Below are 112,886 nucleotides of genomic sequence, written 5' to 3'. Positions count from 1 at the left end.
ATCGTTTTCCCAAGAGACTCGTAATACTAGAGAATTGTGCGATTAACAACTCATATAGACTCAAGAACATAACATCAATTTACAGAACAAGTGCAGAAACATAAATTCATACATAATTACAAGGTTGAACTTTGGTATTGAAGACACTTGGAAATGGAAAAGACTAGAAATGATATGAAATGACATTGTTAAGGCTAGTTTTCACCAATGCACTCTTGTGTATGACCAATTTCGTCTCCTCTCTATCAATTTACTAAAGTCAATCCACTAAAACACTCTAGCCCTAATTCCTTAGGTGAAAGAGCCTAGGTTTTCCTTATCAAACCCCAATTCCTTGGCAATCTAACAAGCAAAACCCGCATTAAAGAGCTGGGATCTAAGACAACATGTGAATCATCTTCCATTCCTAGAATCAATGACCCACAAGGACTCCTATTTCAGTTCCGGGTTTCATCTTACGTTCCCATAATCCATAAAACCCCAAAATCAAGTCATGAACGTTCCCATTACATGCAAGCTTTAAGATTGGAAACAAGAATACTAGCAATTGATAGAAAAGGCATATATAAATTCAAATCATTCAACAATTACACAAGAATTCAAAGGCTACAACTAATCCCAACAAGATGGGTTTGGTTCTCCATTTCCATGGAGAACCCTAAAGCTTACAAACATGGAAGATGGAAGAAGAAGGAGACCCAAAGGAAGAGGAGGAGATGTTCCCACAAGCTCCTCACGCCCTCCATGAGCTCCAGTCGTGAAATCGCACCTCCAAAGAACCAAAGACCCAAACCCCTTCGCGTTTCTGGGTTAAATAAGCTGGATCTGACACATCAGCAAAAGTCGCGCCCGGCGCCCTCTCAGTCGCGCCCGGGCGCGAGACTCTCGGAAAAAGTCGCGCCCGGCTCCCTCTCTGTCGCGCCCGGGCGCGAGCTTCTCGCAAAAAGTCGCGCCCGGCGCCCCTTTGTCACGCCCGGGCGCGACCAGCACGCAAAACTGGCACCTGGTCACTTTTCTGTGCAGCTTGCGCCCGGCGCCCCTCAGCAGGGGGGCTGGGCGCAACTCGGTCAGTCTGGTGCAAAGGCCTCTGGTGCAGCTCGCGCTGGGCGCCCCTCAGTCAGGGGGGCCCGAGCCTGACTTTTCAGCACTGCATCATTTTCACTTTTTCTGCAGATCTGCTTGCTTCTAGTGGTTGGTTCAGCCTTAGACATTGTTGGAGAGTCTTCCAAGCTCATTTTTAGCTACAAAATAAGGGATTATTGATGAAAGTACATCAAAGTAGCCAAAAACATAATTATTAAGAAAACAAGACAAAACAAGAGGATTAAGCAAGTTATAAGTTAGAAAGGAGTTGATTTTGCTATTAAAATGATGCTTAAAATATGGTAAAATTTAGCATTATCAGTATCCGATTTTAAAAGTGTATGGATTGCGTCTGTAAAAATTGTATAAAAAGTCCTTTAAGGAGTTAATTTAGCGATTATGTGGCTATACTTTTTTTTTTCTCTCTTTTCTATTCCTCTCAAGATTAATTAAAAGTGTGACTGAAAGTGAATAGACATTATGTCTTTGTGGTGTACTATTTTGCAAAGTGAATAGACATATTATTTTTCTCAACATTAAGTGAATAGACATTTTACTGCAATATAATAATAATAATAATAGTAATATAATAATAATAATAATAGTAATATAATAATAATATTATTAATAATAAGAATAATAATATAATAATTATTATTATAATTTTTATTATATTTAATTTAATAATATAAATTATATTTTAATTTTAATTAAATTTATTTTACAGTACTAATAATATAATACCTACATTTAGTTTGTATAAAAATTATTAAAATATCAAACTTTTTTATTCATAAATAATAAATACTTCAAATATTAATTATTTATTATTTTTAAAGAAATTAAAGTGGAATGCAACACCATATAAATGTGTTTAGTATGAAAACTTGAAAATGATTCATGTAACATCCCAAAAATACAGCAATAAATTATATATTAGAATAATCACATTAATAATAATCCAGAATCAGTCTTACACTAGAGTCGAGCGTACGCTCATGGCCGAACGGCCTTACAAAAAGGATTACAAATTTAAGCCGTACAAGACAAGTAAACCTGACCGAACGGTTTACAAAAGAAAAAATACTGAACGGTAATTCTTAACGAAAGGGAAGGTGATCTAACGACCACCTCATTAACTAGACAAAGGACCGAACGTTCTACTGTTCTATCTTTGCTTCAACTTCTTCCAATTTTTCTTCTTCCAGCGCCTCTTCCAGTAGTTTGCCTCCTTCTGCTCACATCCACACGGATGATCATTGCAATGACAAGGACGAATGTACAAAACCAGACACGACAGGAAACGCAGGGTAAGCTTATGTAATTTAATTCATGTATAAACATACATTTCAAATAATCCAACACCGAATAAATTTCAACGTACGTATCACACAAAGTCTATCACTAGACTGACTGTCCGGACTGTATGAAATCTGCGTAGCTACAGGCGTTCGTGCACCCGGGTGATGTAGTAATTGGAATACTCTCATCAGCTGCCACCCGAGGTTAGTCCTATTCATCCAAAGTACCCCTAAGGACGGAACCTCCTGCCGTTTCCACACATGACCTACCCTCCTCTACGTGAGGACGAGTACCCACGAAACATCAGGATGAACTGCCAGCATTAGCTTCCCACAATCATACTTTACCAATTCCAACATTCATCCATGAGTCGTTCCTCCCTGGAACGCTCGTTCAACTTCACATCATTTCATTCATATCACATTCTCTTCTTATTTCATTCATAATCATTCTCAATTCTATCTTTCATTATCACTTTTCTCAAATTCATCTTTATTGCCAATAAGTTAAATTTCATCTTTGTTCAAAGGTTTATAAAGACACCAAATACCGAACGTTCTATCCTCACTCAGAACGAGGACGAACACTTGGAACGAGACAAAGAGATCTCCAGTTCTAGAATAGAATAAGATCGACAGGGTTACTATCGGATTACGAAAGAAATCGAGGTCGACTGCATATCGCAAGAATGATTAGAACGGACGTTATTTACAAAGTGGGTCAATTAGAGGAACTGACCCTTGAGAGTTCTAACCGAACGCTAAAAGGACCTTGCCGAGTGTTACGACTCTAGGCCGAAACCAATCGATACAGACACTTTATGACATTCCAATAATAATACTTAGAAGCATTCACATGAAGAAACCGAAAGTTTATGAATGTTTAGCTTATTTGAATTTACATCAAGAAATCTGAATGCTAGTCAATGACCGAGCACGGTCGAGAAGAAAATTCCATTAAGTTAGGCGAACACTATTTTTTTTCATCAAAAGAGATTATACAAGAAATGAGTACGAGCGCTTGGTGTAAGACAGAGCACTACTCAGTACGAGCGCTTGGTATAAGACCGAGCACTACTCAGTACGAATGCTTGGTATAAGACCGAGCACTACTCAGTACAAGCGCTAGGTGTAAGACTGAGCACTTATAAACTTATAATAACAGGCTTGATAAATAAAATAATATACTACCGAAGTAGTGTTTACGAACGACGAAAATATACCATTACATATATATAAAGATTGAGTTTATCAAAGGATACTCAGATACAACTGTGCTTGGCCGAACGCTCAAGCATAGTATTATCACACGAGGACGTTCGTCCTCAACTAGGATTCTCTCCAAATGAAAGAATCCTGTTTCTTCTAGGTTCACCAGGAAAACCGAACGGTCAATGACCGTTCAGTAACGAACGTACACTTTTATATGAGAAATTTCATACCAGACTCATTTATTTTCAAACTCATTTCTTAACATATATTTTCATAACTTTATACATTTATATCAAAATCAACTTTCATACTTCATACAATCCATATCATATAAGTTTCATATAATTCATACATTATAACATAACTCAGCCATATTTCATTTCCACTCATTAAATAGACGAACGTTCATTCAATCCAATCATATCAACCATCATGCATCAAAATTAATCAGTCAAATAACGAACGTTCATACAATACAACAACATACAAATTAAATTAAATAAGCTTCCCTTACCTCAGAGCGTGAACGTACGTCCCTCAGACTGGAACTCAGTTCGTTGAACTACGATCCTTTCTACTCTCAACGCTCAACGACTCTTCGATCCAAAGTAAAACAACAGACCAAACTCGTTCAGAATGAAACTAAGGGCTCATGCAACCAAAACTTGGTTTGCATGTGTTACAAGAACGAACGGTTAAGACAAGAAAATTTACCCGTTCAGAATTTGAAACCAATCGGATCAAATCAAAGCTTGGGACGCCGGAAGTGATCCTACGGTGCCGGAATAGTGATCAGAGGAGAGAAAGTGAGTGTTTTCTCATGATGAAGAATGATGTAGAGAGAAGGAGGAGAGAATGGGATTCTTCAGAAATCTGCAAAGAGGGTGCATGCAGAGAATGGGGGTAGATTTTCTGAAAATCCAAGTTTTGCTTCATACGTCAGAACGAACGTCCCTACTTCAGTCGACACCTATTTTCCACTAACTGATTTTCGGATCCTCTTCGCTTGACACTTGGCGTCCGTCATCTGAGTGTCGAGCCTCCCTCTTGACACGTGAATTCCACTAAACGATACGTGCGTGGATTTTACTACAACAATAATTCTCGTAACAACAAGGATTGAGAACACGTGTGGACACGTGGTCCAATAAAATTTTGTGGCCATAAAAATTGAGTTTGGTTATGAAAAAGAAAAAGAGATGTCGTCCAATTATGAAAATTATTAATATAAGAGAAAAACCTAAGCACATAAGGGACTCGATTTTTACAATTTTAAATTGTAATTTATGCATTTTTAAAATTAGATATTAAACTAAAAAAAGTCACTTAACATGTAAACCAAATAAGTAATTAAGTGTGACAAATATAAAGTAAAGATCTCACATAAAATAAAAATTAAGTCATAATTTATAATATAAGTAAGAATAACTTTTATCTTAAAAATTATTCCAGAAATCTTTTATTTATATTTAGTATTATCGTACCTAAAGTACTAGCACGTGAGTATCTTAAAAAATCACCATAATATGATTTTTTTTTACACTTTTTTAAAAATTATACCCACCTTTATGCATTCATATATTTAGTTGTTCTTAATTGGGGGAGAAAATGTTACTACTAGGGGATAAAAGTCTTGCCATTAGTTAGTGGACCACCGAAACATAACCCATAAGGCTATGTTCAAGGTAAACAAGTAAACAAATGATTGAATAAATATATTTTTTTGAGAAATATTTATACAATATTAATTGACATATACTTTATATATAAAAAATATTTAGAGTTATGATCAAAACTTGTAATTTATGAACTTACTTTTTCAAACAAAATTACTAAAGATCGGAACTAAGTAATTAATCCCTGAATTTTATGACGTTTTCAAGAGTAATTTATCCCTAAATTAAAATATAGATTCCCACAATTAGCTCTTATGGTTTAAAATCATGAAAAATATTATCATTTTAAAAAATGTTAGAACTCATAAAAACATTCGATAATCAATAACTTAATTTATTTTATTTAGAATTTTCTTAAAATGTCTATATGGTCAAACAATATCTAACTAATTAAAAATATAGATTCCCACAATTAGCTGTTATGGTTTAAAATCATGAAAAATATTATCATTTTAAAAAATGTTAGAACTCATTAAAAACATTCGATAATCAATAACTTAATTTATTTTATTTAGAATTTTCTTAAAATGTCTATATGGTCAAACAATATCTAACTAATTTAAATACTTTTAATTTATTTTATTTAGAATTTTCTTAAAATGTCTATATGGTCAAACAATATCTAACTAATTAAAATATAGATTCCCACAATTAGCTCTTTTGGTTTAAAATCATGAAAAATAATATCATTTTAAAAAATGTTAGAACTCATTAAAAACATTCGATAATCAATAACTTAATTTATTTTATTTAGAATTTTCTTAAAATGTCTATATGGTCAAACAATATCTAACTAATTTAAATACTTAATGTCTAAATAGTTTTGGTTTCATGGATCGGTTCTTGTGGCTTGCGATTCAGGTTATAGGTTAAATTTCTAAAATAATGAGCGAAATTAAAATAGGTTTTTCTTAGCTTTAGTATATTTTGTATTGTTTTACATTTTTAGTCATTTTATACTTGTTTTACCTCTAATCTTTTTGTTTATAAGTGTTAAATAAAATAATAGAAAATAATTATAGTGAAGGAAAACAATCTTAAGAAAACATGTTTAGAGACAAAAAAAAATATCAATTGTGATTCTTTTTAATTTATACTTGAGATGTTGATCCGTACATCTAATATAAGAACAACTTAAATAAAATATTATTGCTATTTTAAAATAGATTATACATGTTTTTAATTTCTTTTTTCATTAAAAATTATTATTAATTTATTTTATTTTTTTTAATTAATTATTTTAATCAAATTTTGTTAAATTTGATTGAGGTTTCAAACATATTTTTTAACTAATATGAAAGAAAAAAAATATCGTGTAAAAAATTTAAAAACGTATTAAACGTTAGATAAATTTAATTAAAATAATTAAATTTACACATTTCTAAACTTAAAAAACTAAATTAGATTAAAATTTAAAAAAAAAACTTCGTTCCAATTTTTATTGAAAATTAATAAACTAAAAAAAATTTATAGCTTTAAAATATAAGTTAGACTCCACCATTAAATGTTTTTAATTCAGCACTAGGCATCCATTTCGAAGATCCGTGGTCCTGCCAACATTAAAAAGAAAATTGAGAAGCATAATTACCCTTTCATTATATGTGGAAAAGCTTCATTGTATTTTCAATGAAAATAAATTATTTTGAGCCAGACTCAATTAATTAAGTTTAATATGTATGTGTCCTTCTACGCAGGGAATCCAATTTCAACTCTCGTGTCATAATATTCTGGATTAAGAAAATTAAAGATGTTTATGTTATTAGTATTATTATTAACTTTCTAATAATAATAATTAAAATAAAAATAATATATAATTTTTCTAATAACTAGTTTTAAAATGATAAAATATTTACTATTAATTAATTAAAATTATAAAATAAATATTAATGGTTCAGAAAAACTAATTTTTGTTTTGTACATAGTATATATGTTTCATAATTTTACATGCTCCCTAATTCATGGGTACTCTCTTCTATCAAGAAATAATATTAGTAACGGTTTATGCAGAGTTGATTGAGTATTCCTAACTCCCAAACTAACCAATAAAAATATATGAATGTCTAAATAAATAATGAATTCCTCGAAATTTGACATAATAAATATAAGAAATGACAGAAAAAATGAAATGTATTTTTTTATAATAATTGTATTATCACAAAAAAAAAAACTCAACTATTTGATTGAGGGTAGAACAGTTTTTGTTTTAATTTTTTTAATATAAAATTGAAATAAATTATAATTTAAAAAAGATCTCAACGAATACTAGAATCATTTATTAAAAATTATTATTTCATTGAAAAATACTTTACCATTATATTAAAAAAATTGGGTATGTCAATTTGTTGAATCCGGATAATTACTTTACTTTGTCCTCGGACGAATCAGGATAAAATCAAGTTCAAGTTTAGGATGAGTTTAAAATTTTAATGCATATCTTTATTAAATTGAATTTGTATAAATTCAGGAAAACTTCTACACCATTTTTTACAATTTTAATATACATATACACAAGTTAAATAATTTATATATTAATTTACAATGCATAAAAATAGTTTAAAAAGTAAAAGTGAATCATGTTCAACTAACTTAATTAAACTCCAGCGTCATATATTAAAATACATTATTGTGAGATTATATGAGATTACTTCTTTTTAAAGAATCATATTACAGGTCAAGAATATTAGAAAATTTTACTCTATTACAAATGTCTATTTTGGTGAATTGTCTCAACTTTTTTTTTAAATTATATTACTTGATCGTCAATGAAATTAAATTTGGAAAAATATTATATTATATATATATATATATATTCTCTACATTATCACATAAAAAATTAGGTGATATCGATGCATTAATTAAAGGAGTTTAACAATACATATCAAACGACTCTTTCCATACGTATTAGAAAAATATAGCAAAATAAATTACATGAGACTCTCTATACAATAATTAGATGAGTATAACTAAAAATACTAGACAACTCATTTTATAAATTGATTAAATAAGTATAAAAAATATTAGAAAAGTATGTGATGTTACATTGATTAGATGAGCAAAACAAAAAACATTAGACATGTTTTTCAATATTGATTAAAGGAGTCGCAATACATATTAGACTATTATTAAACAACCTGTAACAATATACATTTTGATTAGTCTTTTTACACACAAACAAAATGAGTTTATTAATGCATATTAGACAAGCTTATTCATTCACATGAATTTTGCAATACGCATTAGACGAGTCTGTTCATAAATTGATTAGATGTGTATGACAAAAAAACATTATACACACATTAAACGACTTTTTTTATATACTAATTGGATGAGTATAATAAAAAATATTAGATGAGTCATTCCATACATTAATTTAATGAAATTAATAATACACATTAGATGAGTATGTCTATACATTGATCAGATGAGTACGTAACACATATAGACGAGTTTGCTTATAATATAACAATATACGGTTTTTTTAGAGCTGTAAAAACGAGTAACTCGACTCGACCCGGCCCAACCCACCACAGGTTGGTCACTTAGTGAGTCAACCCAATTCGGCTCACTTATTAACGGGTTAAAAAATTCAAACACGGTCCAACCCATTACGGGTTGGTAAGTTAAACGGGTTGACTTACTGGCTCACTTAATTATAAGTTTTTATTTAATAAAAAAATTATAATCTTTTTTAATTCAAATATAAATAAATTTCACTCTAAAATGATGTTAAACTATAAAGACAATTCAAAACATAAAAATATATCGTATAATTTAAGCGTAATTCAGAAACAAACACAAAAGGCAAACAAATAAATTTTTAAATTGATAATTTTTGTATCTCTTGTCCATTTATAATATTAGAGTTTTGAATAGATAAATTTATAATTTTTTTCTCTTTTGAAACATTTTTTTATCTCCATCTACAATATAATAAAAAAATGTTAACTAATAATATTAAAACACAAAATAATAAATAATTAAATTAAATTAGGTGGGTTGGTGAGCTAACTCGGCTTACCACGGTTTCAACACGGATGAGCCGATTCTAAGTGAGTCGGATTAAAAACTAACCCGCACAAAAAAAATTACATTTTTTTCAAACCCAACTCGACTTAAGCTCGTGATGGGCTGGGTTGGATCGCGAGTTACAACTCATTTTGACAACACTAATTTTTTTATACACATTTTAGATGAATCTAACAATAGAGATTATACGTTTATCACCATTTTATGATTAGACGAGTGTTGCAATATGCATTACGCAAATTTGTCCATATATTAATTAAACGAGTTTAACCATATACATTAGACGAATGTGTCCATATATTGATTAAACGAATATAACAAAACATATTAAATGAGTTTATCAATACATTGATTAAACTAATTTAAAAATACACCTCTATACATTGATTTATATTTGAAATGACTCAACTCCACATATTTTTGCTATCTTTTATACTTTTAGAGTGTGTATTATATTTTTACATACGTTTTATATTTTATATTGATACAAAATCTATTCTTTATATATAAATACATTAACTTTTTGAACCTGTAAATTATTTTTATTTTTAAAGTTGATTATATTCTAAATTTAATTATAAACTTAAAGTTATTTATTATATTTTTTCTCAACCTCTAAATCTCTTTTAATAACACAAAAACAAACATCAATCCGTAAACACGAGTTTAAAACTACTTTTGTTATTAAAAGCGGCACGGATAAAATGCAAATTTTTTATAAATCTAAATATTTTTTATTATTTTATTGGATTTTTGTTAGAAATATATATATATATAAAAGATAAAAAATTATATTTTTTGTTTTATAATAATTTTTTTACATACGCTTATTTAAACTGGATGATTATTTATTTATTTTTTTCATCCTAAAAAATATAAAATTTCTATTTAATATACAGTGATATTACTATCATAGTAAAACAACAATGATTCTTATTAACCACAATAACTGTGATATTGTTTGATTTTAATAAAAAAAAATTCCATATTTTTTTAATTTGTGAAAATAATAAACTAGATAATGAAACAAGATAACTTTCATATTATTCACTTAATAAAAAAATTAAATAAAAAAAAACTCAAAACTTGCGTCTTAATGAATGATATGATTGTTATAAATAGGTGGTCGAAAAGGCATGATTCCATGGTAAAAGAAAGTGTGAGGAAATAAGTTAATAAGGGATTTGAAAAAAGTAGAGTGAGAATGGGAAAGAGAGAGTTTGCATTAATGGTGATGTTTGCTGGAATATTAGTGCTAGGGAACCTCCAAGAGGCTTCGGCACAATGTGGAGGTAACTTCAGTGCTGTTTTCGCTCAATGTGAGCAGTTCTACAGAGAGAATGGCCCAACGGAGCCATCTCTAGAGTGCTGCCAGGAACTGAAAAGACAGAATATAGATCTGCAATGCGCCTGCGATTACATTGCTTCTAGGCCTCCTGGCATTGGCCCTAGGAATGGAATCGACCTCAACCGAACTGTCTCTGTCTCCAGAGCTTGTGGAATTCAAATTCCTCCTGGACTGCGCTGTGGAGGTAATATAAATCTCATCAGTTTTAGGGTTTTTAAATTAGATTTAAAATTCATTTTCCCTTAATTACTAACTAATTTATGTAATTTATGTGATTTTCAGATTTCATCATTCCTCCTAATCCTGCACCTTATCCTGCTCCTCCTCCCGAGGAGGGAAGTTGAAGTCACCACTGAAGACTATTAATATAAACTAAATAAGTCAGCCAAACATGGCCTGCAGTCGATGCGTCAATATGCATGCGACCTCTCGTGCAATGCATATCTTCACTTTTCTTTTCCATGGTTTATAATTACGAAGTTGTAGACACTGAGATCAATGTCAATTGAGACTGTGTCAATCTATATATTATAAATATATATATATTCTCTTAATAATTTTCCTAATCTTCAGAAATTATTTAACGATGACTAATAACCTTCAAATTTTGTTTGGAAAGTAGAAACATAATAATTTAACATCGTTTTACTTAATAATTCGGACAGGTACTTGGAGAATGTTAATTTTAGGAGGTTATGATGTTAACCTAATGAAATATTTGTTCTAAAACACTCTTCTTGTTATATGACTCGATCCGTGAAACTCGAAATAAATATTTAAAGTAAGTAAAAATATAAAATTATGTATTATTTTTTTCAGCTTTGATCTTATGATCTAAATATATACACAACAGAAAATCAATATATATATATATATATATATATATATATATATATATATATATATATATATATATATATATATATATATATATATATATATATATATATATATATATATATATATATATATATATATATATATATATATAACATGGTTAATGTACTAGATGGACCGGATGATCATAATAACATGGGGTGGTTAATCTAGCTGGACGACCATAGAAATATTTTCGTTCTGATCGGACGATCAAGCTCGAACGACCGTGAAATTTTTGTAGTTATTTATGCAAAGATTAAAGTAAACTGCGATTAAAGTCATTCGACCGAAGTTGGGTCATGATTAACATCTCATTGATCACATACCTATGACGAAAACTATAAATACAGTTGAAAGGAAGAGGTATGTAGTTTGCATTTATTGTGTATTTATTACTATTATATTAAATTGTCGAACCGTTCACCTATTGACTTTGGCATCGGAAAACCTTTAACAGTGACTTTGACATCGGAGAACCTTTAACAGGTACACTTCCGAATGAAAGAAGGGAACAAGAGAGCGAAACCAAACCGTGAAAGATAACAAATTGTAAAGATATTTGGTGACTCGACCTTGTAAATTTTAACCGTGAAACAGTTAACAAAAATGTAAATTTTAAAATATTAAGTTTAAACTTAAAAACTCATTTTTTATAAATATGATCTTTTTTATCAGTAAAAACAAATATATTAAATAAGAGACAACTGAAATGTCCCAACCCATACACACAAAGTAATATAAAATAAATAAAAAATAAAAGACAGTAATATAACTCATCCTCTCTGTATCTACAAAAATTCATTGTGAGATTGGACAACAACCCCGTTTAAAACTGAAATTTACATTCTACTTCATATTTTATAATAATTAATCTCAAAAACATCTCTTCAAAAAATCATCCTGGATAAGTGCATTCGAATAAAGCATAGTCTCAATTTCTTTTCATAGTAGACTTTGTGATCTTTGGTAGAACATCCAAAAATCCTACCATAGTGAAAAAACACCTTCAAGAATCTCACGACAAAAAAGTTGCAACAATAAAACGCATAATCACACCTATTATTGATACACACTGATTATGTTAATGTACCAAAAAGAGTAAAAGAAGTTTTAAATATTACGTTTAGAGTTGCATTGATGTTAGACATGTATGAAAAATATGTTTTTGGGTACTTATTCGTGATTTAGACTCATGTTTTAATTTGTATAAAAAAAATATTCCTGAAAATCTATTTTTGCATTTCTAAAAATGATATTATTTCTTTGATTCCGAATACTTCAAATTGTTGTCACCCATATACATCTCCAAACAATATTGCATCTTTTACTCAACTTAGATGTTCGAATTGAAAAAAAAAAATCTTAACATAATTATGATATACTTATTAGAGTCCTGACCAATCGCTCATTTTTATAAATGTAGTAAGATAATATATTTTTATTTTCTATAAATAAGTAAGAAATTTTTTCTTTCTCATATAGATTTTATATAATAGCTTTACATAACATCATATAATTTTATCACACATGTATACATGTTGTCAAGTTATCGTGATATTTCATTCTCAATTTAGTGGTAGAAATCTTCATCAGTTTTCATTAGTTCAAATTTTTGTCCATATGACTTATATTGGTAGAACTTAAAACTTAATAAAATATACTAACTTCACATCATACATTATTAATTTTATTGATTTAGTAGTACATTTTTTATTATACAACGTATCTCTTGGCTTAATAATATTAATCTAGTCATTAATAACTATCACAAAAGTATAAATACAAGTAGTCTTTAATTTTTAAGAGAATATCTCAAAAGGTTTCACATTTCTTCTATGACTATTTCTCAATTCTCATTAATTAATGTGAAACAAACTTATTTTTTATTAAAGAGGTAGGATTTCTATTATATATTTTTTTATCTTTTCCTTAAAGAGAACTATATTCTTCTATTCACAAGATGAAAAAAAAAACAAACTCTTCTTCCATAAAGAAAATATGTTTCTTTATAAAGTGACACTATTTTTTCATGAAAAAAAAATGTAACTCTTCCTAACAATTTTTTTATCTTTCATAAAAAGCGTTAATTCACGAAGAAATTTAACACACTTATTCTAAGTCCTGACATACTTTTTCTGCTCAACTCAAAGTTAATGTTGCTGACAATTTTTGGTGTTTCAAAAGTAATCATCCTACTATAACATGAATTATAAACAATAAGAATATACTAAATTACTATAAAATAATTTTGATTTACCTATACATTTTATTGATGAATCTTAAATTTTTTATTTATCAATGAAAATATGTTAGTAATGGATTCACTAGTGAAAAACGTTTAATATAATGAAGTTTGTGACATTGATACAGTAATAGAAGAAGTGATGATAGTATCGTAATTAAGTGTAACATTATAACAACAGTTGATTGTGGTAGCAAAATTGGAAAATTGATAATAAAAACTCATTCAACCATACGAAAGTTTTTAAATTTAATTAAAGTATATTCTTAATAAAAATTAAAATCCTTTAAACTTAGGTGACCAACATATGTTTAGATTAAAACATCTCGATAGTTAGCTATGATATAAAAGTTCTTACTTTTTACGTAATTCAGAGATAGAAGACTTAAATGAAAGATAACACAAAACAATAATCAAAAGAATAAAAATATTATTTTAATCTAACCTCATGACTCATAATGAAATTATGGTAGAAACAATCCTAGAAGTTTAACCCTCAATTGATGGGATGAAATACATGATGAATAAAAGTGAAAATAAGAAAAGTGTGGAAAAAAGATGAGAGATGTGGTGGATGATAGCTGCACCAAAACCAGAGTTTCTAATGTCTTTCTTCTGTTTTTTCTTGATCTCATTATATAAAATTTGATCTGCCTTTTCTGAAATATAATTTTTGATAAGGTAATATCGCTTAAATAATTACCATATTTGATTAGTTTTTAAAAATATTGGAAAGATATTCTTGATTGACATATTTAGATATAATTAAATTAATTATTTTTTAAAATATCTAATAAATTATTAACAACATATTTTTTTTCAAAAATTCAATTCAGCTCTTCTTATTCTGTCCAAAATGACAAAGAGAAACCCAAGAGATATAAATATTTTGACTTTAGTCCCTTTTATGTTTGACCCAACGAGACACTATCTAATGAGAGACTTCCACATGGTAGTTCCCTCTTTCTCCCAAAATTAGGATTTCTGAGCTTGCAAATTAGTGCTGGTGGAGATAACTCGCAATTGTGGAAGACGGAACCTCGTTTTCACAATTTAGGTGATGCGATGCAGCTCATGGTGAGGCTGTGAACAAACATGGCAGCGTGATTTTAGGTTTTTTACAGGTGTTGATTCGTGATTTGTGGTTGATCTGTTTGTAAATGCTGGTGATTTAAGGCTTTGCGTTTTGGTTTAATGATGGAATGAAGATGGCGCTGTCATAGATTCTGATGACTTACTGCGTGGTTGACGGAAATTAGTGGAGGCTTGCGGTGATTGACAGAGGCGAGAGGTGGTGGCTGGAAGTGTGAAGAAGATGGAGATCTGATGAAGGTGGTGCGGTGACTGGCAGCATGCAGGAGGCCATGTGGTGGTTGCCTTGGATTTCTGTGTTTAGATGGGAGGTATGTGGTTGGAAAAATTTTTGAAGTTAAGATTGCCACATGAATTTAGTTAAGTTGATTTTAAGAGGTAGGACGAATAAAGAGATGTATAAAAGTTAATTTTGTGGCCCATTGCTGAAAAAGGAAGTGCATAAGTAAAAGATTTTAACCTAAATTTTTTCCTAAATTTGTTGATTTTAACCTTTTAAGCTTGAAATGATTTATTTTCACATTTTCAATGAATCAAAATTTCACTTCAGCTGCATAACAAAAATTAGATTATCTAAAAATAATTTATGCAATTAAAAATAACTTTTTAAAAAATTTTAATTTACAAACTCAATAATTTCAATTATCACAAATCCTATATAAATTAATATTTTATGCATAAATATTGAATAAAAAATTTTAAATTAAAACTTAAACAAGAACATACATGCACTCATCACTTAGGACAAAACATTACACTCTTACATATCAATATCATTTATGTTCTCTTGCAATTGCAATTTTACTTAGTTCATTTTTCGATATTCTTTTTCTTCATCTATTTATTTGTTATAAATATTTATATAATATATAATAATGTAATTGAAATTTAAATAGGCAAAAACATTATAGAAATTCAACTTGGGAAGGACATTATTAAACTAGTTAAACATACGCCAACCTTTACCAAGAAAATGTCACAAAAAATTAAGATGTCATGTCACTGTATATGGAAGCTTCATCAAAGTAATTTTCTCGGTAAAGATAAACTACTGCCGTGTACTGTAGGACTCTAAATTCAAATGCCGATATACTAATTAAAATTGAGTTTTCTATGTATAAATGGCCACTTAATATACACAAAGGTCATGGCAATTTAATTACAAATTATTAAATGAGTTATTTAAAAATATATTAATGATAATTTTTTATTAATTGATACTGTACAAAAATCACATTATGATACATATAAAAAGAATCCATATATGGTTAATATAATTTTTCATTACATATTATACTTTATGAAAAAGAACTTTAATATGAGTCTCAAATATTTTCCTCAAAATATAAGTAATAATATTATGTACGTGAAACAAAATTTAGTTGAATTCAAATTTATATTGATCACCCATTGTAAATCACCTATCTTATAGTTTTACTTAAAAAATATCATATATCACTTTTAATTAAATAAATATAAATAATATATTCTTTAGCCCTTTTAGGGTTAGGTAGAATACAGATAGTTTTATTATTCAACTCACACAAAAATTTCACTTATTTATTGTTTAGAAATTATTCTTAAGTATTTTAAAATATACGAATATTTATAATCTTTTAAAATAAAATCACAATATATATATATATATATATATATTATAATATAAATTAAATTAAATATACAATAAATTTTAATTAAATTTAATATAATAAATATAAATAATTTTAATTTTAATCAAATTTATTTAATAAAATATAAATTGAATTTTAATTTTAATTTTTCTAAATAATAAATATTCATGAGTATAAATAATATTATAAAAGATATTAAAATATTTCACTACCTACAAATAATAAATACAAATAATAAATATTTGTGAATATCAACCCATCTAATATAAATTTTATTAATACATAACATATTTTTATCATCTTACTTTCTCTCCCCTCTATGATTTCCTTAATTGAAGATATTCACGAAGTGGTAATTTCAAAGTCGGTTAAATATAGTAACTTTACATTAAATGTTGGACTAATTTTTCTACTAAAGTACAACCATAATGATATATTTCAAATCTATATATAGTTTAATCTCTATTTAAAATAGATACTTAAAATGAATTTTTATTTCTTAAAAATAGTGCATGTGACATCCCAAAAATATAGTCATAACTTATAAATTCAGAAAGTCATATTTAATAATAATTCAGTACAGTTTTTCACTAAAAACAAAAGCCAAGCCGTACACCTTACAACACGAATCACAATCTGAAGTCGAACGCACAAATAAAAACTTGACCGAACGGTTTACAGAAAACATTTACCGAACGGTCCAAAATCAACTTAAGCGAAAACAAAGGATGGTCGGACGACCACTCAATTCAACAATCACATTACTGGCCGAGCGGTCTCACTGTTCGGTCTTCACTTCAACATTAATCAGGTTCTCTTCATTCAGCATTTCTTCCAAACGCTCGTCTCCCTCTGCTCACATCCACACGGATGATCATCGCAATGACAAGACGGACGTACAAGGACAATTGACAACACAAGGAAAACGAAAGGGTAAGCTTATATAATTTAACTCATGCATCAACATAGAATTTCAAGTAAACAATTCATCATACATGCATATTTCAACATACACATTCATTACATAACAACCCACTTAAACGTACTCACTAAATAAAACTCAACACGACTGACTGTCCGGACTGTATGAAATCTGCATAGTTACAGGCGTTCGCGCACCCGGGTGGTGTGGTAACTGGCATCCTCATCAGCTGCCACCCGAGGTTAGTACGTCCTGTCCAAAGTACCTCTAAGGACGACGACCTCCTGCCGTTCCCACACATGACGTGCGCCCTCTACTTGAGGACAAGCACTCACGGAACATCAGGATCGAACAGCCAGCATTAACTTCCCACAGTCATACTTTACAAATCTCAATAATCAAATTCTGAGTCGTTCCTCCTTGGAACGCTCACTTAATCATCCATACTTTTATTTCATCTCATATATAGTTCATCATTCACTTTTGATCATATATTCACAATTCACTAGTCATCATTCCATAATCATTTTCATCATTCATAAGGAAGCCATTAAAAAGGAACGTTCTTTCAAAAGTCACAATATTTCCATTCATCTAATGCAATCTTCATCATTTAATATTTGTCATTTTACTATTCATCATTTACTGTTCATCATGAACTATTCATCATTTAAATACCGAACGTTCCATCACAAGGGGAACGAGGACGAACGCTATCCGCGAGGCCAAAAGAACGCTCGTCGGATCAAAGAACGAACGCCAAAAGTGAGACCGAAAGACGCTCGTTCGAATCGAAGAACGAACGGTTTAAGTTCAGAAAAAATGCAAGTCAGGTACTGTTCACTGGACGAACGCTGTCAGCGAGACCAAAACAACGCTCGTTCGTATTAAAGTACGAACGGCAGAGAAACAGTTATGTTCAGAGAACGAGCGCTCAAAATAATACCGAGCACTATTAGGACGAACACTCATTTAAAACCGAGCACTATTAGGACGAACGCTCATTTAAAACCGAGCACTATTAGGACGAACGTTCAGCTCAAAACCGAGCACTATTAGGACGAACGCTCAGTTCAAAACCGAGCACTATTAGGACGAACGCTCAGCTCAAAACCGAGCACTATTAGGATGAACGCTCATTTCAAACCGAGCACCATCAGGACGAACGCTCAGTGTGAGACCGAGCACCAATTAGAGCGAGCGCTCAATCTGAGACCGAACGCCAATTTTGACGAACGTTCGGTACGAGACCGAACTCCAATTTGAACGAACGTTCGGTATGAGACCGAACTCCAATTTGAACAAACGCTCATATTCAACCCGAGCACACGAAAGGACGAACGCTCAATCTGAAAACGAGCACCAGGACGAACGCTCAGTGTGAAACCGAACGCTAGTAGACTTTAGACACGAGGACGCTCGTCCTCAACAAGGGATCGATCCAAATGAACGATCCCACTTCTGTTATTTTCACCAAAAAAACCGAACGGTCCGAGACCGTTCAGCAATGAACGTACGTAATTACAGGGGAGTGTTTTATTATTTCATTCCATATACATTCCAGTTCAAAATCTCATTGAAATCACATACTTTCATTCTTTCATATCAACCCAAAATCTCAGATTTCATATATTCTATTCCACCCAACATCTCATGCATCACATGTAACATAGTCATATATCATTTTCATTCCATAAAAACGAACGTTCACATAACCCAATCATAACAACTTCATACAGTCAAAATAACGAACGTTTACAAATAACATACATCAAAAACAGTTAAATTAAGTAAGCTTCCCTTACCTGGAAAATGGCGAACGTTCACAGACGTACACAAACGCTCTCTACTCAAATCCTTATCACCAACGTTCGTTAATCCACTATTTATGAACGAACGCTCAGAAACCCACCTATATTAGGTCATATACTGTTAGGACGAACGTTCAGAATATTTAAGAACGAACGCTCAACATGTAACTTAAGGACGAACGCTCGACAACACTGTTTGGACGAGCGCTCGTTACTAAGACGAACGAACGTTCAGAAACGAACGCTCGACAGAGAAAAAGAGACGAGCGCTCAAAACAACGTGGACGAAAGTTCAATTTGTCAAGTTTTGGACGAACGTCCAATTTGAAACCAAATTGGACGAACGCGATTCTGCAGATTTTGCAGAATCACTGATTTTCCAGAAAACCAGAAAACCTCCATTTTTAACTCTAAAGCTTTTAGATTTCTACAAAAACAGTAAGGTTAACTAATCAAAACAAAAATCTAGCACCCCTTACCTCTTGAAGACTTCCTTTGTGAATTCTTGAATCAATCTCAGCACTGTGTTCCTCCTCTGCCGTTTCAACCCCCTTTGCCACAGTGTCCAGCTCTCCTCCCTTCTTCTTCTTTCCTCCTTCTTTCCAGCACCTCTTCACTCTTTACGTGAGCTAGCCATGAGTTGTTTGCTAGACGTGAATATCTTCTTTACTGGACGCAACAACCTACTGAACTAAGCTTGCTGGATGGAAGTTGTGCTACTGCCCACCCTTGATTCCATTAAGCTTTGTCCCTTAGCACTGTCTTTACTCAATTCTCCATATCTTTGTGCTCCTCGGCGTGACAAAGGCAGAGACCCATCCATTTGTGTTTGGTTTCTTCATTGGCAAAGCACTTTCTCATTTCCAGGAACACTTCCTCACATCCAAACTCTCGTTCTTCCTTCATCCATCCAGCCAGTCGTGAGTTTCATTTCTTCACCGTGCACCTTCTCTTATCTTCTCTGGAATCAACGTGAACGTGGTGGCTGCATGCTGGGCGATGCCGGATTGATGGTGTTGATGGACGAGAGGTCGTGACTGACTGCAACTCCTGCCGCTACTGCACCGTGTTGGATGGTTCAAGGCTTCTCTGCTGGTTGCGTGAAAGTGGTTGTTGGATGATGAAGATGGTGGCTGCTGGGCGTTTCTTCTCCTCAAGGGTAACGTGCGTATTCTTCCTTCCAGTCAGTAACTGCAGCACCGTGAACTTCTACTGCTGTGGGTGTGGCTGCTGGCTCCTGGATGTTGGACGTTGTGTGGAGGCCATGGTTGTGACGCCTCCCAGCTGGACCGTGGGCATCTGCTGGTTCTGCTAGCCAAAGAGAAGAAACATTGAAGTGTTGGATGAAAGGAATGAGTTGTTCCCAAGGAGCTATCCTTTACGTGTTGCTTTTTCATGTGTGCAGCTCTCCAATTTAATTGTTCACCCGTGAAGATAATAGTAAAATATAATGTTGGCATGTGAACTATAATAATGTTCACGGGTGTAGAATATTACTATGCTCTCACATGAACGTGAGCTCTGTGTGTGGCATGTTGCTCCCCTGAAATGAAAAAGGGTGGGTGACCACCGTGTCCCCACTACTCTTAAAATCATGGTCCTTACAGTGCACCTATAAGAACATTTTTTTTACTTCTAAATATCATATACCTATAAATCTCCAAATAAAGTTTTGACTTGAATAAAAATAAGTATACAAATAATAAATGTAAATATGTATTTTTTACATCGAATACAATAATATTCAATATAAAAATCACTCTTCATAAAACATAACGTGCATATGACAACATAATAAAAATAAATATGGAAAACATTTTATTTCAGTATACAATAATTTTATATTTATTAATTTGTTCTTTATAATAGAAAGTATTTTAATATTTTTTATAGAACACAACTTGTAAGCGGTTCTTTTATTGGTCAAAAACACTGTTAGTTCAACTATTTCACTAAAATAAAATTGTGTATTATCAAAGACATAATTTCTTGATAATTTAAAATTATTGATAACTAAAAATTTGTTGGTAAAATTGTGAATAAATTTTAGGTTAAATATGTTTTTAGTCCTTAAATTATTAAGCGAATTTCTTTTTAGTCCCTCTTTCAAAGTAAGATATACTTTGATCATTCTTCTTATAGAAACTATAATTTTTGGTCCTTCAAAATTAACGGCGTAAAAAATTCGCTAAGGTGGATAATGGTGGTATCACGTCATTTTCTTTTTTTCTGATAAGAATTAACTTTTCCCAGCTTTTTTTCCCTTCCTCTCCCTCAATCTTCTCCTTAAAATCCTTCTCCACATTCTTCAACCTTTTCACGTTCACCACCGGCCCTGCCTCAAGCACCGCCTTCCTCCATACCATCCCGAAAGTCCCTTTTCCCAAAACCTCCACCGAAGCCCCGAGCAAATCCTCCAAATCAAACGTCCTAGTCGTCGCCCCTACCTCAACCCATTCAGTTCACAGGCCAATACCCCACCTTTATGAGCTTCCAGACATTCAATGAAGCTCTTCAGAATTCTTTTCGCGTACACCCCATCAAAAGAGGATTACTTTTGCTCTTCCTCGTCACCACCTCCACGATTATGCGGCAATTCTCATCCAGTCGAGAACCGATCTTCTGAACTGGTTCGAGGTTGCAGAGGAAAACCGGAGGGGTCAACCGTGAGAAGATTCTCGAAGGTGGAAGTGCTTGAAGAAGTGCGAGCTTGATGTCGTAGCTTCTGAAACCAGTTTCGCCGAAGATGCAACTCACGATAGGATCGTCGAGAATAGACAGAATGAAGTGTTTGAGTTTGACTTTCAGCAACGACATCTGATGTTGTTGCTGCTGCATCATCTGCATAAGGTGAAAGCTATGTGAGTCCCCTCTTAATTGTGTTTAAGTTTAAGAAAAAGTTTATTTATTGTGGAACATCATAATCACAACAACTAATGTTTCAAAAGGGTTGATTATGATGTCATTGGCTTATGAGTAAATTTGATTTAAGAGGTGGCTACATGAACCCCAAAAAATGGCCTTTTGGCTACAATAAACTAAAAATGTGTAAAAAAATAACAGTTTGCTTTTGCTTTTGCAAATGATATAATTGAAGTTGAATCTAGCCAAATCCATCTAATTAGGGCATCAAAGTAGGCAATTTAATTAATATGAAAGGTAACTTCAACATAGATAGAAAAGGGCAAGAAGGGTTTTCTTCATGTTCTGTAAATGGAAGAAAAAACTGGTTTAATAAAGCACGCAAGTAACCAACATCTTGCCATTAGGAAAAAATTAAATAAAAAATTAAACTTGAAATTCAGAGAAATAAATGAATGATTGCGTATTAATTTAAACAAATCAGCAAGATCCATGATCAAGAACATACCCAGGGCTTGAAGGGTAAACCCATGAGGATGCTGAAGTTGCAGATCAAAGAGGTAGGGACAACAACAAACAGAGAAGAATTAGAAGAATGGAAATTTTATGAAGAAAGTTCAAACAGAGATCAATGATTCGTTAAGAATCAATAACCGCACCATTAACTTTCTCTCTTGTTCTCTTTCTCTAGTGACCTCTTCTCCATTCTCTCCTTGTGGAGGGTTCTTCGTGATGGCGTGGAGGAAGGCGGTGCTTGAGGTAGGGCCAGTGATGGTGGTGAAAAGGTTGAAGAATGTGACGATTTTTGAGAAAGAGTTTAAGGAGAAGATTGAGGAAGAGGGAGGGAAAGGATTGGAAAAAAGCTGGGAAAAGTTGATTCGTGTCAGAAAAAAGAAAATACGTGGTATCACTGTTAGCCACCTTAGGGGATTTTTAATGCCGTTGGTTTTGGAGGACAAAAAATTATAGTTTCTTTAAGGAAAAGGATCAAAGTGTACCTTACTTTGAAAGAAAGACTAAAAACAAATTCGCTTGATAGTTTAAAGACTAAAAACATATTTAACCCTAAATTTTATTAAGAATAGCAAATTCCTTCCACAATTATTGACAATCACAAATTTTTTCAGTAAATATGTGTTAAATGGATGTCAATAAAAATTTAGTTGAGTATTTTATTTTTCCTTTTTTCTTTCCTCCTTTTTTAACGCGTTTGTGATGTCTCTATCCTCCCTTCATTACCATGTCAACCAATGTCATTCAATTTTTTTTCTTTCTTTCTTTTCCTCTTCCACCTCTCTTATAACTTCGTATCACTGTTATCCCTCCGTCGTCGTATCTCCACATCACCATTACTCCTTCACGTTGTCATCGAGCGATCACTCCACTCTTGTACCTCTATTGCCACCATCGACTTCGATCTCCTCTTCTCTTTTTCTTCTTCTTATTTTCACTCATATTTTTTTAATATATAAAAAATCACATTGTTCTTGGCACAAAGTTCATCATTCTATTTATCAACAAATTTACCATAAAAAATATGTAAAAAATCAGAATTATAAGTTATTGGCCGATTTTATCAACAATTTTTTTCAATTACCAACAAAAACATTTTTAATAATTTAAATTATAAAATTCATTATTAATTTTGAGTTTATCTGAAAATTTATTTTCGTCGATAAAAATCCATCTATGAAATTCTTTATAATATCTATTTAAGTGAGAGAGAAAAAATATTCCTTTCAAAAATTATAATAAATTATATCTTTAGTCATATAATCCACCTTGTTTTAACGTCATCAATTATCTTTCAAGAATAATTTCCTCTAAAAAGGATTATCTTCATCTAATTAACTAAAATTTCAAATGAAAGGTTACGTGTATGAAATTCTTCAAATTTGATTTGAAATCAGATATATTTTTATTATAATTTATGAAATGCTATTATCACATGCCAAAAAGTCAAATTAAAATAATATTTAAGATCTTTTAATAAGTTAGTTTGATCTTTTTAATGTGCAATAGAAAATCATGGTAAAATTGTTTTTCTTTTCCATGAATTTGGTATAGTTGATCACAAAACCTTTCCTTTCTTTCTTCCTATATCTGCAAATCAATAAAATCAATAAATACAAAAACATCCACACCATTATAAAGTCAAATATGTACAACAATACACTTACATCCTAAACAACATCTTCGTCACCAAGTTAACATATATGCTAGCATCCTAGTTTTAACCAAACGCTTATATCTACCAGTTCTCTTTATTCATTGAAGAACCGTAAACTGAATCGTACTACTTGAGCCAACCCTTGATAGAAAGTCAAATTCTGAATTAATCACATTTTAATAAGCATATGGAAAACAATGACAAGTGGTTTAATTTGATTGTTTAAAAAAATGGCATAAAGCCTTGTGTTTGTGGTATAAATATGTGATATGAAATCCTCCATTCCATCAACGGTGATGATGGTATCTTGGAAGATGGAAAAGAGAGTGTTTGCAGATGCAAGAATGATGTTGATGATGTGTGGGATTGGGGTGATGGTGATGGCGATGGGGAAGTTGCCATTGATTTCAGCACAATGGGAATGTGGTAATGTGTGGGGAGTTTATATGCAATGTGATCGATACGTCCGACGGGAAGGGCCAACGGTTCAACCGTCTCCCGGATGCTGCAATGCACTGGAAAGCTCTAATGTCACCTGTCTCTGCCCATATTTTGCACAACATGAGGATACCTACAGCATCGACAAAGTCATCTATGTCCTCAATTACTGTGGAACGCCACTTGCTTCTGGAACCAAGTGTGGAAGTAAGTTCTTATTATTATTTTGCTTTTTATGTATTTTTTAAATAAAATAAAATCACTTAAGACATTATAATAAACTTTAACATCTTAACCAGCTAACATATTTTAAAATTCAATCATTATTTATCATCACATAATATATATATATATATATATATATATATATATATATATATATATATATATATATATATATATATATATATATATATATATATATATATATATATATGTTAATGTGTTAGCTTAAAATTTTCTCCATACAAATTTATATTTTTATTAAAATAATATGATTTAAAAAAAATAAAATGGAAATATATTTGGAAGAAGCCAAAAGAAGATTAATGATTATTTTGGAGTTCAGATATTATTAGTTATTGTTAAATATTGGATAAGTATGTACTTTATTGCATAATAAAATTGCTTTAATTTAATGAAAGATAAAATAGTTTTATTGCAAGATGATATCACAAACAATTTTAAAAAATGCTGTATTTTCTTTTCTTCTATAAAATGTTAGGATATGAAAAATAAAACGTAACAAAATATTTAATATATAAAAAAGAAAATAATGCATGAATTAAAATAAAGTGTAACAAAAAAAATATATGTTATTAATTTACTTTTCGTGTAAATTTTTCTACGTGACATCTTTATTAAGATTTTTTATGTAAGTTTTACTTCAATATAATAATCTTATAATACTTAAATTTTAATAACTTTTACATTTAGTTAATAATTTTTACTTTTATAATTCAAACTCTTATATATAAGACTATATCAACATATTTGAATATGTCATAAAATTCACTCATAATTTAATAGATATTTATTTACACTTCAACTTCTTAAAACTTAAAAATTAAATTATTTATTTTATTTTAGTATTATTATGTACATGTTGTTCCTTCATATATTTTTAAGATAAAGTATTTGGTATTGAGATGACTAATACTATCAAACTGTGTTTTTCAGATTACACTGCTCCGTAGCTCCTCCTCGTCAGAGGGAGACACATGCATACATATATCTAAATAAATCAGCCAAACGTGGCCTTGCATGCATTGTCATGTTTTACTTATTATTGTTATTATTATAATATAAGATATCCAGTTCCAGTTCAATGTTAATTGATACAACGGGAACATGGTTTTTCTTTAGTAATGTCATTATCATTAAGTGGGAACGACTGCATCAATATAATATTTCTATTTATAATGTGAATGTCTGAAGGAAATAAATAGTGTGAGACTATCAATTAGACTATATATTTTGAATATTTTTCTTTTCATTGCGTCTTTTCCTTATAATTCATCCAATATTCTAATAAAATATTATAAAAGAATGAGTAAATTTAACATTAATTAGAACATTTTCATTTGACACTATTTTTATTTTGTTTTGTTTCATTATTTAACAAAGTTCGTCCACATAGAATATCACCAATTATGACAACATATAAATCCATATAGAAAGTTATGTTTCAACTTAAACAAAATTATATTATCTTAATCAAAATTTAAAATCAAAAGATGTAAGTTTTTAATTAACTTGGTGACATTTTAATCACTTTTATGAATCTGGGTAATCAGGGTATATTTAAAAGTTTTATGAAAATAAATCAATTTTTTTATATATAGCTTTATCACGAAAAATTGTCACTCGTCACTATCAATTATTTTTTGACTTTAACTAGTTTTAAACTGATGTTTATGCGCCGTTGGTATTTATTTATATGTTTATTAAAAAATTTAGAAGTTAAGAAAAGAAATAATGAATATTTTTTAGTTTATAATTAAATTTTGAATATAATTAATCTGAAAATTGATTTATAGATTTAGAAAGTTAATATGTTTGTAAAAATATAAATAATAGACTTTCTAAAAAATATAGAATAGACTCTCTTAAATATAAAAGGATTTGTAAAAATAAGTAAAACAAACTCTCTAAAAATACAAATTATGAAGGGATTGGTCTAAGAATGTATGTTAAATTTGTCTGATCAATGCATTAACAATCTCGATTAATATGTGGTGTTAGACTCGTCTAATCATTATATAAACATACTTGTCTAATGTGTATTGTTAGACTTGTTTAATTCGTATATGAACAAATTTGTCTTATGTATATTAAAAATTTGGTCTAATCAAATAAATGATAGAGTCATCTAATGTATATTAATAGGCTCATCTAATATATATGTATGAACAAACATTTCTAATTAATATTGTTAAACTTAGTGTATGAACATACTCGTCTAAGTGAGTTGCGATCAGTATACAGACATGCTTGTCTAATGTGTATTTTTAGACTCATAATTAATGTACCTAATGACCTGTCTAATAGTTTTTACTATCCTCATCTAATTAGTATATGAAGATACTCATCTAATGTGTATTCCTAAACTCGTATAGTATTTTTTTGCTATACTCATATAATCCGTGTATGAAGAAACTCGTCTAATGTGTATTGCAAAATTTATCTAATCAGTTAACAAACAAACTTGTTTAATGTGTATTAATAGACTTTTTTAATTTATATGTGGAATAACTTATCTAATGTATAATTTTAGTATCGTCTAATCAATTTATGAATAACTTTCAAATATGTCTTTCTAGACCCATCTAATCAATACATCAATAGACTCTTCTAATATTTTTTGTTTAGTCATTTAATAAATGTATTCATAAACTTATGTAATATTTTTTGTTATACTCGTCTAATCAACGTATGAAATGACTTGTTTAATATTTGTTGTTATATTCGTCTAATTTATATTGTTAGACTTGTATAATTTGTTTGATATATTTATCTAATCAGTGTATGGAAAGACTAATTTGATGTGTATTACTTGACTCGTCTACTCAATACATTGATAGACTATTCTAATATATATTGTTAAACCAATCTATTTAGTATATAGACACACTTATATAATATATGTTGTTAAACTCGTTTAACTAGTGTGTATTCAATCTCTTGTAATATATATTACAATTACCTAAATAATCTAATAATATTTTACACTTACACAGGAGTTTTTTTCCTAAACAGCCAGAAATAATTTTAAAAAGAAATTATATTTATAATTTAACTGCAATTCTAAAAAACCCGCAATCAAAAGGTTTTCGAAACTTCAAAAAAATAAACTTATGATAAAATCTATTATTTTTGTAGTGTACTTGTAACATAACAATAATGTTAAACATAATAAAATTCACTAAGTTAATTTAATTTGAATTTTTTTGTAATGGTTATAAATGATGCATATTTACTATTATTCTTAAGTAAAATAATATTTTGTGAATTAACTTAATGAATATCATTATAATTTTCATTTAAAAATAAAAATCCACTATTATTACGTTTTCATATATTATATCACATACTTCCAATTTTGTCAAAGATATATATAATCAATGTGATTTATTATTTACCATCCTTTAGAGATAAAGAATAAATAATATATTAGTCGAATTGCTATATTATTTACTTTTTTTTAATTTTTCAGAAACGTCTTAATTACTTTGATATGGGTGAATCACCTTCTTTTAACAAAAAGCTATATAAAATGTAATGCCTAAACTTAAGTTTCAAATGTTATGTAATAACTTATAAAATGTAAACATCAACCAAATGCCCTTTGTACACATTAACTAAATATACATAAAGAGTTTCAGTTGTAGAAAAAGTGTTCATAATTGTTCATTTTTATCATCAGTAATGAAATTTAGTATATAAGACAGGTTTATTTGAAATTATAGTAAATAAATTTAACAGAATATATACTATGTATTTTAAAATTATATTTAAATATTGACAGAAAATGCATATAACCATAAATTTCCAATTTATCTAAACTTGGTATGGATAATAATTGAATTAATATCAAAATTCAATTATTCTTAATATCTCACTTTATACACACAACCACATATTATTAATATAATCACGTATTACAATTTTTTATCCTTTATTTACATTTTTTTGTAAATCTAATCCTTTCTTTAGATATTTTTTGAAAAAAAAAATGCATTTGTTAAACTCATAACTAATTATAGAACTTATTTGTCTAACTTTTTACATTTCTTACTTCAACTGTTCCTTTGTTTAAACAAAACTTAGCAACTTTTTGTAGTTGATGTTATTAATTATCGGATCAGAATTAAAGTTTAGTTTTAATAATATATAATATATGTAAATCTTAATTTTTTTATAGTTAATAACCTCTCATCTTTCATTTCTTTCTATCATTTTTATTTTCAGAATTCTCAAATGGAAAAGAAATAAATGCTATCAAATAGCTTATATGCTGGTGAAAACATTAATTAGTCTAATGGCTAATGGCTTTTGTCGTAATTGTGAGTGATGGAAGTGGATAGAAAAGACCTTAGTGTCTCCGAAGTGAGTTTATATATCAAATACCCAGCATTATGTTTTGCTAACACTAAAATTTTCATGGAGATGCTTCATGGAGCTCTCTTTTTTCCTCTCCTATTGTTTCTTTGCTGTTCTTGTGGCTGTGCAGCCATGGATTGTTCGGGGAACAAAATCGTCCACACCATTGTAGTTGATCAGCAAGGCAAAGGAGATTTCACAACAGTTCAAGCTGCTATTGATTCCATACAGGAAAACAACTACCAATGGGTCAAAATTCACGTAAATCCTGGCAAATACATGTAAGTTTGTAACGTTCTTCTTTCTTTAATACTTAAGTTAGCCTGTTTAAAATTAAGGTTGTTTATATCAGTAAGTTATATATATCAGTCACAGTAACTGTAGTGTTTCCTGTTTAAAATTAAGGTTGTTTATATCAATAAGTTATATATATCAGTCACAGTAACTGTAGTGTTTTGTAACTGAACAGAGAGAAGGTTATAATATCGGAAGATAAAGCATGCATCTTTTTAGAAGGACAGGGAAGAGAGGTAACCACCGTAACATCAAGTGGGCACCACCGCGTTGCTGCCACCCCCACCGTTGCATCAAGTAAATACAAAATAAACGACCACTTGGGTGCTACATTTGTTTGTGTTCCCTCCAATGTAATTGTTATCGGCATTACCTTTCAGAATTCGTATAATCTTGTCGGGTCAGAAACCATTGAACCTGCACCAGCAGCAGCCATATACGGTGACAAATCTGTGTTCATTAAGTGTGGTTTCCAAAGTTATCAAGATACTCTCTTTGATGCACAGGGTCGTCATTATTTCAAGGATTGTTACGTTGAAGGTGAAGTTGACTTCATTTATGGCAACGGTCAATCTTACTATGAGGTTATATTATATAGAATGCTCTAATTTTTATATTTTTTTGAATTAAATGAAAGCAAGTATATACATTTATTGATTTTGATTTGTTTTTTGACTTGTAGAATTGTATCATTAATGCGACGCTTGGAAAATCTCCTCCAGGTTTTGTAACAGCACAATCTCGAGGATCAGGAAAAGAAGAAAGTGGTTTTGTTTTCAGAGGAGGTTGTGTGATTGGAAATGGTGAAGTGAAGCTTGGAAGAGCTTATGGAGCTTATTCAAGAGTTATATTTTATGGAACATATTTATCTTCAGTTGTCTCTCCTCAAGGCTGGGATGCTTGGGGCTACACTGGCCAAGAGTGAGACTTCTTTCATCCTTTAAAATCATCACCGTACATTTTTTATACTTATAAGATTGATCATTTTTGGTGTGAGAAACTGGTTTATTATAGCTTTGATGGTGCAGGTCTAGGTTTACTTATGGTGAGGTAGAGTGTAGTGGAGAAGGAGCAAACGCTAGCGGGCGCGTTAAGTGGGAGAAGAAGCTTACGAATTCGCAGTTGGAAGAGTTTTCTTTGTCATCGTTTATCAATCAAGATGGATGGCTTTCCTACTTACCAGTCAAATTTTAATTAGGATATTAATGTTTAACTAGCTACTCATGAGTTTGGAAAATTTAAAACAAATTTAAAAGTGAGATCTAAAATAAATTTTAGAGTTTTTGAAACTTGAAGTAATTAGTATTAAGAATGAAGAGTTATATTCTGAGTCAATTTATGTATAGACTAATTTTAATTTATAAAAAGTATAATTTAAATTTAGTTATCATTTGCTTATGTTAACATATCACATTGAATTTAATGGAGCACAGCTTAGCATCTTTAATATTGTTTCCTTACTTTGACTTTGTTTTTTCTCACCTTGAGATGTGAGAAAATTCCCACGTTATTGAAATTTTGAAATTTGGATTTGTTTCTATGATATTCTAAAATTTTAAAATCAGAGTTGTTTATATATATGAGTTTATTATTAATAAAAGTAATATTGTAATAGGCTTGAATTTTAAAGAATTTAATCTTATGACTTCCATAAAAAGTTTGTTTTTATCGATAAAAGTATTGTATAAGAAACTTTTATTAAAGATGTGTTTTGTTTGTAATTAAAATATTATTTTAAATTAATTATTTAAGATTATTTATATCGGTTCATTGTTTAATGTAAATGTCATCCATATAATAATAAATCTATTAGTTTTTTACACTAGTTGTCAGAGATGGCAATGTCTTCCATCGACGGTGTCTTGAAAAGAAGGAAACAGTGACATCAACGACATGACAATGACATTGACAGTATGGAGAGAACAACTTACTAGATGTCCCTCAAGAGATACAAAATACGTGGAATAAACTAAAACAAGAATGAGATTAAGGATTTAGACATACTATAATACATGTATTTGATGATTAATATTCGACTTCTACGACCAATTAAATGACTGTATACAGAACAGCAAAACAAAATGCATGCAAATTCATATTATCAGGCTCTGCCTTAAAATTCTGCCACCATCTTTATCACTACCACACTCGTATTCACCTTCTTAATATATATATATATATATATATATATATATATATATATATATATATATATATATATATATAACATTTGCACGTTACAGTTGTATAAACTAAATACCATAAAAATCAAAAGAAAAAGAAAACGTGGTTGGTAGAGTATTTTGAATCTTCCTCACAATGTCTTTATCATTGCCACACTCTTATTCCCTTAACTTATATTCGTTTTTTTAATCAAATATACCACATTGGAGGGATTATAATAAAAATCAATGTTTATAAACTCGTATAAACTATCATCATTTGCTGAGCTAGGTCATGCTACCTTGTAACCCAAATGGGAGCATTAAGTTAATGGTATATGATGTGGGCTTGTACCAACATGGGTTGTGGAATGTATATATGAATAAAGCTCCTGCACCTTCAACTGGAGAATTTTGTGAAGACAATTGTTTTATATATTGCATTCTATATCATCTTAATTTTATATCACCCTTCTTTTCCCAGTTTAATAGTTAAAAAATGACTAACAATTTCGTTTATGAAGTTATTTTATAACAACTCCTTATTTTACCTATAGTTCTATGTTCTTTTATAAGAAAAATATCTAAAACTGTGAGTTTTTATTATTATAATCCAAATTAATTTATGTAACTTGTAACATGTAACTACTAACTTGTAACTTATAATCTCTAAATTATAACCACAAACTTGTAACCTCTAACCTGTAACTTTTAATTTGTAATCTTTAATATGTAGTTGTAACCTGTGAACTGTAACTTGTAACTTGTAACTTATAATCTGTAACTTGTAACAAGTGACCCTGTAAAATGAAACCTTCAACCTGTAACCTCTAACATTTATCTGGAAATTGTATTGTAACCTGTATTTGTAACATGTAACCTATAACCTGCAAACAAACTGTAACCTGTAATCTATAATTTGTAACTTGTAATTTGTAACCTATAACTTGTATGATGTAACTTATAACTTGTAACCTCTAACATATAACCTTTAATTTGTTGCTTCTAACTTATAAGTTGTAATTGTAACATGTAATCTGTAACATGTGACATGAAACTTGTAACATGTAATCTGTAACATGTGACATGAAACTTGTAACGTGTAACGTGTAACGTGTAACGTGTAACGTGTAACGTGTAACGTGTAACGTGTAACGTGTAACGTGTAACGTGTAACGTGTAACGTGTAACGTGTAACCAGTACTGTGTAACGTGTAACCAGTACTGTGTAACGTGTAACCAGTACTGTGTAACGTGTAACCAGTACTGTGTTACGTGTAACCAGTACTGTGTAACGTGTAACCAGTACTGTGTTACGTGTAACCAGTACTGTGTTACGTGTAACCAGTACTGTGTTACCTATAACCTGTACTTTGTTACTTGTAACCAGTAACTTAAAACATGTATCTTGTATCCTGTAATTTGTAACCTGTAACATATAATATGTAACATGTATCTGTTAACTTGTAACATTTAACTTGTAACTTATGACCTGTAACTAATAACTTGAAAAAATAACTTGTAACTTATAGTTTATAGTGTGTAACTTGCAACTTGTAGCTTGTAACTTGTAACTAATAACCTGTAACTTGTAATTTGTAAATTAAAACCTATAACCTCTAACCTATAAGTTGTAACATGTAACTTGTATTATGTAACCTGTAACTTGTAACCTATAAAATGTATCTGTAACCTGTAACTTGTAACCTATAACCTGTAACTTGTAACTTGTAACTTGTAACCTATAACTTGTAAAAAGTAAATTATAACTAGTAACATGTAACCTGTGCCTTGTAACTTGTAACATGCATTTGTAGCTTGTAGCTTGGAGCTTGTAGCTTGTAGCTTGTAGCTTGTAGCTTGTAGCTTGGAGCTTGGAGCTTGGAGTTTGTATCTTGTATCTTGTAATGTGTTTCTGTTACATGTAACTTGTAACTTGTAACTTGTAATTTGTAACCTGTAACCATTAATCTGTAACTTGTAACTTGTAACTTGTAACCTGTAATTTGTAATTTTAAATTTATAACCTATAACGTGTTACTTGTAATTTGTAACTTGTAGCTTATAACTTGTAACTCATAACTTGTAACCTGTAACTTGTAACTTATAACCTTGTACTTATAACCCTTAACTTGTAACATGTAACTTGTAGTCTGTAACTTGCAACCTGTAATTTGTAACATGTATTTGTAACCTGTAACTTGTAACCTATAACCTGTTATCTGTAACCTATAACTTGTTATCTGTAATCTGTAACCTGTAACTTAACATGTAACGTATAATCCATAATATGTAACTTGTAACTTGTAACCTCTAACTTAGAACTTGTAACTTATAGCTTGTAACTTAATTTGTAACTTAACTTGTTACTTAACTTGTAATTTAACTTGTAACTTAACTTTTTACATAATTTGTAACGTGTAACTTTTGTAACTTGAAATTCTAAATTATAACTTGTAACATGTAACGCGTAACGCGTAACCTATAACTTGTAACATGTAACCTGTAACTTATAACTTATGACTTATAACTTATAACATGTAACGTGTAACCTGTAGCTTGTAACCTCTCTTGTATATCTAGCTTACCCTTTTTGTTTATACTTTGTTGCATGTTCTTAAACTTATTTTTTGGCTATGATTATCGGATGAGTGTGAGCAGAGGGATGATGAGATTTCTCTGGAGCAAACATTAGATGGAGGAGATGTTGATGTTTAATAGCATTAGTTTGTGATTTTATATAGTTTTGATTAGTGATGTTGTAAATAAAGTTTTAAATTTATAGTTTTGTATATGACTCTAAATGACTTTATTTTTTAGTCTTTGTCAACGGTTTTTGTTTTATTGACTATGTGATGGATCTTATACTACATTTTGAGATGTTACATTAATCACATAATAAATAATGAAAAAAATTAAAAAAATGACAAGACAACAGAAAATAAAATAAAATATAAATATAAATATAATAACTTTAAAAAAATGAGATAAAACTAAAAGTAATATGTTTTTTTTTAATAAAGTGAGGTGAGAAAAAATGAATAAAAAGGCAATACTAGTAAGAGATAAAGGTTAAAAGAAAACAATAAATAGAGAAAAGATCCTATTTTAGATGAGAAAAACATTAAACTCAATAACAAAAAGAAGAAAATATTAAAAGAAATAAAATGAATAATTGGTTGTTCGAATGTGTATTTTGGCCTCTTTGACTGTCTATTTAGGTATAGTCTCAAAAGCCCTCTTGACCTAATTATTTTTAATATTATATATGTTTTAATATATCTTTTACTATTGAAAGTAATTTAATCACATATATTAGTTTAATCACACGTTCAAAATAAGGATCACTTAAGTTAAATGGTATGAACATTCAGCATAAGGAAAAATGAATTAAAAATGAATAGTCAATGGTAAGATAAAAATGTGTAATCAATATTAATTTTAGATTATGTCAAACTAAGTATATGAGTAAATCACTTAAACCAAATGCAAATATTATTAACTTAAAGATTGTTATAATGTTTCTAGCTGAAACGTGATTCTCAAACACATCTTATTTCAAATAAATAAATTAAATAAAAGTTGTAGGTCATAATTATAAACAACTATTTACTTAAATAGTGATTATAATAAAAAAATTATTACTTTATTCTTTATTTTCCTATTAAAACATATTTTTTCAACTCTTTTTTTGAGTTAAATGCAAACTGAACAATTAATAAATACAAATATATTTGTGTAAATTAAATATTTGTGTAAAAAATATATTAAATTAAAATATAGTTTGTCTTAATTGAATTGAATAAAGTTATTTTTTGTGATTAGCTAACTGCTTAATAACGATTAATTAACAACAGTTAATTAACTATTAGTGGATAGACCTATAGAAATAGTTAGGTCTAAACTTGTGTTTGAATGGCCAAAAATCAACAAAAAGAAACATGTTAAACAGTATAAAGTATAATGATAACCACAAATAAACTTAATTGATTTTTGAAAGAATGAAAGTTCACACGATACCAACTTCCATATACAGACAATATCAACAATATGCTCAATTTTACCGAAAATTATATCCGTTAATAAATTAAACAATTACTTCTCGCTAGTAACTGCAACTTACAAATAAAAAATTCAATCGATAAATGAAATAAAAATATTCGTTGATAATTAATATTTATTGATGGATTTTATATTTTCAATAGTTGATGGATAATTTATATTTTTTTATGTAATGATATATAATTATTAGTTCAACACTTGTACTTTGGGTTAATATTTATATGTTTAATACTTTTTTGTTTCTCAAAAGAGGGGAATGTTCAAAATAGTCCTATATTTTTAAAAAGTTGGAAACAGTCCCAAGTTCTGAAGAAACGGGTCAAGTTAATCCTTTTTGCTTACGACGTAAAAAATCTAACGGTGCAGCTGCCTCATTGGCCAAAACTTAATGAGCTATCCAATTTTTTTTATACGTGGCACACTGAGGTAATATGACGTGTCTATTTTGAATTAAAAAAAAAAGTTGCTTATCACGTTAGCTTCATCTTCCACCTCCAGAAACGTTAGAGTCACAAACCGATGTCGTCAACACCTCAAACCACCGCTAAGGCTAGCTTCTTCCTAATAACCAGATTACATTTTCCTCCTCCATGTGCCATCGCAACGAAACCAAAAAACCACCATCATATTTTTCGTCATACTTTCGAAAAAACTCAGAAACAACTACATGAACTCCATCAACAATTGCGAGCAATCACGGCCAGCCACCATGGCCAATTTTCTTCTCCTTCTCTGCGATTCAACCACAGTGAAACCTATAATCCCAAATCTACAACCAAATCGCGCATCTCCTTCACCACAAAACCCAATCGCAACATTGTTCATGGTGACCAAAACGCGAGCTCCTCCACCAAAGAAACATCTCGAGCGTGAGAGTACAATTAATAGGTGGCTCCAACCATGGTTGTGATACCATGTTAGAAAGTGGGTTTAAGCCTGACTCATTTTTATATTATAAGTTGGCCTTATCTCTAGTCGATATGGGACTTCTAACATCAACGCAGAGCAAACAACCCCTTTTCTTTTAACCCTTTGTCAAAATATTTTTTTTTTAAATTTAAATTTTACACGTCATTTAACCTCACAGTGCCACACAATGACAACAACTATACAACTCATTGTGTTTTGTCCAAAGGCACATGCACCGTTACATTTTTAACACCGTAAGCAAAAAAGATTAACTTGACCCATTTTTTTTACAATTTGAGACCGTTTTCACCTTTTAAAAAACGTAGGACCACTTTAAATATTCTCCCTTATTCGAGGACCAAAAGAGATACTAAGATCACATATTTAAATTAAGTATCAAATAAGTTAATTAGTATGAACTCAAAATAAGAAAATAAATTATAAGTGAGTAGTATTAAACGATGTAAATAAGTAGACAAACAATGTAGATAAATTAAAGAATTTGACGGAATATTTGAATTTTAAATATGAGTTGATATAATCCACTCATACTTAAAATACAACGGACGTAATTAAATAAAAAAAATTGTAAACAGAGAAACATAATGGACAAATTTGTTATCTTCTAGTGACAGTATTTACCACACAAGAAATTGGAATGCATAGAAAAAGTGGAAGATCTTTGGATATTGTGAGAGTATTTATTAGCAATTAGGTTTAAAGGCTGAGAGATGGAAGGACTGCATAGGAAACTGTCAAACAAAACGCATAATTTTGACACATAATTTTTTTACTATCATTCTTATTTTTTATTTTCTTTTTTCTTGAAAAACTATAAAGATTCACTGTGTTTTAAGACTATTTTTCCCTGTTTCATACTACTCTTACTCGCAATAGACAGTCAATCGTTGGATTTTGTGACAGTATTTATCACACAACAAATTAGAGTGGATACACAGCTCCCAAACAAAACCCATGCAAATTTATATTATCACAAACATTTCCTTACCTTTATGACAATAACTTTTCATATTTCACCATCTTCGTTACGATATTGTTTGGATAAGAATTAAAATCGGAATCCTAATAAATTAAGATAATTAATTTTTGTATAACACTTAATATCATTGCTGATAAAATAATAATTAGAAGATAAAATATAATAAAGTGAATTTAAATAAAATCAAAATAAAACAAATGATAGTAATTCTTGAAAAAAAATATGAAAAATAATACTATAAATATAGGTATGTGAGAAGGCCGAGAATATGAATAGAAGAAAACTTTACAGAAATGAAAGGAGACAATTTTTCCAGAAGAGACTCTTCAAAAAGAGAGGAAAAAAATAAGGAGAAGGAAGAAGACATGTTACCTGAGTTACCTGATGAAATTATTGTACACATCCTTTCTTTTGTGCATGCAAAAACCGCAGTTCAAACCTCTGTTCTGAACAAACGGTATAGGAATCTTTGGGCTTCCCTGCCCGTTTTCAACTTCGATGACTCATCATTCCAAGATGCTATGTCATTTGAGGTTTTTGTAGATAATTTTTTGTCTTGCAGAGATACTTCCACCAATGTTTTCAATGTTTATTTAGATTGTCACTATGACGTTTATAATGATCATGTGGTAGATTCCATCATTGATCATGTTATTGATACACCTTCCATCACCACTACCATTGAGGTACTTACAATTCTTGCTCAGTATGTTGTGAGCAACCTTCCTAAACTCTCTGTATGTACATCTCTCACTACTCTCAAACTTTCTTACATATTCATTCGGACCACAAATTTCGACCTTCCTTCTCTTAAACACCTATACCTCTGCTGTTGTAATTTTGATTGTGGTTGGGAAAACCTTTTTGATCCATTTAAGGGTTTTGTCAATTTGGAATCTTTATATTTTCATAGTTGTATATACTATGGTGACTTCAATATTTTCAAAATCTCTACACCCCACCTTGTAGACTTAAATATATCTTGTTTTAGAGTGGCTGGGAAATTAGAAGCTGACTGTGTCTTTGAGCTTCAAACGCCAAGGCTTAAATATTTTAAATACACTGATTCTTATGTTTTATATTGTTTTTCCACTGAGATTAATCTTCTCTTTGTGGAGAAAATATATATTGATGTAGGTTGGTTGGCTAAAGATAGCGGTTCCTTATATACTCTGATTAAGCTATTTGAAATCATGCAAAGGGCAAAATCTATATCTTTGTCATATGAAATCATTGAAGTAAGTATTGTCAAATTATTATACTTTATAATATCATTGTATACAAGAATAGAATTACAATGTTGTCTGATGTGATAATTCATTTTTTTTTCGTAGGTTTTATCTATGTTTTCTGATAAATTAAAGGATCAATCTTCTCCTTTTACTAGAATGCAAACCTTTGAGCTAAAATGTGATGCATCTTCCTCCTCTGCCATGCCTCAGGACATAAAAAAATATTTATTTGGTGCATCTTGTTGATTTATTTTAAATGGATATGAAGGTAAGTTATATTAAAAGTTTTTTTTTAAATATAAAAACGCAATTATTTCTTTTTCTGAATATTATGGTGTTTATTTTGCTTACAGGATCAAAATGAACCAATATCGTTGAAGATGTCTTTTTGCGGAGAAGTTAAACGGAATTAGATGTTGCATTTCTCTATGTTTTATAATGAATTTGTGTTTTTCTTTATGAATTGAATAGTAGTCCCGGTGATTAATATTCGACTCATACAACCTACTAAAGGTCTGCGTACAGAACAGCAAAACAAATTAAAGTAAACTCTGGGAAGAGAAAACGTGGTTGGTGGAGTATTTTGAATTTTGAAGAAATACAGTAAATTGATAAACTTGCGGATGTATTAGTGAATACAAATTTATATTATCAGACTCTTCCTCAGAATGTCTTTACACACTCTTATTCACTTAAGTTATATTCCTTTTTTAATCAAATGTACCACATCGGAGGGATTATAATAAAAATCATTGTTTATAAACTCTTATAAACTAAACTAATTTACTGAGCTAGGTAATGCTAGTTTGTGACCTAAATTGGATCATACGGTTACGGTATGTGTTGTGGGCTTGTATTGTCTTTGTACGCTAGTGACGAAGTTGGGTTGAAGAATGCAATCTATGATGTATGCATTAATCCCCAATTTAGGTTCATATCATAAACTGTTAATTTTTTATTATGAATTTTGTGAAGACAGTAAAATAAATCAAATTGTCTCAAACTGTAAGACACCAGTAATCTGTATCTATAACATGTATTTGCAACAGTTGTAACTCCTAATTTGTAAACCCTAACTTGTAAATTGTATCATGTAACCTGTAATGTGTAATATGTTTTAGAGTGAATGAGAAGTTTCAAGCTGATTGTGTCTTTGAGCTTCAAACACCAAGCCTTAAATATTTTAAATATTCTGATTTTTATTTACATAGTTTTTCCACTCAGATTAATCTTCTCTTTGTGGAGAAAATATATATTGATATAAGTTGGTCGGCCAAAGATACTGATTACTTAAATACTTTGATTGAGTTATTTGAAATAATTCGACGGGCGAAATCTATATCTTTGTCATCCGAAATCATTGAAGTAAGTATTTTCTTTTGTCGAATTATGATACTTTACAATATCATGGTAGCACAAGAATAGAATTACAATGTTGTCTGATGTGATAATTCATTTTTTTTCGTAGGTTTTATCTATGTTTTCTGATGAATTAAAGGATGAATCTTCTCCTTTAACTAGAATGCAAACTTTTGAATTAACATGTGATGCATCTTCCTCCTCTGCCATGCCTCAGGACGTAAAAAAATATTTATTTGGTGCATCTTGTTGATTTGATTTACATGGATGTGAAGGTAAGTTATACTAAAGTGTTTGTTTTTTAAATATAAAAACAATTATTTCTTTTTCTGAATATTATGATGTTTATTTTGATTATAGGAGCAAAATGGAAAAACTAATACCGTTGAAGATGAAATTGGATGTTGTATTTTTCTATGTTTTATAAGGAATTCATGTTTTTGTTTCTGAATAGGATAGTATTCCCGGTGATTATTCCTTGTTTCGTAGTCTTGATGTAAGGGATATATCATATATACTCAAGTTCTATCTTAAATGATAAATCTTTTTTATTTTACCTATAGTTCTATGTTCTTTTATAGGTTAAATATCTAAAACTTGTTGTGATTTTTTTTATTATAAACTTTTACGTTAAAAATAATAATCCAAATGAATTTTTGTACTCCAATCTTAAAATAACTCCATAAGTTAAATTGTTAGTCACATTAATATTTAAAAATTTACTTAAATAAATGGAGATGATGTCTTATTCCAGTTATAGTTTCGTTTTTTAAGCATAATATTAACTTATCCTTATTTATTTCTTCTGAACATATTTAAATTTAAATAACATTTAAAATATGTGATCTCATATTTAAAATAAAACAAAACCAAAATATACAAATTTTGTTATTTTTTTATAAAATAAGTCAAAGGTTACATTAATCAATTAAGATTATCCAATGAGACAAATCTTCCTACCCATACATCTATTTGATTATCTGATTATTAATAATAGAGGTGGTTAGAATTAATTGAACTATATTAAATAGATAAAAATTGCATTGAATTAAAAATAGTTGTTCTCAACTAAATTGAAAATATTGTCAGAATCATTAAAAACGCATCCAAACCCCTCTTAACGGACGCCAGGTGTCAAGCAGCGAGGATCCTGAAATCAGATAGTGGAAGTGATGGCATATGCCCTAGCCATGGTTAAGCATACTTAAGAAGAGTTGGATTCATCTATGAAAGGTGGGTCCGAGCTCTAATCATCATGAGCCATCAACATATTCTTAGTAAAATTGTGTGTATTTTAGACCTTGTATTAAGGGTCAAATAGTATAGTATTTAATTTTAGGCCTTGTATTAAGGGCTAAGTATTGTATGGTTTGTAATCTTATTTTTAAAGAGTGTGTCCCACCATGGGACATGATGGCCACATGGCAAGCTCTTAAGTGAAGAGTTTTTCTTAAGAAGAAAGTGGCCATGTGTCATTTTCTAAGTGGAGAAACTCTTACTAAAGTGGATTGCCATATGTCACTCTAAGAGTGGAGAAACTTTGCAAAAGTGGATTGTCACATGGCACTTTAAGAGTGGAGGAACTTTGCAAAAGTGGATTGCCACATGCTACTTCAAGAGTGGAGAAGACTTTACAAAAGTGGATTGCCACATGGCACTCTAAGAGTGGAGAAACTTTGTAAGAGTGGATTGCCACATGTCTCTTTAAGAGTGGGTAGTTTTAGGGTTTATTGTCTACTTTGGAGACACCTTTCTCTATAAATAGAAGGGTCTCCTTCCTTGTAAAAGGACTTGATGAATTTGAATGTTATTATGCCAAAATGTGTGCAAACATATCTTGTCTCAAGTCAAGGCTAGAGCATCCCATGAGGTCCCTCTAACCACCCTTCTCTAGAGTTGGCCCAACCTCTCCGGAGATCCATCAAACACCTCCATCCTACCACAAATATTCACCAAAAACCTCACCAAAATTGTGAGCCCACCACCATATCCATCGCTTCCGCACAAATTCCACCTCCATAGCTTCATCTTCGTGCTTTGGCCCAACCTAGCTCGAGGAGGACGCTATCAGGAAGGCAGGTGTCAGCAGATGAGCGGACGTTCGTTTTAAACAAAACTGAGTTTTTGGAAAGTTTACGTCACACTCTCTGCATGCATCTTCTTCTTCCAAAACTCTAAAATTTCATTTCTCCTCGTTCTCTCTAAAAACTCTCCCTTCTCTCTATCAAATCTCACCTTTTCTCTTCTCCGATCACCGTTCAGGCACCGTAGAAGCATTTCCGGCGTCCAGAGCTTCAGATTGAACGGAATGGTTTCGGGTTCTGAACTGGTAAGTTCTTCTTCTTGTTAACGTTCGTTATCTGGTACATGCACACCAAGTTTTGGTTGCATGATTTCGTCTTGTCTGAGCCATTGTTGGTTTTCTGTTGTTTGGTTTAGTTGGAAGGATTGTTGAACATGAGGCTAGAAGGAATTTTAGTCAGGCGAACCTTAATCCTGCCTCTAGGACGTTCGTTCACGCTCAGAGGTAAGGGAAGCTTATATGACTTAATTTGTATGATGTTTGAATGACATGTATGTTCGTTGAGTTGATGAATGATAAGAAGTATGATTTTTGATATGTTTGATTTTTTGAAGTATGAGTAATTGTTATGTTATGGGTGTTTGATCTTATGAAAATTGATTATAATACGAATGTATAAAGTTATGAAACTATATGTTAAGAAATGAGTTAGAATATAAATGATCCTAGTATGAAATTTTCCCAAGAAAGTGTACGTTCGTTACTGAACGGTCCTTGAACATTCGGTTTTCTAGTGAACTTGGTTAGAAGTGGATTCTTTCATTTGGGAAGAATCCTAGTTGAGGACGAGCGTCTGCATTTCGAAATATCGTACTTGAGCGTTCGGTCAAGCATAGTTATTTTCTTGGAATTCGGTTATAAAATTAAGTATATATATATATATATATATATATATATATATATATATATATATATATATATATATATATATATATATATATATGTATTTGTATATTTTCGTTTGTTCTTAAACACTACTCCAAATGGTATTTTATTATATTTATCAAACCTTCTAATATAAGTTTAGTAGTGCTCGGTCTTACACCAAGCGCTCGTATTGAGTAGTGCTCGGTCTTACACCAAGCGCTCGTACTCTTTTCTTTTATAATCTATCTTGATGAAAATAGCGTTCGTCCAACTTTAATAGAGTTTTCTCTCTACTGTGCTCGGTCATTGACTGACATTCGGATTTCTTGATGTAAATTCAAATAAGCTAAGTATTATTCTTTGATGTATTGAAGTGGTTGTATCCTTTGGTTCCGGCCTAGAGTTTGAGTACTGGACATGGTCCTTTTTAGTGTTCGGTTGAAATCCTCAAGAGTCAGTTCACCTAATTGACTCACCTTGTAACTCACGTTCGTTCCATTCGTTTCTTATGATATTTGATTGTACTCGGTTTCTTTCTCAAACCGATAGTAACCCTCTTAGTCTAAATCCATTCTGGAACTGGAGACCTCTCAGTCTCGCTCCAAGTGTTCGGTTTTGTTCTGCGTTAGGGTTGAACGTTCGGTATTATGTACCCTTACGGATCTTTGTGCGAAATGTTTGAGTGAGATAATTATGAATGAAAGATGAAGATAATGTGATATGGATTGAAATGTTTGGATTTTGGACGAGCGTTCCGGGGAGGAACGACTCATGAATGAATATTGAAATTGGTAAAGTATGAATGTGGTAATGCTAAGCTGGCAGTTCATCCTGATGTTCCGTGAGTACTCGTCCTCACGTAGAGGAGGGTAGGTCATGTGTGGGAATGGCAGGAGGTCCTAGTCCTTAGGGCTACTTTGGACAGATAGGACTAACCTCGGGTGGCAGCTGTTGAGGGTATCTCAGTTACTACATCACCCGGGTGCACGAACGTCGTAGCTACACATATTTCATACAGTCCGGACCGTCAGTCTAGTAATAGGTTTTGTATGATACGTATGTTGAAATTACCTTATGTGTTTAATTGTTGGAATGTATGTTTATGCATGAATTAAATTATATAAGCTTACCCTGTGTTTCCTGTCTTGTCATGTTATGTACGCCCGTCTTTGTCATTGCAATGATCATCCGTGTGGATGTGAGCAGAAGGAGACGTACTGCTGGAAGATACGCTGGAGGAAGAAAACCTAGTCGAGGTTGAAGTGAAGACCGAACCGTAGGATGTTCAGTCAGCAGTTTAGTTTAAATGTAAGGTGGTTGTTCGAGCACCTTCCCCATTTTGATTTTATTTGATCGTTCGGTATAGGCTTTTGTAAACCGTTCGGTCAGATCTTCTTAACCTGTATAGTTTAAGTTTGTAACTCTTTCTGTAAGGCCGTTCGGCCATAAACATACATTCGATTCTAGTGTAAAACTGATCTGAATTATTATTGAATGTGATTATTCTACTATATAGTTTTAAACTGTATTTTTGGAATGTTACAAAAATTAATTCAAAAGAACTAAATTAAATTATTTTTTATTATAATAATCTAAACTAAAGTGCTATGAGCTATTATTTAAAAAAGTTGAGATGAGTAATGTCAAATAAAATGTTAAAACGGATTTAGTGGTCATTGAATGAAAATGTTCTCTTTGGACAACTGCAAAGTCAAAAAACTCATTGACTCGGTGGTCGTTGAGCGTGTATAAACGTAAAGAACACAACGAACGCATGGATCGGTGGGAGATGACAGTGTCTTCTATTGACAGCGTCTGAAAAACGACAACCTAGAAAAGCAATGACGTCAACAGTGTGGGGAGGCAATGACATTGAAGGAGTGGAGGCAACTACTTATTCGTGAAGTGATACATGATGCGTGGAATGAACTTAAACAAGAGTGAAATTAGGGATTGAGACAGTGATTTAATAATTGTTATAGACTGTTATAGAATTATTTATAGACTGAAGTTTGTTACATTAATAAATAAGAAGTTACTTAAATAAAAAGAGATAATGTATATCTTATTCATGAGAGTGTGGTTTCCTTTTCTTCAAACATAATATTAACTTGTCCTTAACTATTTCTTATGAACAAATTTAAATTTGAATAGCATCTAAAATATATGACATAAATTTTTTTATTCATATAAAAAACATTGTAAAGGAAATTTATAAAAAAAAAATAATTAGAAGATAAAATATAATAGAGTGAATTGAAATAAAAAAAATAAGATGATACAAAGAATAATAACATTATTTTAACAGAATGACCTGGGAGAGAATGAAATATAATACTTTAGAAATATGTATTTGAGAAGGTTGAGAGTACAAAAAGAAAAGAGTTCAAGATAATGAACAGAAAAAAATTCTACATCAAAGATTCTTCAAACACGATAATTATTTGATGAAATTATTTTATTCATGAGATAATTTCACCAATGTTTTCAATATTAGTTTAGAGTGTCAGGATAAGGTTGATAATGGACATTTCAACGGTGAATATGCAAACTTTAAAGTTAATACAAGATACATCTTTTTCCTCTGCTATGTTTTAGGTTTTATCTATGTTTTCATATGTTTTGGAATAAGATGTTGTATTTTTCTAGATTTTATAAAGAATTCATGTTTTTCTTTGTCAATAGAATTACAAGTCCGTTGATAATTTACTGGTCATGATTTTTCCTTATTTTGTGGTTTTGATGTAAGGGATATATCAATGTGCTTTTAACATAAAAATTTACTCTTTTGAATATGTTCCCTGATAATACGTAGCACCAACACTCAAATTATGTTTTATCAAATTTATTGACTTTGTTTTTCTGTTCGAAATATGATTTCACAGTTTTTGACTAAATAAAAATTATATATTCAAGTTCTATCTTAAACGAACCTTTTCTATTTTACCTATAGTTTTATTTTCTTTTATAAGAAAAATAACTATAACTTGTTGTGAGGTTTTTTTTTATTGCAAACTTTTACATTAAAAATAATAATCCATATGAAATTTATCAATCTCCAATCTTAAAATAACTTCATAAATTAAAGTTCGTCAGTCACACATTAATATATAAAAATTTGCGTAATAAATGGAGATAGTGTCTTATTCAAAACATAGTTTCATTTCTTTAAAGGTAATATTAACTTATATGCTTTACTATTTCTTTTACACACATTTATATTTTAATAACATCTAAAGTATATCAACTCATATTTAAAATATAACATAAGTAATAGATAATGTTCATATGTAAACGGAACAAACATAAGATACAAATTTGGTTATTTTTTATAAATTAAATCAAATATTACATTAATCAAACGAGATTATCTAATCAGACAAAACTTCGTGTCCATGATTAATATTAGAGGTTATAAATATCAATTGAATTGTACTAAATAGTAAATAAATGTATTAAATTAAAAAATAGTTTGTGTTAACTGAATTGATCTAAACTAAATTAATTTTTGTTTTAATAAACTGAGCTAAACTATTATTCAAACTTAAAATAATTCCATAAATTAACTAACTACGTAGTTAATCATAGTTAGTTAATTATAGTTAATTAATTAATTATAATTAATTAATCATGATTAATTGGTTAATCATAATTAATTAATCATGATTAATTAATTATAGTTAGTTAAATATGATTAAGTAACTATATTTAGTTAATTGTGATTAGTTGGTTAGCTAACTGTCATTAGTTAATTGTGATTAATTAACTGTTTTAGTTAAGTGTTGTTAGTTAACTGTTATTAGTTAAATATAGTTAGCTAACCATGATTAGTTAAGTGTGATTGATTAGTTAAATATGGTTAGTTAACTAGTTAATTAATCGTAGTTAGTTAATTATGATTAATTAACTATTAGTTGATGGACCTAAAATGATAGAAATAGTTAGGTCTAAACTTAAGTTTGAGCAGGTGAAAATGAACAAGAAAGAACATGCTAAATAATATAAAGTATAATGATAAGCACATATAAACTTAAGTGACCGTTCAAAGAAAAAAAAAGTTCTAACATACAAACTTTCATATACAGAACAAAATCAACAAGATGCTCCAACCTTACATTTTTTTATGTAATGATATAAAATAATAAATATTTGTTAGTTCAACACTTATGTTTTAGGTTAATATTTATACAAGATCACATATTTAAATTAAGTATCAAAACTAATTAGTATGAACACAATATAACAAAATAAATTATAAGTGAGTATTAAACAATATAAATAAATTTATAGATAAACAATGTAGATAAATTAAAGAATTTGACGGAATATTTTTGAATTTTAAATATGAGTTCATGTTCATATAAATACAAGGGACGTTATTAAAAAAAAATGTAAACAGAGAAACATAACGGACAAATTTGTAATCTTCTTGTGACAGTATTTACCACAGAAGAAATTCTAGTGCATAGAAAAAGTCAAAGATCATTGGATATTGTGAGAGTATTTATTAGCAATTAGGTTTAATGATTGAGAGATAACCAATGGAAGGATTGCATAGGAAACTGGCAAACAAAACGCATGCAAATTTATATTTTCACCTTCTTATTATATATATTGAAATTATTTATAACAATAACTTTTCATATTCACCATCTTCGTTACAGTTGCTTGGATAAGAATTAACATCGGAATCATACTAAATTAAGATAATTACTTTTTATATAACACTTAATATCGTTGCTGAAAACATAATTATTAGAAGATAAAATATAATAAAGTAAATTTAAATAAAATTAAAATAATAGTAATTCTTGAAAAAAAAATGAAACATAATACTATATTTATAGGTATTTGAGAAGAGGGCCAAGAAAACTTTTCAGAAATGAAGGGAAACAATTTTTACAGAAGAGAGTCTTCAAAGGAAGAGAAAGAAAACAATTATTTATTTGGTTCAACTTGTTGATTTAATTTACATGGATGTGAAAGTAAGTTATACTAAAATTTTATGTTCTTAGATATTATAACACACTTCTTTCTTTTTTTGAATATAATGATGTTTATTTTGTTTACAGGAGCAAAATGGAAAAACCAATATGTTTTAAGATGTTTGTTTTTGCGGAAAAGTTAAACGGTGGAATTAGATTTTTTATTTGTCTAGGTTTTATAAAGAATTCATGTTTTTCTTTATGAATTGAATTGTAGTTCCGGATGTTATTCCTTATTTTGTAGTCTTGATGTAAGGGATGTATCATATTTATTCAGGTTCCATCTTAAATGATAAATCTTTTTTGTTTTACCTATAGTTCTATGTTCTTTTATTATGGGTTTTTTATTATTATAAAATTTTACGTTAAAAATAATAATCCAAATTTAATTTATGAACTCCAATTTAAAATAACTCCATATATAAATTGTTATTCACATTAGTATATGTAAATTTACTTAAATATACGTAGATGACGTTTTATTCAAGTCAAAGTTTCTTTTTTTAATGACAATGATTTTTATACTTATCTAGTTGTTAATGATCCCATTTGTTTTGTAAATGTTATTAGTGTTGTTGGTGCAAAAAAAAATAATACTAAGACCTTAATGAATCTGTTAGAAAGTTAAGACAAGATTAGTGACAAAAGGCTTTACTCAAAAATTTAACATAGATTATTTTGACACCGTTATCTTAAAATCTCACTTTTAGAATGGTGATTGAAAGAGGAAATTTATATAGCTCAACTTAAAAAATGAATGTATTGTATCTAGTTAAGAGAACAAAGTATTAAAATTTGTACCTAGTTGAAAGAAGAACCAAAACAATAATATGAAAAACTTTATATTGTTATGTGATGATTTTCAATAAGATATTGACAAATGTGTATATTCTAAATCTGAAATTGATGATTATGTCATTTTATGTTTATATGTGGATAACATGTTAATTTATTTACATGTAATGAAATTAAATTGTTTGTAAGATTAAAATTTAAAATGAAAAACATAGATGAAACTAATTTAATATATTACTTTTCCAAGAAAAATAAATTAAAAAAATTCTTAAAAAGTTTTAGTATTGTACTTTTAAATCGGTAAGTATATCTTATGATGCTAATACCTCTATTTAATGAGTTATATCTTATGAAACTTATGATATTTTTTTCAATCTCTTTCGTTAACTTATTTTATCTTTTATAATAGTAAGACCACAAGTTTTTTGTATTTCGGTTTGTTTAATATCGGGTTTTTAAATCGATTATTCAAAGATGTCTGAGATATTTGTGTTAAGTCACATATAACATACTATAATTAGTATTCTTGTGTGTTCTCTGTTATTTGTCACGAAAAGGAAAAATAATGTTTAGAAAGTCAATTATTAATTCTTTTTTATATATTTGTACGTTCAATATCCCTAAATATATGTAACTTAATATGTTTTATGTACATATCATTAATACCTTTAATGTTTTAATTTTTAATATATTTTGCTTGCACATAATTTAAAAGACCAAGCCTCCTGGTCCTTTTGTTTCTTCACAAAATGTACTTTCAATTGATTTTAAGTGCACATAAATAAAGTATATGACAAAATTGAATTTCTGTCATATATTTATGAAAATATGGAAATTATCTATGAGAAATTACCCACATAATATAAAAGCGATAACTAACTTTAGCTTGCATAAGGACTGTACCTGTATAATAAGTTGATTATATATATAGCATACGAAATTTACTTATTCTATCACTAAACTTTAATTATATACTTATGTAGATATATAATTTTGGATAATTCATATTCTTTATTTTACTTTTGAATTTTTAATATCGAGACGTTGTTAAATTATTCAAATATCAAACTAATCTAAGTATCAAAATATGTTTAGCATCTACTTTCAATCGGAGTGGGTGAAGCATATGACAAGCAGAGAAAAGAGTTTAGAAGTAAAAAAAAATAATTTAAAGTTAACAATTTATCTCATACACATGAAACAATTTATAATATTGCAATACATAACTTAGAAATTATAAAATATTGAAATTAAAAATTCATTCTTAAAATATTTTCATCAATAATTTTATTTTATCTTATAATTTTATCACTTCTTATTTTCGTAATAAACAATATAAGATCATCTAGAGAAAAAGAAATTAGAATACGAAATATAATAAATGAATTTAAATTATGCAAAATTTAAATAAGAAACTAGGGAAACTATAAAAATAATATATATATATATATATATATATATATATATATATATATATATTTATAAATTAGAGCCACTTGAAAAAGAGTGAAAAATCTGAATTATAAAAATAAATATTAGACAAATTCGATGCCAAAAATAAAAATAAGTTCAAATAAATGAACGAGAAAATATCTCACTCTACAATAGAGAAACCTCATACTTAAGCAAAATAAAGAGAAAGATAAAATTAAAAGAGTGATAGATAGAATGAAGACGACATACATGATAAGTTACATAATAAAATTATTTATCCTATACTATTATGAAACTTTTGTTACGTATAACCCAATTTTGTTTTTTCTTCTATTAAACACATGAACCTTTTTGGTTGTTGATTTAAGCGTGGACTTAAAAAATTTCTTTAACTCATTTAAGGATTGGGTCTATTGAAAATATTTGTATCTTCATAATTATCAATACAATTTCGAAATCAAGAGATTCAAATCCTCTACTTTAAGTGTATTATTAGGTTTTAAAATGGATGAGATTTTTTATGCTGACGGTATGTTGAGCTTCATACACTAATATCTTTTAAATATTTTGACATTCATTTGTATTATTTTTTCAGTTAAACTTAATCTATGGATTATTTTTTCAGATTAAACTTAATCTATGGAGGTCACATAATAATTTATAATATATATATATATATATATATATATATATATATATATATATATATATATATATATATATATATATATATATATATATATATATATATATATAACATTTGCACGTTACTTGTAACATGTATCGTGTTGCTTATAACCTGTACTATGTTACTTGTAACCAGTAACTTCTATCTTGTATCTTGTAATTTATAACCTGTAACGTGTCATATATAACATGTATCTATTAACTTGTAATTGTTAACTTGTAACTTGTGACCTATAACTAGTAACTTGTAAAAAATAACTTGTAACTTAACTTATAGCTTGTAACTTGTAGTTTATAGTTTGTAACTTGCAACTTATAGCTTGTAACTTGTAACTAATAACTTGTAACTTGTAATTTGTAAATTAAAACCTCTAACCTCTATTCTATAAGTTGTAACATGTAACTTGTATTATGTAACCTGTAACTTATAACTTATAAAATGTATCTGTAACTTATGACTTGTGACTTGTAACTTGTAACTTGTAACTTGTAACCTGTAACTTGTAACATGTAAACTGTAACCTGTAACTTGTAACATGTGTCTTGTAACTTTTTAACCTGCATTTGTAGCTTGTATCTTGGAGCTTGTAGCTTGTAACTTGTAACTTGTAACGTGTGTCTGTTACATGTAACCTGTAACTTATTTGTAACCTGTAACCAGTAACCTGTAACCAGTAACCTGTAACCTATAATCTATAACTTGTTACTTGTAACCTGAAATTTGAATTTTAAATTTGTAACCTATAACGTGTAACTCATAACCTGTAACTTATAATCTTGTACTTATAACCCTTAACCTATAACATGTAACCTATAACTTGTAGTCTGTGACTTGTAACCTGTATTTGTAATCTGTAACCTATAATTTGTAACCTGTAATTTTGGAACCTGTAACTTGTTACCTGTAATCTGTAACTTAACATGTAACCTATAATGTATAACCCATAACATGTAATTTGTAACTTGTAACCTCTAACTTAGAACTTGTAATTTATAGCTTGTAACTTGTAACTTAATTTGTAACTTAACTTAAGTTAACTTGTAATTTAACTTGTAACTTAACTTTTAACTTAACTTTTTACATAATTTGTAACATGTAACTTTTAACTTGTATCTTAATTTGTAACTTGTAACTTATGACTTATAACCTGTATTTGTAACATGTAACTTGTAGTTTGTAACCTCTCTTGTATATATATCTTACCCTTTTTGTTTATGCTTTGTTGCATGTTCTTAAATTATTTATATCGGTTCATTGTCTAACATAAATGTCATCCATATAATAATAAGTCTATTAGTTTTTTACACTAGTTGTCAGAGATGACAATGTCTTCCATCGACGGTGTCTTTGAAAAAACGAAATAGTGACATCAACGACATGGAAACAATGACATTGACAGCATGGAGGAAACAACTTACTGGATGTCCCTCAAGAGATACAAAATACGCGGAATGAACTGAAACAAGAATGAGATTAAAGATTTAAACATACTACATGACATGTATTTGATGATTAATATTCGACTTCTACGACCAATTAAAGGACTGCATACAGAACAGCAAAACAAAATGCATGCAAATTCAGATTATCAGACTCTGCCTTAAAATTCTGCCACCATCTTTATCACTACCACACTCGTATTCACCTTCTTAATATATATAACATTTGCACGTTACAGTTGTATAAACTAAATACCATAAAAATCAAAAGAAAAAGAAAGCGTGGTTGGTGGAGTATTTTGAATCTTGAAGACATACAGTAAATAGATAAACGTGCAGATGTATTAGTGAATACAAATTTATATTATCAGACTCTTCCTCACAATGTCTTTATCATTGTCACACTCTTATTCACTTAAGTTATATTCGTTTTTTTAATCAAATGTACCACATCGGAGGGATTATAATCAAAATCATGGTTTATAAACTCTTATGAACTATTACAATTTTCTGAGCTAGGTCATGCTAGCTTGTAACCCTAATGGGAGCATTAAGGTAATGGTATATGGTGTGGGCTTGTACTGACATGATGTAATATGAAAAAAGCTCCTTGCACCTCTTTTTATGATTTTTTTTATGTATTTCAGAAATTGTACTAACTGTTAATTTATAGAAGACAATTCAGATAAGTTGAAGAAAGAAAATATTTATAAATTACCTAGTTGTAGTTGCATTGGTGAAATCAATACCATCAAAATCTCTGCCTCCCACCTTGTACACTTAAATATCTCACATTTCGTAGTGGATTAGAAGCTTGAAGCTTCAATATTTTAAATATACTGGTTATTATTTATATTGTTTTTTCGCTGAGATTAATCTTCTTTTTGTGGAGAAAATATATATTGATGTACGTTGGTTGGCTGAAGATACTGATTCCTTATATATTTTGATTGAGCTATTTGAAATAATGCAAAGGGCTAAATATATATGTTTTGTCATCCAAAATCATTGAAATAAGGATTTTTCTTTTGTCAAATTATGATACTTTACAATATCATTGTAGCACAAGAACTTAATTACAATGTTGTCTGATGTGATAATTATTTTTTTTCGTAGGTTTTATCTATGTTTTCTGATGAATTAGAGAATATTCTCCTTTTACTAGAATGCAAACTTTTGACTTAATATGTAATGAAACGTCCTCTTCTTCCATGCCTCAGGACGTAAAAGAATATTTATTTGGTGCATCTTGTTGATTTAATTTACATGGATGTGAAGGTAAGTTATACTAAAAGTTTTCATTTTTTTTAAATATAAAAACACACTTATTTCTTTTTCTGAATATTATGTCGTTTATTTTGGTTATAGGAGCAAAATGGAAAAACCAATATAGTTAAAGATGTCTTTTATAAACGGAATTAGATGTTATTTGTCTATGTTTTATAAAGAATTCAAGTTTTTGTTTATGATTGGAATAGTAGTCCCGGTGATTATTCCTTATTTTGTAGTCTTTATGTAAGGGATATATCTTATATATTCAGGTTCTATCTTAAATGATAAATCTTTTTTTTATTTTTCCTTTAGTTCTATGTTCTTTTATAAGAAAAATATCTAAAACTTGCAATTTTTTTTATTATTATAAACTTTTACGTTAAAAATAATAATCCAAATGAATTTATGAACTCCAATTTCAAAATAACTCCATAAATTGAATAGTTAGTCACATTAATATATCAAAATTTACTTAAATAAATGGAGAAGATATGTCTTATTCAATATAGTTTCGTTTTTTAAGCATAATATTAACTTATCCTTATCTATTTTTTCTGAACACATTTAAATTGAAATAACATTTAAAGTATATCACCTAATATTTAAATTTTAAAATATAATTGAGAAAAGTAATTAAATGATGTTAAGATGAAAACAGAACAAACATAAAATAATAATTTTGTTACTTTTTATAAAATAAGTCAAATGTACCTTGTAAACATATATATTCTGTTAGGTTTAATTGCTTCCTTTGTCTCCAGTTTGGTTGAATTGTGTCAAATTCATCCTCATTTTTAAAAAAGTTTCATTGTCGTCCTCACGTGGTGTAAAAGTGTCAATTGAATCCAAACATAGAAAAAATTTGTGTCAAAGTAGTCATCTCCGTTAAATACACACTAACGGTGTTAAGTGGCTGATTATTTGGATGATCCAGTGAGAAAGACATGAGACTCTCTATTCTTTCAGCTAGGAACTCCGACGAAGGATCGTCTCCCTGCGCGCATACGGCTGCCCCCACCAAACCGACCACCGCGAAGAGGCCCTCCGCCTGGTCCATGACGTCACCGGCGACCCCAAGCGCCACCAGGATCGCGGCTGGCCGCGGTGTCAGGTCCTCTCTCCTGCCCCCTTTCCACGCGATAGAGGAGAAACTCTTTCAGTCCGACACCGGCCTCCGCTTGGGCACGTCCAGTCACCGGAGGCAGCGTTCAGGCCCTTCTCACCCTCCGATTCGGCGCGAGTTCTCTTCCTTCTCCATCGAACACCGCCAGTGCCACGAAACGCGGCCAAGGTCGCCGCCAGTTACCGAACCCCGAACACCACCTCTGAGGCAACGAGCGAAACCCTACCGTCGACGAAGCTAGTCACCATCGTTCTCGCCGGAGTTCGTTTCGTCATCGACGCCACCGATGGCGCCTCTCCCTCTCTTTTCTATCCTTTTTATTTACTGGTTGGTTTGGGATTTGGTTCTTGGAATGGTTGATGGATGATCCAGTGAGAAAAATGGGGATGAATTTGACGAATTCTAGAACGGAAAGGGTGGAAATCCGAGAGGGGCTGATCACGGGTGTTGGAGATGAAGGCCCCTGTTGGAGATGAAGGCCCATGAGGTAAGGAAGAAGATGAGGGTGATGAGCAGAGGGGTCAGTGCCACGAAGGGGTGAAGATTGATGATGGTCATTGACACTGTTAATGTGTATTTAACGGAGATGACTACTTTGACACAAATTTTTTCTATGTTTGGATTCAATTGACACTTTTACATCACGTGAGGACGATAATGAAACTTTTTTAAAAATGAAGATGAATTTAACACAATTTAACCAAACTGGGGACAAAGGAAGCAATTAAACCTTTCTGTTATTATATGTTTCTTTTACGTAAACACTGTCCATGAACTCATCAAATCCCAACAGTTGAGTTTAGAAGGTGACTTTTATGGAAAACTGATTTTGAACTATGCTTAAGACAATGATGACCTATATATTTATCTCCATGTTGTTCATTTGAATTATTCAACAAAGCTTTATAAATGTGTAACACATAGTTCATCTTATTTCCTCACCATGTATGGAGTAAATATTAATTTAAAATTTATATAACGATATATTTTTCAAAGCTTAGATTAACTCCCTGTAAAAATTTTGTTTTAAAGTACTTTCATTTATAAATTTATGTATTTTAAATTTTATAAATTTAATTTTTAATTTTTTTGCTTCTTGACCACATAATAAATAATGAAAAAAAATTAAAAATGACTAGACAAAAGAAAATAAAATTAAATATAAATATAAATATAATAACTTCTAAAAAAATGAGATAAAACTTTTTTAATAAAGTGAGGGGAGAAAAAAATGAATGCACTCATAAAAAGGCAATACTACTAATAAGCGAGAAAGGTTAAAAGAAAACAATAAATAGAGAAAAGATCCCATTTTAGATGAGAAAAACATTAAACTAAACAACAAAAAGAAGAAAAAAATTAAAAGAAATAAAATGAATAATTGGTTGTTCGAATGTGTATTTTGACCTTTTCGATTGTCTATTTATTTATAGACTCAAAACCCCTCTTTACCTAATTATTTTTAATATTATATATGTTTTCATACATCTTTTACTATTAAAAGTAATTTAATCACAAGGTCACTTAAGTTAAATGGTATGAACATTCAACATAAGAAAAAATAAATTAAAATGAATAGTCAATGATAAGATAAAAATGTGTAATCAATGTTAATTTTAGATTATGTCAAATTAAGTATATGAGTAATCACTTAAACCAAATGCAAATATTATTATTAACTTAAAGATTGTTATAATGTTTGTAGATGAAACGTGGTTCTCAAACACATCTTATTTCAAATAAATAAATTAAATAAAACTTGTAGGTCATAATTATAAACAACTATTTACCTAAATATATAGTGATCATGAATCAGAAACTGTTTTATTCCTTTATTCTTTATTTTCCAATTAAAACATATTTTTTCATCTCTTTATTTGAGTTAAATGCCAACAGAACAATTAATAAATAAAAATATATTCGTGTAAATTAAATATTAATGGTATCATTTGAAACATTATTCATTTTTAAAAATATTAAGCTATTTCAGTATTCTTTTTTGAATTCGTTTAAAAAGTATTTATAACAAATATTTAATAAATTAAAGGAATTTACGATATTTTTATATATACCAAAATTATAGTTTTTAATTTATTAGTTCTATTTTCTGTTCAATTTAACCACAATATTTTATATTTAAAAGTGTAACACAATGATTATTTGACACTTAACTGGAAGTGTAATGTATGCAGCAGAATATGTTCTAAAATAAATATTAAAGTAAAATATAAATATTAAACCGACATTATCTTATTTTATCTAAACAACAGTATCTGTGTCTTTCTGCAGAGTAAGAGAAACCATGGAACTCTGCACTCGAACCTTTACAAGTTTTCTTCTTCCCAGTTCGTTTCTCTCTTCAAACAAAATTCTTCTCCTTGCTAATGCCAACTCTTCAGTCTTCAAATTCAATTCCCTTAAACTTTTTGCGCCTCATGATCATCTCTTTCAACCCTTTATCTCTCGTTACAATTCTTTCTCTTCCCCCTTCACAGTCTCAGCTGCTTCTTCCTCTTCCTCAGTCGCAGTTGGCACAGAACAGGACCGTCTTCCAGCAGAACTGAAGGTTACAGAAACAGAGCAACTCAAATCCACTGTATGATCTTCTCTTTTTTCCATTCTTGTGCTGCATCCTTTAGAGTGGGTAAACTTCACATGGCTACTTTCATAAGTTTTATTGTAAGCTTTATTTGGAAATTTATTAGATGTTCAATTTAACAAGCAATTTGCACTTCAGAATTTGTCGTTTACTTTATAATTTATAATGGGTAATAGTAATTGTGAAATCTCCACAATTAGGACATTTTAGAAGAAAGATAGAGTTAAGTGTTACTGGTTTATTTTCTCCTTTAAGTTAATGTATTTTGTACTCATTACAGATATGTCATATGTCTAATATGTATGTGTGTGTGTATATACATAATTTACCTTAAAAGTTATAGTCAAAATAGAGTGTTTATTCAGTGGCTTTATAGTCAAACTTGAGTGTTTATTCAAAGTCTTGCATAGGGGTATGGGGGATATGTTAAAGTGAATTTGGATCCTCTCCAGTTGATTGATAACATCATTCAAATATAATTAATTGGTCTCTACCAATTATTTGATAAAATATTTGTATATTTTTCCCTTCAACATGAGCATATTTTGTTACATAAAGAAGAGGGGGTTATATTTGATTCTAAATTTATGCAAGCATCATTAAACCTTAGATAATGGTAATCATATCTCTTTGTCCAGAGTACATATCACTGAACATTTACTTCTGTATTTCTTTCCCTTTGCAGGTTAAATTGCATGTGGAGGTTCCACCATTGGTATGTGAGGATTGTTACAAAAGGGTCATAGCAGAGTTTATGAAGCAAGCAAAGGTGATATTGGGTTACTTATGCTTTATATAGCAATTCAACAAAATTTTATCTGGCTCAAAGAAGATATATGCTGCAAATTATTGTTCGCAAATATAGTGCAACTTATTTGTATGCCAAAGGAGATTTTCCTTTTCTAACTTCTAGGTTCTAAATTTGAAACTATTACTATGATCTCTCTGGTCTGTGTTGTTTCTCAGAAAATTCATTGTTAAACTTCACAATCTTACGGCCTTGGTTCTATCTTATCATATAATAATTTACTGCATCATCATATATCATAAATAGTTTGCTTGAGATTGTCACGGATCCAGGTTTCAGAGGATGGTATGTTGTCTTGTAAGCTAATTTAGCATGGTTTTAAATACAGGTCCCTGGATTTCGTCCGGGAAAGAAAGTTCCAGAAGACATTCTTATTGGTTATGTTGGGAGACAAAATGTCCAGAAGGCTACTATTGAATCTATTTTAAGAAGGACACTTTCACATGCTATGACATCGGTATGTTGTGATATAGTTCCTATTTTCTTATTTTTTATATCCTTACTTTATCTCTTCATGATAGTGTATTAAACTATTTTAGATTAATTGTGTTTTTATTTGCAATTATATCTGTTATTTTCATAACTACAAAGCAGTCATATCCATCACAAACCTCATTGAAATCTTCATTCTTGAAAGACAAGCTTATCCGTTCATGCACATTGCAGAAGCATAAACTTACCATTGACCTTTCCTCATTACCCAAGTCTATTTAATAGTGTTAGCACATTGATTTAAACTGTGCGAATAATATTGTCTTTGATATGAGGACTTGATACTGATAAACACATTAAAAATTTCTTTATATTTTTCTGATCTTGTGTTTGATGTTATTACTGAATAAAGTACATCATTAGATCAACTATCATTCTGATCTTACACTTAGGCCTTTGATAATTAATTTTGTTTATAGGTTACTGGGAGGGCTTTGCAGGACTCAGTACGCATAGTTACTAAGTTTTCTGAGATGGAGGAGACATATTCTTCTCTTGGGTCTCTTAGGTAACCTATAAGTTAAACATTTTTTAATATATTTACCATTAGACTTGGTTATTTTCCTTTTCCTTTGCTGCATCTTTAATACTAGAACTATCTTCTCTCATAACATAGAGAAAAGGAAGATTATGAGAGTTCAGATTCTCTGCGGGGTTTTTTGGTGTTGTCTTCTATTGTACCTTCAAAATACACTGATGTTGGTACTTTAAAAATCTTTTTAATATGTTTTAAAACATCAAAATCAGTGCACATAAGTGTATTTTGAAGGCACATCAGAGTAACAACATATAAAAATCCACAGAATTCAAATTTAGATTATCATTAAGAATGATAATATAGTCAGCCAATAACTATACAGGCAATTATATTAATTATTCTCACTGATTCCACTTTTCCAGATATGATGTGATTGTTGATGTTGCACCAGAAATCAAATGGATTCCTGATAATAATGCATACAAAAATTTAAAGATTGTTGTTGAGATAGACAGTGATATAGATGCTCAAATAGCATCTGAACAAGAATTTAAAAGGCGTTACAAGTCCATTGGTGCACTGAAAGTGGTTACTGATAGAGGGTTACAGGTGATTAAATTTAATTTATTCCAGTCTGCTAATATTTATTTTTTCCTTTTAAAATCATTATTTACTAGAAAAGCTGTTTAATTGGAACTTCTAGGAATCATTTTTTTGATAGAACTTCTAAGTTCTCTAAGGCAAGCATTAACAAACTATAGGGATTTTGTCGTGGGTGTTTTATATTTAGTCACGACTGATACAATGAAGTTTTTTATGCTAATTTTTTTATCTTTACTATGTCATGCTAAAAAATAACAGTTATAAAACATTTTTTTCTGTGTTATCTATTAATATTATCTTAATAATAAATATTTGTATTAATTGATATTGACTATATCAAAAACTCTGCTACAAAATATATTTTTTTGCTGTCCACAGGTGGGTGATATTGCTGTTCTTGACATCTCAGCAACAACCATTGATCAAGATGAATCAAATGTTAAAACTATTCCTTCAGCTGAAAGTAAAGGTCTGGTGTTGTGCTTGAAGGATGATAACTAATGGATAAGTGATGGAAGTCTTTGCTTTCTGTAATAGATCATGTAGATTTTTCCTCTAAACTTATATTAGTTATGCAGGCTTTAATTTTGATACAGAGGACGGAGACAAGGTATTACCAGGTTTCCTTGATTCAATAATTGGAATTCAACGAGGTGAATCAAAGTCTTTTCCTCTTGTATTTCCTGAAACATGGAACCAGGAAAATCTTCGAGGTGTTCATGCTCAGTTTAATGTAAGTTTCTAGTGCTGAATAAAAGAGTTTAAGTTTTAGGAACATGAACTGGCATGGTTGTTTTTTCTTTTGGTCCTCTTGATACCAAATTCTTCACAATAAGTACTTTTTGGCCATATGTCTCATACGCTTTATGGCACTTTTTCATCTCCAGCCGATTGTGATTACCATCTTTTATCTTTGCATTTACCTTTCTTGCTCAACTTGTGTAATTGTTGGCCCCCACAAAGGCAGTTTTACTGACTTGTTGCTTTCCATGTGAGGGGTTTGTTTATCCCTCTGCTGAATTCAACTATACTTCCTCTCAAAGGGATTTAAACTTTTCCTATATAGTGTATACAGTGCTCATTCCATTTTCATGGGTACACACATTTTGCATCAAAGTGCATGTTTAGCATCTCATATTTGCTTGTTGTAGATTGCTTAAAAACCTCTTTGGCTGCATATACTGATCATGCTTATTAAAACTCTCTTTCATTCATAACAGGTTGAATGCAAAGAACTTTTTTACAGAGATTTGCCAGAACTGGATGATTCTATTGCTGATAAGCTTCTCCCTGGATGCAGCACAGTGGAGCAGGTGACCTTTTTACCCTTGCTATGATTGTTAACTGAACTGAGGAATTTTGTTGAGTTGAAATCAGAGTAAAATTCTCTAGCATGAATTGTCAGGTCAAAGACTTATTGTTACAGAGATGCCTAGAGGTGGAGCAAACAGCTCGAGAACAAGCAACTGATAATGCTATCTTAGATCAGATTTCTAAGGTAATATTACATTAGATTGATTTTGTCTTATCTCCTAGGTTATTACCATGTACCTTGCACTTGTTTTCTATGTGTGCATAATGAAGCACACTTGCATCTAACATGGATATACCGAGTAATCATCATCATCTTCATTATTTTTGGTAGACATATCCATTTTAGAATTTGGATTTAAAGTCCAATTCAATCTCATAAACTTGTAAAGTGAAATTCAAGCTTTATTAGCTCTATTGAAATTGCCTTTCTAGTTGATGTAGGATTAAACACCACCTTTAAGACTGAAATTATTTAAAGGTTAGGACTGTATTTAATTTAGCTAAACCATTATCAACAAGTTGATGAAATATCTGTGCAACTTATCATTTTCAGATGGTTGAAGTTGATATACCTCAATCCTTGTTTGAGGAACAAGGTAGGCAGCTTTATGGAGCCAACCTATTAGAAATACAGGTATTGATTGCATGATGCGTCATTTTCAGGCCAATCTTTTTACATTTTTATTCACAGTTTAATGGGAAGACAAACAAACTCTGATCTCTCTCAGGCAAAAATGAAACTAAGTGAGCAACAACTGGCATCTCTCTCAAGTCCAAAGGCTGTGAACCAATATCTTGAGCATCAGAAGGAAAATATAACAAATTTGATAAAACAGAATCTGGCAGTGGGTGATATATATAGGCGTGAAAATCTGCAGGTAGCATGTTTGCTTAAGATGTGTCCATTATATACATATTTGTTCAGGTCATGCTGACAACAAATTCTTTCTCCTTGTCAAAAAATGGAACAAGTGTACCAATTCTCAGTGATCTGTCTAAGTATAAAGGTCACTTTTGCTTATAAAAATGATTTGTGCATTTGTGTGTTTTGTAGTTTGCTACCGAGGATCTCGTCAAAGAGGTTGAGAATTCCATTGCTGAATTCAAACGTCAAAATCAAGAATATGATGAGGAACGGGTGAAGGATCAGGTTTGCATCATACTTCCTAGTTTATTTACTGTTGTTTATTGTTTTGGCTGCTTTATCGGTTCATGTATATATGCAGAACTACAAATATCTTGAACTGTTTTCAAAATGGTCCATGTAGGGATAGCACTTCATACTGCATACCATTTTGATTAACTATATTATATACAATGTCTACACAATTGTAGGATAGGTTGCCTTTTCAAAACAGAAAAATTGTGCTTTGGGCCAAAGTCTCTTTCCTAATAGAACACATTGATTGATATGATCTTTTTGAACTTTCCTGTAGGTTCAAGAAATACTAGAAGGAGCTAAAGTGCTTGAATGGTTGAGAGAACATGCAGAGATTCAATACATAACTAGATGAGAGATGAACTCCAGCCAAAACCAATCAGGAAAAAGAAATTGCAGGTTTTGAAAGAATTTTGTTTCAGCGGATGTAAGTTAGGAGGAAAAAAAAACTATTCTTGATTGAAATTTGAAGAAAGATTTTATGAATAAAAAACGTACTACAAGTTTGTAAATTGAGACTTTCACAATAAATTAATAATAGATAGCACTAACAAAAAACAGTATTGAAAAACACCAATATATTTCTCATTAAAAATCCATTTTAAATGTCAATGTTAAGCCCTAAAGGGAAAATAAGGAATGTATTGTCACATGCAAGGTAGCTACACTCTGTACTTGATATAGTTCAGCAGTTAACAAAAAAGTCTAAAAAAATTATTTACTAATCTACACCACTTGTTCCAACAGGTCTTCATCTACAGATATAACACCAATTGAAGCATGCTCTTATTAATTGTAGAGTGAACTTGTCATAAACGCCTTTCTTGCAATATATGTCCGAGTTTTGCATAGAGAGCCAGCTGCTCCTCTGAACCAAGGTTCCTCAATATCTGCATAGAGAAAACATTGCAAATGATTTTACAACAAAACACTCTTATGGGCAATGGACATAGTGAAATGTAATCTCTGTTTGAGTTAGATGTGTGCAACATTAGAACTGAAATGAAACAGAATCCTCTAGTTTTCACATTATTGAAATTTAACCAATAAATGCTTAAACTAGAGTCGCACCTGGTCCAAAAGCATTTCTACTGAATAGTCTTCGACGACAACAAATGATTGATGGTAAATGTAGACAAAAACAGCCATTACCATCTGCAAAGGATGCATAACTTAGTATTAAACACAACATTCTCAACGCAGCAACTACCGAGATATTTGTTTACTTTATTGCATGTCATAGAAAGTAGTACATGATTTATGGTAAAATTGAAAGTGCTTTAAATGGTCAAGTGCTAAGCACTATGTATCAATTGCACTTCGAAAAGTCAAGATTATGGAATATACTAGCTTATTCATAACAAAAGGGTAGACATAAAATATAAGAAAATACCCAAATACTTAAAGCGTGAAGATAACCATCATAGCAGTTACTCACTATAATACTATAAAAAAAACTGAAAATTATCCTAAATTAAATTCATATACATGCTAAGGATTACTATAGTTTACAATTATCAATCTCAGAGCAAACCTGACAGTCCATTCTGTCTGTAAATCCACCATGTCCCGGTATACTGTCACCAAAGTCCTGTAACCAATGAAAGATATCAATGTTGTTACTGTGTTTTTGGGAGTTTTGAAGAGAATGGAGTAAGGGTAATGATGGCAAAATAAATCTCTAGTATAAAGAGCAAGAACAGACTTTGATTTTAAAAGCTCTTTTGAAACCACTGGCAAAAAAACCTCCAAATGGTGCTATGATTGACGCAAATAGTCCCAACCACAAGGCATGCCACTGTACTGGCAAAACTGGTATCTCTTTCCAAGGAAGCTACAAAATGTTGCAAAATGAAAAACTCAATCTTTAAACTCTTAATTCATGAATAATAATACTAAATTGGCCAAATTATACTTTTTATTCTTCATTTTATTTTTAAGGTTGATTTCAATCCTTTTATCTTTCAAATTATTTATCTTTTAAATTTAGGCCGGTTTGATCTTTTCGAAATATTCATTGTTTCCCAACATGATATCTGCGAATTTGTAAATCACCATCATGAAACAATTTTCTCAGCAATAGTGAAAGCTTTTTATTTATTCTGATGTATGAAAAACTATTACCACACCTCTGAATCTAGGACTAAGTGGTTTGTGCAGTTATATTGAAATTACTTGATTATTTCTCATGCAAAATAAACCGATCCTGATAATAGCAAAGATACAGAGAAATTTTATCAAATTTACTATTTTTTACACATTTATATCATCAAGCATCCAGAAAGTTAATAAATGTTTACTACATGCTTGACAGTGTTAAATTCTTTTAGCAGCTGCTAAATCCCAGGATATCTTACCGAATGAGAAATCAGTCCTGGCAATGGAATGTACTCTGGCTTAAAAATTGGGTCAGGGTCACACTGAAGCCAACCAGTTGATAAGTTCTGAATTTATTTCACACAAGCATTAGGATCAACATAGATATTTCCTCCAAGATGATTGCACTCAATCAAGATTGTTACCTTCCTTGGACATGTTAGCCATTGGAAGCGACCCAAGAAGTAGGCAAACTGCATAAACACAGGTGACATCATCATGTAAATAAATTATACTGAAAAATATCATTAAATTAACTTAAAGGGGAGGTTGTGAGTCAAACACATGATATTAGAGAGTTTAGTTATAACTAAAATGTGAATTTTTAAAGTTTTCTGGGATGGTAGTTGGTTAATCCGTTCATACAAAGATCCAAAATTTCTTAACAAATGAGGCTGACACCTAGCGGCCTAGAGAATTTGGGACTCCCTTTCACAGGAATAGGAGCCTCAAAGAGGTTCAAACTCTGAAACATTAGGTTCAATTATACCATTGTTATGAAAAGGTCAACCCGATTATATAATGACCCAAAATTCCTTAACTAAACATTGTTATGAAAAGGTTAACTCGTTCATACAAGATCAAAATTCCTTAAGACTCTCCAGAATGAGGTCAGTTACTATGGACTAAAGGAATGAACTGAAGAAAAGCAGGATGTTACTAACTGATGCTTACTGTAAACGCAGCAATCATAGTGGCAACAGATGCTCCAATGAAACCTTCCCATGTTTTCTTTGGAGAAAGCTTGATCAGAGGTGTTCTCCCAAAATAGAAACCGAAGAAATATGCGCCAACGTCATTCATAGCAATTAGGGATGCAGGGAAAATAAACCTTTCATAATAATATTAACTAGTTAGATTGTAAGAAAAGTTTGAAGTATGGAAAACACAGTGACTAGCAATACCAAAGCAGTTACTGATATTAAAATCTCCTGTGAATTTCCATTGAATGAAGAAAAGTGTGAATGACGCTTTTGTAGAAAAGTGAAACTCTTTAAGAGCAAAAAGATATGGACATGATATATAATATAACTTCCATGAATCATGATGCATGTTTATAAAGAGTCCTGTTATATTTCTGTTCCTTTCACCCTTTTCCTTCGTGTTGAGAATCTTGGTACAAGTCAATCAAATCACTAATCTAATAGAAGCATCTTTAAATCTGATTATCTCCTTACTCAAGTTCAGAACATTAAATGCCTTTTATGAAATATAATTTTCCACAACCATATCCAGAAAAGAAAACACAGGATACATTATATTAAATGAAATTGCTAGGAACTATTTCTTGTTTATTGATTAAATGTATCCTTTTCTGTAAGTAACTGTGCTCCACAATTTTCTGATCAAATATAAATGAAACATAGAATCGTATTAGTAAACATGTTTTAAGTAAGATAAAAGAAGGATTTAGAAAATGGAGATTACATCAGCAAGTAATTCAGCAGAAGTCATGTTACCAGAATATTCCTTGAAATATGTTGGCTACAGTGAACGCAGACTGGGTAAACACAACAATGAGTATCATATGTGTCCATGCATACTGGCCAAACTGATACTTGTAATATCTTTTCTTCAATGAAAGAATAAACCATACAAAACCTGAAATCACAGAGGAAATGAACATACCACACAAAACCATACTGGAATGAAATATTGTTTTTTATATATTACAGCCCAACAAACTCTTGAACCTGCAAAAGACTAATAATAATATGATATCAGATAGCAAAATTAAGTTACTCAACAGGACCTATAGATATATTGCTTGAATATATATAAAATTATCTGTGTCCTCTCTTACCATGGTTGACAATAATTGAGATAGGATAATCATGCATCAACATTCCTATGAATAAATTTGGTAGTACTAACCTGCAATATATAGGAAGTAACATATAACCATCTGATACTTGATCAGATTGCTCACAAGCCTATACAAGAATTTGTCCGAGGTCACAGTATTCACAAGTTGCTGACTGAGAATACGGCCATATACGAAAAGCATTGCTGTGAAGAAAAAGTGCCTGGACATTGCATTCGGAATCTTATCTTTGTGAAACACTATACATTAATCATTTCTGATAAACAGTTATCATTTAGAAACTACAGTAGCAGGCATGCTTACCAGTTCAAGAACTTAAACTTCGGGAGACGTCTATCTTGAGTTGCTCTTGTAAGTAGATTGAAGAGCTCACTGGCCATGAATATTTGGATAACAACAACCATGGCCCAGATGTATAGATGACCTAAGTAAATGATAAGTGAGACACTAGCTAACATCCACAGAGATGAGTATGCACGAATCCACATTGATCTGTACTTAAATTTATCATCCACCAGTAAAATGTTTCCATTTGATTTGCTTATCTCTGCAGGAATCTAGCATAGAAAAAGCTAGCATTAGTTTCAACTTTTCCAAAATTAAATTTCTCATTTATACTTAAGTTAAAGTGAAGTCCGTTACTTCATCAACTACATGTAGATGTATCTTATACATATTTTTGCACAAGTTAAAGGGAAGTTCATATTCACTGTAATTACTTCATCAACTACATGAATCAAATGTTCTCTAACTTGATATTTCTGTGTACCATTCTAAATTGACATAACAGGTCTTGCAGCAGCATAACTTCGTATTAAAACTTGAAATTTGAAGTAAACATTTCCCCAATCACAACAAGCAAACATGTTATTTCACTACACCAACCTCATTTGAGCGTCTCCTTTGCCGAAAACTCGGCGTTCTTGGTGAATTACAGTTATGATCCATTTGTGTATCTCTCCTTGGCGAAGTGATTGTTCAAATGCTTTCGGAGTGGTATACATGCATGGACTGAGACCTTCCTGAGACATTAGATGGTCAAAAAATTGTAAAAGCAAATAGAGTTATCCCTAATAAACTTTTATGATTTGCATAGTTCAATCCACAGCAAAAGAGATGGCCAAAAAAGTGCAAACAGATTGATTGTGATTAACAATAGTATTTAATGAGCAATGAAATTAGTTGACACTATGTACAAAATGATCTTGATGTATTTATGTGTCTGTCAACCGAATTTAAGAATGGTGTACCTAGTACAGTGACCATTGTTGATTCAAGATGTTTTGGAACAACATAAGCATGTGGGTAACATGTAACTGAAGTTACATAAAAATAGATCATTGATTGTCACACACAGAAATGGAATAACAACTCAGACAATAAAATAATATAAATTGTAGAAGAAAAAGGAAAATGGAGGTGAAAAATTAAGAGTACATACTTGGATTGAAGAGGTAGAAAATGAAAAAAGAGTGAACAGAGAATTGGGAAAAATTGACCATGAGGATTGAGGTGGTGGTGTCAGATGTGGATTTGCTGTGTTTCAGGGAAACCATAATAACAGAAAGCATAGTAGGAGAGAGAACTCATTACGAGAGTTACGTAATGCTCCACATTCACCACTGATTAATCCAGGGTTAACTATAATATATCATTTTATATCAATTATAAAATTTTATATCTTTTAATATATATAAACAAATAATTAAGATGACGAACCAAGATTCACTTGAAAAATTTAATTAAAAGTATCTAAATTTATAAAATTAAAAACCTAAAATTAATTTAATTCTTTTTACATTAGAAATTAAACTCATGTTAAAAAAATTATAACAATTTCCTTTAAACCAGTATGATCTCTTGCCAAAAAGAGAGATTCAACATCTTGCTGCAGGAATATACTAAGTACATAGCTTAAGCAATAATTAAATAAAATGTTTGTAACTAATAAACTGTTCTTCAAAAAATTCATTGTAAGTATAGTATTTATTTAGTTTCATAGTATAATTAAGACCTTTCCAATGTGGTGATATCATATTAAATTTAAGATATAAAATCTTAAATAATATATAAGCTATAAGAATAAAAAAATTGTTCTTATCTTAAAACATATCTCTTTTCCTTAAAATGAATATTTTATAAGACTCTCGTATCAGACTAAAATTGTAAGGAGGTCTTAAAATAACCATGACAGCAAAAATCTTCATGTGAAAAATTTCTTAATTTGAACAAATTAGACAGTAATAGAAGCAACATTAATTCCATTCCTGGGGCAAAACAACAATGGTACAAGTGGCAAACCTAAGATTCGGGTCCACAATGACCGCATATTTAATCGTTAAGAAAGTTGGTATAATCTATGATGCGACAAGTGACAAAGTAGGTATCCTGTAATAGAGAACAACTTACAAAGATTTGAACAAATGGATAATGAAATTAATAATTAAACCACAAGTTTTAATATTGTCAGATCAACATGGTGGATTTTCTTTTCCCCAAAATTATTAAAATGAATAAATTTTATAAAAAAGTTATATTTGATTTCATTGAAAAAAAATTTTTGTTAAGATGTGAAAAAATTTGTTTATAGCGAAATCATGTTTTTTTATAATAAAATTGTATTAAATTGATATAATTTGTGAAAAATGAATTTTAAATGTTAGGATAAATTCTAATATAATGATATCACGTTAAGAAGTGAATTTTAAGCCTAACTCAATTTAAAAAATTTGTTTGTTTGTAAGATGAGATATGAATCACGTATATATTTAAATTTGTCATATATATTTATTTTTATATTTTTATTACAAAAAATATGTTAAATTGATAATTTTTATGAAATTAATTCAATTTCAATAATTTGTCTATTTTAATAATTTTTAATATAAAAAGATCATGTTAAATTGATACAATTTTTATGAAATCATACTAATTTTAACAATTTATCTATTTTCTTAAATTTTTATTATAGCTTTCTGCCTTATGGGTTGATTGGCAAATAATAATTGAAGTTAGAGAGGCATGTGAGTGGCTTTGAAATGGCGAATGTTAAGAAAATCGTGAGATTGTTCTGCGTAGGTCACATGTGGGATGGCCCAAACCCACATGTGTCTTCCTTTGTTGCGATGTTCAACCTCCATTTTCTGACACCGCATAACGTGTGTTGGAAAAAATCTGAAGCCACTATTCTGTGTATTAAGCAACAAGCATGAAGTTGTGCAATCTAAAGAATACAAGATAAGTACAAAAAAAACTAAGTCTTTCATGGTCCCTCAAGCTTTTAATTCTCTTTCGTGTTACATAGTTGATGTGTACTTAATCTCCTACAAAATTATGTCAAATATTTTACCTTTTGTCTCCTTTTTTTAGTTTTAAAATGCATTTATGTGTTTCTTTAGATATAGACACAATTTTACTGATTATTATTATAACATAAATTAATGATTAAAAACTTATTGATAAGTATCGTTCATTTACACCATAATGAAGACTGATGTTTCGTTTGAATGTGTAATTAACTGTCGAATTTGACATACATGTCACAATAACAATTTAGATGATGATATTTTGAGATTGATTTAAAAATAATTATTTGACAACTTAAAATAATAATAGTTTAATTAAATTCATTTTATTTTAAATTTCTATAACATATTTTATTAAAGTGAGTTACAAAATAAATGTACTTTTTCGAAAAAACATTGTTTTCCTAACAAATTTAATTAATTCATAACATATATCTTACTCAATTTAGTGACATTTGACATATACATTTAAATTGATGTCTTAGTAACTTAAAAATACATAAAAGAAATTGCATGATAAGGAAATTTACCTCAATCATAAAAATTGGGAGGAGAATATCTCTAGTACATGAATACCTAACAAATTTTCAAACCTTGGCAAACTCTTAAATCATAACACAAAGTGTATAAGTTCACATTTAAGTTTTATTTTATTTTATTTCAAAAGACATTTTTCATCAAAAGTTATGCACGTTATTTGAACTATCAAATGATTATTTTTTAATCACTTTTACACATACATGCATAATGATTATTTTTTTATCATTTTTACACATATATGCATACGATAAATTATAAATGGTAATGTCTGTCGAGTTATATAAATTGATCTATTAACCAACTAAAAAACGAAGTAGGGAGAGATGAGTATATTTTAATTTATTGGCTTATTAAACCTATCCTACATGATCCTTAATTTGAGCAAGCTAATTAATGACAAGACGAATTATATTAGTCCACATAACCTCGCAATAAAAAAAACTAATTATATTTTAATTTCTAAATTAGTTAATTTTATGTTTGAACTCGTACATCGTATCTCTTGTTTTCATTTAATATTATTGATTTTTGAATCCTTGACAAATACATAAATTGTCTTTTGCTTAAAATGTGGAAGCACGAATATTTTAGAATAGTAAAATCTTTTTAACAAATTCTATTTTTATTTTATTATTTATGAATATAAAAAGTTAATGAATGAAAGTTGTTTAAATTAAAAGCAAAAACATTTTAAATTGAAAAAAAAAACTAAATTAAAACGAGAAAGGAAAAAAGTACTTTATATAAAATATAAAATCCTTAATAAATGGAGGGATCCCCGTGAGACCTTAAAGAGTGACACAACTTTCATATCTTTTTGGGTTCATATTTAAGTTATTAGCTAACCGACCAACACACATTCAGAGGTTGGATGATACAAGAGCCACTAATTTATTAGTCCTTCTTTCTAACTAAAACTACTTATTTACACCTTTCATAAAAATACTTAACAACCTAACTTTCACTTTCACATCCGTACGTATGAAGTGAGGATTTTGAAGGCCACTCTTTATCTCATGTTGTCTAAAAAACAAGTAAAAGTAAGAATTATTGACATTTTTTCTACTGTACAATAATTTTATATATATGGTCTAAGAATCGAAGTTAAGTGTAATTTAAATATTTTTTTCTATTTTTATTCTTTGAATCGTTTTTTAAAAATAAAACTATAAATTAAAATTTAAAATAGATAATATTTTGAATGTACGAGATGTATCTTATGATATTATTTTATATTCATATTATACAATAGTTTTACGTTACTTAGAAATCTTAGGAGTAGATGTTAAATGTAGTTTAAATATTTTTTTTGTTTTTAAAATGTTTTTTAAAAATATAACCAGGTTAAACATCATCCTAAAAGAGATAATATCTTGAATATAAGATTAACCTTAACGATGTTATTTAATAAACTTTAAATCAAAATAATTTGATTTTTATTTTTCAATATTTTGATAGTTTAATGATTTTATACCTTATAAGTTTCACATCAGTTAAATATGAACACAAATTTTACTTGTAAACTAATTTTATAAAATTAAATTATACTTAAATTTAATTTCTTAATAATAAAGTTGATTTAAAATTGTTTAAAACCTCAATAGTCGTAGGTGAGTGTTCCAAACCAACAGTGCTCATATAAATATAAGTGACCTGTTCTAACAACGTTAAGAAGAAATAATCCCCTTCCATCCAACCTGGAGTGTTAAATTGGCTCATAATCAAATTATTGCTTAATCAAATCTCAAATCACTGGTTTTTACACAGGATAGTGTGGTTTTGCGGCCACATGCACCAATGATAGGAACATAATATATCAGAAGAAATAAAAAAAAAAAAAAAGCTGAAACGTAGGGCACTCCAAAATGCAGGAGATAATAATGATATAATTATAATTAATGTAATAATGGAAGGAAAGCGATGATGAAATGAAAATGTTGTAATGTAGTAGTGAGGTTGCAAAGGTTAATAATAATATTATGCAGTAAATGAAGAGAAATGAAAATGGGTTGGTTAAGAGTGATGGTGTCATTATTGATATGGACAGAGACTTGTTGGATTCGTGATGACAACCTATCCCTGACCGCGACCTTTCCCTTTGCCCATGTCTGGGGTTTTCACATCTTCTGCTTTTTCTCCCTACATTTTCTTTTTTTCAGAAAAAATGAGAACCTTCCCCATTTCTTCCTCCAAATTGCCCCTGCTCTTCGCTTTTATCACAATGGAACACTGAAAATAAACAAACTCCTCTTATGAAATCTATATCATTCACAAAGCCACAAAACTCAGAATAATCATATCCACGTAACCTAATGCTTACCCATTCATAGGAATGTTAGAATATAATGGTTACCCAGTCATAGAAATGTTAGAATATAATTAGTATCGTGACATTTAAGGTATGATCACTTGGTGAGCTGAGGTGATAGACTATTTAGAGAGAAAATGGCTTATTAGTATCTAACAGTCATTAATTAATAATTAATCTGAACAATAATAATTATTGATGGAAAATTAATGAGAATAATTGTAATTAATTAGAGATTAATAAGAATAATGAAAGTTATTTATTGGTAATTAATGGGTCAGACCAAATGGTAAGTTCATTATAATATTTATAGATATATTTATGAATGGGAGGTGACTACTAATCTTTATTGCAATAGTCACTGACTTAAGCATATGAGTGTGTTTGACAAGTATCCTCCCACACGTTTGGGACAAGGAGAGAGAGAGTGAACAACATAATTTGGATAATGGAGGACTTAACCATGGAGTTCTTATGAGTTAGGTTATCGAAAAGCAAATGCATTTTTGTGATATAAGTAGCCAAATCAATCCCTTTAAGCTATCCTTCAATTGTATAGTCCCATACCTATACAGTCTCTAGATCTCTCTCATTCCGGTGTATGTTTGATTCATCCATGTGTCCCTTCCACTCGAAGCCTGTCAGGAGCCGCTCCTTGTCAGTGCCCCTTGCACTTCGTGCCTCTTGCACCGGCGATCACTCCCCGCCCTCGTCAGTGCTCGGGTGTCACATGCCCGCCAGCTTCCGCATGGTTCGTCCTTGAACCACACCGTACTGGGAGAGGCTAGGCTCTGATACCAGATGTAACGCCCCGGCAACTTACAGGGAATATTGACTGCCCCCACACATCACCACGAGGCTTTCCAATGTGCTTAGTCCTCACTCGCACACTTTCCGGGAAGTTTTGCTTTGACCTTTGATGACTATTTTGCTCATTACTCTCTCTACAGAACTCCAATTGAGTTGATTCTTGATTTGTTGGAAACTAGACTCAAATATCTTTCTTTGGACATAAAACTCGAAAGTTTTGGACTACAGGGCTAGCTGCAGTAAAACTATTAAAATTGGAAGTTTAATCATGCTTTAGTATGCTTTGTTTTGATCTTTGATGACTATTTTGCTCATTACTCTCTCTATTGAACCCCAATTGAGTTGATTCTTGATTTGTTGGAAGAGGAAAGAATGAATTATGAGAATGAGAGGAGTGTGTTTAGAAAAAAAAAAGAAGGGGTGTATTAGAATTATGTTTTTCTTTGATGTTGGGTATTAATTAAAAAAGTGGGGGTGCACTAGAAATGTTGTTCTAGTTGATGAAAGTGTGAAATTAATAATTTTAGAAGGGTGCGGCAGTAGGATAAATAATTAAATTAAGTTATTTAATTATTTATTAGTCAATGAATTTAGTTGACTTTATATATGATGGTGATGGTTATGATGGTAAAATTGTGAGAGCAAGCGTTCTGTCATTTCCTTAGAGTTTTTATCGAATCGATGGTGTTCGTATTGCGATACGATAGGGTGTTGAGTCTCTGCGGAGATTGAGGTTCGAGTGTCACCCTTTCCTCGTGCGCGGGGACTAGAGAGGGTTGGATGTCTCGCCCAATGACTTCGGCTCGTGTGAGTATAGTGTTCGGTGGGTGCGCCTAACCGAAGTTTTTACTCGTAATTCCTTGAAGTTGCGATGGAAGACGGCTCGAATCTCCCTGTTTTGCGAAACAGGTTTGGTACCACAAAATTCAAGGAAACAACAGAAGCTCGTGTAAATGATTGAGTCGTGAGTTTAATACTGTGATGTATTGTAATATTGTGACTTTGATAGTCTGAGTGGTAACGATCTGAGTTATGAGTTAAATATTATGTTGTATTGTAAGATTGTGACTAGGATAATCTAAGTTATGATATTTTGATATTGAAATTATATGCTATGTTAGGTTCTTCGTTACTCACCCTTTCCTTTTGTGGTTGTGGTTCCACCTACGATGATCGTACTTGTACGGGAGTAGATGGCGTTGCAAATGAGGCAGAGATGAAGTAGCTATGGGAGATTTATCATGTTTTAAAGTAATTTTATGTCTTTGAATAATGAATTTGATATTTGTAAGGTTTTAACCTTATGTTGTAAGACGCTTAGACTTTTGATGGATTTTGTTATTTTCTAGTGGCACTCCGTAAGGGGTGTTACATTTTATGTAAGAGATATCAACGTCTACTCGAAACAAAACGACTAGCGTTTATATGATTTTTTGAATTCGCTTTTATCACGGTATTTGCCTTAAAAAAATATCAAGTTAGTCACCATGAGATTACAACAGAAGAATTTATATATATATATATATATATATATATATATATATATATATATATATATATATATATATGACTCAATCCCATCAAAATCTGCAAAATAATCACAATGGAACAGTAAAAATAAGCAAACTGCTCTTAAAAAAATGTATATCATATACAATACCAATGAGGAGAAAATTCATATACAATACCAATAAGATTTGAGTCTAATGACCTAAGAGATTGATACCATTTTACCAAAAATCTTAAAGTAATAGGTTAATAAATTTTTAACATGTATGATGCTCTATTTTCTCATTTATACTTAACGTAAGATTTAGATTCACACTTAACATTCTAACATATTATTCAAAAAAACACAATTTATAATAATAATATATACACCTAACATTGTTAGGAATAAAAGATAAATATCAATTTATATACACATTAAATATTTTTGAACACGAATTTCTTAATCATTTACAAATTTGTAAAATTAGGATCTCATTATTTGTTAATTTTTACTATATGGTAAGAATCAAATGCATTTTATATTTTTCTACATGTAAAACGTATTTAAATTTCTTTAATTTTGCGTGACATAACTCATATTTTATCACCGGGGTTTACTCGAGTTCAAAGTCTTGGACTAATAAATGCTCATACCATTACATTAACTTTCTTAAGTATGCTACAAGTAACAAGAAAATTTAAATTATTAATTAAAAAGATTTTATGTGATGGTTAATATTAAGAACAATTATGAACAGTGTTACCAAACACGTGAAAACAAGACAAAGATCGAGTCAAAGTCAAAGTTTTGATGCGCAGTTAAACTTGAAGAAACTGAGGAGTGTCATAATGGTAAATAAGATGAAGAGTGGGGGCTAGAAAGGAAACCAGACGGGAGACAATAGAGAGAGAGAGAGAGATAGTGTTTGTGTTGTGGGTCCATTTTCTTTTCCTACACCGTACTCTGTCTTTTGTTTTTCATCTTCTCTTCTAATTTCATCATCTACTCTAATCTTATTATTATATGCACACGCTACACAACAAAACCTCACTCTCTCTCTCACACACTCTTTCAGAACTCACTCACTCACTCATTCGCGTTCTGTTTCAGATCTGAAGCGACATAACCCTAAGCTTCAAGCGGTACGTATTCTTCTCTCTCGCCATCGTCTCTTGATCTCCGCATTCCCGAGATCTGCGTCTTTCTCATTCCTCTACATTCGATTCTTTCTCTCTCATCTTTCCTTTTCAATCTTTACATGTGACTTCACCCTCAGGTTCCCTTTCTTTCGTCATTTTCTTGTTACTTGCTGCTGATCGTTTGGTTAATTTAGCTTTCGTTTCGCTGAGACTTTCCATTATGTTGTTATCGTTAGCTTAATTAGCTTGCCCTGCATTGGATTGTGGTATATCGCATGTGATGGATGGAACTTAATTTGTTTGGAGATTTTTTTCCGCACTTTTTTTTTGCCTTAAAATAATGATGAACCATTATTATTTTTTTTCTTAAAAAAGACAATTATTAATTATTGCTCTTATTTGCTTAGAACCTTTTTGGCTTATTTTTCTGAAGATCGCTTTTTTAATTCGTTAGTTTAACTTTTGGGATGGGTGATTCGGGTTACTGGAATTAACAGTTGACCGCAATGGATTGTGGGTTTGCATTTATCATGCTGCAGTTGCATTTGCTTTCTTCTACACAGCACATGTCTGTTTCTCTCTTGATCTTCATAGAAGAGGTGTTTATCTCTCTTTGATGGGAGGTGAAAATATTTCTTGTGTAATTTTTTTAATTTTTTTTGGGTGCAGGCGGCTAGGTTGCTTTGGAACATCAATGGCAGTGACAGAGGCTCAAAATCCTCTTCTTGGGGAAAACACCTGTGGTTCCTTGTTAAAAAAGCTGCAGGTTACTATCTTCATTCAGATTTTCATTTTGGTCACTGAAATGAAAATGTGCACGGTCTGCAGAATAGTATTGGAGAATGTCTGGGAAAGATTAATTTTAAAGATTTCAGCTGTTTAAATTTCGGTTGTAAGTTTGGGACGGTGGCTAAAATTTGTAAAGAGCTTTTTCTCTAAAAAGTTAAGCTGATTTTACAAATTTGAAAAGTTGTAGCTCATGAATAAGGTAAAATATGTTTTTTTCCTAAAATTCCTAAACTATTAAATACGTCCTCCAAAAGTTTTTCATATTATTTTTGTTCCTTTAAAATTTAAACATATTCTTTTAGTTCTTGTGTGTAATCATAATAATAGATGGAAAACTTATGTGGATAACTATATGTTAGTTATATATTTATCAAAATTATTTTTAATGGAAAAATTCATATGTTAAAATTATCATTCACATAAGTCTGCTGTCTATTTTTGTTAGAAATAAAGACCTAAGAAATATATTTAAATTTTAGAAGGACGAAAATCAAACGAAAAAATTGTATACGGGTTTAATATATTTGACGGGGATACCGAACACATTTTACTCTTACAAATATTTTCCAATAGTTTTTATTTTTGTTTATCCTAGTTGAAATTGATTATTTTAAAACCCATTTTTTAGCAAACTTACCTAAATAGAAACTGTTTCTGTTTACAATTGATTTCGAAAACAATCGAATATAAGTATAATTTAGACTATCTTTATTCGCTGTAGGAAATATGGGATGAGGTTGGTGAGAGTGATGAGCAACGAGACAAAATGCTTCTTCAGTTAGAACAGGAATGCTTGGATGTGTACAAGAGAAAGGTTGAGCAGGCTGCGAAATCAAGGGCACAGTTACTTCAAGCTTTGTCAGATGCTAAGCTTGAGCTTTCCAGTCTTCTATCAGCACTTGGAGAAAAGAGCTTTGCTGGAATTGTTAGTAACTACTTGACCATGTCTTATATTGGCAATACACAACACATAAACTTCATATTTTACTTTTGTATTCTTATGCATAATTTTTCTCCTTTCACAGCCTGAGAACCCTTCTGGAACTATCAAAGAACAGCTTGCAGCTATAGCACCTGTACTTGAACAGTTATGGCAACAAAAGGAAGAAAGAATTAAGGAGTTCTCTGATGTACAGTCCCAGATCCAACAAATATGTGGAGAGATAGCTGGGAACTTAAACCTTAGTGATGCTTCGCCTGCTGTTGACGAGTCTGACCTCTCCCTCAAGAAATTAGATGAATATCAATCTGAGCTACAAGAACTTCAAAAGGAAAAGGTAACTCTGTTATAATGTGCAATAGCGATGTATCAGTTAGTCACAAATTGGGAAACGCTGCCTGCTTTCGTTCACAAAACATGTCATTGAGAATTTTTTCCATTGCGCTTTGTTTGGCAGAGTGAGAGATTGCACAAGGTTCTTGAATTTGTGAGTACTGTGCATGATCTATGTGCTGTCCTTGGCATGGACTTCTTCAGTACTGTAACGGAGGTACATCCAAGCCTAAATGATTCTACTGGTGTTCAATCCAAGAGCATAAGTAACGACACCCTAGCTAGGTTGGCCAAGACTGTCTTAACGCTGAAAGAAGATAAAAAACAGAGGCTGCAGAAGGTAATGCCTTTAGAACATTTTTTTGCTTAATTTTTATTTGGACAATGGCTGTTAACTATATTTCAATGTTAGTAATTTTGGTATATTTTGGCTATTTACTTGCTAATCATGTGTCTGTTTTCAAGAAATCACCATCAATTCTGACTTTGACACCCCAAATTGATATTGCCTTCAAATGTTTTGCATACATTTCTGGTTGACTTTTAATATAGTGCCATTTATTTTGACTTCGACCTGGATTTGTCTTGCAGCTTCAAGAATTAGCTTCTCAATTGATTGATCTTTGGAATCTAATGGACACTCATCCAGAGGAAAGGAGTCTATTTGACCATGTTACCTGTAATATGTCAGCTTCTGTTGATGAAGTCACTGTCCCTGGTGCTCTTGCTTTGGATCTGATTGAGCAGGTGCTGAAGACCTTCTTTAAGATTACAGATTTGGACTCCAAATATGATATTAACTGTTTTATTTTTTGTTAATGCAGGCTGAAGTGGAAGTTGAGAGACTTGATCAGCTGAAAGCCAGTAGGATGAAGGAAATTGCTTTCAAGAAGCAAACGGAGCTTGAAGAGATATTTGCCCGTGCTCATGTAGAAATAGACCCAGATGCTGCACGGGAGAAGATTATGGCATTGATTGATTCAGGAAACGTTGAACCAGCTGAATTACTGGCTGACATGGACAATCAGATAGCAAAAGCAAAAGAAGAATCTTTAAGTCGAAAAGATATATTGGACAAGGTTGAAAAATGGATGTCAGCATGTGAAGAGGAGAGTTGGCTTGAAGACTATAATCGGGTATTTGTAATTTCCTTTTCTACATTTTTTCTTGTCGAGTCTGAATGATTGGTTGTGCATAGTCTTGGTGAGATAGTGTATCTGGTCTGAATTGTGGTAACAGCAGTTGTAAATTGTTAGCTGGAGTCAGTATTCATTTATCTTTATTGTATAATTTGCTTTTCCCAGTTTCAGTAATTAGTTATTTCATAAGATAATTGAAATGTTTCATGCCTGTTTCAAAAAATAGGCAGATTTTAGCTTTAGCTTTGCTACGAGTTACGGTGATTACATAAAATGGTTGCATAATCTTTCCTCATTTGGATTACAATCTGACACAATTACACACCCTTGTAAAACAGGATGATAACAGGTATAATGCAAGCAGAGGTGCACACTTAAACCTCAAACGTGCAGAGAAAGCTCGGATATTGGTCAACAAAATTCCAGGTATTTGCTGAAGAAATTACAACCATCATCAAATACTGTTATCATTTCAATCTGCTGTCAGTGCATGCAAGACAAACGTTACCACATTATTGGAATAATTTTGTTTCTTTTGGTGAAATTGCAGCTTTGGTCGATACATTAGTTGCTAAAACTCGTGCATGGGAAGAAGATCATGGCATGTCATTCACATATGATGGCGTTCCTCTTCTTGCTATGTTAGATGAATATGCCATGCTCAGGCATGAACGGGAAGAGGAAAAACGGAGGATGAGGGTAAGTTTCACCAATAAGATGATTAGGATGACTCGTTGTCAGATTGATTTAAGCACTTGATAACAAGACCACAACTCGGCGAGAAAAAAAAAAATATATATATATATATATATATATATATATATATATATCAGCTTGGCCTATATCTGTTCACTATTCTATATTTGTTGAACATATTGTGGTATTCAGAAGTCATAACATCTGGACTTTGCACTCTGTAGGATCAGAAAAAGCACCACGAGCTACGAAACACAGAACAAGAAGCCATCTTTGGCTCAAGACCCAGTCCTGGTAGGCCAGTTAGTTCTGGTAAGGTAGGAGGTACTCGTGCTAATGGAGGAGCTAATGGTACACCAAACCGACGGCTGTCACTTAATGCTCATCAAAACGGAAGCAGGTCCACAACAAAAGATGGAAAAAAAGACATCAGACCAGTTGCTCCTGTGAATTATGTGGCCATATCAAAAGAAGATGCTGCTTCCCATGTTTCTGGTACCGAACCAATCCCGGCATCACCCTAATAATGAGATCTTCATTATCAACCCTACAATTTCATCTTTGTAGCATGATCAAATACTAGTTACTGCTTTAGGAATTATAATATGGAGTGACAAGTAATTAGAGAGGAACTGTTTTGAGCTGTGTATGTTCAATTTGCCATTTGGAGGTTTTCTCAATACATGTGCCCTTTAATATGAAAATATAGTGCTATTCTTGCCTTTCTCCAAACCCTGGCTCCTCCTATTCATCGGTTTCTTTCACTTTCGTCTGAAACTGTGTTAGATATGCACATCTACCGAAAGAATGAAAAAAAATGCTGAAGCAACAAATGGTTCTTTCTCACCCAATGCCTCTCCATCAGAATGAATGACAGAACATGATTCCAACCTGAGAGGATTACCTTTTTTGAATGTAATTCAGTGTTGAAGTTAACATGCATAATACTAGAGTTTTGTGTGAGAAAATTACTATTAAAGTCCATGTTGTAGAAACATTAGCAAATGAAGATGAAGACATTCATTAAAATAATCCTGTAATTTTTATGTTTCCGTAATTTCACTTTTTGAAAAAAAATGTTAAATAAAATTATTTTTATTAGATTAAAATTATTTAACACTGCATATCAAAATACCACAGCATTCACATTCTTTAAATTATGTATTAATTACCTAATTATTTTAAAATCTCGCTCGAATAAAAACACTTACAATAATTTCTCTATAATATTAGGTACCCACACTATGAGTAGCTTTATATCTGGTGATTTATTAGGAGAGTTTCAAGTATTTAGTTCACGAGGTCCCCCTCTACCTCATAGGCGATATTCCTTTTTATGATGTATCATTTTCTGCTATTATATTCACATTTACTTGTTCAAAAGGTCAAGGTTGAACAGTTTTCGGTTTTTAATTCCAACCTGAATACAATCTTCTTAGATTCATTGCCACCTACTCCCATAAGATTTTTTTTTCTTTTTTTAATTTGTGCAAGAGTTTTAAAGGCTTTTTTTAAAGAATAAAAAAATTAAATTGTCTTTCTCCAAGATAGGCTAATTATGATTTTCTTTTCCAAGAAAATAGCTACTTAATCTCTTATTATATATCATGATTTTTTCCTTTTCAATAGTATGATTTGATTCCCAGTGATCAACTCTTTATTCTGTCTTTTTAGGAGATCCATGTATTTTTAAAGATTATACTTTCTTATTTATAACTGAGAAACTCAATTGCTACTTTTGAGAACTTTGTCTTTACATTTACTCCTGAAAAATTGTATCAGGTTACGAATTATTTCATAACACTTTTGAATTGTCTTTTAAGTATAAGAAAAAAATAAATACTTACTAACATACACGTGTTATCACCAAGATATTGAAAAAGGTGGAATTTGAACTCACTCTTCTCATTCTTTAAAGTCTCTAAAGTACCTACACAGATTCAAATTGTAGTATTAAGAACTATCAAATAGTTGGATAAATCTTTGGAAGGTACTTTTTTTTTTATAAAAATATTTAAATACTTTGTAAAAAATATGTTATTTAGATAAAAAAAATTGAAATTTTAGAAATATGATTTTTGTATTTAGCATTTTTTATTGTGATAATTGAAATACATAAATCTATAAATTTTAAATTAATTTATCCAAATAAAACATTAAAAAAAACTAAATATTATAAAACGAAAAAAAAAACAAATTTATTGTATTTAAATTTTATAAAATTCCCTTAAGAAAAACAAAACTAGGTATTATCTGGTATTAATATAACAACAACATAAATGAGACTTTGAAACATTTAATGAAAGTCCTATTTAACCCTTTCAAACCTTTTATCATAATAAAGTTATTGTCTCACTGCAGTTTCAGGCCATTTACTAAAATTGAATTTGATTGAGAAAAAAAAAAACTCCAAAATTTCATTTAATTTTTCAACTCCCATAAGATCTAGTTAACTGAAATCGCGAAATTGAATCGTATGGTTTTAAAAGTCAACCATTAAAGTTTTATTTCCGGCAAAGATTTTTCAAGCCAAATCTTAATTAAATAAAAAAAACCAATATTTATATATTATATATCCGCTATTTTTTAGAACTTGATATTTTAACTCATAGCTTAATCGAGTACTTTTCTTAACTGCTTAATCTCTTTCGATTTTTCTTTCTTAATAAGCAATAGTTGCTTCGGCGGGGAAAGACGGTCGAATACATAATACAAGCTTGGAATAAAGCCAACAAACGACGTCGTGGGGTTTCTAAGAACTTCTGCGTTTTGAATCTCTGGAAATTGAGATGGCCAACGAAAACGAACCCGCGAAGCTGCTGTTACCATATCTTCAACGCGCCGATGAATTGCAAAAGCACGAACCTCTCGTCGCTTATTACTGTAATTCTCTTTAACTTAACTTCTCTTTCTTTCTTTCTTGATCGATACCTATTTTTCATTTTTGCGAATTTTCTGTTTCTCTGATCTGAAATTCTATAATCCATTCGTAAATTATTATGATTAAATTGTTTTTGATAAAATTAGGTCGATTATATGCGATGGAACGGGGGTTGAAGATTCCGCAAAGTGAGCGCACAAAGACCACTAATGCTCTTCTTGTCTCGCTCATGAAGCAGCTTGAGAAGGTTCTAGGTCAAACTTTGTTGATTCGTTGTGCTGATTGTGATCACAATTAACTGAAGCAAAATATTACCGGCAAATAACTGAACCAATAATCATCTGTGATATTTTAATTGATCTCGTGGAGCCCTAACTTTTATTTTGAAAAGATGAAGGAAATCTAATATACTCGATTCATGTTAAATGAATGTGTTTGAATCTGAATAATAAAGGATTATGATACTATTTCGTGTTTGTATGGCAGGCTGCAGTTTTATTTTCCTTTGAAAGATGTTAGCGATTGAAATGTTTGATTGGGTACGTTTATGATGTTTTTATTTACTAAATTGATATTTCTGAAATATGTTGTTTTTTCCAGGATAAAAAGTCCATCCAGATAGGGCCTGAGGACAATTTATATCTCGAGGGTTTTGCTTTGAATGTGTTTGGAAAGGCAGACAAACAAGATCGTGCTGGAAGAGCAGATTTGTATGATAATATTACTCTTTATTTGTTCTTTTAAATGCTAGGATTGAAATAGATAAGCGTGTTTTAGCTTATATGTTGGTTTGTTCTGTTGCATCAGTTTCGATTACTTTTATCTCAATTTTTTGTTGACGTTTAGAAGGGATTTTTGTTCTTGTTCCTTTCTCTTGGACAAGATAGTAGCTCACTCTCTTTAAATACCAAGTATCTGTCTTTTGCCAATTGTTTGTCATTCCCTTCACATGTCGCATAACTATCTTGAGTGTTAGGATTTTTCCTGTGATAAGTTTTTAACATATACTCTTTGACCTTTTACAGGAATACAGCGAAAACATTTTATGCTGCCAGCATCTTTTTTGAGATTCTTAATCAATTTGGAGCAGTTCAGCCTGATGTGTGTATTTCATGAATTTGATCCTTCCCTTTCTATGAATGGTTTTCACTGTGCATTTCTTGTTTGAAAGCAATTTGCAGCAAGAATACAACTTTCTGTATCTGTATGTTTAATGCTTATATGAGTTTTTTACAGCTGGAGCAGAAACAGAAATATGCGGTGTGGAAAGCAGCTGATATAAGAAAAGCTTTGAAAGAAGGAAGAAAGCCCACAGCTGGTCCGCCTGCTGGTGATGAGGATCTGTCAATTCCATTCAGTTCTTCAAGTGATGGATATGTATGATTCAAAACTTAACGTGGTGTCTTAGTTTGATCACTTAGAAAAACAAACAAATTGATTAATAAACATAAACAATCAACTTTAAGCTGCTTATTCTTGCAGGACCCTGGGACTACTGAAACTACAGTTTCCAATCCTGGACCAGAATCTGATTCATCACCTAGTTATCATAATCCTGTCAATTACCAGAATCCAAACATTCATCCGGCTCCTAAATTTCATGATTCTGCTAATGAACAGCATTCTGCAAATATTCCACCATCTATGCAATTTCATGACGGACTAGATAACAACAAGCATTCTTCTGTTGTTTCTCCATCATCTCACTCTTACACACCTGGAGTTTATCCTTCCCAAGACTATCATCCTCCTCCTCCACCTTCCCAAGACTATCATCCTCCTCCACCTTCCCAAGACTATCATCCTCCTCCACCTTCCCAAGACTTTCATTCTCCTCCACCTTCCCAGGACTATCATTCTCCTCCCCCTTCCCAGGACTATCATCCTCCACCACCTTCCCAAGATTATCATCCTCCACCGTCATCCCAAGATTACCATCCTCCACCTGCCAGGTCAGAAAGTTCTTATCCCGAACATTACAACCATCAGCAATACTCATCGGAGAATTCACAGCATTTAGGGCCTAACTACCCTTCTCATGAAAATTCCTCATATTCCTATCCCCATTTTCAGTCTTATCCAAGTTTTTCAGAAAGCAGCATCCCATCAGTCCCATCAAACTATACTTATTATCAAGGGTCGGATGCTTCATATTCTTCCCAGTCAGCTCCGCTAACTACAAGCCATTCATCAAGTGCTCATCACAGCTCTAGCAGCAGGAATGGAACTATTGTGGAACCTAAATCAACTTCTCAGACATACCATTATGACAGTAACTACCAGCCAGCACCTGAAAAAATAGCAGAGGCACATAAGGCTGCAAGATTTGCTGTTGGAGCACTTGCATTTGATGATGTCTCAATTGCAGTAGACTACTTGAAGAAATCACTCGAGTTGCTGACAAATCCATCCGCTGGCCAGTAATATTTATGTGAATTGAAATATTGATTTCGATGGTTTTTCTGCATATTATTTGCATGCCCTGTTTTGTATATTATATGCATCATGCACTTACAAGTGTGAAGAAATTAGGGAACATAACCTAAACGGAAATCATAAAATCAGCTGGGACTCTGCTGTCTTTCCCGTTTATCTGGTGGTAATTATTGAGATTGGCTTGTTTGTCAAGGGACTGTGATACATACAAGATATGTCTGCTTGATGAATTTGAGTTCTGTCTAGAACAATTCTCTTTTTCCTTTTTCGGGGATTGCCTCCGAACTTAGATTCAGGTTCACATTCATTTATTCATCCATGGACCCTGAGGATTTAAAACTCAGCTGTTAAATTCTTGAGTATATATTACAACTTTCGCTCAACAAGCTCCATTTCAGAGATTATGCAATCTTGAATGGCATAAACATCTGACATTTTTTTAAAAATAGCTGGGCAACATTTTATTGATAAAAATTGCCATATGAAATCTAAAGTTGAATAATTAACCAAATTGTACTTAGACCCCCGATACTTTTCAAGCAAGGAGCGTGGGTCGTTATTCTTAAAGTTAATTTGGGTAATAATCTGAAAAGATCAAGCTGTGATATCGTCTTATGGCTGTGCAAAGAAATGTTATTCCGTGGGGCATTGGCAAGAGACTTGCCAATAAACGAAAATAACCATCTTATCTTTCATTCTGATGAAATAAGTTGCACTAAGCCTTCAACGGATGATCATCGTAGTGACCTTTATTTTTGTCATTTTATTGAACTGTTTAAACAAACAGATCCGTAGAATGATTCCACTTCATTACTTCTCCGAAACACGTTCACCTTTCAGATTTCTGTTGGGGAACAATGCTTTGAAACTGAGTTTCTGTGTCTGCTTCGTGCAAAAGAAAGCTGCAGCACATCTAACAGAGAAGAAACAGCCCTTTTTATGGTCCAGAAAGCGTAGTTGCCTGGCCTGACATGAGATGAGGATCTGCCTTACTCTGGAATTGAAAGACTTTTTCCTCTGAGAACTTCACCCCTTTATTGGACAACTATTCTGCATCTTTGTTCTTTTGGTCTTCGATGTAATTGGATAACGGGCCACAAGCCCAAGAGAAAAAGGACACTCCTAATGAGTGGTCCAGTGGTACGGAAAAGAAAAGCAAATACACACCCGTACGTCTTATGCTTCTATCTCACCACACTTCTATTTTTTTTTTACTTTTCGGGTCCTTCTTTACCAGTTACAGAGTGTTGGGCTTTAATTATTGTTTGGTGAACAAAAAACGTATATTTTAAAGTTACTATTTCCATCGCGAAAAAAGAAACTACGATTTCCTCGGAGCTTTTAGTTACAAGAAATTTTTTTAAAGCGATAAATTGCAAAATAATCTAATTCAATCATAAACTAACACCGGAATGTTTTTTTCTGCTTTTTTTTTTCCTATTGTTTTTTCTTTTTAAGTTGTTTAAGGAACAAATAAATATAAATATAAACCAAAATTTAGAGAAATCATTACAACAACAAAAGAATGTTACGAAATAAAATGGAATTGTCTAATTATTGTCCTGTTTCGAGATAGCTGCTGCGGCTCTAGGTGCGAAAAGCTTTAGTTACATAAGCCATAAGAGAAAAAAAATTGATTTTTGGCATGCTTGTTTAGCCAGGGGACCATTCCTCAGTTCATGCTCTTATTTCTAATGTTTTTGCCCTATGAACCGATTACATCAAACAAAGGAAAGAGCTCACTTTCAAACTGAATTTTCACGACTCCTTTAAATTGGGTAGGGATAAAGTAATTAATATCAGTTGTTGATGGGAAAATTCACAGTTGATATTTAGATTAGGAATGATGTGGTGTCTTTGAATAATGCGAAACATTAAATTAGTTAAAAGGCACTTTCTTGGTCAATCCATTTGATACGGCAAACTGACAACTTTAGAGGAACAGTTGAGCACAAAGCGTTCTTATTATTGAAGAAGTCTCAGGCTTTTGCTTCATTGATACATACTGTTTGTCAGTCTTTCAATCTTGTCTTCACTCCAACATAGTTTAGGATGCTGTCTTGTCTTCAACTTGGATACTCATCCATATTATTCCTGCTCCAATTCTACAGCTACCTTTTTACCCTTTACGGGAGCAATTGGTAGATGCAACCAAGACAAACAGTTCTTGTCTCAGCAATAACGTTAACTGCATTTCTTCAACTTCACAAAAATCTTAAGGTGCTTGTTGTTAAGCATCCTTGGCTTCACCGCCAAACAAAATGTGCAATTAAACTAACACTTTTCTTCATTTTCATACAAGACGACAAGACATGCATTCTATAATATGAACAGTGAACCACCACAATGCTCTATAATGTATGTTCATGTAAGTGGCTGATTTATTCAGGTGTTATTCGTGTTTATTTGATACCTTATCTGTAAAACAGAAATTAACGTTATCCATTCAACAATGTTTCTAAGTTTCTTCTTGTTATTGACAAAGGCGGGAATGTACTATTCTTAACTCTCGTAGAATACGTCTCAGGTGTCCTACATAATACGTTAATTAAGCATGTGTTCATACCACAATCCTTACCCTTCCCTTTTGCAAGTAAACGGCATGAGAATTAACTGTTCTTTCTGTTGTTCTGAGGCTGATTTTAGAAGTCAAAAATTGTCCAAGTCTAGCAATGGAAGGGTCAGTTTAATAGTATGGATTGTAGAAAATGTCAAGCAAAATTACTTGCTGAGGAAGAAGAGAGTGCAAAAGAGGAATAAAGAAGGGGAGCAGCAGCAGGAGAAAATGGGGAAGGAACTTACATTAGAGGAGTGGCTTCTACAATCACCAACTACACAAAATTACGGTAACTGCAATGGTGATCATTGTGATTATAATCATCGTCCCAACAGTGATTATCCCTCGGTAGCCAGAGAAAGTACCTATTTTTCTAACTGTGGGGAATGTAGCTTGTCTTTGGAGCAACTCTTAAATGATGGTGATGTAGGGATTTTTTCTGTGGGCTACGGTATCTCTTTGGAGAATCTTTTGAAAGACGAAAAAGAAATTGGGTTTAATTCATTGACTAGTAGCCAAAGTAGTACAGTGAGGAAAAGGGTGAGCTTTAGATTGCCAGAAGTGTCTGAGACTATCATTTTGGATCCATTAGAGAAGGACTCTAGTGAAAGTTAGTGTATTAGTTTCTTTCTTCAGTCTGTTTAATGTGAATTGTGAGTTTACTAGAGTGGTGTGAGTATCCTATATTTGTAAAGTACGTTCCTAAGATTTATAGTGCATGAATAAATGGATCAAAATCTCAAACTTGGTCAAGAATCCAAACTAGTGATCCACCTTAAATTTGATTAAGGTTCTAACTGGTTAAATAATATTTACATTGGTGTCTTAGTATTTGATTTCTATCTGCTTCCAATGTATAGAGAAGAGAGGAGCACAGGGTAATTTGAATTTGTTCCCCTTTTCTCGAACGGTTGATTCGAACAGAACTTTAGTGATTCTCTTTATGGGACAGTGCAGTCTTTCTTTCTTCCATGTTGGATTGATTTTAGTGAGTTTCCAGTATCAGATGCTCAGAGATTCTAAGAACACTTTTCATTAGCTGATAATATCATGTTCTGTTCTTTCCTTCTGATTTTCTGTTTGCTTTAAACAGTCGGATTTCTGTTTGTCCTTCTCTGAATTACTCTTTTCTTGGGTTGAGATTTTTCTTGGTTTTTTCTAACTAAACACGCATATGTCAGCTTTTGTTCTTCGTCATAACATAGCAGAAAATTTAGAAATATATGGTTGACATGGCTCAATAAATGGTAACAAGCAAAAACTGAAAAAAAAAAGCCGTGTTTCAATCTTTAAATTACAAGGGAACAGAACAAACCATTTTTCTACCTATTTGATTGTCTTATGAAATACTAAATGAAGGTTTTAGATTGACTAGGAGAAGGAAGAAAGGACAATATGACTAAAATGAAATAGCATATCCAACAACCAGCTTGTTAGGTACAAGTTCCATTCATACAACTTTCACAAGATATGCACACTAATGTAGAGAGGAAAATTAGTTCAGAGGCAAGGGAACATAAGTCAGAAAGTGCATAATGCATGGCAAGTAGCTAGAGTCAGCAATATGACAGACAAACAACACGCAAAAGAGGGAGAAAACAATAGGTTGGAAGTAGTCAACCTCTCTTTTTCTCTTTCTTTTGTGCATTCTGACTCCTCCTATGCGGTATCACAACACACAAAGAAAAAAGGGAGAGAGGGTGGTGGAGAAAAAGCCTTTGTCGTCTAGTTATCTTCTTCAAATAGTAACCTTTTTCTCTCAGTCTCTAAAGGAAAGGGATGCAACTATGTGAAAGAACTGCAGTTGCTCTAATAGCTCTTTGGCATGGCTAGTGGCTCTACGCTCCACTCTAAGAAAAAGTTCCTCACTTAGTTTGTCACCAATGTGGGCATCAACAAGAACTCCTGACACGGTCCTGCAGCTGTTGGCTAGAGCTCTTCCTACTTCACTTGCATCATCTGGTTGATTCACCACAAGTGGACTTCCTCCTTTGAATACCTCAAGCTTGTCTATGGTGAATGAACCATTCGCTTCAACCACCTCCTTGAAGTCTTGCAGGCTTGCTGCATAAACTGGAATGTTAAAACTGTCTCGTTTTTCTTGACTAATCAACCCCTGAAATCAAGAATTTAAGACTTCTGATAAGAACAGCAAGTTCTCACACGAATAATGTGTATGTCTGGTTTCAACACCAGTTATGTTTAACTAATTATTTATGCTTGGTAAATGAGATTTGCTGTGTGATTTGTTTGAGTAACTGGACATTTGTTCCAAGTAATCAACACATCCTATCATGTAGGTGTGGTTATAATCTGTACTTCATTGATTACAGTATTGGAATTTGGAAGTGTAACATGGTAGAGAGGATAATTGTTAGAACAGAAGTGTTTGGCTTTGACTATGTTGAAAGACATTGTTGGGTCCCATGGAATATGATGGTTGTATGAAAACTGATGAGATGAATGCATATCCATTTTGTCTATAGCTTTAAGACATGATGATGTGATTCAGTGTTTGTTCTAAACTCTGGATATCCAAAGCCTAATAGGTGGTCAATATCATGGACCACAAGACAGTGCCAGCAGGCAATTAATTATTATTTCTGCCGACATGATGATAAAGAAATGGATGGCTGGATGAATGAGGGGAGGCTAATCAACGGCTGGGACCAATCTGTTTGAAACTTGGGCAGTGAAAACTCATGATAAGTTGTGGTGATGCCTACAACACTTGAGCATTGTGGTCTTTTAATCTCTACAGTGTCTGCAAGCACACCCTTTTTGGTCTGCCAATGGCAAATAGAGGCTGTGTGAAGTGGGCAGGCACTGTTGACACAAGCATGCATAAAAATGTTTGTGATTATGATAATTACCTCTTGGACAAGATCATCCCAAGCATCCTGAAAGTGGGTCCCAAAAAGAAGGCCTGCCCCACCTTGGTCTGTAGGGTCCACTGAAGTTCTGGCCAAGCAAACTAAGAACATGGACCCCTCTCTCTTCATCTCCACTGACCTTGCCATCAGAAACCCTGCCAAATCTGTTTGGAATTGTTTCTTGTAAGCATTTGCTGTGCTCTCATCAGCACCATGGATAAACACTCTTCCTTTGTTGTATGCACTTGACCTTTTGTCCACAACACTTTCTGGCACCTGCATACTCAAACATGCACTCTAATCAACAATAAAACTCTTTCTCATACACCTAGGTAGGCCTAACACTGAACTTTATCTAGCAGATTCAATTTCATGCAGTTCTACTTTAGTGCAGGAAATCAGAAAATTTTGTATGGTAAAAAACATGTTAAGTAAATGTGTGTGAGCAGTAAATAAGCAGCAAAAATAGTAGAGACTTTTACTCCGATTGTGTGTCTTTTGTCGATCAAATTCTGTGTGGTGGCCCCATACATTATTGAAATTTAAGATATGCATGAAAGTGGAATAACATTGGGTGCTTAATATGCATGCATTGGAAATTACTGTCCAAACACGTTACTTGTTTCCCTGAAACATGGTTCCTTTTTTTCAACCCTATAGACTATGGCTTTGCTGCATTCACTTTTTGACCATAAATTATGACTTAGGCTTCAAATTAATCCTCGGGAAGAGGCAAATATCTCTTTCATTTTGTCATGGAAATTACATATTACATGACAGAGACTATAAGGAATAGAATCTTTGATTTTTTTTTATGGGTAGGTTGCGGGGTGAATTATAATAAAAGACTGTGTCAACAATATAAAAGGGTTTATCAAATTAATGCTATAGGCCAAAAGTTTTCAATAAATGTGAGTGACACCTTAAAGTTGAAATTCTAATTGAAAGGTTTAAAAAGATCTTGGACAATCTAATGATGAAAGATACACAAAGAATGATTTGAAATGAATTATGATTTTGGGTAATAATTTAACCACTTCATTTGCAAGTGAAATGAATAAATTAACTATTTCTTTTTAAAGTAGGAATGAAGGCATCCATTCAACTTTCTATTCACCCATAAAACAGAAAACCTACATTCAATTTGAAAAAAAAAATTCAGAATAAGGAAATAAAATGTCACTTTTTTAAATTTTTAAATATTTGTACAAGACAATCTATTACTTTATGATAAATGTAAATCTTTAAAAATAAGAAATCAAATTTAGATAAAAGTGACAGTTTGAAAACTATTTATTGAAAACATAAAAGAAAGTCACAATGAGTTTATACTACCAATAAAAGATGGATATGAATATTTTTAATAGATGGATAGAAGATAATAATAATAATAATTATAACTGTAATGATACTTATCTTGTGTTTTTTGAAATCTACATGATATCTTTATTTATTAACCCCTTAGAAGTCATAGGTATAAGGTGCTTTTCAGTGTAAGATGAGGTGTGTATAATGTATGTTATAATAATGATGAAGAGTTATGTGAATTTTGGAAGGATAAAGGTGTAATTTAACCTAAAAACATACAATAATAATAAGTGTTGGTTATATTACCTGAGAAAGCCAGTGCAAAGAGAAAGCTGAGTGGAAAACATCCACAGACCTCGCCGGAAAAAGCCTCCGGTAGAAAGAACCGGGGACTCCGGCGGCGAAGTAGGAGCGGTATCTGTCGGCGGCAAGGCATTCTTCCATGCTGACGCCATGGTTGGCGAGAGGAGGAAGCAGCTGAAAGAGTGTGTTGAAGTCATTGCTGGGAAGGTCTGAGAAGAAAGCTGAAAACTCCGGTGGCTGCCACCCCAACGCCTCGTACCGTTTCATAACGTGCTTTATCATCACATCCACCACGTTTATGGTGTTGCTCCCACACGAACAGCCCAAGTCCACCACCACAAACGGCACGTCTCGTCCCTCAGCCAGCTCAACTCTGTCCAAAGTCTCTCTGAGAAGATGAAGCATCGACCTCGCATGTATGGCCTGCATGTTAATCAATGCATCTCATCTACTGTCACACCTTCATTCATTGTTTTTCTATATACATAATCATGCATGTTTAGCTTTAGTATTTCTCATTGTCACCACCAAACATATGGGGTAGGGTACTGTTATTATTATGCATCACCATATTATATATCTATATCTATATCTATATATATATATATGTAGCTGTTTGTTCTATTTATCAGAAAAAGTTAACAAGATTTATGGTACCTGAGCTTGGGAATTGTTGGCATAGCTGGCTTCTCCTTTGCCTCCTTTCATGCTGAGCAACCTTTCAAGTTCCATGTTGGACACAACAACATTGTCTCCCATGGGAGCCATGATTCAGTGACTAGGTAGTTGTTGGATGAGATGAAAGAGTGAAAGAGTGAAAGAGTGAAAGAGAAATTAAGTGTGTCTGAGAAGAGACAAAAGAAAGAGTGTTTGGAAAACTGAGAGGGTGGAGAGTTGGTATATATAGAGAAGGAAGTTGGCTTCTACTTGTTGTTATTATTATTATTTCAATGTATATTATGCTAACTTGTGCTGTTAGCTGGTAGATACAAATGGCAAGCAATCTGCTATTATTGGTTGCTATTAATAATAAAAAGAAACTCAGAAAAAGTTAAAAGCAGAGAATGTGGGCCTCTTGTGCAACACAGAAGGCCCAAAACTGGTGCAAGATCTTTGTATCAGAAGCTACATATATATGAATATAGCTTCTGTTTCTGAGTTCTGATACACAACAAAATTACAACAGTTCATGTGGCCAAAAAGAATATAAAATCTTAATGAGCAGTTCTTGGATTGAATAAAATCTAAATAATAAATCTAATGTTAATAATATACAAATATATCTGACTGCATTAATTAGTCCTTATATCAGAATGTGATTCCATTATATTATCTGCAAAAGAAGCAGTAAATCATAAGTCAGCAAGTGGTATGCAAAGTTTTCCATCATATACAGCCTTTTTCACCTATATATAAAAAAAACACAGATGAATGCATAATGATGCAAGTGATTAAGAGATTAGATTAAAATATAATGTTAGATTATTGAGTAATGATACGTATTTTAAGGAATCAATTAACGATATCTACATATAAGGTGAAATAATGGTTCCTAAGGCTACGTAAGTTTCCTTTCACTTGCTTCGATATAAACAATAACAGGTTAAATTGATTACTCTTTACTAAGCAACTTTTGCATTTTGTATTAGGTTTATTCTTGTGAGAAGATTGATTACTTTTGTCGGCTATTTAGGGCTTTATTATAAAATAAGAAGAGTCAAAGTAATCCATAAAAAGCCAAATCATGATTAATTATTTCATTATTAATTAAGTCATCACCCCAGAAATCAAGGTTCAACAGTTTGTACCTACCAAAACGAATAAATCGAATAGCATTTGCAAATGGTAATCATATAAGTTACACTACTAAAAAAACACATATTTTCTGCTAATTTTGTTAATAAAATTTTATAAAAAAAGTATTTTCTTAATAAAATTTTATAAAAAAAATCTCATAAAATATAAAAAATTCTAGTAGTGTTATAATCAAATACATTAACCATTGCCGCCATGCTTCACTTTACTTTTGTTTTGTGTTGTATTCACTTTCTTCACATTCCTATAACTTTTTTTTTATCTTTTTGTGTTGACTATATTTCGTTTTATATTGAGGGTAAAAAATTTTAAGCCCTGAAATTGTGGCTAAAAATGGACGGTTTTCACATTCTCTTTTGAAATAAAAGGGAAAAATGAATGTTTTTGGTAAAGCATAATATATTACTTTTCAGAAACCACAGTTCACATTGTCCTTAGAAATGGTCAATAGTTGTTAAAAGGGGAAAAATGCAACAAGAAACATCAAAGCAGATACCCCAAAAATTCAGTGTTGCTTCCAAATTATACAAATCAATTAAGGAATGACATCTGTGTCCTCTTTAATTCCTTTTTTACATATATATGGTCAATAAAGTTCATTTAAATCTTAATGTGAAATCGCGTTCCTCTCTTGCGTAATGAAGACCACAAAAAAAAATTATAAAAAAAATAGAGAAGCAATGTTCTGGAATTTTATTGGTCAAAAGAAAAAGTGTGTTAAAATAAATGACAATTTTTCATCTTCCTAACCTGGTTTTGGAAAGATTAATTGTTAAGTTATACCTTTCTTTCATTTATTTTCGTTATTTTGTTTTCCTTTAAAATATAGGAAATAAACCATGGATTGATTAATCACATTATTATATAATATTCACAAATCATTTAATCCATTCCGTTAATATATATTATTAGCGCCCTTTTTGTTTTAATATATAACATAACAATTAATATAAAATACAATAAAAGTAAACTATTTTGTTAATTATATATATATATATATATATATATATATATATATATATATATATATATATATATATATATATATATGTATGTATGTATTTCTTATGCAAGAGTTAACTAATAAGGTTATGGTGACAAATAGTGGATAACGTTCAAGAGGGAGTAGTTATTATGATTAGGTATCAATTTGGATATCTAGCTTTTGTTTTATAGTAAAAATAAGGTTTTCATTATGCTTGTGTTTGGAATTTGGACTGCACCATGCCATTAACATTATTTTTAGTTGTCATTATATGCCATAATTTTTTTTGTCATTTTTGTGTGCGGAGAATTTGGTTTTGGACAATGATATGTTAGTATAGATTTTTTTTGATAATATTTTGACATAATATACAGTGTTATTTTTTTTATTAAGTTTAGAATATGTTATCAAATAACAAATAAATAATAAATATAAAATGACAAATTTGTCTGTATCAAAATATTGTGTCAGAATATTTTTTTTCCTTTGTTTATAAAAAGTACGAGTGTCCAATTAGATATTTCAAATGTAATGACTATTTTCAAAATGTTATATGTGTAAGGTTAAGTAAATTCTTTCTAAAAGTGTAAGGTTAAGTTGTAATATTTGAATATCTACTACTTCACTTTTCATAATTTATTTTGATTATAGACACTCGATATATTTCTATGTTAGTCCATGATTTCTAAAATGTGGTGAATTTAAATTTATTTCTAAAAATGTTAATTTGAAGTTTGGATATAAAAAAAATAAAGAACAAAAGCAAGATAGAGTTTCTAGTTACAAAATATAAAATACTTCAAATATGATAATCCAAATAAAAGAACTCTTGTGACCTCTAACATGCATGATTTCATTTTATTATACCATGTGGTCTAGAGCAAGTAGAGCTATAACATAGATTGGTTTTTTAAAAATGTGCATCCACGTAGAATGCAATCAATAATGAAAGGAAACGTAAAGAATAAAAGTAAAAAAACTTTTTCGTAATTTCATTAATTATTGAACTATATATAGATATATAGGACTAGGCTTTGAGACTTATTTTCTCATATAGGTTGAATGATCCTAGGAGTGCATGTGCATGTAAAATTACGCAATCTCACTTTTAAATTTTCCCTACCAAATTGTAATTAATTAACTAAGTGCATCAGTTTATTGGTCGCAATACTTGTTTTTCTGTTAACAGTTTTGTAGGGTTACACAAACCTATCATATTATACATATTTATAGCCTTAGCTTCTTAAGATCATTTAAGAAAAGATAGAATCAAAGTTCCACACTCCAAATCTGAAGATTTTCACTCTCTTTTTACACATACACATGCATAAGTCATACACATATACATATCCATATATATGTATATGTATGTATATGCATATAGTCCTGCATAACACGCCCAAAAGGTGGTGAAAAAAGGTATATATATCAGAATTTTTAAGGCTCTATTCTGAATCCATAAACTTGGAATCTTTGTGATCTGACTTTGTTCTAATGGCCCCCTCTTCCTTTTTAGCTCCTTCTTAAAGTTCAAACCACCGTGATAGACGCCATTTACTTTAAATAATACCAAACCACTTTTTCTTCTTGCAATTTGTAAATAATGCTCACAGAGCACATTTTATACTGGTTTTTCAGCATTTGGTTATTCTGCATATTTTAATTGTTATTATAAAAATATTGTAAGTGTGTGTTGGTTTTACCAAATCTTCCAATGCATGTTCAATAGGATTTCACTTTCTCAACTCAATGGCTTAAAAATTATTGGCTTGTTCTCATTTGGATAAATTTAAAAATGCAGTTTAGGTAAATCTAACACTTCTGATTCTCGTGACAGAAAAATTACACTTGATGGTATGTTAAAAAGACATTATGAACTGACCCATTTTTTTCATTTTATTGTCTGCATAAGAAATACATTTTCATTTGTTTCTGTGCTTATAAAACGGTAAGATTTTTAATAAACTTTCAAACAGAGATAAGTTTTTTGGTGTGTATGTTAAAGCAGAAAATATATAAGATCTAAGTTTATAATTAACCTTTTTGGTGTTCATACTTTGAATGAACTATTTAGACTAGTGGGTCAGGAATTATCATGATAAGCCATTTTTTAAGAAATGAAAATAATTATGAGCTTGTAGAGGCTACCTTTAGTTACTAAATAAGGTCATTGAAGAAAGGAGAAGGGAGACTTTTAGCCCTAAGAGAGATGTCAAAGACATGGTGGGATGGTCAAAGTTGGTAGTTATTTCCCTTTTGCATATATATATATTATTCTGCAACACCTTCTCTGCATATACAGTTTTTCTTGTGTGGCCCTTATAATAAAGTAGAATAAAAATGCTTAACTATAAAAGAAGAATGTGGTTGAATAAGTTAATTATACCTACTTAAATATACTGTTATAAAATAACCTCTTTTTGCTGTAAAAAACATCTGTGGTTATAATTCTAGGTTAAGCTTGTGGTTCTTGTAATATCTTTGTATTTATGTTCAAAACTACTGTTGTTAATTAACCACAACAGCTTGATCAAAAACTATGAACAGAATCTTCTGGCTCCTTTTTGTCCACTATGAATTTCATCATTTTATAGTTTGGTCTACTACCACACTACAAAAGAGAAAAAGAGAACATGTTAGGTAAAAAAAACACACATTCTGAAAAATCCAATGAGCGATAAAGTATAAGAACAATAATTAATATATGTAATAAAATTTTGATGTAAAAATCAAATTTCTTTTTCCCATTCCCCATATAGCCATATAGGTATCTAGCTTTGCCATATTTTCTAAAAGAATGAAGCAACATGATGCATGTGGAAATTCTAAAGGAACAGTGATCTAAAATATATTTTTTGTGTAACTCTAGAAAGGAACAAGGACCCCAGAATTATTGAAGAATGGCAGTTACTGGTATCACACTTTTCAGGCAAAATGCACCATAGAGCGGTTTGTGACGACAAAGAAGAACATAAAATATGTTTTTGTTTTCAGAAAAGGACATTTTATTAGGTAGTATATGTAGGCTTTGCCTGTTTCTTGTATATCAACATTCATTGCGTTCATTTTTCTAGCAAGTGCTGATTGGCTAACAAAGTAGAAGTTAATAATCTTGAATTACGTTACGTGGTTTTTCACACCAATTAAGTGAGTTCAAACTGTGAAGAAAGAATAAGTAGTATGGTGCCAGAATTTGAGGTAAGCATCCACATGCCTATCCAGTATATAAAATTGCATAGGCTATTCACATGACATGACGGTGTATACTCATCAAGTTCATCATATTGAAACAAGTTATAATTTAAACTTTCAAGTTCTTGATACTTTGCATAGCAACACATAGTGCCTCGAATTCAACATTTTCATTCGACTTGAAGGCATTAATTATTTGTCTTTACTAACAAACTTAGTTCACTGGGTAATGCTAGTTACATGGATTCATAAAATAATCCCAACTAACTATCTTTTTAGTTTATCAATATGAATGTACTTTAAAGTTAATGTCATATATTTTTCTCTTCATAATTAAAATCTGAAACCCTACTAAAACTGATCAACATTTATGGAGTTGGAGATAAACACGATATTTTTATATACATTGTAATATTATGTGAAATTTTATTGAGATACTCCCCCTTTGATGCCTTTTTGGTACTTCTTATTATAGGAAGTGGAACCAATATCGAAATATAGAAATTATTGATTATACAGAAAATATAAAAAATATTAAAATGTTTTTTAAGTAGTTATTAATAGAAGTATTTATTTATTAGGATATTTGTTGGTACTAGTTAGTTCATCAGCTTGGATAGAGAGCTGACTAACATAATTTTGAGAAGGAGAAATTATGCGAGTTGGGTTGAGTTATTTGAGTTATTGCATTTACAGGTAAAAATTGTTTGAATAGTACTAAATTCAATTAGTTATTTGTATCATCCTTTCCTTTTCTGACACTCCTCTCCTTTTCCCCACTTACTAGTACTATTAGATCTGTTAGAAGACTAGAAGTACTTAATTTGTACCCTTCATGGAAGGTCAAAGACATTATTTTACTGTGCACGTCTCTCTTTCTCCATTAATGGAAAAAAAGATGGAACATGATCTGGAATAAAGGTGATATCTTGCCTCTCCTCTTTTGCCAAGCGGAAGAGATTCCCAGCAAGGGAACCAAACAGTATAAATGAAGTGAATTAAGAAATATCATCTACTTTTTAAGTGAATGATTTTAGGTTTACTAAAACAACCGTCGTAGACAACAGTAACAACTAATGAATGAAATAAAACATGTCACATAAACTCATGACAAAATACTATGCTCAGCCGGCAGAACCTGAATGAACGCCTTGGCGATAGCTAGAAAAATCATCACCCTTCGCCAACGTGATATCCAATGGTTATGCATTTTAGAAGAAATGGCTTTTGTACAGATGAAGTATCTTACAATTCAGCATGCTAAGGAAACTACACTGATCTAATTAAAAGATGATAATGTGATTATTGGGCCTAAAGAGCCTAATGCCCGAAAAAGAATTATACAGAATGAATATCTATCGGGAAAAAAACTATAAAAGCGAAAGCTAAAAAAACTAAGCAGTCCACACAGCTTCCTTCAGCTACATATTTTACATCAAATGCAATTCATGCAGAGATGGTAGAACATTCTAGTACGACGAGGCAAGTTGCTGCAATGCGCCTTATAATGGGTATCACACGAACATTAATGCATGCTCAATTACCCACCGATACAAGAAAAACCCCGTTCCAAAACCCCCAAAACACCTGCCTGCATCCAATGAAAAGCACTATGTCAAAGATCATCACGGGAACTGGGACGGAGAGAATCAAGGGAGTGCAATAATATGACATTATCTTTGTTGAAATTATTAAAGCTCCCAAGTAGAACCTACATTTCACAAGACGTAATAAATTTTAACCAATAATAGTGTATTTAAAAATTACGGTTTGATTGCAAATAAATCTAATTTGACTCAACGGGAAGGTAAGTAAAGCATGATGATTGCATAATATTTGCTCATTCATTAAGATAACGTCCAATATTAAACATATATATTAATGTGACAGTATCGTAAAATGTCATGTCAGCATATCCATACTGACATTTTTTTTTATCAAATATTAGATGCCAATTTAATTAGCCCAATTAAAATAGTGGAAATCAAATTGGATAAAAAAATGGGAAGACCAAATTTAAATTCTGATGACAATAGAAAGACCAAATTTAAATTCTGATGACAATAGAAAGACCAAATTTAAATTCTGATTACAAAAGAAAGACCAAATGTGCTAATAAGTATGTTACATTCTTCTTACTACCGAACATACATTATGAAAAGTAACCCTTGTGGGATTTTAATAAAAGCGAACAAGAAATCAATGACCGACAGATTATTTTACCAAAGCCAATTCGCATTGAAAATTAATCTGGTTCTCTTCATGGAAGGGTATCACCAACACATTTTGTACTTTACACCTTCTAACACATTCTACTACCACTAATATTGGCTAATTTCAGTTTGAAACTACTCGAAAATCCTATTTTCTTATTACGGTTGTTATCCCAAATTTCCAATAAATTTCCCTTTTTTGTTGTTCCATCAATTAATTACATTAACCAATTTAGATTCTATGAATTTTTTCAGCATTATTTTTTAAATGGGAGAAACTATCAGGTATGCAAGACCAAGCTCAAGAAGTAAATTCAACCTGAATTCAGGAATATAACCCCCAATATCCAAGGGTCCTAAGATTTTAAAATGGCACCTGATTTATTTTAAAGGCAAATAAATATACATTAGAACAAACAAAGTTTAAGCCAACAATTTGGACAGATAATGGATCAAATACTCACCACAAAATTGCAGTGTACGAATCATGGAACATATATGTTCATGACATTATCAACTGATTACAGGTTGAAATAACTTTTTGAATTCATCATAAAACCACCTGCGAAACAAGCCAAATCACTTAAGACACCTCAAAACAAAAAAACCAGAAAAATAAAATCTAAAAGGCAAAAATCTCAACACTGATTTTATTCAGATTTTGTCCAGATTGATTAACAAGCCCGATATATGAGGACAGTATAATAGTTTCACTGCTAGTCCCAACGTTTAAAATTTGAATTCAAAACCAGAAGTCAAGCATCTAAAACACATACACCATGCAATAAAAAAGGACCAGAAATGCAAATAGAACAGCATTCATTTTCCTTCCAAACTAATGAATAAATTTCATCCGAACTTCGAATTAGAATTTTAATCCTAAATAGGTGACCATATCCACATAATATTTGGTAAAACATGGATTAATTGAATGCCAAATAAAAGTTAGCCTATATGCCAAATACGGCCTTGTAATGGGTATTCAAGATGAGTAGGTAAGGCTATTGTTATCAAAAGTGGCTGTTACCAAGGCAATTAATAATGTCCAATGGCAACAGAGAGCAGCCACGGGGCACTACAGTGACATCCAGTATCTCTAAATAACAGTATAGTGGCACAATAGTGCTATTGAAAAATTCCTTGGATCCATGATCTTAATTCCATCCACAAGTGCAGCTGCTAGTCATGGCTGCAGCATCGTCTTGTCATCTTTGGCAAATCTCCAACCAATTGAACTTTTGAGTTAATATTAACGCATTTCATTTCCATTTGAATACAATTTGATTTTTCATACATACATACGTACATATATCATATCTTTCAACCACAGGTGACTTCCACAATTTGGAAACACATGAAATGGCGGATTACTTTTCCACAATTGATAACACTAGCAACATCACTGCATGGCACTTTTGGGGTCGCGGCCAAATTGCAAGCTTTTCACACGCAATAACAGCATGATTGGAATGGGTTTCAAAAATCCAATTTTTCCCCAGCACTAGCGTCGATTAGAGAGAGGGGGTATTTTGGTTGAAAAAGACATTACATAAGACTACCCTGTCCACCCCCGAATTCAGCAGCATTGTCGCCAATACCCTCCTCCATTCTCTTCTCCCAAGACATCCTTTTCTCTTGCCTACTCACCTCTCACCAGAGAAGAGACGACCACTTCTCCAGCGACTTTAAGTACAGAGCAGGCTGCTCTTCTGTCTTGTCCACACTCCACCTGTTACCAAAGTAATTAATAGAGTGCAACAGTACCACAGAGAGGTCGCTGGGCGCTGCAGCCACATCATAGAGTGGCATTTTGGGGTGTCACAGCTGACAGCCGAATTGACAGCTTTTTCCCACAACCACAGCAATAATGATGAGTTTCAAAAATCTAATTTTGCCCCTCCACTGTTTTAGTGGGGGAGTCAGGGTAGAAATGATAATTGTAGACAAAACTAACCCCACCTCTTCAGCAGGAATTTCTAAAGACATCCCATCTTTTGCCCGCCCATCCCACCAGAGATGTCTAGCGACGGAATTACATCTTCTCTCTTCCCAATATTTTGTCAGTCTTAGACTTCCTGTTACTGTTTTCCGGCAAGCTTCTTCTGTTTCCATCCATCTTTTAATCACTCAGAATGTTTAAAGCTGTAAGATATACTGTTTCCTTCCCCCTATAGCACTTTTCACCTTTATATAAGATATTATTTATAAGTAAAGATTATATTTATGCATACAAATATATTTGAAATAGTGGCCATTCCACAATGTGTTATCCCACTATAATGTATTTGGGGTTGGCAATAGATTGATTACTATGGCCTTTACTCTCACCGCATACACGCTGTGGTAGTCCAATGTGATGAGATCACAAGGGTTTTTCCATGAAAATGTAGGTAGTTTGTCTCCATCGCATGCATGAAAGTTCTTGTTTAAGATATCCTTCCAGGTTCAATAACAATTATACTGTCTGACATTCATTTTTTTCCCAGGAAAAGTAATTACCAAACATTAACCATTTGCGTTCATGTTTTTTTCTATGAGCCAAAAATTCATTAATTGAAATAAACTAGAATTAATAGTGTCAATCTATGTTATATAAAAATTGGAACGAATATATAGTAGAAAAACACAGCACATTCTTAATGCTCAGGTATGTCCGCAAGCAGCATGAAAATGGGTTTCAGTTTTCAATTTTTCACCATCTATGGCAAGTCTAAACGATAATTAAATCACCTCTATTTCTCATTTCCCTGTTTTCTACAATTTTCTACCAAGAAAATGATAAATTGACTTCATATTTTATATTTGATGGTTACTTTACAAATACGAAAATTGTATAATATGAATGGAACAGGCATATAGTAAAACAAAATGAAATGAAAACACACTAGAATGATGGATAAATTTTAAAGAAACAAACCTGCAAAGGAAAATGGGCTGTATTCTAGTACTTTCCTCAATTCCTAACTGGCATCGCCTGTCATTTTCTTGTTTAAATTTATCAGACGGGAGTACTTCACATGGACCTTGAATAGAGCTAGCCATTTCAGTTCTATCACTATTAGATTCATAAACCTTCAACAAAGAAAACATATCTATAAGAAAATATCCACACAATACATGATTAAGAATGGTGAAGAATGTCCAGGATGTGGAGAATTATCATTGATTGCAATATCAAACAAAATATTAATTAACTTTACAGGTTACAAGTTTAAACCGATAAGTGCATGCAAAAGCCAGTGTAGGTTTAGGTAAAATATATAAAAGACATACTTAACATACCAATGACAAGCCTTAACACCGGCATGAATGCATTTATATTGATCTAAGAAAAAATATCTAATTATAATTTCATATATAAAGATGTAAGTAGGTATGTGTAAAAAAAGTACCTCATTGACTTCAGATATACACGGATGACCAATATTCCCTGGCAAATCATCAGGAAAGTAGCACTTTGTTACCTTTACCCACTTTAACCCAGTTTTGCAATCTTCCCACATAGACTGAAAATAAAAATGGAATAAACTTCTTTGTTAAAGTTCTAAATATTTATAAAAATTTTATTTTGTTTACAGAAGGGTTCAAATCAATCAAAACACAAGAAACAGGGAAGTACTCTAAAACGTTTGTGGTATTCATATCTACTTAATTTTTCAGGTAAAATCCTTTAGGTTTGGTATAATCTATGGCTGGCATATAATGGAAGGAAATAGTGATAATTTGCTTGCCTGGAGTTTAGAAGGAGCTAGTTTTCCATTGCTGGTAGGAAAAAGAGCATGACCCTGTAGCCTATACGTTACTCCATCAACACAACAAGATTGGTAAAAAATCTTTTCATCTACGAGTTGTACTACATCACCAATCCATTCTACAGCATGTGAACCATCTGATGATAATGCTGAGTTCTGTCTACCTTCAGTATTAGGTCCAGAAATTCCAACAATGTTTGCAAGTGCAGCATCTTTGTCATCACGCTTGATATCATAAGTTAAATTTTCCCCTTCAAGAGAGTCCTTTTGATTATTATTCATAATATTACTATCAATGTGTTTATCTGGTGATACTTCAGCATTGTCTTTTGACATTGTCTGTTCCACTTGAAAATTTTGAGATGATTGCATACTTTCACATTTAGCTGGCTCAGATAATTTAGGAAGAGACTCACATTCTGAAGTCTCTTTACTGGTCAAAACCTTAGAATTTATTTGTTTGGTAGAGCATTCACCTAGCATGCCAATAGAAGGACTAGAGGCTGCACTAAGAGATTTCATAGAGTTGTTTGGATCAGGCTTCTTATCAATAGCTTCAATACTGGATGAAATGCCAATCCCTTGTATACCTTTGGTATCAGCGAACTTTGAGTAACATTGCACCTCAACATTGTGATTGCCACCGGCAACCATTGGAACAGTGCTCCCATTTGTTACCATCTGCAGGACCTTTGGTTCTATGTTCTCTGCTTTATTCTCAGAACAAGCTTGAATACCACCAATATTAGAGGGCAATTTTGGTGGTGTGCTTGACGATCTCATGACACGACCATACTTTGGTGGCAAAGGCTTTCCACCACTTAAACTCAAGCACCTCATACAGTGCCAATCCACTCTGTTATGAATTCCTCTCAAGACCGAGGGCTGCAGACACTTCAAGTGAAATCCCTTTTCACAAGCATCACAAAGAAGCACAGTATCAACCTCCTGAACACTGAGCTCACACATCTGACATGTCAAAGCCTTATTCATATAATCCCTTGATGGAGGAATCCAAGTGGGATGGCTGGGAAGCTTTGGTTGTAACACTTTCTGGACAACCTTTGCAATATCAGTGTGACTGGGAATCAAAGGAGGCTGAACAATGTTCGTGGCCTGCAAAGGCTGGTGCACAGTAGACAAATTTACAGAAGCTGTTGGAGTTATAAATGGTCTAAAGCTCGGGTCTGTTGTTATTTGAGGCCCTGCCCTTGATACAGTTATGTCCGATGTTCCTTCAACCTTCACAGAGGTAGTAGCAGGCACCTTGTTTTCTGATGGAGTTCTTGCTATTGAAGCAGCCTGAGTCGGTATAGACCATGCTGGAGCATTCACCAAAGGTTGGTTTGCTGATGAATTTGCTACAATTTAAAAACCATAACATTCAGCTCCCAGCTTCAGTTTCATGGCTAAAATACTATAAGATACACTTCTGTGCACATTATAGAGACACAATACACTACCAGCAAGCTAAGAAAAAAATAGCAAAAACTAAAAATAACTTAAAACCTTAATGCCAGCTTTTCACAAGTTACCAACAAATAATAAAGATTTAAATGGAAAAAAGTAGAAATGAAGGAAATTCAATTTCAGTCTTCAAAAACAAGGAAACAGAAACAACATATGCTTGTAGGTTATATCCATTCAATCAACTCAAAATAGACATTCACCAAGATATACACCAATTCAGTCAACTTTCAGGCTTCGCCATGCATCGCTCCGTGATTTAAAACGAACAAACTCCAGTAAATATATAACCATAAAACTACAGTATTTTATTGCTTCCCAGTAAAAAATCTAAATGTCCAATGTATTGCATCTATTATAGAATGAAAACATATTGCAATATCTGTCATTGTCATTCACCAATCGTAAATGTAACTCAACCAGTCCTTGAAATTTGGATCCAGTAAGGAGCTTCAGAAGAATATACCTTGGACTTGTAGCAAATAAGAAGACCCATTTGATCCTCCATCAACTTTGAACGGTGGATGTTCAGCTTTAGGCAATACTAAGGAAGATGAATTTCTCCCCAAGTGACCGCTAGGCATCACACCAGAAACCACAGGTGGTCTTACTTCATTGCCAGTTGACTGGTATTGCAATACTGCAGAAGATCCTGCAGAAACATGGGGAGGAATAGATACTACGCTACCCATAGAAGGGATTGCTGGCTGGCTTGGTTTATCAGAAGGGAACATTCGAATATGTGATGGCACACGATTGTCAACAGGTCCACCAATGTTTGATTGTAAGGGTTGAGATGTATGTGTTGTAGAAGGTGCAGAAAATTTCTTTGCTTCCTCCATCTAGGAACCAAAATGGAAAAACAAAGACAAAACAAGCAAAAATCTAATCAAAAGAAATGCAGAGTGCCATTCTTAGCATACACACTATAAGTCAAAAAATCTCTTGAGCACATGAAAAAGAAAATACTTGTCGTATACAGTGTCCAAAATTTCAACAAACACAATGAAAGGCTCGGCAACAGAAAATTAACTGAAAAATAACCCAGTACTAACCAGGCCTAAGTGCATTAGTACACAATAATCTGCCCAAAGATTCCTCCACTAAGAAATACAAAATTTGAAAAAAGTATCAGGTGAATTTCACAGGACTGTGAACATGAAATTCTTAGTGTGTTCCATTATGTTCGTTATGCTTATTTTTCACAACAATATTGATACAAAACCATGTTGAGTCCCCATATCTTGAATATCTTGAATGTGACATCAAAAACCTAATAGTCATAGCTTTCGAACCCCAAGCGTGTCTTCTTCCTTTTCAACAAGCTTCCAAATACGCTAGCAGAAGCTATATATTTTTTCTTCTAAATTAAACGGACAGGATGCATATCCAAACACGCTGTTATCCTCATTTTCCTAACCAAGACACAATTCACAACCACAACGATAAACGTAATGTTACTTTCATAACTAGTTTTCGCAAGAATAATTATCCAAAACAACCAAGACACACACACGTGACTTTTAAACTTCACTCGGTTATTCTGCCATACAAAGTTTCAACACACAATTTCGCTAAATGACAAACAATTTAAAACGTAACGGAAGTAAATTGAGCAGAGAGAGAGGGTTGGCAGTTACCTTCCACTTAGCATGTGAATACCTCTCGGCAATAGACATCTTGGGAGTTCGAAACCCTAGCCTCTGGTCCTTAAGCTTGGAGTGCAATCCGAGATCCTCGATAACGGTTCCAATTGCTTCCCTGGCTACAATATCCTTGGGAGCCAAACCCTGGCAGAGGCTGGCGAGCTTAGCGCGCGCCTCTCTCATGAGCTCGACCTCAGCGTCGGAGGGCTTCCTCCCCGCACGCACGGAGGCCATGGTGGAGAGAACGAGAACAATCTCGGCCACTCTCTTCAATTCGGCGTCCTCGTCAACCTTGGGCTTCTTGGCGCAGCGCTGGTCAGAGTCCCCGTTCTGAAGCGGCAAGGTCTGTTCCTCCGGTTTGGGATCGGGGACGAGCTCCTCCTCCGTCTCCATGGGAGGGAAACCCTAGAGAGAGAGGGGAGAGAGGAGAGGAGAGAGAGAGAGAGAGAGAATAGAATAGAAGAAAAGAGAAGAGAGGTTTGAATTGGAGGGGGCTAAGGCTAATTAAAATTTTGGCGGGTAAGTGTGTTGAGAGAGATGAAGGCGAGGTTTGGGTTTGCGTTGCGCGTGCGAGTAATTAGGTATTGAAGTGTATTGGGTGGGATGGGGTTAATAGTAGTGAGTTATGTTGAGAGAAAGAGAACGAGTTGAGTTCAATTGCTCACCAGAGCGATCCCTAGAGAGAGAAAGAGAGAGATAGACGCCCACGCTGAATACAAAGGGGTTTTCGCCAATTACAAAACAAATAATAATCATATTAATTTTCTATTTATATTTTATCTCCTCCCCTCAACTCGTACACGACTCACCGAGTTTCTACCTTCCACATTTTTTTAATGTGTATTTTACATTGTATTGGATAAAGGTTTATTATTACATAATAACTAGAATTTATGATAGATAGATATTTTCTTTTAAACAAAATTAGTTCCTGAAATATCTTCAAAAAAATATTTAGTCCTTCAAATATTTAATAATATGATTTGGGCCTCTCAACACTAAACTTAACGAGTTTTAAAAGCATTTTAAAAAGACAGTCCCTCAAATTTAATACTTAAGGACCAAAATCATTTGTTTTTCTTAAAGAATTGTTTTTTTTTTAATTTGAAAAAGATCAAAATAAGATTCACTGAAAAACTCAAAGACTCAAAAAATAATTTAAACTTTTCTCGAAAAGAAAAACGTTATTTTCGATATATAAAAAATAATTTAAATCGAGATTAAGGATTATTTTATAACCTTATTAATATCTTTTAAAAAAATAAAATTTAATTAATAAATAGTGATAGAAACAAGTTGGCAGAGATAATTTCTTATGTCAAATACATCTACTAAAATTAATCAAATCATTATTGTAGTCCATTTTATCATTGAAAAATCCCACAAGGTTATGTAAATAAGGTTGGTCCATGGAACTGAAATTCTAAAATCTGTTCCTTTTTGTAGAAGTCAATACGTGTTACGTTATAATCCATGTATACTATGATACTTAGCAATAGGTAGGGGTTTGAGTCAACTTGCAACTTAATTAGTTTGAACTAGAAATGACAAACTAAGATCTAGTTAAAATTAGTGACAATAACTATGGATAGGTGAGTTTAGGATGAACATATTCTGCTCTTGATAAAGGTGAAGAATATCAGTCAAGAATGAACTGAAGATCTGTGAATGAAATATACGAACAAAAAGTTAGCATTATTTTCACACGTTTACACATAAAGAGCAATCTTTTTCAAGTGATCGTAAGGACAGAATGATTTACAAAGGTAAAATCAGCTACACCAGTGATGGAACACATAAAATACCAGAAGATGAGTAATGGACCTGCATGCATGTTTGTTCATGAGATTCACTCTTCACTGCCATCTTGACCAGTTTCTCATTACCTTATTGCCACTTGGAACACAAGCAGACAAATATCTGAGAACTTGTTTATGATACATAAGCTGGTAGATGCTTGTGATGATATTGTCCGAAGAAAGAAACATCACTGGACACAGTAATCCATGGGGGAGCATACAATATACGAGCATTCTCAAGAGCAAAATCATTAAGAATTGGCAGTGGAATTCCCCTCACTAACTGTGAGTTCAGGTATGGTATGAGAACGGTTTTGAGGACAGCTGATGTCACTGACTGCAAATGTTTACACAGTTATAGAGTAAGATTCATAACAATAACCTTGATATAAAATATCTAAGGTTTAACAATCATATATATGCCAAAATAGAAATTGGAGTTAAATTTCATCTGATTAGAAGTTGAGGTGGTTTCAACAAATGCAAAAGGGCCACTAGAAGCCTAACTACAAGTATAGGTTGCAAGGTTTTGAGACCTATTACCTATCAAAAAGAGAGGAGATCAAGAAGGGCATTGGAGAAAATTGTTAAAAGGATCTCAAGATTAATAAGATCTTAAATGTTTTAATCTTTTAACAGAGTCAAAAGGCAGCTTGTAACCCATGTAGCTGATAAGTGGGATAAGGCATTTTTTTGTTGTACAATTTCATCCAATTTCACGTCAAAGTACAAATCTACAAGCTGAGAAGATTAATATATACATTCCAATTTACCTGAATCAGATTCACGTGCAGTTTCCCTATTTTACTCCATTTCAAGTATGTCGAAAACTTTTTCAATTTAAGCCAACCAGCAAGATTGTTTCCTATGATCTCCGCAGCACAGGATGCACTAAAATCCTGTACCAATAACCAAAGTTAAGGGACAATGTTAGATAATACAATGTAGAAGCAGTATATTATTTATGAGGGATGCCTGCTTAAACAGTGTAACAATCATAAAATTTTAAACTCTGCACTTAGTATTGGTTTTCATTAAGCTTACCACCGAGATGCATGCAACAGGTACGACTTCACCAGCTTCCAGAACATTAAGTATTATATCTATGGAAATTTGGACACCAACATCTTTGTTTGTCACTTGTATATCCGGTGGAGAAGACACAAAGACATCAAGATTCATGTCATCGTTTGGATATTGCTTGTATAACTGAGGAATAAGGAATCTCCATTCAGCAGTGTTCAGAAGGTTCTGATCAGGCAGTTCATCAACAGTCCATTTCAAAGTATCTGCCTGAGTGAGCACAAGAACAACATAAACCATCAAAACTATATGTCAGTTTATAATATCCATTTATTGGACACAGCCAAAAATAAAAGAAGTAGAAGATTTCAGAAACTTACAGTGAAGTAAACCAAGGAACCGGATTTGAAAACATTTTCATGTAATGAAATTGTTATCATCTTTGGCGAAGGGTTGGCACGGGAAACAGAAACGTCTGAACCTCTGTGGTAACCTTGAGGTGACAAAATTTCATTCCTTCCTATGAATAAACCATTAATTTCTAATTCAATAGCAGAATCACTTAGTTCAGGATTGTTCACGAAAGAAACATTTAGAGCAGCTGTTTCGTCTATTGGGTAAGTCTTTGGAAGAGATTGTAACAAAACATCAAGAGTTGATATCCCCTCATTTATTTGATCAGAAACTGCCTCTTCAACTCCAGATGCTATACTTCCTGCAAAAGCATCTACTAGCCTGCAAGAAGATAGAAATTATTGGCATGATATCATCAAATAGTATACATATTAGGGTCTAGATACGAGCCAAGCTTCGGTTCTTTAGAAGAGACAACAATTCAGGAGGATATCAGAAAATTAGCTTTATATTCTCTAGAAAAGTTTTTGCAGCACAAGATAATGGAACACAGTTATCTGCACTTTCGGTTTCATGTCCCACCCTAAAGATTGAAATATAGCATAAGGGTTATATAGTTATTAGCCAAAGCCTCCCTATGGAATTGTGAAGCCTAAATCAGCAATGGAGGAAGATAACTCTAATAGAGCATGTTTAAGAGTTTGTAGTAATAAAAATCATTGCTTAAGAAGGTTCCTTACACTTGGTAAAGCCAAGCTGCTCCACCATGTAACTTTATGGATAAATCTCTAACATGGCATCCAGAATCCAGGAGAAGCAGCTTAAGAGTTCCTTCTTGATTCGTTAAATTCACAGTAAGTCCAACTTGCAAATCATTAACCTTCCAACATAGCACAGCACAACAGAATGAGGAATATAACAGATTAAGCAGTACAAACAAAATTATTTGCGAAAAAAGTGCATCACTGACAAAGGTTTTAGGCTATCAGACACTGAAACACATGTCTTGTGAATGAAATTTCAGCCATAACCACAGCCAGCCGAACCGATTCTCATCAGAATAACCAACTTCAGGTTAGTTCAAGATCAAACTTTCTTAGTTAGAGCAGATTGCTATAAAGCAAATTATAAGCCGTGAAACAAATTGGTGCAACTCCAGAAAAAAAGGAAAAGAGTTTAATTTTACACAGTCAACCAATTAGAAACCATGGTTAATATAAATTTTAAAATGGCTAGAAGTCAACCCTAACAATTTGTAATTCGGTAACACTTTACTCGGCCAGTGTGTATACAAAGTACTCCAAGATAAAGAGAGAATAATATTCTGGAATCTGGATTCAGACCTTTGCAGTTGCAGTTCCACTATCAGAAATTCCAATTGGGACTAACCAACTGCTGGCAGAGTACCTCCACTTCAAACTCAAGTTAGCTGTGGCACCTGAAACAACAACAGCAATGCCTGTTTCTCCTGTATTAACAGATGAAGAATTTACTTGGATATCATTGATAGTGATTTCAGAAAGAACAACTCTGGCTTTTCCAACAAGAGGGACTTGAACAGTCTCCTCAATATCTGGCAATTGAGACAGAGTAATAGAGTCAACAGCTTGGTCTATCAGAATATCCTTGGCAAAATCGAGACCCTTATCAGATATGGTGATAGAGATGAAACCCTCTTCATGATGTTGAACACCACTCGTGGAGGATGAAAGGAGCAGAAGGAATAAAAGAAGGAAACAGGTTGAGGATGTCATTCCAATTTTGCAGTTGGAGCCTTCTGAGGGATCGATCAAGCCAATATCATTATGCAACCCAAGTTGTTTAACCTTGACTTCAGAAAACAAGTTTTGACAAGATCAAGGTTAATTTTTCATGTTTATCCAGTGAAAAATGAAATCTTGAAACACACCCATTTGATGAAAAACTAAGGAAAAACGTCATAGCTTTTCTTACTATTTTATCTTTCGGATAATAATGAATTACAATATTGTATTGGATAGGAGCCGAGTTGGTGAAATCAACGACCAGGAACAGCAACTGTGAAGGGAGATGTATCAGAAGTTATTGTTTCGGAGTTTAGCTCAGATTGATTAATTATTATTGTTGTTAATAAGTTGACATGGAGCTGGCACAACAAT

General features: G+C 31.5%; 10 protein-coding genes across 21 annotated transcripts; 6 read left to right on the top strand and 4 right to left on the bottom strand.

Moving 5' to 3' along the window:
- The first annotated feature begins 10,454 nt into the window (after positions 1–10,454).
- Positions 10,455–11,212, top strand: LOC108337814 (non-specific lipid transfer protein GPI-anchored 26). Its single transcript, XM_017574413.2, has 2 exons — positions 10,455–10,830; positions 10,929–11,212. The coding sequence occupies exons 1-2, from the start codon at positions 10,503–10,505 to the stop codon at positions 10,988–10,990; spliced, it is 390 nt and encodes a 129-aa protein (XP_017429902.1). The 5' UTR covers positions 10,455–10,502; the 3' UTR covers positions 10,991–11,212.
- Positions 11,213–24,535: 13,323 nt separating this feature from the next.
- LOC108337888 (uncharacterized) lies at positions 24,536–26,121 on the top strand. Its single transcript, XM_017574484.2, has 2 exons — positions 24,536–24,900; positions 25,873–26,121. Exons 1-2 carry the CDS (start codon positions 24,552–24,554, stop codon positions 25,887–25,889), a joined length of 366 nt encoding a protein of 121 aa, XP_017429973.2. The 5' UTR covers positions 24,536–24,551; the 3' UTR covers positions 25,890–26,121.
- A 3,306-nt stretch (positions 26,122–29,427) lies between these two features.
- Positions 29,428–39,367, top strand: LOC108336511 (putative pectinesterase 52). Its single transcript, XM_017572994.2, has 7 exons — positions 29,428–29,576; positions 29,765–30,173; positions 30,272–30,510; positions 30,618–30,771; positions 38,044–38,117; positions 38,285–38,459; positions 39,308–39,367. Exons 1-7 carry the CDS (start codon positions 29,428–29,430, stop codon positions 39,365–39,367), a joined length of 1,260 nt encoding a protein of 419 aa, XP_017428483.2.
- A 17,885-nt stretch (positions 39,368–57,252) lies between these two features.
- LOC108336259 (trigger factor-like protein TIG, Chloroplastic) lies at positions 57,253–66,878 on the top strand. 6 transcript variants are annotated; one of them, XR_001832836.2, is made up of 14 exons: positions 57,259–57,595; positions 58,284–58,367; positions 58,735–58,863; positions 59,318–59,406; positions 59,799–59,985; positions 60,358–60,448; positions 60,558–60,712; positions 61,200–61,292; positions 61,385–61,477; positions 61,847–61,927; positions 62,022–62,171; positions 62,348–62,443; positions 62,730–62,879; positions 63,200–63,511. XR_001832836.2 is itself a non-coding variant. In XM_052880581.1 (14 exons), exons 1-13 carry the CDS (start codon positions 57,302–57,304, stop codon positions 62,805–62,807), a joined length of 1,620 nt encoding a protein of 539 aa, XP_052736541.1. In that variant the 5' UTR covers positions 57,259–57,301; the 3' UTR covers positions 62,808–62,851; positions 66,750–66,878. The 6 variants fall into 6 exon arrangements, 5 of the variants coding, with proteins under 5 accessions (XP_052736540.1, XP_052736541.1, XP_017428133.1 ...); XM_052880581.1 differs by lacking the exon at positions 63,200–63,511 and adding an exon at positions 66,750–66,878 and having other exon boundaries at positions 62,730–62,851; XM_017572644.2 differs by having other exon boundaries at positions 62,730–62,851.
- Positions 63,512–67,829, bottom strand: LOC108336260 (phosphatidate cytidylyltransferase 1). Its single transcript, XM_017572645.2, has 10 exons — positions 67,539–67,829; positions 66,957–67,210; positions 66,704–66,855; positions 66,289–66,430; positions 65,504–65,660; positions 64,975–65,022; positions 64,810–64,896; positions 64,158–64,286; positions 63,987–64,043; positions 63,512–63,607 (listed from the first exon to the last, which is right to left on the bottom strand). Exons 1-10 carry the CDS (start codon positions 67,599–67,601, stop codon positions 63,512–63,514), a joined length of 1,185 nt encoding a protein of 394 aa, XP_017428134.2. The 5' UTR covers positions 67,602–67,829.
- Positions 67,830–76,094: 8,265 nt separating this feature from the next.
- Positions 76,095–80,848, top strand: LOC108338637 (65-kDa microtubule-associated protein 1). 2 transcript variants are annotated; one of them, XM_017575641.2, is made up of 10 exons: positions 76,095–76,250; positions 76,917–77,013; positions 77,758–77,961; positions 78,062–78,313; positions 78,434–78,649; positions 78,901–79,056; positions 79,134–79,445; positions 79,787–79,874; positions 79,999–80,147; positions 80,369–80,848. In XM_017575641.2, exons 2-10 carry the CDS (start codon positions 76,942–76,944, stop codon positions 80,666–80,668), a joined length of 1,749 nt encoding a protein of 582 aa, XP_017431130.1. In that variant the 5' UTR covers positions 76,095–76,250; positions 76,917–76,941; the 3' UTR covers positions 80,669–80,848. The 2 variants fall into 2 exon arrangements, with proteins under 2 accessions (XP_017431130.1, XP_052736329.1); XM_052880369.1 differs by having other exon boundaries at positions 76,119–76,384.
- A 1,896-nt stretch (positions 80,849–82,744) lies between these two features.
- LOC108338700 (protein HOMOLOG OF MAMMALIAN LYST-INTERACTING PROTEIN 5) lies at positions 82,745–85,706 on the top strand. Of its 2 annotated transcripts, XM_052880087.1 has the most exons (7): positions 82,745–83,027; positions 83,172–83,272; positions 83,626–83,735; positions 84,051–84,126; positions 84,262–84,402; positions 84,508–84,754; positions 84,785–85,706. In XM_052880087.1, exons 1-7 carry the CDS (start codon positions 82,934–82,936, stop codon positions 85,447–85,449), a joined length of 1,434 nt encoding a protein of 477 aa, XP_052736047.1. In that variant the 5' UTR covers positions 82,745–82,933; the 3' UTR covers positions 85,450–85,706. The 2 variants fall into 2 exon arrangements, with proteins under 2 accessions (XP_052736047.1, XP_017431234.2); XM_017575745.2 differs by having other exon boundaries at positions 84,508–85,706.
- A 3,684-nt stretch (positions 85,707–89,390) lies between these two features.
- On the bottom strand, positions 89,391–93,445 carry LOC108337490 (indole-3-acetate O-methyltransferase 1). Of its 2 annotated transcripts, none has more exons than XM_017574024.2 (4): positions 93,160–93,441; positions 92,506–92,925; positions 90,892–91,167; positions 89,391–90,134 (listed from the first exon to the last, which is right to left on the bottom strand). In XM_017574024.2, the coding sequence occupies exons 1-4, from the start codon at positions 93,268–93,270 to the stop codon at positions 89,778–89,780; spliced, it is 1,164 nt and encodes a 387-aa protein (XP_017429513.2). In that variant the 5' UTR covers positions 93,271–93,441; the 3' UTR covers positions 89,391–89,777. The 2 variants fall into 2 exon arrangements, with proteins under 2 accessions (XP_017429513.2, XP_052736315.1); XM_052880355.1 differs by lacking the exon at positions 89,391–90,134 and adding an exon at positions 90,141–90,804 and having other exon boundaries at positions 93,160–93,445.
- A 6,238-nt stretch (positions 93,446–99,683) lies between these two features.
- On the bottom strand, positions 99,684–108,354 carry LOC108338370 (uncharacterized). 4 transcript variants are annotated; one of them, XR_001833034.2, is made up of 8 exons: positions 107,567–108,348; positions 106,393–106,768; positions 104,439–105,820; positions 104,100–104,213; positions 103,625–103,779; positions 101,172–101,269; positions 101,027–101,083; positions 99,684–100,085 (listed from the first exon to the last, which is right to left on the bottom strand). XR_001833034.2 is itself a non-coding variant. In XM_017575209.2 (7 exons), exons 1-6 carry the CDS (start codon positions 107,963–107,965, stop codon positions 101,221–101,223), a joined length of 2,475 nt encoding a protein of 824 aa, XP_017430698.1. In that variant the 5' UTR covers positions 107,966–108,348; the 3' UTR covers positions 99,684–100,205; positions 101,172–101,220. The 4 variants fall into 4 exon arrangements, 3 of the variants coding, with proteins under 3 accessions (XP_017430698.1, XP_017430697.1, XP_052735968.1); XM_017575209.2 differs by lacking the exon at positions 101,027–101,083 and having other exon boundaries at positions 99,684–100,205; XM_017575208.2 differs by lacking the exon at positions 101,027–101,083 and having other exon boundaries at positions 107,567–108,347.
- An 868-nt stretch (positions 108,355–109,222) lies between these two features.
- LOC108336240 (putative BPI/LBP family protein At1g04970) lies at positions 109,223–112,676 on the bottom strand. Its single transcript, XM_017572620.2, has 6 exons — positions 112,092–112,676; positions 111,489–111,628; positions 110,775–111,129; positions 110,416–110,664; positions 110,145–110,270; positions 109,223–109,708 (listed from the first exon to the last, which is right to left on the bottom strand). The coding sequence occupies exons 1-6, from the start codon at positions 112,500–112,502 to the stop codon at positions 109,505–109,507; spliced, it is 1,485 nt and encodes a 494-aa protein (XP_017428109.1). The 5' UTR covers positions 112,503–112,676; the 3' UTR covers positions 109,223–109,504.
- Positions 112,677–112,886: the final 210 nt, after the last annotated feature.

The sequence above is a fragment of the Vigna angularis genome, chromosome 7 (assembly GCF_016808095.1).
Source record: "Vigna angularis cultivar LongXiaoDou No.4 chromosome 7, ASM1680809v1, whole genome shotgun sequence".
Lineage (NCBI taxonomy): Eukaryota > Viridiplantae > Streptophyta > Magnoliopsida > Fabales > Fabaceae > Vigna > Vigna angularis.
The sequence above is the reverse complement of the archived record's forward strand: the minus strand, read 5'-3'. Positions and strand labels throughout refer to the sequence as shown.

Coding starts and splice junctions, on each gene's coding strand:
- LOC108337814 (XM_017574413.2), top strand. CDS start 10,503: ATGGGAAAGAGAGAGTTTGCATTAATGGTGATGTTTGCTGGAATATTA. Junction 10,831..10,928: donor TCCTGGACTGCGCTGTGGAG/GTAATATAAATC, acceptor TGTGATTTTCAG/ATTTCATCATTCCTCCTAAT.
- LOC108337888 (XM_017574484.2), top strand. CDS start 24,552: ATGATGGTATCTTGGAAGATGGAAAAGAGAGTGTTTGCAGATGCAAGA.
- LOC108336511 (XM_017572994.2), top strand. CDS start 29,428: ATGGATTGTTCGGGGAACAAAATCGTCCACACCATTGTAGTTGATCAG. Junction 29,577..29,764: donor GTAAATCCTGGCAAATACAT/GTAAGTTTGTAA, acceptor GTAACTGAACAG/AGAGAAGGTTATAATATCGG. Junction 30,174..30,271: donor ACGGTCAATCTTACTATGAG/GTTATATTATAT, acceptor TTTGACTTGTAG/AATTGTATCATTAATGCGAC.
- LOC108336259 (XM_052880581.1), top strand. CDS start 57,302: ATGGAACTCTGCACTCGAACCTTTACAAGTTTTCTTCTTCCCAGTTCG. Junction 58,368..58,734: donor AGTTTATGAAGCAAGCAAAG/GTGATATTGGGT, acceptor TTTTAAATACAG/GTCCCTGGATTTCGTCCGGG. Junction 61,293..61,384: donor GATGCAGCACAGTGGAGCAG/GTGACCTTTTTA, acceptor ATGAATTGTCAG/GTCAAAGACTTATTGTTACA.
- LOC108336260 (XM_017572645.2), bottom strand. CDS start 67,601: ATGGATCATAACTGTAATTCACCAAGAACGCCGAGTTTTCGGCAAAGG. Junction 67,211..67,538: donor AAAGGAGACGCTCAAATGAG/GTTGGTGTAGTG, acceptor TTTCTATGCTAG/ATTCCTGCAGAGATAAGCAA. Junction 65,661..66,288: donor ATATTTCAAGGAATATTCTG/GTAACATGACTT, acceptor TTATTATGAAAG/GTTTATTTTCCCTGCATCCC.
- LOC108338637 (XM_017575641.2), top strand. CDS start 76,942: ATGGCAGTGACAGAGGCTCAAAATCCTCTTCTTGGGGAAAACACCTGT. Junction 79,057..79,133: donor CTTTGGATCTGATTGAGCAG/GTGCTGAAGACC, acceptor TTGTTAATGCAG/GCTGAAGTGGAAGTTGAGAG. Junction 79,446..79,786: donor GGCTTGAAGACTATAATCGG/GTATTTGTAATT, acceptor CTTGTAAAACAG/GATGATAACAGGTATAATGC.
- LOC108338700 (XM_017575745.2), top strand. CDS start 82,934: ATGGCCAACGAAAACGAACCCGCGAAGCTGCTGTTACCATATCTTCAA. Junction 83,028..83,171: donor ACCTCTCGTCGCTTATTACT/GTAATTCTCTTT, acceptor TGATAAAATTAG/GTCGATTATATGCGATGGAA. Junction 83,736..84,050: donor CGTGCTGGAAGAGCAGATTT/GTATGATAATAT, acceptor GACCTTTTACAG/GAATACAGCGAAAACATTTT.
- LOC108337490 (XM_017574024.2), bottom strand. CDS start 93,270: ATGGCTCCCATGGGAGACAATGTTGTTGTGTCCAACATGGAACTTGAA. Junction 92,926..93,159: donor CCAACAATTCCCAAGCTCAG/GTACCATAAATC, acceptor ATTAACATGCAG/GCCATACATGCGAGGTCGAT. Junction 91,168..92,505: donor CTTTGCACTGGCTTTCTCAG/GTAATATAACCA, acceptor TTGAGTATGCAG/GTGCCAGAAAGTGTTGTGGA.
- LOC108338370 (XM_017575209.2), bottom strand. CDS start 107,965: ATGGAGACGGAGGAGGAGCTCGTCCCCGATCCCAAACCGGAGGAACAG. Junction 106,769..107,566: donor ATTCACATGCTAAGTGGAAG/GTAACTGCCAAC, acceptor TTTGGTTCCTAG/ATGGAGGAAGCAAAGAAATT. Junction 101,270..103,624: donor CAGCCCATTTTCCTTTGCAG/GTTTGTTTCTTT, acceptor CTTGTTTCGCAG/GTGGTTTTATGATGAATTCA.
- LOC108336240 (XM_017572620.2), bottom strand. CDS start 112,502: ATGACATCCTCAACCTGTTTCCTTCTTTTATTCCTTCTGCTCCTTTCA. Junction 111,130..111,488: donor GCAGCTTGGCTTTACCAAGT/GTAAGGAACCTT, acceptor ATCTTCTTGCAG/GCTAGTAGATGCTTTTGCAG. Junction 109,709..110,144: donor TGCACGTGAATCTGATTCAG/GTAAATTGGAAT, acceptor AAACATTTGCAG/TCAGTGACATCAGCTGTCCT.